This window comes from Erinaceus europaeus, chromosome 7, assembly GCF_950295315.1.
Source record: "Erinaceus europaeus chromosome 7, mEriEur2.1, whole genome shotgun sequence".
NCBI classification, from domain to species: Eukaryota; Metazoa; Chordata; class Mammalia; order Eulipotyphla; family Erinaceidae; genus Erinaceus; species Erinaceus europaeus.
In genome coordinates, this window is record NC_080168.1 from 90,658,037 (window position 1) to 90,802,215 (window position 144,179).

The following is a 144,179-nucleotide window of genomic DNA, read 5'->3' on the forward strand; positions in this document are numbered from 1 at the left end:
TGTTTAGACCAACTTAGTTAAAATATATTGATTGTTAACTAATTTTTACTTTAGACTTTAAATGTAAGTTAATTTTATCTTTATGAGAATTACGTTGAAAACCTTTTTCATTTAACTTTGACTAGTAAGAATTTAGCCTTAAAGTTACTGTTTACCAAACTTTAAACATACACATAAACATGGCCATTAATGTACAAGGAGAGAAACCTTTGTTACGAAGACATGTCATTTCAAACACGAATTTAGATATGTACTGTCTTAGTTGTTGGGGGGGTGCGTTGTCCAGTGGTGGTCTCTTGGGCAGCTTCACTTCTAGGAATTGTAGGTTGCGATCTCTGCACAAATCTCTACGTACTCCAGCTTGTCTGCCTTCAGACCGGACCGGCAGCTGGAGATCTCGTGTGCCCAGTTTCGGCAGAGAGCCCGGGGGTCCGGGAGGTCCGGGATCGTTCCAGAATTCATAGCAAGAGGGCAGGCGGGCCAGCTTTGTAGAAGGCGTGGGCCTAGGTGCCCAAGGGTGGCGGCCATGATAGGCCGCCGCGGCCCTGCCCCATGGCCCTGTCATGTCTGCTGCCCTGCTCGCAGTGGCCGAGCAGCATGGAGGGATCACACGTCCAATGCCCTGCGCCACGCGGTGGAGAGCCGGCTCCTGTGGGCTGGCTGTATGCTGGCATTGGGCTCCTGCGTGTTGGCGTTGGGCTCCTGTGTGGTGGCATCGGGCTCCTGAGTGCTGGCGTCAGCCTCCTGCAGGCTGCGGTGCTGCGGGGCTGCAGGTGCGGTGCGCAGGGTTGTCTGGGCGCAGCTGGCTGGCTGGCTGTTTAACCAGGTGGAAATAGCAGCTCCGCGCAGTGCCTCCCGCCCGCTGGCTATTCCCGCTGGCTGTTCTGAGTTCGCCTGAGCGAGTGGAAACGACAAAGTGGTCAAGAGATAAATGTTCCAGAAACAGCAAAACAGTCTCGTGAAGAAAGAGCAGAAGCCTTTGGAGATCTCTTCACAAGCAGAAGAGAAGGCTATAGTACATAGGTAGCCAAATTGTCTTTACTTATCTGAGAGATGCACAGGTCAGGTCCACGTGGGTGCCATTTGTTGTTAAAATTTGGTGGCTCCAGCTGGCCCGGCTAGCTTCACGGGTGGGTAACAGAGACGACCAGACACATAGCTGGGCAGGGAAGCTGTATTTCTTTATTCAGGAACAACGATTCATAAACTAAGACAAACTAATCACCAAACAGAACTCTGCTGTCTCTTTGCGGTGGCACAAGCACTCTCTCTTACTCTGCCACTCTGGAACTCTGAACTCTGGAACTCTGTCAGGGTTCCTAGGGGCTGGGCCAAGCAGGCCCGCGAAACTAACAGGACTGATCCAATTCTCTTGGCGGGGGAGAGCTAGAACAAACCAATGTAAAGCATACAACAGAGGAGTGAGAGAGGGAAAGAGACAGAGAGACACATACAGTCCTACTTCACCACTGATAAATATTTCCCCCTGTAGGAGGGGACTGTAGGCTTGAACCTGGGTCATTGTGCACTGTAATGTGTGTGCTTAACCAGGCTCACCACCACCTGGCTCTGCATTGTCATCTTTCTGAAAATCAGAAAATATTAACAGTTCTTTCTAAAGAGAAAATTAAGTTCATTATTTAGTTCTGTTGGTAAATAGCCACAACCAGAAATAGTAGAGTCATGCAGGCATTAAGCTTCAGTGATAACCCTGGTTTCAAAAGTAAATAATAAATAATAAATAAGCAAATAATTGTATACTCATCTTCATATTCTACATAGTATACCCATCTAAATATCTTTACCCATCTAAATATCTTTAATTTACTTATATTTACCAAGTATGTTTTATCGAATGTTTTAGTTTATTTGTTAAATATTTTTTATTTTTATTTTTATCAAACTATAGGTTTTAATGTATTATGCTATTATGGTAAATCTTATTATTTTTAATACTTTTTATCAAATTTTATTAAACTTCTACAAGACATTCTCTATTCTCTATTCTGTAGATGTAAATAGCTAATTAGAATATGACTTTGGCTACTAATTATATTTGACTAATTATATTTGACTAATTAGTTCATATAACATCATATGAGGTAGAGAAATAAATATTTTGTTCCAATATTAGAAAGGAAAACACAGATACAAGTGTGTTGGATGATTTTTGAAGCCAAATAGCTAGTCAAACGAATAAACAATATTTAAGTGTTTAATTACTTTCACTACCCTTATTTACTTTTACTGAAATCGCATTTTTCCAATATACAACAACTGAAAGTTAAGCAAGATTTCTTTTTTTCCCCTTTTGTTGCACTTGTTATTTTTCATTGTTGTTGTAGTTATTATTGTTGTTATTTTTGTCATTGTTGTTAGATAGGTCAGAGAGAAATAGAGAGAGGAAGGGAAGACAGTGGAGGAGACAAAGATAGACACCTGAAGACCTGCTTCACCACCTGTGAAGAGACTCTCCTGGAAGTGGGGAGCCAGGGGCTTGAGCCAAGATCCTTAGGCAGGTCCTTGTGCTTTGTGCACATACACTTAAGTCGCTGCACTACCTCCCGACTCCCTGCAAGATTTATTTTATATAAAACAGCACTCTATGTTTACAAAAATAATTAGAATATTTGAAAATTCCTCAGCTATAAAAAGAAAATATTCTCATTTGTCTACATTTGTATGAATGCTCATTTTCTTATCTAATTCCTGAATCAATAGAAAAAGGAAAATTAGATGTCATTACAATTTCACTGTAAGTTATATTTAAGTACAGGATTCAGAATTTAGTGCAGTACACTAGTCTGGTACACTTTCTTTTATAATCTAAACCTTCTGAATTAAGCAATTATTTAATCATGCAGAGTTCTAATTTTATCAGTTTTTTTTAAATTGAAGTGGAAACAATTGGTTTCTTCATTTTGTTAGCTATTGTGAAGAATAAACAAGATAATTGTATGCTTTTATGAAATGAGGTGTAATAGTCAATGTGTCCTTTGGTATTTTGACAATAATTTAGGACAGAGATTTTTTTTTAATTATTGGTAGGAAAATCAGTTTCCATAATCACTCTGTGTATTTACTTGAACAACCATACAGTTTCAGTGAATTAGTTTTTTCTTTTATTTTTCTATTAATGAGCGCTACAGAGAGAAATAAATACCAGAGCACTGTTCAGTTTTGGCGTATGGTGTTACTGCGTATCGAAACTGGGACCTTAGAGGCTCAGACATGAGAGTCTTTTTCAAAACCATTATGCTGTCTCATCAATCCCTGAATTTATTTTTAAATACATAAATACTCAGGTCTGGGAATGAATTCATGTGTGCCCAAAATATGTGAAAATCAGCCAGAAAGAGAAGGATAAATATGGATTGACCCACAGGCAGAACTTGAGAAATAAGAACAGAAAGGGAAACACAAAACAGAATTTGGACTGGATTTGGAGTATTACACCAAAGTACAAGACTCTAGGAGGGAGATAGATTCTCAGGTCCACCACATGGTGGTGGGAGTAGGGAGACAGATGTTTGGTGATGAGAATTGTGGTAAACCATATTCCTATAAACTTATAATCTCATGAATCACTGTGTATTCAATATGTCAGTGGAGTAATAGATTGGATATGTCTCAAGTTTGTTAACTGCCTAGATTTGAATTCTGAGTATATAGTCCTGTAGGTTAAGCATTTAATGTTTCAAATTTGTAAAGTGATTGAATTCTGACACTGGGCTTAAATTATTAAATTATTTCTAAAAATAATACTGAGTTACCTACAACCTTCGACAAGATAGATCAGAATTATCTGGTCCTATCAGTATCTAAGATATAATTACTAGGAGATAACATTAAATGACCTAAACCATGGTGAGGCCAAGTATAGTACAGTAAATACTACCCATAGGATTTTTAAAGTAAACCAAGTTTATAAGCAAATTGGTTATAATAATGATGATGATGATGATCTATTGTTTTCTTAAATACTATACTGTGAGGAACTTTCCCCATTCTTCTTAAAATCCTTATTTTTCCCAATCCTAAAATCTCTGGGACTTTGTTTGTATTTCTTGATGGCCCTCTCTTGACCCCTTACCCTATTAGACTGCCGTTTTTTACTTTATCTAAATCAATGCAGCTAGTGCCACCATGCCACATTATGTTCACATTGCCTTTCTGCTTTGGATTGTTTCCAGAAACAGCTAGCCTGAGATGTCAATCTTCTAATTCCAATAAACTGGTTAGACTTTTCCTAATACTCACGACTACTTAGTATCAAATGGCACACTCTCTAACAAAGTTACAAACCATAGAGATAGGCTAGAGCCTAGGATACTGGGTACATGTATACACGTATCCACATGTTAGGGGCAATTGTATACCTCAAAGTAAAAGTGCTCAATAGTTCACTGAAATTAAATTTAGATGTAATAATCTCAGCAAACAAGTAGAAAGTCCTAAAAAAGGCACATAAGTAGTCTAATACAATATTTCCTACTTATACCTAGACACCCTCCTCTCATAATCCCACTTCACTTCCCTCAATCATCCTATCTATTCAAATAACCACAAAAGAAGTAAGATGTATTTCCTATTCTTTTCTGACAGCACCAGCATTATTGTAACCCCCTGAGAATCTTTGAAGAAACACTGTATACAAATGGCTAAGATATATATATATATATATATTAAAGGACAATTATTTTCTCTATGACAACCTTTATTATAATCATCAAACATGTAAATGCAGTTAAATTTAAGGTTAGTTTAGACTCCATTTGAAGCAAGACCCCACAAACAATACCACATTGGATATAACAACTGGAAGAAAGTCTAAGCTTATTAAAGAAAGAACTACAAGGCTGAATAACATACTCTATCTATGAACTGAGGAAGACGTGTTCTGAAATTGGGGCAGCTTGGAACGTTCCTACTCATGACCACAGAATGTGAGCTCAGGACTACAGGAATGTAGAGGTTACATAGGCTCCTAAACTGAATATGGGCCCCAGATGAAATCAGTGGGGTCTACAGTCAATAATATTTATATAACTTTCCCATATTTTGGGGCTACTCTGTTCCTTGATCCAACTTTCTCTAGCCCTTTTTCCAGCCATGACATCATCTCCCCAGACAATAATTTGGGTCCACCTGCATATCAGAGGTCAGGCTCAGGAAAAAAACTAATATAGTCCTGGGCTCTTTGGAATATAACTAAAATAGGCCTACTAGCTATCTTCAAAATGGAGACCCCAAATCTTCATCTGCAATTTTCCAGCATTTATGGTCATGATTAGTCAACAAGTTGTTTGGCTTTATGTGTTAACTCTTGTCAGCCACCACATTCCAGATGCTACCATGAGGCCAACCATCCCTGGGCAGATGAACCCACCAATGTGTCCTGGAGCCTCACTTCATCAGAGCCCTTCCCCACTAGGAGGAGAGAGAGACAGGCTGGGAATATGGATTGACCTGTCAATGCCCATGTTCAGCGGAGAAGCAATTACAGAAGTCAGGCCTTCTACCTTCTGCATCTCACAATGACCCTGGGTCCATACTCCCAGAGGGATAAAGAATAGGAAAGCTATCAGGGGAGCGGAGGGGATACAGAGATCTGGTGGTGGGAATTGTGTGGAGTTGTTACCCCTCTTAATCTATGCTTTTGCCAGTGTTTCCTTTTTATAAATAAAATTAAGAAAAGAAAGGATTACAAAAGAAAGGATTGCCCTGGAAAAGGGCAAGAGACTGGCTCACATTACTGTTGGCCTTTTGGGCAAATATCAGGCCTCCCCATTATCTAGGACCCTATTCAGGAAATTCTTGGATTCCCCCATAGACAGTATGAGCTAGATCTCTAATAGATCCCTCTCTCCACCATCATTGGTCACTTCTATCAGGAATGTCATCATTAGTCCTTTTGTGGACCTCTTCAGGACCTTGCCTTCACTGAAGAGCAGCGATGGTAAGAACTGCTCTACTCTCTGTGACCTTGGGAGAGTTACTGCAGTTTCCACTGGAAGGACTGAGGACCTCAAAGTCTAATGGTGGAATAGTGTGGAATTATACCCCTATTGTCTCATAATTTTAAATTATTATTAAATAACTAATAAAAATATGTGAAAAATATTCTCAGCACATGTTTTTTTAGCTGAAATTTACTGAGAACTTACTATTTTAAGGTATATTCATCTTTAATCCTATTTCATTCTTTTGTACCTTAACTGTGAATTTACACAATTATTTTTTTTCATTTGTACAAATTAGAACATTAAGACTAGGGAATTTAATGACAAGTTTTAATTCCTAGAGTCTACTGAATGGTGTAGCAATCTGAACAAATTATTTAAGTTTCTTTGTATTTTTGGGTAGTGATTTCCATTTCATAAAGTTGTAACTATTTAGTTCTTAGAAAGTACTGATAACTTTTTTTAAAAAGATAGAAGTTTATAGTAGCTATTAATATCTAATTGTGTAAATCAAGATCTTTTTCAGTTGGATGTATTCTCTTTCATCCAAATTCTTCATGACCCAGGGAAACGCCCTATTTTCTTTCATAATGTTGAAATGAAATATATATTCAGTATAACTTCTTGTTCTTCCTTAATAACCAAACCAAAAATTTTCATAGTGTAGCACTGTTCCAAACCCAACATACTATCCTTCTCAGACCCCATTAGGCAGAGTAATCATGTGGTACATTTCTTACTAGTGAAACAAAAGCTAAATTGCTCTGCAAGTTTTTCATCTATCCTTAGTTCAGTATTTATTTGCCTCTCCTTTTCATCATCTTTCTACTTATTTAATTTAGAGCACCAAAAGCCATTTAGAGACCAGGGTAATTAAACATGGGCATAGAAATCTAGCACAAATATTAGTGGAATAAAGATATAAAAATATTATATGTGGCCAGATACATGACTGGATTATATACTGTGAGTACTGAACTATTTGTGTCCTGATTTCTTTCTTTGATGATTCAAATCATTTCCCGTGTTTTACTATTTCTGACTGAATACATTAGTAACTGATTCACTGGTCATGCTGACTAATGACTTAAGAATCATTGAACTATATGATTAAATTTCTCTTTTCCCGTAATAGATCCCCACAGGTAAATCTTCAATCATGTTAGAGTTAAAAATAATGACTTTTGATATGATTTGGGAGCAGTTCAAATAATTAATAGATAGACTGTGGTTGCATAGTTAGTAATTAAACTATGCAAGGGAAGTTATCCTAATCTAGAGAACTTCAAATTTGGAAATTGGTGCTGTCATATGCTGAAAATTGGAGCATATTATCCCTTATAGTAATTTAATAAAGAGTTTTAATTATGTGAAGGTAATGTGACATATAAATTGTGAGTACACAGTTGAACATTTGGCAGTTTTGTATTATCTTAAAGCCAAAAATCATCCACTTTAAAACTTGATTCTAAGAATAACCAGTTGAACCGATCTCTTCTGGAAAAGTTGTCATTTTATTTTATTTATTTTTAATTTATTTGTTTACCCTGTTGTTGCCCTTGTTGTCTTTTTATTGTAGTTATTATTGTCCTTGATGTCGTTGTTGTTGGATAGGACAGAGAGAAATGGAGAGAGGAAGGGAAGACAGAGAGGGGGAGAGAAAGACAGACACTTTCAGACCTGCTTCACTGCCTGTGAAGTGACTCCCCCGCAGGTTGGGAGCATGGGGCTCAAACCGGAATCCTCACTCCCGTCCTTGCGCTTTGCGCTACATCCCGCAAAAGTTGTCATTTTATAATAAAGTATTTATTAATTAAATTTTGAGGCTTTGAAAACAACAGCCCCTTTGGGGATTTGGGCAGTGGAGTATGCATTAAGTACACACATTACCCAGGTGCGAGGCCCTTTCCTCACCTATAGAAGAGATGCTTCATGAGCAGTGAAACAGGTGTGCAGGTGTTTTTTTCTTTCCCTATTCCCCACCCCTCTCAATTTCTTTCTGTCTAATCAAATAAAATAGAAAGAACAAAAAAGAAAAAAAATGGCTGATGGGAGCTGTGGATCTGTAGTACTGGCACTGATCCCAGGCAATCACCCTGGTGGAAAAAATAAATCAAAAAAACAAGGAGAAAGAAAGAAAGAAAGAAAGAAAAAAGGAAGAGAGAAAGATAGTAATCCCCAAATTAGGATACTAATACTCTATGAATTACTTCCACAGATTTTAAATACAAAGCAGATCATTTGTCTTCCTTGATGAGCAGACTACTTCTTTATATATTTTAGGAAATGACTTCCTTCATATCTATACTATGAGAGAGAGAGACAGAGAGAGAGTGAAAATTTCCCGTAATCTACTTTTTCTGGATTATATTGTTGATCAGAATAGTATTTTCTATTATTTTCATTATCACGAGACCAATGTAATTGTCATAATATAACCTACCACCTCTACTGCAAGGTAATCCTGGGGACTGAACTTGGAAGCTTTGGAAGGAACTCTGGCATGAATTTCTGTTGTGCTACCACTATGCTGCCTCCCAGAATTCTCAACCAAGTTTTAAACATGCTATTCAAAAATATTTCTGTTTTTCAGATCTTATTTACTGAACAATAAAATGATATGGATATAACTCTGACTTCTATGGATACTGTTATATGAACATATCTCACATGTTGATATTTCTTATTATTATTCTGGGCTGGGGGAATTGGTATAATGGTTATGCAGAAGATTTTCATGCCTGTGGTACTGAGGTCCCAGTTCATTCTCCAATACCACTATATACTGGAGGTGAATGATGTTCTGTTTTTTCTTTCTCTCTGTACTTCTCTCATTAGAATAAAATAAATAACATGTAAAGTTATTATAGAATCAGATGTGAAGTTTCTGAAATAAAGGAGATTAATAATTATTCACAGTAAATAGCTGTACTGGTGTCATTTTACATAATTGTGGATGATCTGAATGGATGATACAATAAACAAAGGTCAATATATATATATATATATATATATATATATATATATATATATATATATATATATATATGTTAAAGGGTATATTGAGAGCAAGGAGACCTAAATAAATGAATCATGATGTTGACATACATGTGGGAAGCAGCTGTTACTCTTCAAGTCTTGAACATGTAATGACAAAAATTCTGGGTACTGATGCTTTGAAAAGTAAATAAATTTCTCTTAGAGAAAGATAAGTGTCTCCTAATTTGAAATCCAGAATTTTCTTTAGAGTTCTATGACTCTTCCTTCCCTGAAAATGTAATAAATTCGTCTTTCTAGAGTTCTCATTAACCTGTTAGTCACAAATTAACCTCTAAGACTTGTCTTTTAATTCTAGCCCCATAACTTCAGTAAATTCATTCAGAAAGCCCTAATATCTCAGAGAAGAAAAATCTTCCTTACAGATCAAAACATCTTTTTACTTTTCATCCTGATAAATTGATCTGACTCTAAAAAAATATTGTAAAAATTAGAGATAAGTTCCTATGTATCATATTCCCAGTTTTTGTGTTTAGACTTATAATAATACATATTTTAGACTACAAACTCCGAGGCAAATTAGTAATTCTACACTACTTTATTAGAAAACAGATATTATTGGTACTTATAATTTTAGTATGCATTTATGATCCAGTAATTCAGAGAAGAATCATTAAGTGAACACATTTTAAGTTTAAATAGCTTAAATCAGATGAGTTGACCTTATATTTTTTACTCACATTTTCATGATACTTCTGTTGCCCAGAGGATATTTTTCATCTTCTTGTCTTCAAATACTTTATCATGTGCTTTTTACATAGTTAATCAACATAAACACTGACAGTTATTGATCATCAGCTTCTTAGAGGTTTTTTAACCCTTAAATCACTCTCATCATGTGTCCATAAACTATAGATTGTTTACAATTACTCTCTCTTGTGTACTATAGCTGTCGTGCTGCTAAGTAGTGTCATCTCTACCATCTGTAAAAAAAATATCATCTTTGGATAAAGGACATAAATTCCATTTCAAACAATAGTGATATTTTGAATTCCAATCAAGACTATCTTAAATAAGTCATTACAGTTTTAAATGCAACATAAGTGGATATTTTAATTGTTATAGTAAATAATGAACTAGATAAAATGTATAGACATTTTAATTAAGATCACTTATTAATAGTTATAAAAATTCATAATTAATCTAAGGTAGATAACATATGAAACAATTTTATAGTGTAGAAATAGATCAAAGTCAGATAACAGTCTATTGTGCTTAGGTTTTTTTTTTTGGAGTGAAAAAATAACTTTAAAAGATTGAAGGCCTCTGAGAGCTATAAAAATAAGTCGAAGAAATGCAGGGAAAATAGTGTTTAGGGTCAACAAAATAGTTTATTCCGATAGTGTGCTGTTTTGCCATACGTACAACCCAAGTTTGAGCACGGTCCCTACCACAATGAAGAAAGCTTTGTGCTCTGGTTTCTTTTCCTCCCTCCCTGTCTCTCTGTTTCACTCTTTCATCTGGGAAGATTTTATATTTTAATAAATAGAGCTAGTTTATGTCCTTATATTACAAATTTTTCTGCTACTCCTTTTTTTTTTCTCCTTTCCCCTATGTGTACTACTTTCTGGTTTGGGGTCTGGTATGTGAAGAGCTTGGAAGTTTCCCAACAATGAAAAGAAAACACTGAAAAAAAATAAACATTTTTTTTTGTGAATAATCAGAGAAATGAGTTGCTAGAGCATACCACTGCATACTCAGAATATCACATCTTCCATTCAACAACAAAGTGCACCATCTACAAAAGACAAATGAAAATAACTAGAAGAGAAGAACAAGAATTAGATTAAAATGTGGCAAGGAATTTGGAAATATCATACTTGATTTAGCACAGCTATGACTGATATGCTCAGAATGAAAATGGAAAGAACAGATGATATGCAAGAACATGAATAATTTACACAGAGAAAGGGGATTCTAAGGATAAATAATGTGTTTTAGAGATAATCAGTGTAAAAGAAATGAATAAAATCATTAATTGACTCATTATTAGGCTGGACATGGCTAAAGAATAAATCTTCAACTATGAAGATATGTGAATAGATAAATCTAAAATTGATATACAAACAGTGAATAATCTAAGAACTATAGTGAGAGCGAGAAATATTTACATGCTGTACATTAGACAAAGGGCTAGTAATAAAAATATATAAAGAGTTAACTAAGCTTAGCAACAAAAATAAAGAATGGTCCAACTAAAATGGGGACAAGGACAAGGGCAAGAACTGACTCTTTACTAACAAAGAGATCCAAAGAGTCAGAAGATATATGAAAAAAAAAAATCTCAAAGCCACTGCTGATTATCAGGGAAGTGTAAATTAATACAATGATATACCAGTTTTCACCAGTGAGAATGTCATGATAGAAAAGACTGAAACATCAAGCACTGAATAAGATGTTGGAGGAACAAAAAGATTTTACACTAGTGATGGGAATTAAAGCTGGTCCAATCCCTATGGAAACTAGTCTGGAAACTTATTTGTTAACTCCAACATAAAATTAACGTTTCTTTTACTACAAGTATTTGAATCTCATTAAGTTTAAAAACAGTTGATTCTCATGGAAATTGCTTGTCTAACTTGTAGAAAATGTTAACTCCAGTTAAGTATTTCATAGGTCCCTAGGTAGTTGAACTTGTCCTTCTTACAAAAAGACTTTTTAATCATGAAAAAAAAAATCTTTCACAAGAGTAGATTTTCTCTGCACTATTGTCTGTGAAAATTCTCACAATAACCAATATTTCAGCATTTTATTAGAAGACCTGTATTAGTTACAAAATAACTTCAAATAATTTGTATTTGATCACTATCATAAGCATTTTAATTTATTATGGTTAAAAAGTATGCTTAATTTAAATAAAATTCCCTGCAAATGTGTTCCCTGTAATTGTTAGTCACAATGACTGAAAGTGAATGAATTGTTTTAAATTTTATGTGATTTCTTTCCATCTCTTTCTCTTTATCCTCTTCCTCTACCCTACCCTAGTCTCAAACACTCATCTTCTTTTTGTCAAGTTTAACAGTTTAATAATTAAATTTAAATCAGAGATATAGATGCCACTTTTTATTTTTATTAGTGATTTAATATTGATTTACAAAATTATAAGATAACAAGGGTATAATCCCACATCTTTCCTACCAACAGAGGTATGTGTCTCCTTTCCCTTCATTGGAAACTGCATTAGTTCTCCCATGATCACAGATATGGGTTGACTATTGTATCTATAGCTATATATCTATGTTTATATATTTTATTATTTTTATGACCCTGCCTTCTCTTCCTTTCTAAGTAACACCTGCAACTTCCAGTATATATATATATTTTCCTCTTCTCTTTCCAGGTCCTGAGGGAATTGGAGTGATCTTGTCAGAAATAAGCAGAAATAAGTAAACATTTACCCCCTCTGGGAGTGTGGGCCAAAATTCTTTATGGGGTGCAGAAGGTGGCTTCTGTTAGTGTTTTTCCACTCAATATAGGCACTGGCAAGCTGGTCCATACTCCTTAGCCTGTTACTATCTTTCCCTCGTTGGGTCCCAGGCATTGGAGATTTGAAGTTCCAGGATATATCCGTGAGGTCATCTGCCCAGGGAGGTCAGGATGAAATCACAGCAGCATTTGCAAATTTGTGTCTGAAAGGTGGTAAGATATAAAGCAGGAGAAGTGTTTAATAAATAGGAACCAAAAAGTAGAAGTAGAGCAACTGAGAATAGGATTTTAGGGTGAAGAGGAGCTAAGAAGTATACTTTAGGTATGCTCCTAGGGGCCTATGACTGGTAAAATTTGCTGGAATTTGATAGCTAACACAAAGACTACAAAGCTGGATCAGGGAAGAGAGTAGCTCCCAAACCTGAAGAAAATATACAAATACAATTAACTATTTACCACATCAATCTGATCCAGGGCCCATACGTATTTAACACAGATCCTACTTTTATAAGATCAAATGATTAAATATAAGGAAAATGACACATAAAAATAACATAAAGTGGTTTAAAATAGACAACTCCAAAATTAACATAACACATGACCGTGAAAATGTGCACTTATCTAAAGTAAATTAATCTATATTCACTTATGAGACATTGGTAACTTCTTGCAGCTAAGATTTCCTCACCCTAACATGAATAAAAGATCAGTTCTATCTATTATTATAAATACAGATAAACCCTAGCACTTCAACTTGGTCTTTTTAAAAAGTTATCAACCAGTAAATCATGTTCTAAATTTCTTGGATGGCATGAAATTGTTAGAACTGGAAAGATAGAAGTGTTTATTTACATGCTTACTTATTTCATGTTTATCACTTGCTTCATGTTGCACTGCTTCTCACAGGAATTGCTACTGACTGCCACATTCATATGGACCTCTTTTCATGACAAGAAAAAAAAAAAAACTAAAACTAAACTCTGTTAAAGTATCATTTGCAATGAATTTACATCTTTCTTCTGGGATAAATCTAACTATTAGACATTATGCAGGAAGACTGAATTTTATAAAAGACTGTTGTGATTTGGAAGCTACATTCAAATATAGCTACAATTAAAATAGAAATGTTTGACAGAGAAAATTAGATAATTAACTTTTACATGATCTTAAGAAGCCATCTTCAAACTCCAACTAACGTACTAGAAAATGTCTATGAAATTTAGTAAAATCTAACAACTATTATTTTATATTTATGAGTGTATTCTTTACACAAGAAATCTGATGTATAACCATCAAAATAGAAAGGTTATCTCTACTCTTTTTTTTTTAAATTTTTTATTTAGAAAAGATTAATGAACAAAACCATAAGGTAGGAGGGGTACAACTCCACACAATTCCCACCACCCAATCTCCATAACCCACCCCCTCCCCTGATAGCTTTCCCATTCTCTATCCCTCTGGGAGCATGGACCCAGGGTCATTGAGGGTTGCAGAAGGTAGAAGGTCTGGCTTCTGTAATTGCTTCCCTGCTGAACATGGGTTTTGACTGGTCGGTCCATACTCCCAGTCTACCTCTCTCTTTCCCTAGTAGGGTGGGTCTCTGGGGAAGCTGAGCTCCAGGACATATTGGTGGGGTCTTCAATCCAGGGAAGCCTGGCCAGCATCCTGGTGGCATCTGGAACCTGGTGATTGAAAAGAGGGTTAACATACGAAGCCAAACAAATTGTTGAGCAATCATGGATCCAAAGCTTGGAATAGTGGAGAGGAAGTGTTAGGGAGGTACTCACTGCAAACTCTAGTGTACTTCTGCTTTCAGGTATATATTTTGCAGTAGTTTATTGATACGTGTGAACATAAACTCTCTCTCACAGAAACTGGCGTATACCAAGGTTATGGGACTTTGTTAGAAAGTGAACCACCTGAGATGAAATTAGAGTGTACTATAAAAGGAAAGGTCTCACCCGAGTAATGAAGCTGAAGGGTTGTCATTCCACACATGAAGTCTCTGGACAAGTCTAAGGTGAAGCATGTTGAGGTGGCAATCATTGCATTGGTTAGGTTGTGATCGGCGGATGCAATATTATTTGGTATGGATTGGGAGACGCATATGGGAAAGTGGGCCCTATCCAAGGGTTCCAGGACTGGGGGATGTAGGGGCTCTATAGTGGAGATGTGAGGTTCTTGCTGTCTTAGGGTTCAAAAAGACAATCGATAGTTAATGTTAACATATTATTTGGTAATTGGGTTAATTTTGAAAAGTCCTTTTGTTATGGTTTGCTGTACAGTATCCAGTATCTTGTATATATCTGTGCTATTGGATGCTTCTAATCTACTTGGTCTAGGCTTTTGAGAGAGTCTGCATATCAAATACACAGCCTATATATTAAAAAGATTCAGTTTGTGTTTTGAGAAACTTTGAGACATACAACTGATTTTCCCCCTCTCATATTAATTAACTACTGATTTGTATGTCTACATTTTGCTAGGAGTGTACATAAACACCATTCCCACCACCAAAAGATTGTGAACCATCCCTCCCACCCACTCCCACCCCCCACTGGCCCATGGAGCTACATGTCTACCCCTCACCACAGGGTTTTTACTTTGGTGCCCTACTTACAATTTGATCAGGTCCTGCTTTTAGTTTCCCTTTCAGATCTTCTTACTCAACTTCTGTTGATGAGTGGGATCATCCCATACTCATCTTTATCTTTCTGACTTAGTTCACTTAACATCATTCCTTCTAGCTCTGTCCAAGATGGGTCAGAGAAGGTGGGTTCCTCTCCTGGGTTTATACCCCAAGGACTCCATAACACCCAACCAAAAAGAGGTGTGTACTCCTATGTCCATAGCAGCACAATTCATAATAGCTAAAACCTGGAAGCAATCCAGGTGCCCAACAACAGATGAGTGGTTGAGAAAGCTGTGGTATATATACACAATGGAATACTATGCAGCTATCAGGAACAATGAACCCACCTTCTCTGACCCATCTTGGACAGAGCTAGAAGGAATGATGTTAAGTGAGCTAAGTCAGAAAGATAAAGATGAGTATGGTATGATCCCACTCATCAACAGAAGTTGAGTAAGAAGATCTGAAAGGGAAACTAAAAGCAGGAACTGACCAAATTGTAAGTAGGGCATCAAAGTAAAAACCCTGTGGTGAGGGGTAGACATGCAGCTTCCTGGGATAGTGGGGGGTGGGAGTGGGTGGGAGGGATGGGTCACAGTCTTTTTGTGGTGGGAATGGTGTTTATGTACACTCCTAGTAAAATGTAGTCATAAAAATCACTAATTAATACGAGAGGGGGAAAATTAATTGTATGTCTCAAAGTTTTTCAAAACACAAACTGAATCTTTTCAATATATAGGCTGTGTAATTGATATGCAGACTCTCTCAAAAGCCTAGACCAAGTAGATAAGAAGCAACCAATAGCACAGCTATATACAAGATACTGGGTACTGTACAGCAATCCGTAACAAAAGGACTTTTCAAAGTTAACACAATTACCAAATAATGTGATGATAACATTAACTATCCATTGTCTTTTTGAACCCTAAGACAGCAGGAACCTCACATCTCCACTATAGAGCCTCTACTTCCCCCAGTCCTGGAACCCTTGGATAGCGCCCACTTTCCCGTATGCCTCTCCCAATCCATATCAAATAATATTGTATCTGCCGATCACAACCTAAACAACACGATTGCCTCCTCAACATACTTCACTTCAGACTGTGTCCAGAGACTTCACGTATGGAATGACAACCCTTTAGCTTCATTACTCGGGTGAGATCTTTCCTTTCATAGTATACTCTAATTCGATCTCAGGTGGTTCACTTTCTAACAAAGTCCCATAACCTAGATATACACCAGTTTCTGTGAGAAAGAGCTTATGTTCACATGTATCCATAAACTACTGCAAAATATATACCTGAAAGTAGAAGTACACTAGAGTTTGCAGTGAGTACCCCCCTAACACTTCCTCTCCACTACTCCAAGATTTGGGTCCATGAGCTCAACAATTTGTTTGGCTTCGCATGTTAACTCTCTTTTCAGTCACCAGGTTCCAGATGTCATCAGGATGCCGGCCAGGCTTCCCTGGACTGAAGACCCCACCAATGTGTCCTGGAGCTCAGCTTCCCCAGAGACCCACCCTACTAGGGAAAGAGAGAGGCAGATTGGGAGTATGGACCGACCAGTCAACACCCATGTTCAGCGGGGAAGCAATTACAGAAGCCAGACCTTCTACCTTCTGCAACCCTCAATGACCCTGGGTCCATGCTCCCAGAGGGATAGTGAATGGGAAAGCTATCAGGGTGGGATATGGAGATTGGGTGGTAGGAATTGTGTGGAATTGTACCCCTCCTAACCTATGGTTTTGTTAATCCTTTCTTAAATAAAAAAGAAAAAAGAACCTGTTAAATGTCCTGTATTTTAAAATCAAGGATACAATTTCATATGTTACACACATTATTATGTGTGTATATAACTGGCAAGGAAAACTTGGCCATGCTAGCACTGCTTTTGATATGAAAGGCCCATGTGATATGTGTAATGTTCTTGACATCTCAGCTTACTTTAAAGAGTGTGTATTTGAATGAATTTTTCCTTCTAACATGGCATATTATGAATATGTGAGGGGGGAAATATGTAAGAAGTACACTTTATCTTTTTGAGAGCTTAAGGTAGGCTGCTCATCTTAGAGTTGTCATCTGCTCGTTGATTGCGGCTCTATTCTGGGCAGCAGACGCGGAGCTGTGAATGAAGAAGTGGCCTAAGACTTCGGCTTAAGGTAGGAGAAGATGGCCTGAACCAAGCAGACTGTGAGTAAGTCCAAGGGTAGAAAAGCACCCCGCAAACAGCTGGCAACTAAAGCCGCCAGGAAAAGTGCCCCATCTACCAGCATGGTGAAAAAGCCTTGTTTTTACAAGACCAGGACCTTGGTGCTGGGAGAAATCAGTGACTATCAGAAATCTATGGAGCTGCTGATCCCGAAGTTGCCTTTCCAGAGGCTGGTGAGGGAGATCCCCCAGGATTTCAAGACCGACTAGAGGTTTCAGAGCGCTGCCATCGGTGCACTGCAGGAGACTAGTGAAGCGTACCTGGTAGGTTTATTTGAAGATACTAATCTGTGTGCCATCCACTCCAAGAGAGTCACCATCATGCCCAAAGAGACATCCAGTTGGCTCTCCGGATACGGGAGAGAGAGCATAAGCGAAGGCAGTTTTTATGGTGTTTTGTAGTAAATTCTGTAAAATACTCTGGTTTAATTTGTGACTTTTTTTGTAAGAAATTGATTATAATATGTTGCATTTGTACTTTAGTCATTCCATCTCTCACTCAGGATGAATGCGAAAAGTGACTGTTCACAGACAAGTTGCTAATATGGGATGGGATGGATGATACTTTTTGCTTCTCATGATGCATGTTTCTGTATGTTAGTGACCTGTTGGGTAGCTATTAAGGTACTAGAGTTGATAAATGTGTACAGGGTCCTTTTGCAATAAAACTGGTTATGACTTGAAAAAAAAAAAGAGCTTAACGTGGTGGGCAGGAGTGATAGCTCACTAGGTAAACCATCTGGGAGGTACAATGACTGAAGAAAGTAATATGCTGTACTATCTTTGATCTCCCTCCTTCTGTGTATGCATTCCTGTGTGTCTCTCTCCCCCTATATTTTTCTCTATATCTCTGTCTCTAAGAGTTAAAAAGCAGCTGGGAGGTCATGAGCATGCATGAAACTTCAGACTCATACACAAAAAAGTTGAGCTTAATGGGGTTATTAATTCATTAACAATTAAGGTAACATTTTCTTTTTAAACATTTTTAAACATATCAATTCAGCATGTCAATTCTCTCTTTTTTAAAATATTCATTTATTATTGAATAGAGACAGAGAGAATTTTAAAGGGGTGGCAGAGATAGAGAGGGAGAGATACAGAAAGATATCTGCAGCACTGCTTCTCCATTTGTGAAGCTTTCCCCCTGCAGGTGGGGACCAGGGGCTCGAACCTACATCCTTGTGCACTAAAATGTGTGTGCCTAACTAGGTACACCACTTCCTAGTCCCAAATTAGCACTTTCATAATTAAATCCTAAAACGTGAGATTACATGCAAGAGTTCTTAAAATGTGGGATCTTAATTTTTCTAGAATTTATTCACCTGAGATTATGTTTGGTAGACCAGAGCCCCTATATAAATGACATATTAAAAATACATGCTTTTCATTTCAGATTTGAGACAAGATTAAGTTTTAAGTAGGCTAATTTTTAGCTTTTAATTTTTAATTTATTTATATATTTAGTTAGGATAGACGTAGAGAGAAATTGAGACAGAAGAGGAAGATAGGGAGATAAAGATATGTCTGAGACTGTTTTTACAGCTTGTGAAATGTCTTCCTAGTAGAAAAGGACCAGGGTTTTGAGCCCAGGTCCTTATGCAATATAATGTATGCAACATACCAGTTGCACCATCACCCAATCTCAGATTAAATTCTTGAAGCTCAACATGTTATGATACATAAATTTAAATCATGTTCTGAGATGTGCATTAGGACAGCAGAGTAAAAGGCATTTTATTAGAAGACATTTCCATTAATAATAGTTATTATGCCATAGGAAGTAAAAATAACAAAATAGTGACTGGGTTTAGAAATTCAAAAAATTCTAATCTTAACATTTAAGATAAGGTATGTATATGTGTATGTATACATACATCTTACTGAAGTGGGGTAAACACTAGAAAGTCCAATAATGTGTCAGAGCATAGAGAAAGAGATCATGATGAAAATTTTAGTTTGTATGAACTCTGACATTAATACATAACAGCAGTGTACCTGTTTTGCTTTCTTGCACATCTGCTACTATAATCCTAACTGAAAAATTAAAAAGAATCAGTTTACTACATTAAATAAAAAATATAATAGTCCTTAAAAATGTATGCTTACATGACTTACATACTATTACATGACTTGTAATAAAATATTATATTAAAAATCAATACTAATTTGCACATATGATGGGGAAACATTTTGGGAGAAGAGAATTATTTGCAGATTAATGCAGTTTTGGTACTCTTCCTCATGTTCATCTCAGATTAAAACTCCATGTTGAATATTCTAATTTATTTGACATTTTGGTGTAAAAATATGCCTGCAGATTTTTTTTTCTCTTTAACTTTAAATTTCCCAATAAGCTTTTATTTCCAAGGATGGAAAAATCAATATTGTTATGGTCTTTAAAAAAAAAAAAATATATATATATATATATATATATATATATATATATATATATATGGAGAGAGAGAGGGAGAGAGGACTACTGTGACAAAATAATAAGAATTACACTTGTATTTAGTGATCACTTGTCTAATATTTGATCAATTTTATTCTGCTGAATCTACCAGTTCCTAGTTTCCTTTTACTTGAGATCATTTGTAAGATACAATAGATATCCTGGAGAAAAAAGAGCAAGAAATGTACACCCTAATGGTAAAATGCATCCATCTAGTCAACATTTCATTTAGGTTATGCAGAGCTGAAATCTTGCTCCTGGAAGAGAGACATTCCATATGTAATTGCGGAGAGGCAAAGACATTGCTCACACAGTTCATAGTAGTTAATATTGCTACACATATCTAGATAACTGATAGCTTTAAAATGCAATTAAGAGAATGAAGTGAAGCTGAAAACATAGGCAAGTCAAGTTCTGACAGTTTCTGAAGATAAATTATTTATACCTGAAAAGAGTGCTCTTTCATTTAGATTAGAGCTAGGCAGTGTCTACAAGGTTTAGAAAATTGAAGTAAAAAAGATATACTTTACAAGTTTTAAGTTCTGTTTAAAATTTATGTTTTTTAGTATATTTAAATTTTTTGTTTTAAACAGATTTGGCATATACAGTGCAATTGATACAGTTTTTTTTTTTTTTTTAATACGAAGAGATGGGAAGGGGAGAGGGATACAGAGGGGGAGAAAGAGAAAGAAAGAGGGAGAGAGACAGGCACTTGTTACACTGGTTGATCACTTTTTTTGCCTCCAGAGTTATGGCTGGGGCTCAGTTCCTACACTACGAATCCACTGCTCCTGGAGGCTATTTTTTTTTTCCCATTTTGTTGCCTTTGTTGTTGTGCTTGTTGTAGTTGTTATTGTTGTCATAGCTGTTGTTGTTGTTGGAAAGGACAGAGAGAAATGGAGAGAGGAGGGGAAGACAGAGAAGGTGAGAGAAAAAGAGACACCTACAGACCTGCTTCACTGCTTGTAAAGCGACCTCCTGCAGGTGGGGAGCCTGGGGCTTGAACCAGGATTCTTAATCCAGCCCTTGCGCTTTGTGCCATGTGCGCTTAACCTGATGCCCTGCAGCCCAACTCCCCAGTTGATTACTCTTGAAGTTTCATTCCCTGCATTGAGGAGAAGGGGCTACTGTTGATTCTGATATATGGACAATGATGTAGCATTCTCTTAACTTTATTAATTCTGATGCTTTATATAAAGATGCCAAACTTTACTGTCATTTATGTTTAAAAGGTTATTTTCATTAAAATTACTTTACAGAGCTCTGCCCCACTAGGCAAAGAGAGAGACATGCTGGGAGTATGCATCGACCAGTCAATGCCCACATTCAGTGGGGAAGCAATTACAGAAGCCAGACCTTCCACCTTCTGCACCCCATAATGACCCTGGGTCCATACTCCCGGAGGGTTAAAAAATAGGAAAGCTGACTATCTACCCTCACCCTCACCCCAGGGATTTTACTTTGGTGTCCTACTCCAGATTTAGTCAAATACTGCTTTTAGTTTCCCTTTCTATTCTTCTTTCTCAACTTCTGTTGATATGTAGGATCATCCCATACTCACCTTTATCTTTCTTACTTAGCTCATTTAGCATAATTCCACTAACTCCGTCCAAGATGGGTCAGAGAAGGTGGGTTCAATGTTCTTAATAGCTGCATAGTATTCCATTGTGTATATATACCACAGCTTTCTCAGCCACTCATCTGTTGTTGGGCACCTGGGTTGCTTGTACTGCTATAAGCATAGGTATAGGGGGGTGGGTGGTTTGGTTGGTATGGGACATAGTCTTTTGGTGGTGGAAATGGTGTTTATGTACACTCTTATTAATTTGTAGTCATATAAATCACTAATTAATATGAGAGGGGAAAAATTGATTGTATGTCTCAAACTTTTTAAAGCATAGACTGAGTCTTTTTAATACATAGGCTGAGTCTTTGTTATGTTGACTCTCTCAAAAGCCTAGACCTGGGAGAACAGAAGCAACCGGTGGTACAGCCATATACAAATAATGTCAAAGGACATAAATTATGGTGATGTTGGGTATTATACCGCAAATCCTAACAAAGGCATTTTTCAAAGTTAACCCAATTACCAAATAATATGATTAGAAAAAAAAACTATCTATTGTCTTCTTGAACCCTGAGACAGAAGGAATCTCATATTTCCACTATAAAGCCTATTTTCCCCCGGTCCTGGAACCTTAGGAAGGGGCGCACTTTCCTGCATGCTTCTCTCAATTCATACCAAATAATATTTCATCAGCCAATCCCAACCCAATCAATGCAATGAGTACCACCTCAGCATGCTTTACTTCAGACTGTGTCCAGAGACTTCAAGTGTGGAATGACAACCCTTCAGATTCATTACTCAGGTGAGACCTTTCCTATCATAATATTCTCTAATTCCATTCCAGGATGTTTACTTCCTAACAGAGTACCAAAACCTTGATATAGACTAGGTCCCATGAAATAGAGGATATGTTCACACATATCCATCAACTAGGGCAAAATATATCCCTGAAAGCAAAAGTACACAATCATCTGCAGTGAGCACCCCCCAACACTTCATCTGCACTATTCCATCCTTTAGGTCCATGATTGTTCAACAATTTGTTTGGTTCTGTATGTTAACTCTCTTTTCAGCCAACAGGTTCCAGATGCCAGCATGATGCTGACCAGACTTCCCTAGACTGAAGAGTATCAACCAGTCAACACCCATGTTCAGCGGGGAAGCAATTACAGAAGCCAGACCTTCCACCTTCTGCATCCCACAATAACCTTGGGTTCATACTCCCAGAGGAACAAAGAATAGGGAAGCTATCAGGGGAGGGGATGGGATATGGAGATCTGGTGGTGGCAATTATATGGAGTTGTACCCCTCTTATCCTATGGTTTTGTTAATGTCTCCTTTTTTAAATAAATAAAAATTTAGGAAAGCTAACAAGGGAGGGGATGCTATACGGAGTTCTGGTGGTGGGAATTGTACCCCTCTTATCCTATGGTCTTGTCAGTGTTTCCATTTTTATAAATAAATAAATTAATTTAAAAAATTACTTTGCAGATGAAAATCAGTTTGGATTTTTTAAAGATAAAATCCAGACTTGCTGGGGCCAGGTGGTGGTGCACCTGATAGGGTGTACATTTTACAGTGTGCAAGGATTCAGGTTCAAATCCCCAGTCCGTAGCTGTAGGGGAAAAGCTCTGCAAGTAGTGGGGTAGTATTGCAGTGTCTCTGTGTCTCTCTCCCTCTCTGTCTTCCTCTTTCATCTTGATTTCTGGCTGTCTCTATCCAATAAATAAAGATAATTAAAAACATTTAAAAATTAAGATTTGCTGAGATTTAAGTGTACATTTTTTCTTTACATAATCTCCAACACTTGTCACCTTTTAAATTTTCCCCATTTATACATATTTTGGGGTTTTATTCTATTGTTTTATTTATATATTTGATAATTATAGAACTTGAGAGAATATAGGTCCTAGAAAAGTATGACAAAGGACCTAGTCTGTGTTGTATTATGTGGAAAATTGAGATATGTTATGCATGTACAAACTATTGTATTTTTTATATATATATATATGAAATATCTTTTTACTGGAGTTGAAAAATACAGTGGGCAGCTGACTGCTAAACATATGATTATGTAAAATGCATGATTATCTTTTTTCTTATTTAAGAAAGGATAAATTAACAAAACCATAGGGTAGGAGGGGTAAAACTCCACACAATTCCCAACACCCAATCTCCATATCCCACCCCCTCCCCTGATAGCTTTCCCACTCTCTATCCCTCTGGGAGCATGGACCCAGGGTCATTGTGGGTTGTAGAAGGCGGAAGGTCTGGCTTCTGTAATTGCTTCCCCGCTGAACATGGGCGTTGACTGGTCGGTCCATACTCCCAGTCTGCCTCTCTCATTCCCTAGTAGGGTGGGTCTCTGGGGAGGCGGAGCTCCAGGACACATTGGTAGGGTCTTCATATATATACAAGATACTGGGTACTGTACAGCAAACCCTAACAAAAGGACTTTTCAAAGTTAACCCAATTACCAAATAATGTGATGATAACATTAACTATCCATTGTCTTTTTGAACCCTAAGACAGCAGGAACCTCACATCTCCACTATAGAGCCTCTACTTCCCCCAGTCCTGGAACCCTTGGATAGGGCCCACTTTCCTGTATGCCTCTCCCAATCCATACCAAATAATATTGCATCTGCCGATCACAACCTAATCAATGCAACGATTGCCACCTCAACATACTTCACTTCAGACTGTGTCCAGAGACTTCACGTATGGAATGACAACCCTTCAGCTTCATTACTCGGGTGAGACCTTTCCTTTCATAGTATACTCTAATTCCATCTCAGGTGGTTCACTTTCTAACAAAGTCCCAAAACCTAGATATACACCAGTTTCTGTGAGAGAGAGCATATGTTTACACGTATCCATAAACTACTGCAAAATATATACCTGAAGGCAGAGGTACACTAGAGTTTGCAGTGAGTACCCCCCAAACACTTCCTCTCCACTATTCCAAGCTTTGGGTCCATGATTGCTCAACAATTTATTTGGCTTTGTATGTTAACTCTCTTTTCAGTCACCAGGTTCCAGATGTCATCAGGATGCCAGCCAGGCTTCCCTGGACAAACTATTGTATTTACTTTGAAATGTAAAACATTAATCCCCCAATAAAAGTAGAAAAACAAACAATAAAAGAAATTGAGAGGGAATGGGGAAGATAGGGAAAAAGAAAGAGAAACACTCACAAAGATTTCCTCTTACAGAGGTGTGTATGGGGGGCTTGAACAAGGTCTTTGTGAATTATAACATGTGCACTCAGATGCACTAGCTCTGGCCCCTATCTCATTGTGGCTTTCTGCTCCATTTCTCAAATGATATGTGAGTAGAGCATTTATTCTTCAGATGCCTGTGAGTCATTTGCATACCTCTTTAGAAAACAAGTTATACAGATCTTTTGCTCACTTCTTTATGGGACTTTTTTGGGGTTTTGTTGTTGCTGAGCTGATATTTATAGATACTTAGTATCATTCTTTTATCAAAGGCATAATATGGAAATACCTTCTTTCAAATACTAGGTTTCTTGTTTATCCTCATGAAATTTTCTTTTGATGTCTAGAACCTTTTCAATCTGATGCAGTTCCATTTATTTAATCCTGCTTTCATTCCACTTACTTATAGGCTTGGACCTCCAAATATATCCTTAATGTTAAGATCCTGGTGTCTTTTCAAAGTTTTCTTCTACATATTTTGTGGGTTGAGGTATAATATTCAGGTCTTAATATATTTTGAGTTAATGTTGGTGCATGGTGTTAAATGTGGTCTAGTTTCATTGTTCAACATATGGGTTATCCAGTTTTCCCAACACCACTTCTTAAAGAGGCTTTCTTTTCCCTATTGAATCGTTTTGGTCTTTTGGTCATCATATAATAGGTGGCCATGTATATGTGGGTTTATCTAGGCTGTCTGTCCTACCCAATGGTTTTCATGTCCAATTTTATTTAGTTATCTCACTGCCTGATTACCAGTGCTTTGCAATATAAACTAAAGCCAGGGAGTGTGATACCTCCATTCTTTGTCTTTTTTCTTAAGAGTGACTCACATAGTCATTTTTTCTGTCATTGTTGTTTGTTTGTTTTGCAATTTTTGGGGGGTATTCTGTGTGAATTTTTCAGAAAGTTGTCCCATTTATTTGAAAAAGGTCATTGATATTTTAACAGGGATTGCATTGAATTTGTAGATTGTTTTTGTCAGGATTTCATTTAAATATTTATTTGCCCAGTCAACAAAGAAAAAAACATCAAGTATGTGTGTGTGTCCCTCTATTTCTTTTAACAATGTTCTATAGTTTTCATTGTAAAAATCCCTTAATTCTTTTGTTAAGTGCACGCCAAGGTATTTTGTCTTTTTGCATTAGTTGTAAATAGGATTGCTTCCTTTTCTTCCCTTTCCTCTGTCTCATCATATTGATATAGAAATGCCACATAATTATGGTATTGTGCTACTTTCCTAAAATTATGTAAGGCTTCTAGGAGTTTTTGATGGAATGTTTAGGTTATTTATGTATATTATTTTTTAAATTTCTTTATTGGGGAATTAATGTTTTACATTCGACAATAAATACAATACTTGTACATGCATAACATTTCCCAGTTTTCCATATAACAATACAACCCACACTAGGTGCTCTGTCATCCTTCTTGTATCTGTGTTCTCCCCACCCACCTACCCCAGAGTTTTTTACTTTGGTGCAATATGCCAATTCCAGGTCAGGTTCTACTTGTGTTTTCTTTTCTCATCTTGTTTTTCAACTTCTGTCAGAAGACACTCATCTGTTGTTGGACACCTGGGTTGCTTCCAGGTTTTGACTATTACAAATTGTGCTGCCAAGAACATATGTGTACACAGATCTTTTTGGATGGGTGTGCTGGGTTCCAAGAGAGGAATTGCAGGATCATAGGGTAGGTCCGTTTCTAGCCTTCTGAGAGTTCTCCAGACAGTTCTCCACAGAGGTTGGACTAACTGACATTCCCACCATCAGTGTAGGGGGGTTCATTTGACCCCAGAAGCTCTTCATCATTTGCTGCTGTCACCTTTTCTGATGTATGACATTCTCACAGGAGTGAAGTGGTATCTCATTGTTGTCTTTATTTGCATTTTTCTGACAATTAGAGACTTGGAGCATTTTTCCATGTTTCTTGGCCTTTTGGATCTCTTCTGTGGTGAATATTTTGTTCATGTCCTCCTCCCATTTTTGTATGGGGTTATTTGTTGTCTTGTTGAGATTTGCAAGTTCTTTATATATTCTGGTTATTAGCCTCTTGTATGATGTATGGCATGTAAAGATCTTATCCCATTCTGTGAGGGGTCTCTTGGTTTGGGTAGTAGTTTCTTTAGCTGTGCAGAAGATTTTAAAATTTTATGTATTACTATAGGTTTATGCTTGTCTTAGTCTTCTTCATAATTGAATTTGTTTCATTGAGGATGTCTTTAAAAATTTATGTAGAAAAGAGTTCTGCCAATATTTTCCTCTAAGTATCTAATAGTTTGTGCTCTAACATCCAAGTCCTTGATCCAGTTGGAATTTACTTTTGTATTTGGTGAATATAGTGGTTCAGTTTCATTCTTCTGCATGTTTCAACCTATTTTTTCCAACACCATTTGTTGAAGAAACTAATCTTTCCCCATTTAATAGTCTGGGCACCTTTGTCAAAGATTAGATGTCCATAGGTGTGGGGGCTTACTTCTGGGCTCTCAGTTCTACTCCACTGGTTAGTATGTCTATTCATGTTCCAGTACCAGGCAGTTTTGATGACAATGGCCCTATAATACAATTTAAGATCTGGGAGTGTGATGCCTCCGGTTCTGTTCTTTTTTCTCAAGATTGTTTTTGGCAATTCTTGGTTTTTTCTGGTTCCAGATAAACATTTGTAGCATTTTTGTATTCTCTTAGAAATTGTGGTTGTGATCTTGATGGGGAAAACATTAAATTTGTATATGGCTCTGGGTAGTATATTCATTTTGATGATGTTAATTCTTCCAACCCATGAATACGAAATATCTTTCCACTTGTTTGTGTCTTTTTCAATTTCCTTGAGTAGTGACTCATAATTTTCAATATTCAAGTCTTTCACTTCTTTGGTTAGGTTTATTCCTAGATATTTTATTGTTTTTGTTGCTATAGTAAAAGGAATTGATTTCTGGATTTCAATTTCTTCTAACTTAGTGTTTGCATAGAGGAATGCCACTGACTTTTGAATGTTAATTTTGTAGCCTGACACCTTACTGTATTGACTGATGATATCAAAAAGCCTCTTGCTGAATTCCTTAGGTTTTTCTATGTATACTATCATGTCATCTGCAAATAGGGAGAGTTTGACTTTTTCTCTTCCTATCTGTATCTCTTTAATTCCTTGCTCCTGCCTGGTTGCTATGGCAAGAACTTCCAACACTATGTTGAATAGTAATGGTGACAGTGGGAAGCCCTGTCTATTACCTGATCTGAGGGGTGATGCTTCCAGTTTTTGGCATTGAGTAGGATGTTGTCTGTATGTTTGCTATATATAGACTCCACTATATTCAGGAATTTTCCATCTATTCCCATTTTTGTAGTGTTCTGATCATAAAGGGATGTTGTATTTTGTCAAAGGCTTTCTCTGTATTTATTGATATGACCATGTGGTTTTTGGTCTTGCTTTTTTTGATGTGGTGGATCACGTTGATTGGTTTACATATATTAAACCAACCTGCATGCCTGGGATAAACCCCACTTTTTATGATGAACAATCTTTTTAATATACTGCTGTATCTGGTTGGCTAGAATTTTGTTCAATATTTTAGCATCTATGTTCATCAGAGATATTGGTCTGTAGTTTTCTTTTTTGGTTGTGTCCCTGTCTGCTTTTGGTATCAGAGTGATGTTGGCTCCACAGAAGCTTGAAGGGAGTATTCCAGTATCTTCAATCTTCTGGAAGACTTTTAAAAGTAGAGGTATTAGTTCTTCTCTGAAGGTTTTGTAGAATTCATTTGTAAAACCATCTGATCCAGGACTTTTATTTCTGGGAAGATTTTTGATAACTGTTTCAATTTCATTAGCTGTGATGGGCATGTCCATGTTATCTACTTCCTCTTTACTTAGTTTTGGAAGTTGGTAGGTATCTAAGAAATCATCCATTTCTTCCAGGTTCACTAGCTTGGTGGCATATAGTTGTTCATAGAAGATTCGCATGATATGTTGAATTTCTGCGGTGTCTGTTGTGATATCTCTTCTTTCATTTACTATCCTATTTATTTGGATCTTGTCTCTTTTTTGTTTTGTGAGTCTAGCTAAAGGTTTGTCGATTTTGTTCACACTTTTGAAGAATCAACATTTACTTTCATTGAGCTTTTGTATGATTTTCTTATTTTCAGTGTTATTGATTTCTGCCCTGACTTTAGTTATTTCTGTCCTTCTGGTTCCTTTAGGGTTCTTTTGTTCTTTTTCTTCTAGGTCTTTAAGATGTGCAATCAGGCTGTTTATTTTTGCTTTTCCTTGTTTCCTAATGTGTGCTTGTATGGCTATGAACTTCCCTCTCAGTACTGCCTAAGCTGTGTCCCAAATATTTTGATAGCTTGTGTCTTCATTTTCATTGAACTCTCAAAATATTTTTATTTCTTCCTTTATTTCCTCTTTGAACCAGAAGTTGTTAAGAAATATAGTGTTGAGCTTCCACATTTTGGGAGTATTACCAATCTTTTGTTGATTGTGAAATGTTAGTTTATTCCACTGTGGTCTGAGAAGATGCTTGGGATGATTTCAATGCTCTTGAATTTGTTTATGCTGTCTTTGTGGCCTAACATATGGTCTATCCTTGAGAATGACCCCTGTGGACTTGAGTAAAATGTGTATTCCAGTTTCTTGGGATGAATGACTCTGAAAATTCCAATAGTTCTAGTTTATCTATCTCTTCATTTAGCTCCCTTATATCTTTATTGATTTTCTGCCTGGATGATCTGTCAAGTTAAGAGAGTGGGGTGATGAAGTCCCCTACTATAACTGTGTTGCTGTTGATATATTGTTGTAGCTCTTTCAGTAGACATTTGATGTATTTAAATGGCTTCTCATTGGGTTCATAAATGTTAATAATTGCTAAGTCCTCTTGATTGACTGATCATCTGAGCATTAAGTAGTGTCCATTCCTATCTTTTTAAATCTTATGTATTTTAAAGTCTATCATGTCAGATATGAGAACAGCTGTTCCTGTCCTTTTTTTGTGGGCCATTGACTTGTATGATAGTTTTCCATCCTTTCACTTTAAGTCTGTGTTTGTCTTGTTGAATTAGGTGGGTTTCCTGTAGAAAGAATATTGTTGGGTTGTATTTTCTGATCCATCTTCCTACTCTATATCTTTTAGTAGGTGAATTCAGGCCATTGACATTTATTGATATCAAAGACTGAAGATATTTTAATGCCATTCTTGTAGAGTTTTAGAGTGTTCTGATATATGGCCTATTTACGGTGGTCTGACTGTTTGTAGGAGACCTTTCAGAACTTCTTTTAGGGCAGGCCTGGTGATAGTTGATTCCTTCAGCTGTTGCTTGTCTGAGAAGGTTTTGATGCCTCCACCTAGTCTGAATGACAATCTAGCAGAATACAGTATTCTTGGTTGAAAGCCTTTCTCATTGAGTACTCCATCGATATCTTGCCATTCTCTTCTGGCCTATAATATTTGTGTGGAGAAGTCTGATGCTAATCTTAATGGGTTTTCCTCTGTAGATGACTCTGTTTTTCTCTTGCAGCCTTCTGGATCCTTTGTTTATCCTTATTCCTTTCCATTCTAAGTATGATGTGTCTTGGTGTCTTTAAGTCTGGGTTAATTCTGCTTGAGACCTTCTGGGCTTCTTGAACCTTTATGTCTTTGATATTGTCTAGCCTAGAGAAGTTTTCAGCTATTATGGGCTGAAGAATGCTTTCTTCTTCTCCCTCTCTTTCTTCCTTTGGTAAGCCAATAATGTGTATATTGTTTCTTTTGAAGTTATCCCTTAGGACTTTGTTGTTGTGTTCAGTATCTCTTAATCTCTTTTTGAGATCTCTTCTTTTTTAGTTGTCTCTAATTCATCCTTGATCTTGCTAATTCTGTCTTCAGCCTCATTGATTCTATTCTCTCTCCCCTCTACTGTTTTCTGGAGTCCATCTGTTTTGTTACCCTGTTCTGATACTGTTTTAGCTTGTTCAACTAGTTGTGTTTTTAACTCAGCTATTTCAGTTTTCAGCTCTCTAATAACTTTGAGATAATTAGTGTTTTCTTCCATAGTCTCATTTGTTGTTCCTGTATATCTAATTACAATTCTTTCAAACTCTTTACTCACTCCTGTGATTATTTCCTTAGCTAGTGTTTGAATGTTGACCTCATTATTTTGTGCTTCACCCTTTAGGGGGCTTTTAGCTAGACTCTTGTCCTGGTTCATTTCTCCAATATTTCTTCTTGTTGCTTTAACCATTTTATACATTATGTTATGAGTTCCCTCTCTCAGTACTTTTCAAGTTACTGAACACTACTGCCTGGAAAGGCTTGTATCTAAGTAAGGTAATTAAAGGGTTCACAGTGGTGGAAGTTAACAGTTATTTCAATAGTATTTTAATCCCTGATTTGGAACTCAGTGACTTAAAAGTCTCTTTTGTGTTTTTTGTTCCCTGGAGGCCATGGGACCTTGAGGGCTTTTAAACTATAAGTAGGCTTCTTAGCTTAATCACTGATTCCTGACCAAGAGATAAAGCAGGGTATGGCAGAGATAGCCCAGTATTATTCAAAGAGACTTTCATAGATCCACTGCTATGCCACTGAGGGATATGTCTTCTCCTGAGTTTCCTGGTTAGATCTCTGTCCCTGGGTGTCCCTCCCTGCCTCTGCTCGAGATTCTGAGGGCAGTAGCAATGGAGAGTCAGAGTTGCACTTGGTGAGTCTCTGGGGAGTCCTCTCCTCCCTTCAACCATCCCCTTGTTGGTGGAACAGACTGGAGGTGGTGTCTCTGATAAACTGCTGGACTGTTACCAGCCACTTAATCTCTCCCTAGGCTCCAATATATATTTCTCATATATGTTAACAAAATGTAAACTTTTGTAAACGAACTACAAATTTTTGGTTCTCCATGTTATGTAACTTCTTTTTCTTTTTTAGATTTATTTTCCCTTTTGTTGCCCTTGTTGTTTATCATTGTTGTTGTAGTTATTGTTGTTGTTGTTAGATAGGACAGAGAGAAATGGAGAAAGAAAGGGAAGACAGAGAAGGGGAGAGAAAGATAGAAACCTGCAGACCTCCTTCACCCTCTGTGAAGCAACTCGCCTCCAGGTGGGGGGCCGGAAGCTCCAACTGATCCTTACCCTGGTCCTTGCATTTTGCACCACCTATGCTTAACCCACTGCACTACTGCCCGAATCCCCATTTATGTTACTTTTAATGTCTTTGATTTATCTTTATGTACTTTTGTGGATGATATTTTCTATTTCTTCTTCTTCGTTTTTTATTTATTTATTTTTTTGCTTCCAGGATTGTTGCTGGGGTTCAGTGCCTGCACCACAAATCCACTGCTCCTGGAGGCTTTTACTTTTTTTTTTTTTCCCTTTTGTTGCCCTGTTTTTTTTATCAGTGTTATGATTATTACTGTTGTTGTTATTGAAGTTGTTATTGTTGGATAGGACAGAGAGAAATGGAGAATAGAGGGTAAGACAGAAAGGGGGAGAGAAAGATAGACTCCTGCAGACTTGCTTCACCGCTCATGAATAGACCCCCCTACAGGTGAGGCGCCAGGGCTGGAACTGGGATCCTAATGCTGGTCCTTGCACTTTGCTCCACCTGCACTTAACCCACCGTGCTACAACCCAACTACCTTATTTGTACTTCTTTTATGTCTTGGATAACTTGGAGGTCATCTAGGAATATGTACTAATATGTTATTCATATATGAGAACTTTCTCTGTGGTTCTTTTTTCTAAAATATTCAAATTTCCAATTGTCCTGCCAGTCTATAGCTTCAAAGATGTCTGATTTTTGAGGTCTCAGCATTTTGTTCTCCAATTTGTGTAAACTTAGGAAAAACACTTAGACAAAGCAATAAATTCACAGTTTTTACCATAACTTCCTTCTCATTTGTAAAGATTTAGAGGTGATGACCACATTTCTTGTCCAAGTCCCACTTATCTAGGCGTAATCTAGCAGTTATTCCTGGATTTAGATAGTTTAGATTCCAACTGCTGTTGTAATTCCTATATTTTTAAGTAGACACTGCTAACATGGCAGATTCTTTTATTATTTTCAGTAATCATATCCCATATTTACATTTTTCTTAGCCCTTCTGGTTAGTTTTTTTGTAAGTAAGCTCACTTAGGACTTTTGTCTGTGCTTAGATATATTTTTCTATCTTAATTGATTTTGAATATAAGTTCTTTAGCTTTTATAATAGTATCTTGTGGGCAGTTTTATACAGCAACTTAACTTAAAATTCATTGTTGTTCATGCTTAATGTTCTTATTTTTTTAACACATAATAATTTTGTAGGCAGAATGCTCACCAATTTAAATATGTTATTATTATTTCATATATAGTACAGTTCCCTCAGTGTCAAAGATCAAGCATCTTTTTTTCAAATTTATAGCACTAAAGAATTCTTTTTTACTTATAATATTAGAAAATACATGAGTGATAAATTGAATAAAGACTTTTATTTTGTAATTTGAGGTTTTAACTTTATGACATTGTCTGAGTTTTTAAATATTTATTTATTTATTCCCTTTAGTTACCCTTGTTGTAGTTGTTATTGTTGTTGTTATTGATGTCCTTCTTGTTGGATAAGACAGAGAGAGATGGAGAGAGGAGGGGAAGAGAGAGAGGAGGAGAGAAAGCTAGACACCAGCAGACCTGCTTCACTGCTTGTAAAGTGACCCCCGTACAGGTGGGGATCCTAGGGCGCCAACCTGGATCCTTTCTCTGGTCCTTGCTCATTGCACCACGTGTGCCCGCTGCACTACTGCCCAACTCCTGATTGTCTGAGTTTTTACATTTAGTTGTGAAAAATCAGAACAAAAATGTGATGCATTATTTTACACAATAATAAATGTTGGCATCTGTATAAAGATCATAAATTTATTCTTTGAATTTGAATCACTTTCCATGTGAAAAACTTCCCTGACTCCATGAGCATTTGTAATTACTCAAAGAGAGAGAAATCAATTAATGTCAAACTTTATTAGCCTCTTAAACATCCTCTAAGGAATCATTTATAGTTTACAATGAAAGACTGTTTTGAGTGAGATTCTTGACTAGTATTGAAACAAATGCAAGATACTTAAGTGATGAAATTATCACACACGTGAGTAGTAAGAATTGGATGTAGCACATCAAAACACTTCATAACCAAGAAAATAAATAAAAATTTGATAGCAGGGAAATCTGAAAGCTAGACATAATTTAAAAAAAAAACAACATTGCCACATTTTGGAAATAAATAAATAACCTCATAATCTATTACATTGTTTGACATACATTCGTTACAAACATACTTCTTTTGTTGTTGTTGTTGTCTTTTTTTAATTGTTGTTGTTATTGATGTTGTTGTTGGATAGGACAGAGAGAAATGGAGAGAGGAGGGGAAGATAGAGAGGGGAGAGGAAAATAAAGGTCTGCATCACCGCTTGTGAAGAGACTCCCCTGCTGATGGGGAGTGGGGGGCTCGAATACAAACATACTTCTATGTTGTCTTTTACATTAATTATGATGATGTTAGTAAGATTTTAAGCTACTGTTTACTACAAATTGAAGAAGTAATGAAATAGAGCTGAAAGAATGAAATAAATTTGAGGGATGGATACAAGTTAGCCACTATAAGAATAGTATTAGGAGTTTATGATATTCTTTGGTGAGAATTCATTATTAGCAAGGCCATGATGAGTTTGGCAGCCCATGAATAATGAGGGAGAAATCAAAAATTATATATCAATCCCAAGTAATAAACATTTCAGCTTCTTTTTTTTTTAAAGATTTTATTTATTTATTTATTTATTTATTTATTTATTTATTTATTTATTTATGAGAAAGCTAGGAAGAGAGAGAAAGAACCAGAAATCACTCTGGCACATGTGCTGCTGGGGATTGAACTCGGGACCTCATGCTTGAGAGACCAAAGCTTTATCACTGCCTCCTCCTGGACCACAACATTTCATTTTCTTTAGTTAACAGCCTTATATCTACTACCCAAATACAATGAAATATTTCTCTATAAATTTAGGGCATTTTCAATATTAGTCATAAAAGAATTAAGAAGCGAAGCATTTTCTCTTAGTTCAAGTATTCATCAATGTTCATTCAGAAATTAGAATTTAAATACGCTTCACAGACAAATAATATACTAAAGAAACAGTCATAAACAAATCAATTGACTTTCTTTGATGTGAGAATTTTGGTTTGCCTCTATATCTTTGAATAGTCTTGATGCCTTTCTGTTATAATGAACCATAAATGTTAAACGAGCTTTTCATTTTCTGCTTTTTAAATGAAAGATTTATTTATTCTACAAAAAAAAAAAAAAAAAAGAGTAAGTGAGATTGAGAGAAAAGAAAGAGGCTAGAGTATAGATAGTTCTGGAATATCCAGTGGTGGGAACTGGCCCTGGGTCTCACACATCATGTCATGCATTCCACTCATTAAAGGTGTTTCCCTAATATCGGTTCTCTTAGAATAACACTGGATATTGCCACTTCCTGGCATTTCCCAATAACATTTCTAGGAAGCATGTTTAGAGTTAATTCCCAGTTCATTTCCCTTAAAATGTCTAGGAACATGTTTTTTTCTTTCTTTTATTTCTTTCTTTTTTCTTTGTTCTTTCTTCTCATATCATTGTAGCAGATTTTTTGTTGTTGTTGTTGGAGAGTGTTTGGAGAAATGTTGTGTTTGTTTGCTTCAATTTATTCCTCCTAATGAGACATCTTAGGGCAGCAGTCATGTTGACAGTAAAAGTAATCGCTTTACAAAAGCAGTAACCTGTATCCACATATTGTTCTTCTGAAAAATGGAAGCATTGGTTCAGGGCACATCTTTTTTATTGAATGATCACCATCTATGATGGAAGATATAGGTGAGAAAAGAACATTTCTAATCGAAGAAGACTCAGATAAGGAGGGTCAATTAATCTTTGTCTTTTGAAGCCGAGGGTAGAAATGAACTTCTGTGAAGTAGGGTGATGGCAAAGTTCAAATAAAACTTGCATTATTAAAGTTCTATGTGAGTCTTTTTTTGCAGCCTGTGCAAATTACTTTGCTCTTCTGTCAATTCATGGCTTAAACCAGTTGCTAGGGCTTCGTTGGTTACCAATGCTAACAAATGTTGAAAACCATAAATTATCTTGGCAGTGGCTATTATCTAAATCTGAATGACTGGGTTGCATTTAGATGAGCTCATCTGAGCTTGTTGTTATCTTTGGGGAGTTTCACCTTAATGCTACTGAGTGGGAAAGTTAAGTGTAAAGTGAAACCAAAGTAAATCCTACCCTGTCTGCATGCAAACTTTGAGTGTATAAAGGGATTAAAGCATAGCAGAGCACATTACCAGCTCCATAGATTAAGCTGAATGTATCTGATGTCAGAACTGTCCTTTGGGATCTGCTGATTTTTCAAGGACTGAAAAATTCTTAAAATTTATACACTCCAGAGCTATATAATGGGTGATTGTTTATATTTTGCTGTGTCCATACAGATGTGAATTCACAAATAACTAAGTACTTTTTACATTTTATTTAAAAAATGGAAGTACTGACAAGATCGTAGGATAAGAGGGGTACAGTTCCACACAATTCCCACCACCAGAATTCTGCACCCAACCCTGTGCCCCATAGCTTTCCTATTCTTTATCCCTCTGGGAATATGGACCCAGGATCATTATAGGGTGCAGAAGGTAAGACGTCTATCTTCTTCTGTAATTGCTTCCTTGCTGAAGATGAGAGTTGACAGGTCAATTCCTACTCCCAGCCTGTTTCTCTCTTTCCATAGTGGGGTGGGATCTGGAGAAGTGGGGCTCCAGGACACATTGGTGGGGTCATCTGCCCAGGGAAGTTGGGATGGCATCATGATAGAGTCTGGAACCAGGTGACTGCAAAAGAGTTAAGATATAAAACAGAACAAATTGTTGACTAACCATGAATCTAAAGGCAAGAATATTGCAGATGAAGATTTGGGGTCTCTGTTTTGGAAGAGCTCATAGGTCTATTTTAGGTATATTACAGGGGACCTATGACACTACTAGTGTTTGCCTGAGCTTGACATCTAACATGCAGATGACATAAGTTATTGTCTGGGGAGATGGTGTACTAAGTATTTTTTTTTCTATACAGAAAGGTAATGCACAGGTTAAGTGCACACTTACAATACACAAGGACCCAGGTTCAGGCCCTGCTCTTCACATGCTGGGGGAAATCTTCATAAGTGGTGAAACAGGGCTGCAAATGTCTCTCTGTTTCTCTCCCTCTCTACCTCCCCCTCCTCTCTCAGTTTCTTTCTTTCTCTATCCAATAATAAATAAGTAAAAGTATTTTTAAAAAATGTCTAAGTATTTTTTCTGTACAGACAAGTCTTGACTATGATTTTTCTTTCAGGACTTTTAGATTTTATTTAAAAAAATTGAGAACATTCACATGTTAGGATATGAAAGAGAGAGTAAAATAGAGGAAGAGAGAGATAGAGAGATAATATAGCAGTGTTAGTGCTCAAATTGTCACATGGTGACCTGGACAGAGAGAGAGAGAGAACAAGCCATGCTCAAAGATGTACCTATTAACACTCAAGTCCTGCCTCCACCTTTCTAAGCCACACCTGTCACCACTCCCATTTTCTGGACAGTACCCTCTGGGTACATACTGTCCCTCAACATTTCCCCTCTACAAATGTGGACATAAAATTCTTTTGGGGATGCTGAAGGACAGAGTTTGGTGCTTCTGTAACTGCTTTCTGCTGACATGTGGGCAGTTGCCTGGTAGACCCATACTTCTAGACAGACCTGTTCTATCCCTAATATTTCTTTAGTAGAGTTGGGCTCTGGAGAGATGAGGTCTCTGGACTCTTTACCATGTGGTCATCTGTGCAAGGAGGTGAGGGCAGGGTGGGGTCATGGCAACATCTGGGACTTGATGGCTGAAAGGTAGCAAGGTATACAATATTTAATAAATAGAGGGTCAATGTATAAGATTAGAGCCAATGAGAGTTAAAAAAACTCAGGATGAAAGATAGCTGTCTATTTTATCTAAATTGACTGATTTTAATGATCATGGTAACTACAGTTTAAGTATACCTACATTAAATTCATATAAACATATAAACTAGTTACTAGTTTGTATAGCATGGGGTTAAAAAAAGGGCACAAATCATTCAAAAATTATATATGGTATGAGTTCTGAATTATGAAACTATTTTCTACCCTACTGTTATTGTATTTTACAAAATATGTGAGATATTTGTATAATCAAAAGAATATATTAAAGTGATTATATTAAATACATTTTCATCATGAAAATAGGTACTCAGCAAAAAATTACTAATTTAAAACAGAGGTGTGGCCTTATTTAGTTTAACAGAAGGTCTAAATATAGTGTTGTGCATTTTATACCTATTATAAATACAGTCTACTTCACAGGGGTCACCCTTCTAAGTGTATAGTATTTTACTGATATATATTGATGAAATGTTTTAAATGCATGCCTAATAGTTATAGGAAATTGGTGTAATTACCTTCAGGTTTCAGTTGGTCTTATATTTGCACAAAAATTACTTCTTCAGCAAAAAAGGCACTTCATATTATTTTATATAAATCTCAAGACAACTTTATTTCACATATACACAGTCTGTTGAGGAAAGCAGTACTTCATTTTCCAAGTACATGAGAAGTCCAAGTCATCATGATGTCTTTCAAAAAGTGAATCTCAATTTAGATAAATGGCTCATCTAGTTATTGATTTGAACTGTCATTTTAAAATGCGTTTTGAGCAGTAAGCTTACTTTCACTCAATCATCTTTCAAACACACTTACTGAAATCCTTAATGAGAGATTACTCATAAAGCTGAAATAATGTTTGTAGCTGACTGAATTTTGAAAGCAGGCTGCACACGAAAAATTGAGTAAACTCTTTCATGATCAACTCTCTCACAGAATGAAACCAAATTCACATTTTTTGTTTGTTTTTAATTGTGCTTTGCTTTTTCTTCTCATCTCCTTATCAAGGCACCTGGGTGAAGGAAGAACTCTGACATCATACTTAGCATGCATGGTTCTTGGGAACATGGGTCTCAATTTGATCAAGAAATTTTTCACAATAAAGTCTTGTGAGGGATATGTTCTCTATTTGGCAGGAAACAATTTCTAGTATATTTTCCCCAAACTGCTGAAAGTATAATAGAATTCTCTGAAATTACATGTTGCTGTATCCCTGCTCAGCTCCAGCCTCGATTCTCAAAAAGACTTTTATCCAGAAAGAAAACAGCCTCATTTTCTATCACTTCCTGAGTAGTTCTTGTTGTGTATAGTCAAAGAACACAAATAAATTTTCTTTCTGAGACCTAAGAGCTACAGGAAATTTTGCCAAAAGTAATTGGCAGATGGATATACTTTTTTGTCACTAAAAATATTAGTAATTGTCGCATAGTACATAGTTAATTGATTAGACTTAAGGTTTTGAAACCTCCTTTCAGCAAATATAGTAGTTTTCTAAGATTTGCTATCTCCCCAGATAAGTATATAGAAACTAACACTAGTGAAATATGTCAAAAATACTTAGAGAAACTATAACTATTAGGCAGGGAACTCTTACAAAGAATAATAGGCTAAACCTTAAAAATTTAAAGAGAACTTTCATGCCTGAGGTTCCAAAGTCCCAGGGTCAGTCCTGGGATTATCATAAATTCAGAGTTGAACAGTGCTCTGATAAATGATTAAATATTTTAATAGTACATTTTGGAGGTAGTTCAGTTGTTGAATATTCAACTTGCATGCCTGAGACTCCAGAGACCCCAGGTTCAATCCCGGGCACTACCACATGCCAGAATGAAATGTTTCTGTGGTTTCTTTATCTCTTTCATTCCTCTGTGCCATAAAAATAAATTTAAATAAATAAAAATAAAAACTTTTAGTTGGTTAATCTTTTTTTTTTTCATTCAGAAAAGCTGGATGACCCATTATACACAAAATACTGTGGCATACAGCAGTGTAAGTAATTTATTTTTCTTTCTTATTTTGAGACCATCTCTCCATACAAATTACTCCCAAAACAATATTGCCAAATAGTTTATCCACTATCCAGTTAAGCTACAGAGTTGGTAAATATTAGTTTCCAATGCTTCCTTGGAGAGAGTGCTACACATTCATCACCATTAAGAAGTCATGATCATTAAGCACTTCCCTCCCTTTTTTCTGACATTGTTCTAAATTACTGTTTGCTGATATTCCGGTTTCCAATAGCTGAAAATGTCATTATTTTAAAGAAAGAACTCTTTCTCTTTCTTTAAAAAAAGAGAATTTAATCCTGGTCTGGGAGGTGGTGCAGTGATAGGGCTTTGTACTTTCAAGCATGAGGTCCTGCGTTCGATCCCTGGCACACATGTGCCAGACTAATGTCTAATTCTTTCTCTCTCCTCCTATCTTTCTCATTAATAAATAAATAAAATCTTTTTAAAAAAGAAAAAAAGGGGGCCAGGCAGTAGTACAGCGGGTTAAGCGCACATGGGGCAAAGCACAAGGACCAGCATAAAGATCCCAGTTTGAGCCCCCAGTTCCCCACCTGCAGGGAAGTTTCTTCACAGGCAGTGAAGCAGCTCTGCAGGTGTCTATCTTTTTCTCTACCCCTCTCTGACTTCCCCTCCTCTCTCCATTTCTCTCAGTCCTATACAACAACGACGACATCAACAATAATAACTACAACAACAATCAAACAACAAGGACAACAAAAGGGAAAATAAATAATAAAAATTTTTTAAGAAAAAGAAAAATTTAATATTTATTTATTTATTGGATAGAGACAGCCATAAATTGAGAAGGAAATGGATGCTAAAGAAGAGGGAGAGAGAGACACTTGCAACACTGCTTTGCCACTTGCAAAGCTTTCTCCAAGACTGAAAATACCATTTTGCACCTGATGTTAACATCTTTCAGTACCAGTGTTCCATTTACTTAATTTTGATTATAACTTGCTTTCTAGTCTATATATAGATTTTGTATCTCTTACTAATGAATGCATGTGCTGTTAAAAAGCATAGAAAAATCCCTTGAGTAGCTGAAGGAAGGTCTAAGCTGTATTCAATTAATTGTCTGTGTAAGAGATAGTAAGCTAAAATGAAAGTCAGAGAATATAATTAATAAAAAAGGAAAAAGAAACAAGTAAATTAAGAATGAATTGAATGGAAGGGGAGATAGTATAATAGTTATGAAAACAGACTTGCATGCTGCAGTCTCTGAGGTCCCAGGTTCAAGGCTCATCATTGCTCTAAGAAATATAGATTAATTAATTAAGTAATTAAGCGGTGAAAAAGGATTGAATTGGGAACTGAGATTTAAACAACTGATAGAAAGAGATGTAGAAGTGAAGTAAGTTGCTCCAGTTACTTTTATGGACATTCTAATTTTCCTTCTACATAAATTATGTGTCTTTTACAATATTAGTTATTCCCTTTTTGCACAAAATGTAAAACAAAATACATTTCAAACATACCAGCATTTATTCTACCACAGATATGTAACTTTGCAAAAATTTGGTCTTCAAAAATTGTAAATGAGAATGTTTTGAAAGTTCCAGATTTAACTCATGTAAAGACGCTCCAAATTGAAGAACTCATAATGACAACTCTAAGATGATGGATCACAGGGCAGTTCCAATTTATGATAAAAATTCAGAGACATCGTGAGTGTTAATCTACATTTGTAAGCAACAGGTTACTTTATTTGAAATAATTTTTAAATCAATTTCATTATAGTAGAGATAGGGTAAAATAGGGTGTCAGGGGGAGGGAAAGGCAAAGAGGAAGAGAAACACCTGCAGCCTGCTTCACCACTCGTGAAGCTTCCCACCTGCAAGGTAGGTATTAGAGACTCCAGCCCTGTTTCTTCATGCATCGTAATGTGGGCTCTTTATTGGTTGAGTCACTCACTCCCTGACCCCTTTAAACAACAAGTCTTGAAAACCTGATTCTTGAGAGAGGAGTTAGATTGAGTGAAATGGCTCCTACAGATTGAATAACAATTCAGAGATTAGTTTAAAGCATATGTTGATAGATAGGTGGAAATGAGGAAAGCCTTGAGTCAAATTATCTGTGACCAAAGATGAGTGGCTTTACTGTTGCAGGGGAGCAGGAGGGAACAGGGTAAAAGAAATAGAGGTCTTCTTTAACCTCCATTGGTAGGGTTCTCTAGATGATCATCCACTTGGAATAATCACAAAACATCCCATCACTATCAGGGAGACAAGCATTTATTAAAACAAAGCAGAGGTAAGAGGGGAAAGAAGGGGGCGGGGGGGATACCGAAGCAGATTCCGAGTGGATTAACTTTAGCCATTGTCTCCAGGTACATACATCCACATTTATCTGTATTTTATGGCCATAGGCAGTCAAATGGAAGGATAAATACCAACACCATATAGGAAGCAGACATGTGGGTTTCTGGCCCCTCTTCCAGGTTACCAGCAGGATGCAGAAGGAGGAGTTGCTTGTTAAGATAGTAAAGTCATTCCATTATTTTCTCCCTAGGCAGCCCCCTGAGACTTACAAAGGCAAACACTCCCCATCTGCACAAGAGGAAGTATGGGGCTTGAGAAAGCTTGCTGAAATTGGACACCAAAAAAGTCTGGGTTTAGGCTATCAGATATGGCCCTCCAGAAAGAAATGCCAGATATTGGGAGCCAGGCAGTAAGTAGCACAGCAGATTAAGCACACTTGGAGAGAAGCACAGGGACCTGTGTAAGAATCCTGGTTGACCTTTCCTTTCATAGTATACTCTAATTCCATCTCAGGTGGTTCACTTTCTAACAAAGTCCCAAAACCTAGATATACACCAGTTTCTGTGAGAGAGAGCATATGTTCACACGTATCCGTAAACTACTGCAAAATATATACCTGAAAGCAGAAGTACAGAGTTTGCAGTGAGTACCCCCCTAACACTTCCTCTCCACTATTCCAAGCTTTGGGTCCATGATTGCTCAACAATTTGTTTGGCTTCGCATGTTAACTCTCTTTTCAGTCACCAGGTTCCAGATGTCATCAGGATGCTGGCCAGGCTTCCCTAGACTGAAGACCCCACCAATGTGTGGTGGAGCTCAGCTTCCCCAGAGACCCACCCTACTAGGGAAAGAGAGAGGCAGACTGGGAGTATGGACCGACCAATCAACGCCCATGTTCAGCAGGGAAGCAATTACAGAAGCCAGACCTTCTACCTTCTGCAACCCACAATGACCCTGGGTCCATGCTCTCAGAGGGATAGAGAATGGGAAAGCTATCAGGGGAGGGGGTGGGATATGGAGATTGGGTGGTGGGAATTGTGTGGAATTGTACCCCTCCTACCCTATGGTTTTGTTAATTAATTCTTTCTTAAATAAAAAAAAAAAAGAATCCTGGTTGAGGCTCTGGCTCCCCACCTGCAGGAGGTCGCTTCACAGGAGGTGAAACAGGTCTGCAGGTGTCTTTCTCTTCCCCTCTCTGTCTTCCCCTCCTCTCTCCATTTCTCTCTGTCCTATCCAACAATAATGACAATAAACAACAAGGGCAACAAAAGGGAAAATAAATAAATAAATAAATAAATAAATAAATAAATAAATAACATTTAATAAAAAGAAAGAAATGCCAGATATTGATAAATTTGGCTGAAATCAAGTAGTTAATGTTCTAAAGCTAAGTCTGGAAACAGGAGAACCTCAGAGTCTCAACTCCTGCTAGCTTTGTTCTCCTAATACAGTTTGGCACATATGGTTAGGAGTCATTGTGGGCTTTTTTTCTGGGAAGAAGTTCTAAGAGGAGGCATAATTCAAGAGACAGGAAAATTTAGGGGCCTTCTATTCTGCCTTAATTGTTCTCCTGGCTCTCCCTCACTCCTCGGAAGGCAGAGGTTGGCATGAGTTAATATGCTCAAGCTTCTGATTGTGGCTTTGAGCAGCAGTATAGCAGATTTCTCTTCATGTGAAAACTGGTGTGACAGATTTTGACTTTCAGTGGCACCAGGTCCTCCATATCTGGCTTCATCTGATTTGTACTCTGTCCAGAATTTCTTGACTCTACTGGAGGTCAGACAAACCTGATGGCTACATCTTTACGGTTTTATATTCACTTATTAAATATAGAAGTAGAATTGTGTGTTTAGCATAGCGCTAACTTTCTCAGCTCAGTTTTCTGGGAGGTAGTGTGAGGAGTTGTTCTTGATCTTTTGGGGACCTTGACTGCTTGATGGCTACATTTTCCAGTTTCAGGGTCACACAAAGCATATTTAGAAAAGCTTACTCAAGTATCTGCAACTTAAAAGAAAAACTTAATGTGTCCGCAAGGTCATCAAGTATATTATTCACATTTGTTAAAAAGAAAAAAAAAAATTCTAAAAGTCTTATTGAAAATCTAGAAGGAAGTTACCTGTGTTTATTCTGTGTTTATACTTCCAAACTCTGCCATGGTTCTGTTTAGAAACTATACAATTTGATGAGTGTGCACTGAGATACAACAATAATTATGTAAGTTCTACTTCCAGTAAAGGAGATTTTGTATACAAAAACTAAGGCCTCAGGGAATTGGGATGATGGGAGGAGCCACTGTGAGTGCCAGACAAAAGGGTTGTAGGAAGTAACAATCACTTTGTTTTGACAATGACTTGAGAAGTGTTGCTTACTTTAATAAAGGGTCCTGGAATGGTATTTACTGTAGTAAGGGCTGGGGTGAGGTGGGTAACTATGGCTTCTTTAAAACCACAAGGTAGGGAGTCCGGCGGCAGCGCAGTGGGTTAAGCGCATGTGCGCAAAGTGCAAGGACCTTCCTAAGGATCCAGGTTCGAGCCCCCGGGTCCCCACCTGCAGGAGTGTCGTTTCACAGGTGGTGAAGCAGGTCTGCAGGTGTCTTTCTCTCCCCCTCTCTGTCTTCCCCTCTGTCCTATCCAACAACGATGACATCAACAATAATAACTACAACAATAAAAAATAAAATAAAATAAATAAAACCACAAGGCTGTCATTGACCCCAGTTTAAAATATGCATTCCAGAGAATGGTGTCTTGAGGTGATCATCTCTAAAATCTCAGGTGGTTTAAACTGAGCACTTTCACAGCCACGAAATGCATGAATCATAAAGTAATAATAAAAAAAACACATACTTATATAGAAATCACTAATTGGGACTATTACCCTTTAGGGTTGCTATAAAACCAAAAAGCATATTATTAATTGTATGAAAATGATATTTTATTGCCTGAGAGACAGTGAAACACACTGACTACTCTCTCCTCCACCTCCAGTAATTGTTCGTCCTTTTGCTGGTCATACCTCAGCTCCATGCTCTCATTCCAACTGCATCTCCTTCTCACCCTTTCTCTGTGCTACTTTTTCTTGACCCTTTCTTTTTTGTATCTGGTACTTAACGACCCAGAATTAAAGAACCTCTCCTGTACAGTCATTTGCTTGCATTTTTCTTTTTCTTTTTTTCTGGTGCTCTTTTTATTTATTTATTTATTTATTTATTTATTTATTTATAGTTATGAAATGCATTCTTCTGTTAAGGTATCTTTTCCTTTTGTATTAGGGTTTAAGGTGGACCTTCACTTGTAACTCCAACATTGAAAAGTCTGTCACGCATTATCTCCAAAAAGAACTGAGGAGATAACTTGGTTTTCAGGAATTTTAAACTTCATTATGGAAAACTGAGACCATTCACATGTTAGGTCAAGAAAGAGAAAGAGAGGAGTTCCTTTACTCACATCTCATCAGCGGCTCAACTAGGCAAGAAAGCAAGAAAAAGAAAGAGAAGTCCATGAGAGCTCTTAGTCACATATTGATGGGGCATTCACCTAGGACCTAGAACATGACAAACATAGAGAAAAAGAGAGAAAGCCTGAAAAGCAGCATATTCACATGGTGACCTAGGCAGAGAGAGTGACCATGCCCAGAGGTCTAGTTTATAATATTCCAAGCCCTGCCTCCACCTTTCCAAGCCACACTTATCACCACTCCCATTTCTTGAGTGGTACCCTCCAGGTGCCTTCTGTCTTTCAACACTTTATTGCTTAGTACCAGGAATTCTGGGAAATGTAGTTTTCCCTATCAAATTACATGCCTTTATTTTTTTAGTATCATGAGACAGAAGTTACAGCCTAGTAGTGATCTGAAACAGTAGGACCATAGGCTTAGTTTACAAAGGGAATTCACATTAAAATGTCAAGTTCCCCCAGCCAGTGTGTGGATCATGATCAGTCTCAGCTTTCTTTTTTTTTAACTTTTTATTATTTTTTAAATTTTTTAAAATATATTTTTATAATACATTTTTTAATGTTTACTAATATATTCCCTTTTGTTGCCCTTGTTTTATTGTTGTAGTTATTGTTGCTGTTATTGATGTCATTGTTGTTGGAAAGGATAAAAAGAAATGTAGAGAGGAGGGGAAGACAGAGAGGGGGAGAGAAAGATAGACACCTGCAGACCTGCTTCACCTCCTGTGAAGCAACCCCCCTGCAGTTGGGGAGCTGGGGGTCTCGAACCGGGATCTTTTTGCCTGTTGTTGCGCTTTCCGCCACCTGCGCTCAACCTGCTGTGCTACTGCCTGACTCTCTTGGCTCAGTTTTCTAGTCAGCATGCAACTGTGCTTGTTGAGAGCAAATGTCTCCAATTAGAAATTGTCAGTTTACTTGCACAAACACTTCCTCATATGGATGTATCCTTATATATCTTTACATTGTTTAAAGATGGGGAATTCAAAAAAGTAATCTAAGTAACTTCAGTAAATAATCAACAAAAAAGTCATTATGTCAGGATTTATTCAAGAAAAATAACTTCATTTGCTCAATCCCAATACTCTGTTGCTTTTATATTATGTTGTTTTTCTAGTTCATGTTCTTTTTTGTCTTTGTGATTGCTTCCAACTATGTATGTGCTTCACAGCTTTCATCTACTTTCTTTGTATTTTTATTTATTTATTCCCTTTTGTTGTCCTTGTTGTTTCATTGTTGTAGTTATTGTTGGATAGAAGAGAGAGAAAAGGAGAGAGAAGGGGAAGACAGAGAGGGGTAGAGAAAAAGATAGACACCTGCAGACCTGCTTCACCACTTGTGAAATGACTTCCCTACAGGTGAAGAGCTGGGGGCTTGATCCGAGGATATGCTAGTCCTTATGCTTTGCGCCACGCCACCTCTGCTTAACCCGCTGTGCTACTGCCCAACTCCCTTGTATTTTCTTTTATTGTTGTTGTAGTTATTATTGTTGTTGTTGATGTCATTGTTGTTGGATAGGACAGAGAGAAATGGAGAGAGGTGGGGAAGACAGAGAGGGGAGAAAAAGAGAGACACTTGCAGACCTGTTTCACTGCTTGTGAAGCAACTCCCCTGTAGGTGGGGAGCCGGGGGTTCAAACCCGGATCCTTAAGCCGGTCCTTGCGCTTTGCACCACGTGTGCTTAACCCACTGCTACCGCCGGACTCCCTTCTTTTGTAATTTTTAAGAGGCAACTTGTAGTGTGACTTGGAGGCCAACTGAGAATTTTATAAACTTTAAGCATACTGTAATCATGAATGACAGTTCTTTCTTGGAGTTCAATAGACATTTCTAAACTGAAGCATCTATTGCGTGTGAGAAGCAAAGAAACACTTAGGGATGTAATTGATTATGTTTCATAAGAAGTTCACTGGCATTGTGCTTCAGATAATGTAAGAGTAAACTGAACTGTGTATACTTTAAGTGAAAGAATGCATAATTAAGCTTACCACAATGAATGTCTTGATGAATTAGCACATTAGGTTATTCATCTTTTTAGAAACTATTGCTGAGTTTTCAATATGCTTAATAGGTTTCTTCTGTTTAACTTTCCACATTAATATTATTAGCTGTAGAGTGACTAGAATTAGACTCCTGATGGTCACTGAGGAATGACTATTTTGATCCTCATTAGCATCAGTTATCTTTACAACACTTGAAGCAAAGCATGAATTATAATCAAGTTAATTACATTCTCCTCTGTGTGACATCTAAGCTACCTATCAGAGATACTTAGGTATAGGTACTATCTCTGATAACTTAGTGTAACTCTTGCTGAAAGTCTGCTGAAGCAGCAAAGAACACAGTCAATGTCTTTTCTACAACTGAGGCTCCAATTTCTTGCTTTTTTATTTCAGATTGTCATAGAAGGTATTGCTCTCTGTGAGAATACACACACACACACTCACACACATATATATACATATATACATATATGTATACACACATTCACACATATATATATACATATATGTATAAACACACACATAGACTCATACACATATATATATACATATATATACATATATGTATAAACACACGCACATATATATACATATATATATAGAGAGAGTGACAGAGAGAGAGAGAGAGAAAGGGAGGGAAGAGTGTGATTTCACAGCATTGTTCCACCTTCACCTTCATTCATTAAGCTTCTCATAGTGTTATGGTGTTCCCATCTGGTGCTGCAAAGACCCAGGGTCGAGTCCCCAGTCCCTACCTCCAAGGTGAAATCTTCGGGAATTGTAAAGCAGTGCTGCTGCAGGTCTCTCTCTCTCTCTCTCTGTGTATCTATCTCTATCTCTCTATCTCCCTCCTCTCTCTCCATTTCTGTCCAGTAAATAAATAAAGATAATAAGATATTTTTAAAAGATTAAAAAGATAAAATATGCTGAGAAACTTCATTAAAATGGATAACACTTTAACAAAAAGCTTACAGATTTTAGTTACCTTTTAAAAAAAGGTCATCTATATTTACTTATAAATTTATGCCTTCTTTTACCCTGAAGACTAAGCAGTCAAGCCTCTACTGTAACTATACATAAGCATAACGATAAAAAATTAAAAAGCATAAAATCAGTGTTAGTGTTCTTTTAAGCACAATTTACAGTGGTTTCCCAGTCCTTTCAAAATCATACTTTAAATGCCATGTCAACAAACTGGAGTTAGCACTCAAAAAAAAGGTCTACTTGTCTTCCTTCGAGCCCTTGTTATTTATTAAAGAGGGGTATAGGGAAAAGCACAGAGACTAGAGCATACATCCTACTATCTGCAACACTTTGCATTCAAGCCTTAGCCCCACTTGGGAGCACCGGAACACTGAGAGGTTCAGTGTTTTGGTCTCTCTGTCTAAAATCTAAAAAGAATAAACAAGTTGATCTGGGGGCAGAAGTTCAAATATGCATGAAGCCTCAGTACGCATATATGTTATATAGTGTTATATGTATAAATAAAAGTCTTCTCAAGTATATTCTTACCATAGACTTATACCTTACGATTTAAAAAACATATATATCTATATAAATGAGAGACACACAGAGAGGCCAGACTACTGCAGAGCCAGGCATTTGAGCTTCAGACATGAGAAACCAATACATAATCAGTGTACTATCTCCCTAATCTGTCATCTTCCATTTTAAATAAATGTGTACCCTCTGAAGAACCCTACCTAGGGAATTCTAGCCTCTTCAAATTCATCCTTTTCTCTCAATTTGTATTCAGAGGATGACCTCACTTTCTGTTCCAGTAGGCTGAACTTGTAGAGAAATTATTTCAGCTAGGCTCAAAGTAAGCAAGGAGAAGGGGAAAAGGAACACAGTTGTTTTCTACTCCTGTCTTCATATGGGGCTCTACTAAGCTAACATATCTGGTCCTCTCTTCATTCTTAACACATTTTTACGTAAGTAACGAAAGTGAATTATCTTTGAGCTTAAAAGAAGGAAATGGAGATGCATGTCTCAGTCTCTCTCCTTTGGGAAATAGCTCTCTTTTCTTCATAGATCCTGCATAATCACTCATTCTCTGTCATTTGAAAAGAAGCCTGCCCTTGAGTGGAGACCAGCAACTAATAAATCAGCTAAACCAATGAAGGGTTAGTATATCTGCCTCAGGGGTAAAGAATTAGCAATTTCACTGTTTGCAGAATTCATTTCCTATAATCTACCTTTCATAGGAATTACAGTATGACTAGTATTTTGTTTTCCATATTCTCATTTTTTCCCTTTCAATTTGTTCCAATAGTAACATATTTCTTTAGACACTCATCCTAACTCATAATATTTTGCATCCCATTTTATGCCACTGATTTTTTCATAAATCTCAATTCTTTATTATATCTGTTTTTTTTTTTTTTAGATTTTCTGGGTTGATGGAATTCTATGCATAGATGAAATTCTAACTTTATACAATGTAACACTATCATAGTTAATAACAATCATTAACTTAGTCAATTATGCTTGGAGAATATTATAATATAAAACTGATCTTGTCAAAAAATATGTATCTGAAGTGACTAGGGAAAATTTTAAAGATATGTACCTCCGTCTTTTGAAGGTATAGTTGCAGTTGATATAAAATTTTGCATATTCAGAAGTGTAATGCCTGTACAACTATATTAAATAAGACTTTATTTTTCCCTTTTGCATATATTATGGGCTCACAAGTCTGACATTATGCAAATAAATTCGTAATTAAAGTTTTATTTTCAGTCACATCTTATATGTTCAGTAAACTTGAATGGAATACAGTTTAAAATGGAACCCTTTGTAGTATTCACATTCTAGAGTCTAACTACTTGATTGGATCCTGGGATTGCATGCCATCAACTATGGAAGCTCTCTGTAGTTTATCAAAAAATAAAAATAATAGTAGAGATAATAAAATAAAGTAACTATTGTAATGACATCACAGGAAATCCAACCAATTAAATACCCTCTAAATAATCACTGATTTAGAAAAAAAAAACATAGCCTTTTTAATATTTTCTTGTTGCACATGTACGTTTATTTTTAAGAAACAAGTCCATAACTAACCTTCAACAAAAATAAAACATAAATTCAGTTTTAAAATAGTTATTAGGGAAATTTCAACTGCATTGATTATTTCTAGCTCTGTTTTCTAAGATAATTGAGAGAAAAAATTTCTGCAAAAAGAAGCACAAATTCTTAGCTCAATTTATTATAGGCATGAACTGTACTTTGGTGCCTGTCATTATTTGTATGGTAGCACATATTTGATTCTATTTTCCCACAACTAGACATAAGAGCTTACTGTAATTTAGTTCAAAGGGAGTAATTTTTGAATTACTGTCTCTCTTATGTCTTTGATTTGACTACCATCCAGGGCCTCTAGAGAATACAGATTTATTTAATTAAAAATACGTATGTTAGAAAAGTAATTTTAAAATAATACAAATTAGAAAAATATAAATACTATCAAAGTGCAGAACAAAGTGTAATCACTTTGTTAAAAGAGCCCAGGGAAAGTTATATTATAAAGGAGGCATTTAGCTACAACTGGGTAGAATGAGTCAATGGGACAGGTAGAGGGAAAGATCATTTAAGTAGGAGGACTCATTCATTCAGACATACATTCTATGGAAGAGATGGAAGAAATATTACAGAGTATGTTGATTTAGAGTGGCTTTTTGCTTATGAATTGAATATGCAGACAACAAATAGGAAATGAAGTTAGATGGCTCACTGGAGTCCAGATCAAAGAACATTAGAGTAACAAACTAGTGAGATTGGGTCTAATTGTGAAGCAATGGAATCCTATGCTTTTTTGTTTGTTTCTTTGTTTTAGCAGAGAAGTGAAATGACTAAAGTAAAAATAAAGGAGAGAGCCCATAGATTTGGAACTGGGGATGGTTGTGATTCAATTTCAATTGTATAAATGGAAGAAATGGCCTTAATTTCTTTATCAATAGAATTGCTTAGAAAATTTTATATGGGGGATTTTTGCTGGGCTAGCGTGGGGGTGCCTCTTCTCAAGTGCGTGCTTTCTGGGTTGGAGAGAACTCAACCAGAGCCAGCCTGGGCTGCTACTCACTCAGCAACATGAGGGAGATGACTCAGGGACCAAACACGTGGTGGTGAGACAATGCAATATCTTTTTTGATCAGAGAGCCACAGCTTTTTTAAAGGACAGACCCGGAAGTGGCAAGTCAGAAATGGAAATGGCTAGGAAAGGGTTGGAGAAAGGCAAAATGGAGCTGGAAAGGTAGGAACTTCCATAGCAACTGTTATGAGAGTTTTAACTGGTAGAATTAATAATACCCTGGAGGCAGGGAGGGTCTTGAAGGTAGAAAGAAGATATATCAAAGGAATGGAATGAGTGGGGATCTTTCAGGCAAAACAATGATTATGTAGATAGGCCATAGTATCAGGAATGCAGGGTGCTTTGTGAGGCTCCTCACAATTTCCTGATAGATTTTTGCTAAACATAAATGAAATAATGTATATGAAATACCCAAATGCAAGAATACTGGGCTTTATCATTCTTCAGTACAAAATAGTGAGAGAAGAAACACTATGGGAAAAAACTTAATTATACCAGAGACTTCATATGGAAAAATAAAGAATAATTAAAATCAACTGGGGTTAGGAAAAGTCTGATGAAAATTATTTCAGTGACTAGAGAAAGGTTCACAGGGTAGAACACCATCAAAAGCACAAAACCTTTTGATGCCAGAGACCCCCAATCAATCACTGACACTACATATGTTGGAATGGAGCTCTGACTTCTGTTTTCTCATTTTTCATCTCTTAAAAAAACCATTACAGTGGGAATGGCAAGTGGGGCATAGACTATATGAAATTTCTCTAGAAGTTGAGGCATCTGTTTGGAGATAAAGAAACAATGGGAGATGTATTCATATTTTGAAATGTCTCGCCAGGTAACAGTTTCTGCCAGTCAAGCAATTCAAGAAGAGAAAGATTTGAAGGATCTATGAATTAGTTTAGGACCTGACTCTTTTTTGAGTCTAATTTTATGATATCAGAGAGATGTCCACATAGCAGTCGTGGAATTGGATCATAGTAGGGAAAACCAAGTACATTTAGAGCAAGAGCTGTGAGAAAACTGGATGGGAAACAGAAAAATAGAACTTAACAAAACTCTGGGGCCAGCAAGATAACTCACCTGGATAAGTGCCTGCATTGCCAAGTGCACAACCCAGCTTCCAGCCAGGCTTCCACCACACTGAGAAAGCTTCAGTTCTGTGTTGTCTTGCCTTCCCATTTTCTCTCCCTTTGTTTCTCTCTTCCTGTTTGAAAAAGTCAGCTTGAAGTGAAGTCCCAGTGATGATATTTAAAGAATTAAATTAAAATCTGGATTAGTAGTTTCTTAACTTTTTTTTTACTGTTCCCCAAGCCTCAATGTTTTTAAATGGTAATTTATTTCTGATTATTACTGCAAAAATAACGAATATATTCCATATTGAATTCAATCTAAAATGTAATGTGTAACTATAAGTCCTGAATAGTCATTGAACTATCAGTATGAGTACATATCCAAAGCAATAAAGAATTTGGGGGTACACTAGGGAGATAGTATAGAGGATATGTAGAAAGATCATGATTCTTGTAGAATCAAAGTTTCCAGGTTTAAATCCCTCTACCACCAGAAGCCAATTTATCCAAGCTTTGGTATAAAAACAAAACAAAACAAAAAAAACTTCAGGGCACAGAAATATAACAAAGACCTCATTTCTTGAAAGTGATGGACCTGTCATCTGTGGTCTGTATGGAGGTCAGGATGTGGCGTATGTATACTAATTTACTACTATATGTGCTTACAAGTTTACTTATAGTAAAAAGTTCAAAGGGAACATGTTTTAAATAAATTTTATATCTGTACCACTATCACTTAGTATATTTTTCAGTTGTGATGATACAGCGAATGTCTGGTGAATTGATTATTATTGTATATGCAGCTGATATACAAAGTCATAAAAAAAATAAATCATAATAAATAAGGGATTGAAGAGGGGAAAGACTAAAAAGGAGAAAAGAAGAGAGGAGAGGAATGAAGGTGGTGATGGTAAAATATATATATATATATATATATATATGGAGGGAGAGTATGACAGAATAAAAGACCACAGTAAGGAAGTTTCCTCCAAAAGAATGAGGGCTGGTTTAGGACCAGGACACAAACATGGCAAAATAGCACACTATCCAAGAGAAATATTTTACCACCACCACCATCACCCCTACTCCCCAGACAGTTTGCTAATTTTGACTTGTGAAAGACTCAGTTACTGATGCTAATGGACAACCTTGTTGCAATTATTATTGATGTCATCTCCTTAGGACAGAGAGAAATGGAGAGAGGAGCGATAGACAGAGAGGGGGAGAGAAAGACAGACAGCTGCAGACCTGCTTCACTGCTTGTGAAGCGACTCCCCTCCAGGTGGGGAGCCAGGGGTTTGAACCTGGATCCCTACGTAGGTCCTTGTGCTTAACCCGCTGTGCTACCACCCGACCCCCATAAAATTTTTTATATTTATTTATTTTTCCTTTTGTTGCCCTTGTTTTTTATTGTTGTTGTAGTTGTTATTGTTGTTGTTATTGATGTCATTTTTGTTGAATTGGATGGAGAGAAATGGAGACAGGAGGGGAAGAAGAAAGGGGAGAGAAAGACACCTGCAGACTTGCTTCACCTCCTGTGAAATGACACCCCTGCAGGTGAGAAGTCGGGGGCTGAACCTTAAGGCAGTCCTTGCGCTTTGCACCACGTGTCCTTCACCCGCTGTGCTACCACCAACTCCCCCCCTACCAACTCTTAACGGTTCTCATTTATGTTGTCTATCAGTTGAGAGTCCTTTCCTTGTTAGGTAGATCTTAGAGCACCTACCTCCTCCTCCCCACTCCCTGGCCAACCTACCATTCTTCTTCCATATGAACTCAATATTATTTACCTAATCTCTAATTCAACGTTGTTACTATAACATATAAACCTTCTAGAAATAGCTGACCTAATGAAGATAGCAGAACAAGCCTCCTCTGGATCTGAAATTCTGACTTCCCTCCATGGTGGGAGTTTTTAGTCTTTAAGGAACCACTTAGGCTTGAAAACACCCACAGGACCAAGTGAAATTGAGCTACTTACTGAACGGGTGAAAAATTTAAAATGAATGGGAATTTAGAGCCTAAAGACTATTAGTGAGAGTGGCATGCTAGAAATCTGGACATAAAGAAGCAGGTTCTCAAATAGAGCGCACAAGATGCCTAAAAAAGAAAGAAGAAAAAGTCATGCACATTGTGAAACATGGGAAAGGGCATGCCAGTACTTTCCTGTGTTAATAAATGCAAATTTGAAGGACAAACTGCTGCATCAGTAGGTATATACACTAAGACTAAAAGTCTCAGTTATATTCTGCGATATTCACGCATTCCCTACAACATTTTAATGTGGGTTAGGTATCTCAAGATAATTAAGAGATCTATGTAGACACTTGAGAAGGAAGTATTATGGGAGGTATTAAAATAGAAGTGGGTGGAGGAGGGAATTGGAGGTAAGAGAGCAGAAAAGAAAACATGGGTTCTTTCTTTTTCTTTAATCTCTTTAACTTTATTTATTTTATTTTATTATTTATTTAAGAAAGGAGACATTAACAAAACCGTAGGATAAGAGGGGTACAGCTCCACACAATTCCTACAACCCGATCTCCATATCCCATCCCATCCCCTGATAGCTTTTCCATTTTCTATCTCTCTGGGAGTATGGACCCAGGGTCATTGTGGGTTGCTAAAGGTGCAAGGTCTGGCTTCTGTAATTGCTTCCCCGCTGAACATGGGCATTGACTGGTCGGTCCATACTCCCAGTCTGCCTCTCTCTTTCCCTAGTAGGGTGGGTCTCTGGATAAGCAGAGCTCCAGGACACATTGGTGGGGTCCTCTGTCCAGGGAAGTCTGGTCAGCATCATGCTGGCATCTGGAACCTGTTGGCTGAAAAGAAAGTTAACATACAAATTGGTAAACAATCATGGACCTAAAGGCTGAAATAGTGCAGATGAAGTGTTGGGGGGTACTCCTTGCAGACTCTTGTGTACTTCTGCTTTCAGGTATATATTTTCCCTGGTTTATGGGCATGTGTGAACATATGCTCTATCTCAGGGGACCTAGACTGTATCTAGGTTTGGGGACTTTATTGGGGAGTGGAACACCTGGAATGGAATTAGAGAATATTATGAAAGGAAAGGTCTCACCCGAGTGATGAAGCTGAAGGGTTGATGTTCCACACCTGAAGTCTCTGGACACAGTCCGAAGTGAAGCATGCTGGGAGGTACTCCCTAGTTGATTAGGTTGCAATCTGCAGATGCAATATTATTTGATTTGAATTGAGAGAAGCATGCAGGAAAGTGGGCCCCACCCTAAGGTTCCAGGATTGGGGGAAATATAGGCTCTATAGTGGAAATGTGAGATTCCTGCTATCTTAGGGTTAAAGAAGACAATGGTTAGTTATTGTTATCATCTCATCATTTGTTAATTGGGTGAAATTTTGAAAGTCCCTTTGTTAGGATTTGTTGTATAATAACACGGGTTATTTCTTTCTAAATTTAAATGCAAATATTTAGAAAGAGTGAGATAAGACTGAAATTTCTTTTTTATATTAAAATATTTTTTTTCTTTCCAAGTAGGCTTTTTAATTACCTTTAATTATTGGATAGAGATAACCATAAATCGAGAGAGGAGAGGGTGATAGAAAGGCAGAGAGACAGAGAGACAGCTGTAGCACTGTTTCACAACCTGTGAAGCTTTCCCCCTGCAGGTGGGGGCTGGGGGTTCGAACTTGGGAGCTCAAACCTGGGTCCTCGTGCATTGTAATGTGTGCATTTAATCAGGTGTGCCACCACTTGGCTCCTGAGATTTCTTTTTTAAAAGTGCAATTCTTGGGCTGGGTGGCGGCACAGCCTGTGAAGTACACATATCAGCAAGAAATGCATTTCTTACAGAAAGATACATTGATCATACATACATAGATAAATTATCCATTTGAATTAACATTGCCAAGGTTCAAAAATATGTATTTCCAGACCCCCAGATGTCCCTTTATGACCTCTCACAGTCACTGTAACTTTATTCCTCCTCAAAATTAATAACTATTCTTATTTATTTTTTTAATTTGTAATGATCTTTATTGGATAGAGACAGCCAGAAATCCAGATGGAAGGGGGAAATAGAGAGGGAGAGAGACACCTGCAGCACAGCTTCACCAATGTGCAAAGCTTTCCCCCTACAGGTGGGGACCAGGGACTTGAACTGGGATCCTTGTGCATTGTAACATGTGTGCACAGCCAGGTGCACCACCACCTGTGCTGGGAAATTGTGCAGATGCAGTCACATCTGCCATGTTGTCCCCTCAGGCTACTGCTAGTTCCCACGAGAGTTGGGACATTCTCGGAGTGCCTGTTCCGTCATGTTGTGCCCTCAGGGCATTGTCTATTTCCCCCCACCGCGATATTTGGAATGCTTTGGTTACTGCTCCCCCTCCCATTCTCACGAGAGTTATTATCCTATCCTTGAGTGCTATGGTTACTCCTCCCCCTTCCCATTCTCACGAAAGCTACTCCTATAAAAGCCCTTCTTCTTCCGCACCTCGTTCTCTTGCCAGCGCTTCACTTCAGTGTTCAGACACAGGAAAGGTTACTGCGTGAGGCGGCCATTTTCGCTGCCTCCACGTGGCCCAACCTGCTTCTCTAGCACCTAACTCTGAGGTGCCAGCACAAATAAATATTTGTGTTCCCTCTTCGCTCCAGACCTCCTCTTTCTCTTCTCCGCGGCACACAACAACATCTGGCGCACAACAACACACCTGGTCCCCCAATTTTTATTTCTATAAAGATTGTCAAGTTAAACCACTGTGAGACTCTATATAAGCAAATTTTTCAATTTGTTTGTGTCTACTTAGCTTAATATTATTGTTTTGTGTTGCTGAGATCAATATGTTTCTATATAGCATTCCACTGTATGGTAATAAACTATCAGACTTTATTAATACAAAGTTATTTTTAACTGTAATTATTCCTTTTACATTAAAATCACAATTTCACTAATGCTAAGTTCTTTAAAATGGCAACTGTGGGATTCTCTTTTTGAGAAAAAAGGTCATGCAGACAACTATTAATCACTGATGGTATTCTTACTTTTGTACAGAACGCAATGACCTAAATTCACCTTCTACAAGAACTTAGACCCAGATAGACTTGTTTCCAAGGATGCCTAGTTTCCTTTATGATTAATGATACTCCAAAAATCAAGATCTGCTATTACTGAATGCCATTACATCTGAGTCCTTACTGTGTTAGTAAAAATGTGGCTGCATTTTTATATGTTAAGTTCAAATTTAATATGTAAAAGAGTTTATTATTTTTTAATATTTTATTTTAATGAGAGAGAAAGAAAGAGACAGAGAGAGAGAGATAGGGAGAAAGACACAGAGAGAAAGACCAGAGCACTGCTTAACTCTGATTTATGGTGGTCCTGGGGATTGAACCTGGGACCTCAGAGCCTCAGGCATGAGAGCCTTTTGCAGAACCATTATGCTATCTCCCCAACCTTTTTTTTCTTTTTAATACAATTGAAAAAAAAATCTATGTGTTCTTATACTGAAAAAGTAACTTTTTATCAATGCCAATATGTTCATTATTTATTTATTCCTTTTACTCTTCAGCATGTAGTTTCAAAACTATAAGGCCAGTATTACTATTCCATATGCATCCCTTGAGTGAAATGTAAGATTTTTTCCAGAAGTTTTTTTAAAAAAACAAAATAAAACAAAACTAGGTCAATAAAATAGCTCACATGGATAGCACACCTGTTTTGCAATGTGTCTGAGTCAGCTTTGATCACAAATTCCACTGCTCTGGAGGGAATGTACAAGGCATGATATCTTTCCCTCTCTGTGTGTGACTCTTTCTTATTTCTATCTGCTAAAGGGCCTAAAACCACGAAGCTCCAAAGATTACCAAAGAGAAAAAAGAAAAAGAAACAACACCATGTGTGTCTGAATACTCTATTCAAAATTACTTAAAATTACTATTTGTGTGAATATATTATATTTATGTGTGTTTAGTTTTATGATATCACAATGTGTTGATCTCTTCATTTCAATTTTAAATATTAAGCACATACATATATTTCAAAGGAGAAAAATACAATCTTATTTTTAAATAAAAATAATACATGGAAGTGTTATATATTTAAGAGTCCACTGTATGAGTATGCCATCATCTACTCAACTTCTGTCTGTGACATTTTATAATTTCAATTAAAATTTTTATAAATAATCTATTAAATTACATTTGTGAAGGTTAATTTTGAGGAGAGATTGAAATAAATAAATGATTTTACTGAGTTATGTATACTTACTGTTGTCTTGTGAAATATTGCTGACTATATTTCCACAGGAGTTTTGGAATTTATATCAGTTATATACAAAGAGTCTATTTCCTGGGTTAAAAATAGAAAAATAGTTAAGCAATAAATGTTCTTCTTGCCTGATGCCACAGAGGTCCCAAGTTCAATCCCCAGCATTAACATAAACTAGGATTGAGTAGAAACTTACCTGTTTCTTATTAAAGTGAAATAAATGACTTATCTTCCAACACTAAGGGTGCATTTATATTTCTGTTTTATTTATTTTTTACTTATGTTTTAAGAAGTGTCAATAGTATACACTATATATGTTGAAAGGATGTTATCACCTCTAATCTCTGCATGATAGGTATCTCAAAACATCCTCCCCCTCAACTAAAGTCCTCAAGCAGAAGATCCTAAAGCCCCCTTAGACCATTCTATTCTTTCTTTTTTTTTTTTTAGTTATAGACAAATTTTATTGATTTCATTTTATGTCTCAAAGTTTTTAAAACACAGACTGAGTCTTTTTAATATATAGGCTGTGTATTTGATATGCGGAGTCTCTCAAAAGCCTAGACAAAGTAGATCAGAAGCAACCAATAGTAAAGCTATATACAAGATACTGGGTACTGTACAGCAAACCCTAACAAAAGGACTTTTCAAAGTTAATGCAATTAACAAAAAATGTGATGATGACATTAACTATCGATTGTATTTTTGAACCCTAAGACAGCAGGAACCTCACATCTCCACTATAGAGCCTCTACTTCCCCCAGTCCTGGAACCTTAGGATAGGACCCACTTTACCCGTATGCCTCTCCCAACCCATATCAAATAATATTGCATCTGCCGACCGCAACCTAATCAACACAACAATTGCCCCCTCAACATGCTTCACCTCAGACTGTGTCCATTAAATTCTTTCTATCTTCAGAGAACTTTGCTTTGGTGCAAAACGCCATTGCCAGTCCAAGTTTCACTTTGTGTTTCCCTTTTTTTGTCCTTTCCCCACACCCTTTCTATTCCACCTATGAGTGAGGTCATCTAGCATAATAAATGAGATTTTAGTTTTTTAATGAGGTTTTTAAGAGTTTATTGCACTACAGTTCCTTGACAGATTGCATTGTTTAACTTGGATGTTTGCTAATCTGACAGGTGAGAAACAAGTTCTCCAGTTGATTAGTGTGCAGTTCTGTTGTTATTTTTTTGTTCAAATATATGTTGTTAAAATTCGTAGGCTCTTGCCGTGCGGGTTAGCTTCACGGGCGGGTAACAGAGACGCGGAGACAACGGCTGGGCAGGGAAGCTGTATTTCTTTATTCAGGAACAACGATTCACAAACTAAGACAAACTAATCACCAAACAGAACTCTGCTGTCTCTTTGCGGCGGCACAAGCACTCCCTCTTACTCTGTAACTCGGGAACTCTCCAACCCTGGAACTCTCTGGCCCTTTCTCTCTTCCTCTCGAACTCAGGAACTCAGGAACTCTGGCGGGGTTCCTCCGGGGCGGGGCCAAGCGGGCCCGCGAAATTTAACTGGACTGATCTAATTCTCTCTGTGGGGGAGAACTAGAACCCAATGTAAAGCGTACAACAATTCCCCCTTTTCTTTTAACTAAATGGCTACAGTATCAAGGGTGTGGGGTGAACAGAAACCTATATCGTACAGGCATTTTTTAAAAAAGAAACTGGCACAAACTAAACTTTATCAGCTTAAAAAAAAACATTTCTTGCCTCTGGGGGGCTACTTGCCTCCACGGGCATTTGCATGGGGGTGGGGAACGGCCTAGAGTCCCAAAGGCAGCTGGCTGCAACTTACTTACTATGAAACAAAACTTGTTATTAGCATATCTACTGCACGATCCAACATTTCTAATAGAGAAGGAATTTGAGACTTTTACATATCAACAACGTCTTTTAACCTTTTGTTACACCCATTCAAGATGGAGACACACCCTAGGTGTGGGCCGGAGAGGAAACCTCAGGCATGAGAATAATTAGCATAGCCATTGTGCGATCTACCATTTCTAATAGAGAAGGTAATGGAGAGTTTTACATATCAACAAGTCTATTTAACCTTTTGTTTAGACCAACTTAGTTAAAATATATTGATTGTTAACTAATTTTTACCTCAGACTTTAAATGTAAGTCAGTTTTATCTTTATGAGAATTACGTTGAAAACCTTTTTCATTTAACTTTGACTAGTAAGAATTTAGCCTTAAAGTTACTGTTTACCAAACTTTAAACATACACATAAACATGGTCATTAATACACAAGGAGAGAAACCTTTGTTATGAAGACATGTCATTTTAAACACGAATTTAAATCTGTACTGTCTTAGTTGTTGGGGGGGGGGGTTACCATTCGGAGGTGGCTTCCCGCGCAGCTTCACTTTTAGGAATTGCAGGTTGCGATCTCTGCACAAATCTCTGCGTACTCCAGCTTGTCTGCCTTCAGACCGGACCGGCGGATGGAGATCTCGTGTGCCCAGTTTTGGCAGGGAGCCCGGGGGTCCGGGAGGTTCGGGATCGTTCCAGAATTTATAGAAAGAGGGCAGGCAGGCCAGCTTTGCAGAAGGCGTGGGCCTAGGTGCCCAAGGGTGGCGGCCATGATAGGCCGCCACGGCCCTGCCCCATGGCCCTGCCATGTCTGCTGCCCTGTTCGCAGTGGCCGAGTAGTGTGGAGGGATCGCGCGTCCAGTGCCCTGCTCCACGCGGTGGAGAGCCGGCTCCTGTGGGCTGGCCTCACGCTCTTGCATGTTGGCCTCGGGCTCTTGCGTGTTGGCTTCGGGCTCCAGGGGCTCTTGTGTGCTGGCTTCATCCTCCTGCGGGCTGCGGGGCTGCGGGGCTGCAGGCACAGTGCGCGGGGTTGTCTGGGTGCAGCCGGCTGGCTGGCTGTTTAACCAGGTGGAAACAGCAGCTCCATGCCGCTGGCTCTTCCCGCTGGCTGTTCTGAGTTCGCCCTAGCGAGTGGAAACCACAGAGTGGTCCAGAGATAAATGTTCCAGAAACAGCAAAACAGTCTCGTGAAGAAAGAGCAGAGGCCTTTGGAGATCTCTTCACAAGCAGAAGAGAAGGCCATCGTGCATAGGTAGCCAAATTGTCTTTACTTATCTGAGAGATGCGCAGGTCAGATCCACGTGGGCGCCATTTGTTGTTAAAATTTCGGAAGCTCTGGCCGGGCGGGTCTAGCTTCGCAGGCGGGTAACAGAGACGCGGAGACAATGGCTGGGCAGGGAAGCCGTATTTCTTTATTCAGGAACAACGATTCATAAACTAAGACAAACTAATCACCAAACAGAACTCCGCTGTCTCTTTGCGGCGGCGCGCGGCGGCGCAAGCACTCTTTCTTTTACTCTCGAACTCAGGAACCCTCTCCCTTACTCTCGAACTCAGAAACTCTCGAACTCTCTCACTCTAGAACTCAGGCGGGTTTCCTCCGGGGCGGGGCCAAGCGGGCCCGCGAAATTTAACTGGACTGATCTAATTCTCTCGGTGGGGGAGAACTAGAACCCAATGTAAAGCATACAACACCCCACACTCTTTCTATTACACCTATGAGTGAGGTCATCTAGCATAATAAATGAGATTTTAGTTTTTTAATGAGGTTCTTAAGAGTCTATTGCACTACAGTTCCTTGACAGATTGCATTAACTTGAATGTTTGCTAATCTGACAGGTGAGAAACAAGTTCTCCAGTTGATTAGTGTGCAGTTCTGTTGTTATATTTTTGTTCAAATATATTTCATGGACATTGTCTTTTAAAAAATAAAATCTAACGTGTATGTTAACTCTCTTTTCAGTCACCAGGTTCCAGATGTCATCATGATGCCAGCCAGCCTTCCCTGGACTGAAGACCCCACCAATGTGTCCTGGAGCTCCTCTTCCCCAAGAGACCCACCCTACAAGGGAAAGAGAGAAGCAGACTGGGAGTATGGACCAACCAGTCAATGCCCATGTTCAGCGGAGAAGCAATTACAAAAGCCAGACCTTCCACCTTCTGCAATCCACAAAGACCCTGGGTCCATACTCCCAGAGGGATAGAGAATGGGAAAGCTATCAGGGGAGTGGTTTTGTTAATTTATCCTTTCTTAAATAAAAATAAATAAATAAAAAAAAAATCTAACTTAGTTACTTTTAGCAATTTTTATAAAATTTTCTCAAGTTTATAAGTATTTGTGATATTATACATTCACCTTACATGATTAATATTTTCATTAATTTTTTCAGTGTTTCTCATTGTGTTATATCTACATGGAAAGTTGTTTTTTCTTTTTTTTTTTTCTTTTTTTTTATTTAAGAGTTTGAGTGGAGACATCTGCAGATAATCTTATGGGTTTTCCCCTGTATGTGACTTTTTGTTTCTCTCTTGCAGCCTTTAGGATCCTTTCTTTCTTTACTCCTTCTAATTGTGACTATGATGTGTCTTGGTGTCTTCAGGTCTTGGTTGACTCTGCTTGGAACTCTCTGGGCCTCTTGAATCTTGATGTCCTTTCTGTTATTCAGGTCTGGGAAGTTTTCTTCTATTATTTCCTCTAGAATGTTTGCTTCCCCTTCCTCTCTTTCTTCCCCTGGCAGGCCAATTATATGAATGTTACTTCTTTTGAGATCATCCCATATGTCTCTGTTGTTGTTTTCAGTGTCTCTCAATCTCTTTTTAAGCTCTTTCACCTCTTTCTTCATTTTCTCTAACTCATCCTCTGTCTGACTAATTCTGTTTTCTGCTTCTGTTAGTCTGCTTTCCCTTGCCTCAGCTTCTTTCTTCATTACAGCTATTTCAGCTTTCAGTTCTCTGCATCAAGATAATCAGTATTTTCCTTGGGGGTCTCAACTGTTGTTTCCCTAATACTGCCATTCCTTTCTTCCATCGTTGTTTTCATTTCTGTGATTAATAAGTTTATTATTGCTTGCATACTTTTCTTATCTATGGTTACTTCTGGCTGATTTGTACTTTCTTCTGGGCTCTTGTCCACATTCATTGGAGTAGCAGTTTTATTTGTTTTTGATCTACCCATTTTTTTGATTTATGTGTTTCTTATTTTTTATGCTCTGTTGTTCCTCATTTGTTTTGTCTTGAGTACAAGCAACACTGTACTAAATACTTTATGACAATTGCATTCACCAACCTCAGGAATTACAATAGCAACTGAAGCAAGTATTGAAGCAGTTTAATCACTACCAGTTAGCCAAACAATGTCTCCCGTCCATGAAAAAACAGCAACCAACTCCAAGTAAAGAAGAAAGAGAAAAGAAAGAAGGGATAGTAAGAATAGACAGTTATGCAAATCTACTATCCACTGTATATTCTAGGGGTAACAAGAGGAGAAAGGGAACTAGAGCAGAGATACACACATAGAAAGTCCACTCTGAGTCAGATTTCTTCCCCAAAATAATTCACAAATTCAGAAAGGCAAAGAAGAAGGAAGGAAGAAGTGTATAACAAGATAAAAAAAGAGAGAAACAAGAGAGAGAAAAGAGAAAAGATAAGAAAAAGATATGTAATTAAAGAGCAGTGAAAGGAAAAATTTTTTAATTGATTACTTTATTTTTTACTTTATTTTATTTTCTTTTATTTTTTTTTATTAGCTAGGAGGCGGAAGAAGGGGTGAGTCTGTAGAGGAGGTAGGAGTAATGAGACAAGTTCCTCTCACAATAGATAAGATGCCCACTACCCTAGCAATGAAAGATACCCTAAGAGTTAATTCTCATCAACTTAAAGGGGGGGGGGAAATATATGCCTTTATATAATATTAATAATAAAATAAAACAGGGTAAAAAACCCTGTCCCAGATTGTCTGAAGCCTCCTGAGCAGAGGCAGCTGATTGTTAAGAAAGAAAGAAAAAAAAAAACCTCAGAACTAGACAAGGATAGCAGGAATAGACAGTTATGCAAATCTACTATCCACTGTATATTCTAGGGGTAGCTAAAGGAGGAAGGAAAGTTGAGCAGAGATACTCGCAGTCCACTCTGAGTCAGATTTCTTCCCCAAAATAATTCCCAAATGTGTATCAGTGAATTCAGAAAGTTATAGGATTAAGGAAGAAAGGATGACAAGAATGAGAAAAAGAAAATAAAGAACGAGAGAGAGAAAAAAGAAAAAGAACAGTAATAAAAGAGCGGTGAAAGGAGTTTTTATTTATTTATTTTTTATTATTTAATTAGCTAAGGGGGGGGAAAGGAGGGAGGGAAGATGCCTGAGCAAAGGCAGCTGGTTGGCTACTTAGAAAGAAAAAAGGCCAGAGGTTTCATAAGGTAATAGACTTAGAATGAATGATACTCCCTGGTGGGATAGGAATCTTGGTAAAGAAAGAAGCTCAGCAGGGGAGCCTGCTAGAAGCTGGTCCCCAGGGACGGTTATGGGGGTGGGAAGGGGGAGGAGGTGCGCTTTGGGAATAAGAAAAAAACTTTTTCCCTTTCTTTCTACTCTATTTTTTAACCCAAATTAAGTTATAGTCACCTCCTTGGTGTCATCACCAGGACCCCTTATTGACTGGCCTACTAAAGGCAGAAAATCCTACCGTCTCCAGTCGATGTGGTCAGAGCTCAAGCCACTAGCAGCTTCTCAGTCCGCCATCTTCCTTTTTTTCAAAAGTACATATTTAAACTGAGAGCACTGTTAAAGTTGCAAGAATTTTGATAAAGTCACTCAACTTTCACAAATTTTTTAAAATTTATTTATTTATTTATTTATTTATGAGAAAGATAGGAAGAGAGAGAAAGAACCAAACATCACTCTGGTGCATGTGCTGCCAGGGATCAAACTCAGGACCTCATGCTTGAGAGTCCAAAGCTTTACTACTGTGCCATCTCCCAGACCACAACTTTCACAAATTTGAGTTATGGTTGCCTGAGCACAAATGTAGTATTACCAAAAAAAAAAAAAAAAAAAAAAGCATCCTATCAGTTTTAATCTTTACTCAGTTCTGAACTGGCTTCCTATTTTTCTCTTTAATTTATGCTACTAAGATAGAATTCTCCATTTCTTAGATATCAATTTATTAGATGTGGAGCTGAAATTAAGTGAATGTTACCTATAAATAAAACACTGGCATCTTCAAAATTAAATTGTGAAGCAATTTATCAAAACAACTTCAAGGAGCTATGAGATAGCTCATGTGGTCGAGAGCAGGCAAATTCTACCATGCTTCAAGACCAGGGTTCTGGTCTGACACTACACGAGAGTACCATGTAAGACATGAAAGAGAAGTTTCATGAGTGGTATACAACTCTCCAATGTCTCTCTCACTCTCCCCTTTGGTCTCTTTTAACTGAAATTAGAAGGAGAAACAAGTCCATGGAAGCAGGTAAATCCCAGGAACAAAAATGTTGGTTCCCAGGGAGCCAGGTGGTGGTGCACACCTGGTTGATTGCACATGTTATAATGCACAAGGACCCAGGTTCAAGCCCCCGATCCCCACCTGGAGATGGAAAGCTTTGTAAGTGGTGAAACAGGGCTGCAGGTGTCTCTCTGTGTCTCTCCCTCTCTATCTCCCATTTCCCCTCTCAATTTCTGGCTGCCTCTATCCAATAAATAAATAAAAATATATTTTTTTAAAAAGTTGGTACCCGATTTTAGGGGGAAAGCTTTCAGCCATTTCCATTGAGAATGATATTTGCTGTGGGTCTGTAGTAAATGGTTTTCATTATATTGAAGAATGGCCCTTCTATTCCTAGTTTCTGGAGGGTCTTTATCATACGTGAGTATTGGATCTTGTTGAATGCCTTTGATGTGTCAGTTGCTATGATTATGAGTTTTATCTTTCTTTTTGTTGATATGATGAACTACCTTGATTGATTTGTGGATGTCGAACCATCCTTGTTTTCCAGGGATGAATCCCATTAGTCTTGGTGAATTATTGTCTTTATGTTGATGTTGTTGGATTCAATTTGCCAAGATCTTGTTCCGGATCTTTGCATAAATGTACATCAGGGACATAGGTCTATATTTTCTTTTTAGGTAGATTTCTTTCCTTCACTGGGGATCAAAATAATCTCCATGTCATAGAATGTCCTTGCCGTTTAATAATTTTCTGGAATAGTTTGAGGAGAATAGGTGTTAATTTTTCTTTGATAGCCTTATAGACTTCGTTATTAAAACTGTCTGGGCCTGGTCTTTTATTCTTGGAAAGATTCTTGATGACTGATTTTATTTCTAAACTAGTGATTAGCTTATATAAGCTATCTACTCCCTCTTTGGTTCAGTTCAGCAGATGGTATGATTCTAGGAATGCATTCATTTCATCTTGATTGCTCAATTTATTCCCATAATAATATTTATTATTATGGAAATATTATTAATATTATTAATAATATTTATGTATTATACTTTGTTTTTTAAATTTTATTATTTATTTACTTATTGATGAATAAAAATAGGGAAATTGAGAAGGAAAGAAGAGGTAGGAAGACACCTGCAGCTCTGCCTTACCACTTGTAAAGCTTGCCCCCTGCAGGTGGGGATGAGGGGCTAGAACTTATGTCTCTGTGCATTGTAGTGAGTGCACTTAGTCATGTGTGCCATCTCCTGGCCCCCATATATGATGATTCTTTGTATCTCTTCATCTTCACCTGTAATTTAATCTCTCTTGTTCCTAGTTGTTTTTATCTAAGTTTTCTCTCATTTTCTTTTTGTAACTCTAGCCAGTGGGCTTATCTATTTTATTTATTCTTTGAAAGAACCAACTCTTGGTTTCACTAATCATTTGGATCATTTTTCTGCATTCCATTTCGTTAATTTCTGCTATGATTTTGACTATTTACTTTCACCTCCTGACTTTTAGGTGTCTCTGTTACTCCTTTTCGAGTTGGCTCAGTTGTGATGTTAGGTAGCTAGTTGCTATGTTATTTGAGATCTTCCCTGTGTTAATAAGGGCCTGTGTCTTAGGACAGCTTTGCTACATCCCATAGACTCTGGTAGTTAGTTGGTCTCTTCATTTTCATTGTTCTCCAAGTAATTTTCAAATTCTCTTTTGATTTCTACAGTGACATAGGTATTATTCCAAAGACTATTCCATTTCCATAGTCTGGGTGTATGTATTTATTTTTTTGTAGGTGAAATTTAACCTTACTGCCTCATGGTCAGAAAAGATACTTTTTATGATTTCAATATTCAATTTTAAGTCTGTCTTTGTGTCCCAACACATGAATGATTTTTGAGAATGTTCCATTTGCACTTGAAAAGAATTATATTCTTTATGTTGTTTTTTTTTTTTTTGAGGGGGTAGCGGTTGAAAGGTTCTGAATATATCTGTTAAGTTCATCTTATCTTAAACTTTATTTAAGGCCTATATTTCTATGTTGGATTTTTTCTTTTTATTTCTTTTTTTTTCTGATCTGTCATTTGCTGTGAGTGGCTTTCTGAGGCTACCAACTATTACTATTACTATGCCACTGTAGTTGTCGCCATTAAATCAGTATATTTTTAAATATATTTTGGTGCATGCATATTGGAAGCATATATGTTGATTATGGTTAAGTCTTCTTGTTGGATTAATCCTCTGACCAATATGCAGTATCCCTGTGTCTCCATTTATCATCTTTGTCTGAAAAATCAAATTTATCCGATACTAAAATAGCTGTCTCTATCCTTTTGTTCGCATTATTTGCTTGGAATCCAACCTATAACCTGGAACTTCTATTTGTCTTTCTTTTGGATGTGTGTTTATTTCTGGGAGAAAAAGTGTAGATGGGTCTTACTTTATAACTCATTTTATTACTCTGAATCTTTTGATTACCAAATGTAAGCCATTTACATGTGGAGTGATTATTGATAAATGTGGTTTGCCTATAGCCATTCTTTTTTTTTTTTAAGGTAGTTTTATGTTCTTATTGATTCTTCTGTTTCTGTTTGTTATTTTATGTGCTTGATTTTCTATGATGGTCATATATATAGGTTTCCTATTTGTGCTATATTTGCTTTGTTGTTATCATGAATTTTTATATATAAAAAGGAAACATTGACAAAACCATAGGATAAGAGGGGTACAACTCCACACAATTCCCACTATTAGAACTCCATATCCCATCCCCTCCCCTTATAACTTTCCTATTCTATATCCTTCTGGGAGTATGGACCCAAGGTCATTGTGGGGTGCAGAGGGTGGTCTGGCTTCTATAATTGCCATGGGCATTGACAGGATGATCCATACTCCCAGCCTGCCTCTCTCTTTCCCTAATGGGGTGGGGCTCTGGAGAAGCAGGGCTCCAGGACACATTAGTGGGGTCCTCTGTCCAGGGAAGTCGAGTTTCATCGTGCTAGCATCTAGAACCTGATGGCTGAAAATAGTTAATATATAAAGCCAAACAAATTGTCGACTAATCATGAACCCAAAGGCTGGAATAGTGCAAATGAAGAATTGGGGGGGGGGTCTCCATTTTATAGATAGCTAAGAGAATTATTTTAGTTATGTACCAAAGGGCGTGTGGCTAACTAGTTTTTTTTTTTTCTTTTTTTTTTTCCCCCTAAGCTTCAAATCTGATATGCAGGTGGATCCAAGTTATTGTCTGGGGAGATGACATCATGGTTGAAAAAGGACTTTCATGAATGTTCTATGTAACTTACACTATCTATAATAGTCTTTTTTTCTTCTTTTTTATTATTTATTTATAAAAAGAAAACACTGACAAAACCATAGGATAAGAGGGATACAACTCCACATAATTCCCGCCACCAGAACGCCATATCCCATCTCACCCCTTGATAGATTTCCTATTCTTTAACCCTCTGGGATTATGGACCCAAGGTCATTGTGGGGTGCAGAAAACGGAAGGTCTGGCTTCTGTTACTGCTTCCCTGCTGAACATGGGCATTGGCAGGTCGATCCATATTCCCAGCCTGCCTTTCTCTTTCCCTAGTTGGGTGGGGTTCTGGGGAATCAGAGCTCCAGGACAGATTGGTGGGTTTGCCTGTCCGGGAAGTCTGGTTGGCATCATGCTAGCATCTGGAACCTGGTGGCTGAAAAGAGAGTTAACATATAAAGCCAAATAAGTTGTTGATCAATAATGAACCTAAACGCTGGAGTAGTGCAGATAAAGAGTTGGGGGTAGGGGTCTCTGTTCTGTAGATAGCTAGTAGGCATATTTTAGTTATATTCCAAAGAGCCTATGGCTATATATATATATATATATTTAATTTTTACCCTGAGCCTGAAATCTGATATGCAGATGGATCCTAGTTATTGTCTAGGGAGATGATGTCATGGCTGGAAAAAGGACCAGAAAGCTGGATCAGCAATGAGAATAGCTCTCAAATATGGGGAAGGGGTATAAATATTTTAACTGTAAATCTCACCGATTTGATATGCTCTGGCTTATATTCAGCTTAGGAGCCTATGTGACCTCTGCATCCCTGTAGATCTGAGCTCACATTCTGTGGTCATGAGTAGGAACATTCCAAGCTGCCCCAATATCAGGACCCATCTTCCTCAGTTGTAGCACAGAGTATTTTGTCCATCCTACTTTCAGAGGGTGGAACATTCTCTACCTTTGTTGATCCAAGTTGAGGGCAAGGTCCTATGGGGGCCCACAAAGGGTTCTTTTTTGTTGTTCATGATAGAGATGACAGGTAACAATGGAGAGAGTGATCTATTCGAGGTCTAGGCCCATCATGTCTATTTGGGAATCTCAGGACTCCCCAACTAGGGCCCCACTTGATGGGGTGGCCTGATAGTGACCAAAGAATCATTGTTAAAATATGACAGTCTCTTGCCCTTATTCACATTTTGTAGTCCTTACTTTGATAAGGTCGCTTTGGAGTGACTGAGCAAAGTATAATAGGAAGTAGGTGAGGAGGGTATCTTTGTCTAAGTAGACACTATTTCATTAGGAACTTTATGGTGTCTTTTTAGGTCTTTCTACTTGCTTGCTGCATATACTGACTCACTGCAGGCTATTGTACGTGTTTGCTTTCAGGTATATATTTTGCCCTAATTTATGGATTCATGTGAACATATGCCCTATCTCATGGGGCCTTGTCTATATCTAGGTTTTCGGACTTTGTTAGGAAGTGAATCACTCGAAATGGAATTTTCTTAGTTGACAGGGAGAGAGAAATGTGGCTACTACTACTCTATAGCCATGCCTCCTGGAGTCCACTAGATTTTTTTTTTTTACTCAACTTTCAAGTCAGGGACTTAAGCCTAATTCCTAAAGTGACACCAGTAGAGGGGGAAATCAGTTTTCTAAATTATTCTGTATGTAATTTTAGACAATAACTTTCCCATGAAACTTCTGATATTATACCAATCAAGAGACCACTCTTTCTTAAAATTTTTGAACTTTAAAATTATCATGACTTAAAACACCCAATCACATAAAAACTATAGTGTATATATCTTAAGGGGGCAGGGAATCACTGAATTTGAGAAATAAATGTCATCCTGAACATCATAAAACGTAGTTTATTTTTACTTTGTGTTGTTTGAGCCCAAATACATTTTTGTAATTGTAATTAGAAAGATATTTGTTATGAACATAAATCAATTCAATTATTCTCCATACTTTGTAAAAAAAACTCCAAAGTCCCAAAGTCATGGTTATTTGCCTCCAAGTAAGTATATACAACATAGTCTTTATGTTTTAAATTAATTTTGAAATTTTCAGGTTTTTAATATATTTAAGAATATTTATATAAATATGTACAGTTATTGTTTTCTTTTTTATAAAAACACTCTATGTATTGGGTATAGCTAGAGAAATTAAGAGGGAAGAAGATAGGAGAGAGAAAGGAAGAAAGGAATACAATTGAAATACTGTTTTATCAGCCAAGAAGCTTCCCTCTGCAAATGAAAATTAGGGACTTATTCCTGAATCCTTACTTACTGTAACAAGTACTAAACTGGGGGGACCACCTTTTAGTGCTCCCAATCATTACTTTCACATGTACAAAAGTAGTCATTGTCTATTCAGAAGTTCCACATGATCTAGCTATCTCATTTGTGCACATTTACTTTAAAATCTCCACACCACCCCACACACACACAAAAAAAAAACCAAGCAACAATAATTTAACGTGATCTGTATCTTGCATGTTCATTGCATCAACATTTATTGTAACCCTGAACTAAAAACAATATAAATGCCTATAGACTGATGAACAAATTAAGATGATGTAAATATATATATAATGCAATGCTATTCAGATATTAAAGAAATAAAATTTTAACAAGTTTTTAAAATTTTGACATTTTTTCAATAACATGAGTGTACCTAGAGGATGTTATCTTTAGAAAAAGAAGCCAGACAAGGAAAAAGAACAATTATCACATGATTTAACTCATTTGTATTAGAACAAAAAGCAAACAAATAAAATTAAAGTGGCCCAGGAGGTGGCACAGTGGATAAAGCATTGGCTTCTCAACCATGAGGTCCAAAGTTCAATCCCCAGCAGCACATATACCAGGCTAATGTTTGGTTCTTTCTCTCTCTGCTATCTTTCTCATAAATAAATAAATAAACTTAAGAAACAAATAGAATTAAAAATAAATGACTACTAGATTACATAATTTTTTCAACAGTTGTTCACAGATAAAAAAAAATGCTTAAACTACCAATACAATCATTTCCACATATTTAAAATTACTCTTAAAGTTATTTTTCTTTCCTAATGTCTCTTTGCAAAATTTCCACTGTTATAATCTATTAATTTCAGTTATTTTGTTTTATTATCTACCTCTTAAAGCTTTAAAAGGCATTTCTAATGCATTGACATTCAATCAAGATTTCTTTGTTGTTAATTATCTATACTGTTAAAAGTTCATAGAGATCGCTTCTATTTTTGTCTTTAGAATAGTCTTTTATAAAGATGCCAGGTTATATTCTTGAGTCTCTAACTTCATAACCACAGTAAGATAAATATTGGTCCTGAATTTCTGAAACAGAGTTAGAGCTTATGATCCTTGTCTTATCAGACTCCTCTGTAGTGTGCTTAAGGCATTGTCTAACCAGATATATGTGGTCGTGAGGATGTACTTAGAGGAAAAAGGATCTGTTTCTTACTTATCATAGTTTTTACAGAATGCATTGTCATGGCTCTTAAATTTATGAAGAGGAGTAGAATTCCTTCTCTCATATTATCTACTCATGTCATTTTCATTAGTAGAAGAGCTCCATTTAAGCTGAAATGACAAATCTCCTTTTTTTTTCTTTTCTTTACAACTAATTCCTAGACAAACCTGGGAGGGATTTGCAAGACTGATATGATATTTCTCTCTAGTAATCATATTTGCCTAACCTGTCTAGGATCGCTGTATATCCTAGTCACTGCCTTAGCCTGATCTTACTGAAATAGTATTCTGTAATGGGACACTAGTTTTTGTATTTTTATTTTCTTATTTGAAAATCATAATTCTTGTTCCATTAGGATACCACATCCTTTTAAATTTGATATCACAAAATTTGTCTTTTGATATAGATGTCTGATCTTGGATGTGATATGTGTTGAGAAATCAGCTCAATTCATTTGCATCTTGTAAGTCATTTTTTCTTCATTTTATTTTCCTTTGCCTCCAGGGTTATTGTGAATCTACTGCTCTTGTGGCTATTTTTTCAATTTTTTTTTGATAGGAAAGAGATAAGTTGAGAGGGGAGGAGAAAATATAGAAGGGGAGAGAAATATAAACACCTGAAGACATGCTTCATTGCTTGTGAAGAGACCCCCGGCAGGTTGGGAGCCTGGGGTTCAAACAGGGATCCTTGCACAGGACTTTGCACTTTGTACTATGTGTGCTTAACCCGGTGCACTATCTCTCAGCCCCCTCATCAGTCATTTTTTTCCCTAGTTGGGGTCTCCTTCACAAAAGTTATGTGAATATGTGTTCCTAGGACCTACTCAGTGCTTGCTACTCTGGAAACATGTGGCTTTCCATATTGCTTCATACTACTGCAGAGAAATAGGAAACATCCAGGAAGGATATCCCATTATACTGGATTTATACTTGCCATAGACTTGTATAAACCAGGGCCCTAGGTATTCTGTATGACTGGCAGGGATATATAAATTCTCAAACATCGATTGGTGTCAGTGGACAACAAAGCTTCATGCCATCGACCAATTTGGTACCTGATGGGAATGAGGAAGCACAGATTGGTTAACCATTACAGCCATAAATATACTGAGATTTCCTTAGGAGTGCTACATAGGGGCAACCTGAAAACAAACAGTATTAGTTCAAGGAGATTTTTTGGTTTTACTACCCCTAATCAGTGGCACTATCCTATGCAGATTTTCCTGCTTTGTTTGTTTTCCTTAAACAAAGTTATTTCCCCTTTACTAATTTAAACTGTTATTAGAATCCCTCCTTGGATGAGTCCTATAACTAAGGAATAAGACAAGAGATCCAGTCTGCAGGATTGCACCATACACAGCCCTTCTTCAGTCTGCTTTAAGTAGGTCAGTGTTCAGCCACCTGCAATTTCTCAAAAGACTAGACTTAAGTTGTTGAATAATCAATTCCTGCATCAGAGACATCAAGTCATTATACATACTCCACTTTTCTTTTGCATAATAGTAGAACAAAATGAGAAGTGATGACAAATTAAAGTAAAAAATAAACAGGTGAAGAATGCATCAGTATGGAACAGACCTTTCTGCAGGGACTTTTCTATGAATATTTCAAGTTTTTTTTTTTAACATAATTGTGACTTCTTCATGGTAAAATATAAACTTTGGTTCCAGGTAGCAGTGCACTCAGATGAGCTCACATTTTTCCATGTATAAGGACCTGTGCTTAAGCCGAAGTTTTCTCATATCTCTAATGACAAGAATGGCAACTCACAGTGGTCTATTGTCTATCTTTATACTTTTCTACTGTGTTTATCAATAGTTATCTTAAATGTTTGCTGCTATTTGAAGACATTCCATTTATATTAACTATCAATGACACAATAAAGACATACTCCTATTCTAATAAAAATTTTGGTCACTGGAGTCGGGCTGTAGCGCAGTGGGTTAAGCGCAGGTGGCGCAAAGCACAAGGATCGGCATAAGGATCCTGGTTCGAACCCCAGCTCCCCACCTGCAGGGGAGTCGCTTCACAGGCGGTGAAGCAGGTCTGCAGGTGTCTATCTTTCTCTCCTCCTCTCTGTCTTCCCCTCCTCTCTCCATTTCTCTCTGTCCTATCCAACAACGACAACAACAATAATAACTACAACAGTAAAACAACAAGGGCAACAAAAGGGAATAAATAAATACAATAAATATTTTTTTAAAAATTTGGTCACACACTTTTTGTAAAGTTTTTACATATAAAGTTTTTTCATGTACTAAATCCCCATATAATTATACAAATTGGTGGATATATAAATGGAAATATCTATGCACACTTTAGTATTCCACACCCACAGTGTGGCTATTTAATTTTGTCCAAAAAAAAAAAAAAAAAAACCACATTTCTGGCAGTCAAATTTTAGAGCTTCTTTTCTTTGCAGATTTGTTTATTTATGAGAGAGAAGAAACAGTTTTATCCTGGCATATGCAATACTGGGGATCAACCTCATATGTCCAGGTCTGATATTCTATTTGCTGTGCCTCCTCTCAGGCTGCATTTTATAGAAGATTTATTTTTACTTACTTCATAGTATATAAAGTTTCACATGAGAAACAAGCCAGAGAACCACTCTAACATTCCATTCTCCCTAAGCCTTTGATCTTTACTCTAGATTAAATGAAATGTTACAGAGACACTAGCAGTAGATACTTTGTGAAACTAAAATTACTTTGCATTGCAGTACTGTCATGGTGTAAAACCCTAAGTTTCCTTTTCATTAGCATTAACCTTGTGGTTACAGGAGATAAAGGAAACTCCGAGGCAGACATTGAGGTTTTCAGATCATGTATGTGGGTGAAGATTGGAAAACTTGGCCTTCTTTTTTCCATATGTTTTGCCAGAATTAGGATCAAATAGTTAATATTATTGTGTACATCGACAAAAAAATGCTAAAAAAAAAAAAACATATACACTGGAGAGAGGAGGGGAAATAAAGAAGAGAAACCACAGCACTGTTCCACAATTAGAGAAACATGCCCTGTTACTCCCACATGATGTTGTAGACTCAAGCCCAGGTCCTTATACATGGTAAAGTATATGTTCTATTGAGCAAGCTATCTTTTAGAATGGATAAGTGCTTTTATTATTTGGGTGTTAATGGTTTACAGTATAGTCTTTAACACATAGGCACATCTTTCATCTCTCTCATCTCCCCTTGATTAATATCTAGATATACCAGAACCACAAGGCTTTTCATTTGGTCCTTTTTCCTCCTTCCTCAGAGTTCTTTGCTTTGGTGCAATATGCCACACCCAGTCCAAGTCTGACCTAATGTCCTCTCTTACTGTCCTTTATTCTTTAGTTCCAACTATAATCAAGCTCATTTGGTATTGATCTTTTTATTTCTAGCTTGCCACACTCAACATGGTGCCTTCAAGTTCTGACCATGGTATTGCAAAGGAGATGCCCTCATCATTTTTACCAGATGCATAGTACCTCATTGTATCTGTGTACTACAAATTTCTTAATTATTCATCTGTTATTGGCTAGCTGGTGTATATATCATGCAAAACCTCTTCCTAAGATGGTATCTACATTTTTCCTGGGGCATGGAACATCCTTGCAAAAACCACATTTGAAATTATCAGACACTTTTGTATTGTGATATTTTCCTCTTGACCTGACCCTCACCCTATATTCTTTCTGCCTTTGAAGAACTTCTTTAAAAAAAAAAAATTAATATTTATTTATTTATTTATTTATTCCCTTTTGTTGCCCTGTTGCTTTATTGTTGTTGTTACTGATGCTGTTGTTGTTGGATAGAACAGAGAGAAATGAAGAGAGGAGGGGAAGACAGAGATGGGGAGAGAAAGACAACTGCAGACCTGCTTCACTGTTTGTGAAGGGACTCCTCTGCAGGTAGGGAGCCGTGGGCTCCAGCGTGAATCCGATGCTGGTCCTTGCAATTCGTGCCATGTGCCCTTAACCTGCTGCGCTATACACTGACTCCCTGAAGAACTTCCTGATGTTGCCAATAATTTGCTGACATTTTTTTTAAATTCATAGTACTGTGAAGAATTTATTTTTAAGAAATCTGTTCTGAGTGGGCCAGGTTGTAGTGCACCTGGTTGGGTGCACATGTTACCATGAACATGGATCCAGGTTCATGGGGAACCTTCATGGTTCCTTCATGAGGAAGCTTTGCAAGTGATGAAACAGTACTGTAGGAGTCTCTCTGTCTCTCTACCTTTCCCCTCTTCTCAATTTCTCTTTGTCTCTATCCACTAAATAAATAAATATTGTCAAAAATATGTTCTGATATTCCAAGAGGAAATACATATATAATCTATTGTTATTTTCTCAATTTTTATTTCTTGATTGTGTGTTTTCAGAGTTACACCTTTTTCTTCCACATCTTTGAAATATTCATCTCTTCTTGTGAAATTTCTTATGCTAAATTTGATCTTTTGTTTTTTTTTTCATATACTATATTAGTAACATCAGATTGGGGTGAATTATTGTACTCTTTTAGGAATCAAGAGACTGTCTGGAACCTACTTGTAATTGATTTTAAAGCTTAGACTGTTACTCTAGTTTTTATTTTCTTTTTTATCTAAAAGGTAACTCTAACTAAAATGCCAGCAGCCTCTGAATACTACAGCTTAAATGAAGAATTAGCTTATCTGAAAACTCATATGTCTCAACCACAAACTCCATATTTTCTGGATGATTTTCAGTCTCAAATATGATGTGGAAGGAAAATAATTCACAGTTTAGGTCCTCTACAAGTTAAAAATACTATAACAGAGAAATGTGTATTTGTCTATGTGTGTATAAGTACATGTGTACATATGAATGTATTGCTAAATATACTATGAAAGCAAAAAAACATAAAAGTTGTAATTCTTAGCTTTGGGAATTGACTTGAAGGTGGAGTATATACATTAGACGCATATACAGAACATCATACATGTTGGAGCAGTACTCTGCTATCTCTCACACACACATACACAGTGACATATTCATTCACACATACATATCGAAAGCATTATAGTTCATAGTAGGAAGGGAGTAATATATTTTAGTTGAATGAGACCATGACTAATCTATTACTTTATAATATTTCTTTGATATATATATTTATTGTCACACATTTATACAGCACTACTTTTCTTAAATTCTTCCATTAAAATTCTTAATCTAAATAATTAAAAATATGTCATGTCTAACAAAGGGACTTTTCAAAGTTAACCCAATTACCAAATAATGTGATGATAACATTAACTATCCATTGTTTTTTTGAACCCTAAGACAGCAGGAAACTCACATCTCCACTATAGAGCCTAAAATTTCCCCAGTCCTGGGACCCTAGGGTAGGGCCCACTTTCCCATATGCTTCTCCCAATCCTTATCAAATAATATTGTATCCGCTGATTGCAATCTAATCAAAGCACGAGTGCCACCCCAGCATGCTTCACTTCAGACTGTGTCCAGAGACTTCACGTGTGGAATGACAACCCTTCAGCTTCATCACTCTGGTGAGACCTTTCCTTTCATAGTATTCTCTAATTCCATCCCAGGTGGTTCATTTCCTAACAAAATCCCAACACCTAGATATAGACCGGGTTCCAGGAGATAGAGCATATGTTCACAGGATCCATAAACTAGGGCAAATATATACCTGCAAGCAGAAGTACACTAGAGTTTGCAGTGAGTAACCCCCAACACTTCATCTCCGCTATTCCAACCTTTGGGTCCATGATTCTTCAACAATGTGTTTTTGCTTTGTATGTTAACTTTCTTTTCAGCCCCCAGGTTCTAGATGTCATCAGGATGCCGGCCAGGCTTCCCTGGACTGAAGACCCCACCAATATGTCCTAGAGCTCAGCTTTCCCAGAGACTCACTCTACTAGGGAAAGAGAGAGGCAGACTTGGGAGTATGGATTGGCCAGTCAACCCCCATGTTCAGCCGGGAAGCAATTACAGAAGCCAGACCTCCCACCTGCAACCCACAAGGACCCTGGGTCCATGCTCCCAGAGTGATAGAGAATGGGAAAACTATTGGGGAGGGGATGGGATATGGAGATTGGGTGGCGGGAATTGTGTGGAGTTGTACCTCCCCCTATCCTATGATATTGTTAATGTCTCCTTTCTTAAATAAAAAAGTGTCATTATTTTAATAATTTAGTACTCTAAAATCTCTGAATCTACATATTATTTGCTAAAATATGTAGCATCAAAACTAACATAATTTTTCAGAGTAAGCTGATATTTTTTCTCTTTTTACATTCTATGATTGAACCTTCAGGCAGTGGTTAAAATGTATTTTCTGTTCCCTCAAAAATTTATTTTACTACAGTGACTTAACCTTGCATGGAGTTATTACTTTTTTAATGCATCTAAGTAATTTACTAAAACCTATGCCAGATAATTTATATTAATTTGCTGTTATTAAAATATCAAAGTCAAAGACTAAGCAAGGGATGCATCTCACATAATTTTATATCAGAGTATAAGAGTGATTGACACAGACTGTTCTTTATGAAAACTGAGAACGTAGATTCGATTTGAGTTCCATGTTAATTCCATCACAGCATTAATGATGCAGAATTTGGAGCTGAACCATTGTAGAGTCACAGAAATATTAAAATCTTTTCATTTTGGTATAATTTCTAGTACAACTTGCTGCTGAAAACTTTTTTTTTTTTAGTATTAGAGCAAAAAGTCATTTGTGTGACATTTTCCATCAAATTTTATAGATGATTTACTCAGTTCAATTTGGTTGAAGGGCTTATAATAGGGGCTTGATAGATCTCAGAAAAACGATATATGCATTGAGAGGAAAAGATAGACAATGATAAATGAAGACATGCTTCTATCTTGTAATAACCTATACTAGCTTTCAATTATATATTCCAACATAGGGTAAAAATAACACAGATAATAAAAGCTTGATCATTCTAAACATGTTGTATTTGGCTTTTAATTACTGTCATGCTTTGACATTCTTAGTTTTCACCTTGACCTTTTTTATATTACACTGTAGTAAATATAATAAAAGATGTGGCATTGTCACAAATCATTACAAATTATAATTATGCTGTAAGAGAACTTTTTGCAATGCAATGATTTGACAGATTTTCACATGGGTCCACTTGAGCTTGCGTAGCAAGCACATAGAGAAGAATGTAGTTCCCTTTATTTTGTCATCAGATTTTCTAGGTTTCCTTAATGTCAGAAAGATGACTATAACTTTCAAAACCTTCCTTATTTTTTTTCTGCCTTTCTAATGATTTTCATGTGAATATCTACATTGTAATCTTTGTCAATTAAAAACAAGTTGTATGTGAGTTTGCCTCAATAGCTGTTTAATCACATAATTTGGTCTTGTTTTCTTGATTAGACCCCAAGTCTCTGAAGAATGTTAGTTAGGTAAATGCGTGTTATTAAGGTAGTCACTGGAACAGATGAAATTGGTGCTATCGTTAATACAAATTCAAATTTATTTCAACTGACTTTTCAGTTGATTCTAGTTAAGTGAATAAAATAATGTTAGCCCTTTCTCTCTTGGGTTGAAGTATGCAGGAAATAAATGGAGGGTTATTTTATATGCATGGATTCCACATGAAAATACAATTTTTTTTCTTATGGAGTCACTGCTTACTTATTTTAACCATAGAACAGCACTAAGTTGAGTAAAAAAGTTAACATCTTTGCTTTTACAAGTGACATTAAGGTGTAAGAGCCAAGAAAACCAACACTGCCATGTGAGAATCTCCACTTACTCAGCCCTTTTGTTCATTATTTCTTATGCAGCAGTTGTCAATTTTCACATTATTTTTATTAAGGGGGAAAGGTTTCACAATGTGTTGCTGAATTCTCTCATTTTACTCCTGGCCTACATCCACTTATTGACATTTCTATAAATATGTACATTGTAGTTATACCCTTATTATTTTTCCAGAGAAATTTGAACATGAAGAATTAGTTTGCATTAGTTAAAGTATTTTATTTTATTTTACTTATAAAATTGAAACATTGACAAAACCATAGCATAAGAGGGGTACAACTCCAAACATTTCCCACCAAAAGAACGTCGTATCCCATCCCCTCCCTTAGTAGACTTCCTATTCTTTATCTCTCTAAAGTATGGACCCAAGGTCATTGTGGGATGCAGAAGGTGGAAGGTCTGGCTTCTGTAATTGCTTCCCTGATGAACAAGGGCATTGGCAGGTCGATTCACACTCCCAGTCTGCCTCTCTCTTTCCCTAGTGGGGTGGGGTTCTGGGAAATCAGAGCTCTAGGACACAATGGTTGGGTCCTCTGTCCAGGGAAGTCTGGTCGGCATCATGCTAGCATCTGGAACCTGGTAGCCGAAAATAGTATTAACATATAAAGCCAAACAAGTTGTTGACTAATCATGAATCTAAAGACTGGGGTACTGCTGATGAAGAGTTGGGGTGGGGGTGTCTCCATTTTTTTTTCACTGAGATGTAAATTCTCTTTTTTTTCCATTTTAAATTCTTTTCTTAAATTTTTTATTTAAGAAAGGATTAATTAACAAAACCATAGGGTAGGAGGGGTAGAATTCCACACAATTCCCACCACCCAATCTCCATATACCACCCACTCCCCTGATAGCTTTCTCATTCTCTATCCCTCTGGGAGCATGGACCCAGGGTCATTGTGGATTGCACAAGGTAGAAGGTCTGGCTTCTGTAATTGCTTCCCCGCTGAACATAGGCGTTGACTGGCCAATCCATACTCCCAGTATGCCTCTCTCTTTCCTTAGTAAGGTGGGTCTCTGGGGAAGCGGAGCTCCAGGACACATGGTGGGGTCTTCAGTCCAGGGAAGCCTGGCCAGCATCCTGATGACATCTGGAACCTGGTGACTGAAAAGAGAGTTAACATAAGAAGCCAAACAAATTGTTGAGCAATCATGGACCCAAAGCTTGGAACAGTGGAGAGGAAGTGTTAGGGGGGTACTCACTGCAAACTCTAGTGTATTTCTTCTTTCAGGTATATATTTTGCAGTAGTATATGGATACGTGTGAACAAATGCTCTCTCTCACAGAAACTGGTGTATATCTAGGTTTTGGGACTTTGTTAGAAAGTGAACCACCTGAGATGGAATTAGAGTATACTATGAAATGAAAGGTCTCACTCGAGTAATGAAGCTGAAGGGTTGTCATTCCATACGTGAAGTCTCTGGAGACAGTATGAAGTGAAGCATGTTGAGGTGATGATTGTTGTGTTGGTTAGGTTGTGATCGGCAGATGCAATATTATTTGATATGGATTGGGAGAGGCATATGGGAAAGTGGGCCCTATCCAAGGGTTCCAACACTGGGGGAAGTAGAGGCTCTATAGTGGAGATGTGAGTTTCCTGCTGTCTTAGGGTTCAAAAAAACAATTGATAGTTAATGTTATCATCACATTGTTTGGTAATTGGGTTAACTTTGAAAAGTCCTTTTGTTAGGGTTTGCTGAACAGTACCCAGTATCTTGTATACAGCTGTGCTATTGGTTGCTTCTGATCTACTTGGTCTAGGCTATTGAGAAAGTCTGCATATCAATTACACATCCTATATATTGAAAAGATTCAGTTTGTGTTTTGAAAAACTTCGAGAGATACAATTAATTTCCCCCTCTCGTATTAATTAACTAGTGATTTATATGACTACATTTTACTAGGAGTGTACATAAACACCATTCCCACCACCAAAAGACTGTGACCCATCCCTCCCACCCATTCCCACCCCCCACTGGCCCAGGAAGCTGCATGTCTACCCCTCACCACAGGGTTTTTACTCTGATGCCCTACTTACAATTTGGTCAGTTCCTGCTTTTAGTTTCCCTTTCAGATCTTCTTACTCAACTTCTGTTGATGAGTGGGATCATCCCATACTCATCTTTATCTTTCTGACTTAGTTCACTTAACATCATTCCTTCTAGTTCTGTCCAATATGGGTCAGAGAAGGTGGGTACATTGTTCTTGATAACTGCATAGTATTCTATTGTGTATATAGACCACAACTTTCTCAGCCTCTCATCTGTTGTTGGAAACCTGGGTTGCTTCCAGGTTTTAGCTATTATGAATTGTGCTGCTATGAACATAGTAGTACACACCTCTTTCTGGTTGGGTGTTGTGGAGTCCTTGGGGTATAAACCCAGGAGAGGAATTACTGGATCATATGGAAGGTCATGTCTAGCCTTCTGAGAGTTTTCCAGACTGTTCTCCATAGAGGCTGGACCAATTTACATTCCCACCAGCAATGGAAAAGAGTTCCTCTGTCCCCACAACCTCTCCAGCATTTGTTGCTGCTGTCCTTTTTGATGTATGCCATTATTACAGGAGTGAGGTGGTATCTTAGTGTTGTCTTAATTTGCATTTCTCTGACAATCAGTGACCTAGAGCAGTTTTTCATATGTTTGTTAGCCTTTTGGATCTCCTCTGAGGTGAATGTTTTGTTCATATCCTCTGCCCATTTTTGGATGGGGTCATTTCCATTTTTGGTGCTTAGTTTGCTGAGCTCTTTATATATTTTGGTGATTAGTTTCTTGTCTGATGTCTGGCATGTGAAGATCTTCTCCCATTCTGTGAGGGGTCTCTTTGATTGTGTGATAGTTTCTTTGGATGTGCAGAAGCTTTTCAATGTGATGTAGTCCCATTGGTTTATTTCTGCTTTAGTCTTCCTTGAAATTGGGTTTGATTCATCAAAGATGTCCTTGAGGTATAGGTGGGAAAGTGTTTTACCACTGTTTTCCTCTAAGTATTTGATTGTTTCTGGTCGGACATCTAGGTCTTAAATCCATTTGGAGTTGATTTTTGTTTCTGGTGAGATAAAGTGGTTCAATTTCATTCTTCTGCATGTTATAATCCAGTTTTCCCAGCACCATTTATTGAAGAGAGACTCCTTTTACCATTTAATGCTTTGGGCTCCCTTATCAAAATTAGATGTCCATAGGTGTGGGGATTTATTTCTGGGCTTTCAATTCTGTTCCACAGGTCTGTGTGCCTATTTTTGTTCCAGTACTATGCTGTTTTGATGATGATGGCTTTATAATGTAGTTTAAGGTCTGGGAGTGTGATGTCTCCATTTCTGTTTCTTTTCCTTAAGATGGTTTTGGCAATTCTAGGTGTTTTCATGTTCCAGATAAATGATTGTAGTGTTTGTTCTATTCTCTTAAAGAAGCTTGAAAGAATTTGATGGGTACTGCATTAAATTTGTATATGGCTCTTGGGAGAATATTCATTTTGATGATATTTATTCTTCCAATTCATGAGCATGGGATATCTTTCCATTTCTCGGTATCAGTTTCTATTTCCTTGAGTAGCGACTCATAGTTTTCAGTATATAAGTCTTTCACTTCTTTGGTCAACTTTATTCCTAGGTATTTGATTGATTTTGCTGAAACAGTAAATGGGAGTGATTTCTGTTTGTCTTCTTCTTCTTCAGATTTAGTGTTTACATAAAGAAATGCCAGTGATTTTTGTACATTGATTTTGTAGCCTGATACCTTGCTATATTGCCTAATAACTTCCAGTAGTTTTCTGCTGGATTCTTTAGGTTTTTCTATGTATACTATCATATCATCTGCAAATAGTGAGAGCTTGAATTCTTCTCTTCCAATCTGTATTCCTTTGATTTCTTTCTCTTGCCTGATTGCTATGGCAAGAACTTCCAATACTATGTTGAAGAGTAACGGTAACAGTGGACAGCCCTGTCTAGTCCCCGATCTGAGGGGGAATGCTTTCAGCTTCTGTCCATTGATTATGATGTTGGCTGTAGGTTTGCTATATATAGACTGCACTATCTTGAGGAATTTCCCATATATTCCCATTTTTTGTAGAGTTTTGAGCATGAATGGGTGTTGGATTTAGTCAAAGGCTTTCTCTGCATCTATTGAGATAATCATGTGATGTTTGGCTTTGCTTTTATTGATGTGGTGAATGACATTGATTGACTTACGGATGTTGAACCAGCCTTGCATTTCTGGGATGAATCCCACTTGGTTGTGATGAACAATCTTTTTGATATGTTGTTGAATCCGGTTGGCCAAGATCTTGTTTAATATTTTGGCATCTATTTTCATCAGCGATATTGGTCTGTAGTTTTCCTTTATTGTTCTGTCCCTATCAGCTTTTGGTATCAGGGTGATGTTGGCTTCATAGAAGGTGGAAGGGAGTATTCCTGTTTCTTCTATCTTATGGAAAAGCTTAAGAAGTATGGCTACTAACTGTTTCCTGAAAGTTTTGTAGAATTCATTTGTGAAGCCATCTGGTCCAGGACTTCTGTTGTTGGGGGGATTCTTAATTACGGTTTCAATTTCTTTGTCTGTGATTGGTGCATTTAGATTTTGTAGTTCTTCTTGGTTCAGTTTTGGAAGGGCATATGCTTCTAGGAATTGTTCCATTTCTTCCAGATTCTTTAGCTTGCTGGTGTATAGTTCCTTACAGAAGTTTCGCAGGATTCTCTGGATTTCTGTGGTATCAGTTGTGTTATCTCTTCCATCGTTTACAATTCTATTAATTTGAGTCTTCTCTCTTTTTTGTTTGGTGTGTCTGGCTAGGGGGTTGTCAATTTTGTTTAATCTTTCAAAGAACCAACATTTGGCTTCATTGATCTTTTGTATGGTTCTTTTATTTTCAATGTTGTTTATTCCTGCTGTAACTTTAGTGATTTCTGTCCTTCTGGATGCTTTAGGGTTCCTTTGTTCCTCTTCCTCTAAGTCCTTGTGGTGTGCAGTAATGTGGTTCATTTGATCTTCTTGGTGCTTAATATGTGACTGTATGGCTATAAGTTTCCCTCTTAGTACTGCTTTAGCTGTGTCCCAAATATTTTGATAGGTTGTGTCTTCATTTTCATTTGTTTCTAGGAACATTTGAATTTCCTGCTTGAATGAATCTTTGACCCAGTGGTTTTTAAAGAGTATGTTGTTTAGTTTCCAAATTCTGTGACTTTTAATAATTGTTTGTTGTTAAATGTTAGTTTTACTCCACTGTGGTCTGAGAAGATACTTAGGATGATTTCAATGTTCTTGAATTTATTGATGCTGTCTTTGTGGCCTAACATGTGGTCTATCCTTGAGTACGTGTTATGTGGATTTGAAAAGAAAGTGTATTCCAGTTTTTTGGGGTGAAGGACTCTGAAAATGTCCAAGAGGTCTAGGTTGTTAATCTCTTCACTCAATTCTCTTGTATCTTTGTTGGTTCTCTGCTTTGTTGATCTGTCTAAGTGTGAGAGTGGGGTATTGAAGTCTTCCACTATTATTGTATTACTATTGATGTATTTTTGAAATTCTTTCTGTAAGTGCTTGACGTATTTAGATGGTCCCTCATTGGGTGCATAGATGTTAATGATTGTTAAGTCTTCTTGGCTGATTGATCCTCTAATCATTATGTAATGTCCTTGCCTATCTTTTATTACTTTATTTAATTTAAAATCTATCGTGTCTGAGATGAGAATGGCTGTTCCTGCCCTTTTTTTTGTGGTCTGTTAGCCTGTATGATAGTTTTCCATCCTTTTTGTTTAAGTCTGTGTTTATCTTGTTGTGACAGATGGGATTCTTGCAAGCAGCATATGGTTGGATTATTTTTTCTGACCTATCTCCCCACCCTGTGGCTTTTGATGGATGAGTTTAAGTCATTATCATTTATTGATATTATGGATTTAATTTATTGTAGTGCCATTGTTCAAAAAAATTTCTTTTTTGTTTGCTTTGATATATTGCCAGTATTATAGTGATGTTCTTTTTTATAAGAGGTCTTTGAGAACCTCTTTCAGGTCCTGTCTGGTGATGGTTGCCTCCTTTAACTGTTGTTTGTCTAAGAAGGTTTTGATCCCTCCATTTAGTTTGAATGAATGTCTAGCAGGATATATTATCCTTGGTTGAAACTCTTTTTCATTCAGGGCTCGATAGATAGCTTGCCATTATCTTCTGGCTTTTAGAGTTTGAGTGGAGATGTCTGCAGATAATCTTATTGGTTTTCCCTTGTATGTGACTTTTTGTTTCTCTCTTGCAGCCTTTAGGATCCTTTCTTTATCCTTACTTCTTCTCATTGTGACTATGATGTATCTTGGTGTCTTCAGGTCTTGGTTGACTCTGCTTGGAACTCTCTGGGCCTCTTGAATCTTGATGTCCTTTTTGTTATTCAGGTTTGGGAAGTTATCTTCTATAATTTCCTCTAGAATGTTTGTTTCCCCTTCCTCTCTTTCTTCCTCTGGCAGGCCAATTATATGAATGTTACTTCTTTTGAGATCATCCCATATGTCTCTGTTGTTGTTTTCAGTGTCTCTCAATCTCTTTTTAAGCTCTTTCACCTCTTTCTTCATTTTCTCTAATTCATCCTCTGTCTGACTAATTCTGTTTTCTGCTTCTGTTAGTCTGCTTTCCCTTGCCTCAGCTTCTTTCTTCATTACAGCTATTTCAGCTTTCAGTTCTCTAATTGCCTCAAGATAATCAATGTTTTCCTTGGGGGTCTCAACTGTTGTTTCCCTAATACTGCCATTCCTTTCCTCCAATGTTGTTTTCATTTTGTTTCCAGAAGATGTGGTCAGAACTCAAGCCACTAGCAGCTTCTCAGTCCGCCATCTTCCGGGAACCCTGGGTGTCTCCATTTTATAGATAGCTAGTAGGCATATTTTAGTTACATTCGAAATGGCCCATGCCTATACTATTTTTTTGTTTGTTTGTTTGTTTTGTTTCCTCTGAGCCTGAAATCTGATATGCAGGTAGATCTAAGTTATTGTCTGGGGAGATGATGTCATGGCTGGAAAAAGGACCAGAAAGCTGGATCAGGGATGAGAGTAGTTCCCAAATATTTATACACCTTTCCCAAATTTAGGTGCATTAGTAAAATTTAGATTGACCATGATTTCAGATGTTTTGAGCTGAACTGTTATTACAAAACACTGTTATTGACATTTTATATTACATTCATACAGTTGTATTATATATTCCATATGTTGGTAGTTGCAAAATACAAATAATTAACTTATGATATCATATAACTTATTATATGAGAATGATATATAAAATTATTTAGATATTTCACTCTATACAGAAAAAAAGTACTATCTTTTTTTTTCCTCTTGGAAAAGAAAGAAGGTTAATGTTCACTTTAACATTATAACAATGACTAAATCCTTAAAATTCTAGCTGAACTTCCACTGCACTAGGAAGCTTTTTTGCTATGGTATCTTGTACTTTCTCCTTCTCCCTTTGCCTCTCTCTTTCAGTGAAGTCCCAGAGACTACTAAAAAATATTCAGCATTTTTTTCACCTCAATATAAGTTAATGTATCACATTTCTTCACATTGTAACATATACTGATATTTTGACATTTAAAAATGTGGTAGTTTAATTGTAGAAAAAAGATAACACATTAATCTCTATAATTAATTCATGAAAACTGGCACAATAAAAATCATGTGAAGTTGAGGCTGGCTAAATTGACATAGACTATTGTGTAAATTCTCCAATGTTTCATTTTTCTTGATTTTAAGTTAACTCAGTTGTGTTTCTTTTTTTTTTGAAAGATATTTACTTCTTTTTTAAAATATATTTTATTATTTTAATGAGAGCTACAGAGAGATAGAGAGAAAAAAGAGATACACCAGAGCATTTCTCATATCTGGTTTATGGCCATCTGGGGATTGAATCTTGGACCTTAGAGACTCAGGCATAAAAATCTTCTGTCTAACAGTTATGCTTTATCTCTAGACTTCAATTGTCTTTCTACTGGCCAGTAAATTGATGCTTCCCAGAATATCAGTCAAAATAAAATTATTGGCAAGGTTGATTCTGGCTAGAACATCAAAGGAACATTGAATTAAAAGTGAAAAAAATGTATTATATAAATGTATATCTCTTTCCTATACCAATTTTTATTTTATATATTTCCAAAACGTTTTACAACTCAACAGTCAATCATTTTTATAGAGGTACGTAATCTCAATTAAGTGTTAGTATATATTCTGCAAACTATAGGTTTTTAAAAAATATTTTAACTTAAAACTGACTATAGTTATCTGCATATTCTATAGTTTAAGTTAAACATAATAGTACCATGTAACCTAGAAAATTGTGTTATTTACAGGTGTTATTAAGAAAAAATATTTGTTTAGATTTATGTTTTTGTATTACACCTTTCTAAAATTAAATATCAACTTGGAAATTGCTTAAGTTTTTTGATTTGTTCACTAATAAGGTTTCCTGTCTTGTCTCTTTTTCCTGTAGACAAGATATGTACTCTCAATCATTAAAACCCAGTGTTTTACTCTTAATAAAATTAGTACTAATAACTTACTTATTTTCAACAGCACCTTTATAGACTTTTATATTACATATTTTGATAAAATGTTTTATAAAGTTGTCTTTGCTATTTATCAGATGTCAATACTTATCAAAAACAGTTCTGTGGGAAAGAATAGCAACTGACTAATTTATTCTATATTGAGCAGACGTATTTCATCCTTTTTATTTTTAATGATTTCTTCTTCACATAAATGTAGTATCACTAGGAAAATAAGCAAAAACTAATTCTACTTAATGATCTTGGGTAAATGTCTTCCTTAATCATTGTGACAGTGTTAAAACAGTACTTTTCGCTGATGTTCAATTTAATTGGTAAAACTTTATTATTAATTTCTACCACTATGCATTCATTGTTTGTTGCTTTTTTTTTAAATTGCCACCAGCATTTTCACTGGTGTTAGGTACTTGCACAATGAATTCACTGCTCCTAATTACCTTTTAATTATGTATTTATTTTATAGAGACAGAAAGAGAGTGAGAAGGAAGGGAGGTAGAAACAGAGAAAGAAAGAGACAACTGTAGCATAGCTTCACTGCTTGTGGAACTTGCCCCTTGTTGATGGGGACTTGAACCCAGTTCTGTGGCAGTACTAAGATGTGCTTTTTCAGAGCTACCGCCACCCTTCCTACCTCCCCCCACTCCCGACATTGTTTTATGTGTAAGGGTGATACAGAAGACAGTAAAAGAATGGAACATTTATTTCATACTAAGGCATTTGTTTTTTAAAATGTTTACACCATCAGCTCTTCACTGTTGCATGTGAATCAAGAGACAGAGACAGAGAGAGATAGAAAGATAAACTGCAGCATTAAAGTTTCCTATAGTGAGATGGATGTTGAGTTTGAATTTGGATTGTACATACAACAAATCACAGACAATATCCAGTTTAATTATGTTACCATATCACACAGCAATACATCTTTAAAGAAAATAATAATTCATTCTTTATACAATTGTATTAAAAAGACATGCTCTTGGAAATAAGATCAAAATTATTTCGCATAGTGGTGAGCTTCTAGTTTATTTTTAATTTTTTTTAATTATCTTTTTTATTGGCTAGAGACAGCCAGAAATCAAGAGGGTAGGGGGAGATAGAGAGACACCTGCAGCCCAACTTTACCACTTGCAAAGCTTTCCCCCTGAAGCTGGGGAATAGGGTTCAAACCCAAGTCCTCAACCAGCTACACGACCACAGGCACCCATGAGATTCTAGTTCATCTTTGAACTAGGACTATAGGTTATATTTCTACAGTCCCTAGTTTCTTTTCATGTTAGAGTGTTTTGAGGGAGAAATTACAGATTCAGGTGAATACTGTATTAATCAGCAACAGGTAAAATAGGACCAGTGAACATATCAAAACAGAATGTTCTAAATAGTGTCTGTATTGTGCACATTTTAATCATTTATTAAAGTTATCCCAGTATTTATATCTTAATGGAATGCTAAGTGATAATAGTAGTGACTTTTCCTATAGGCTTCCCTTGTATCCTTTATGAAGTGTCTATCAGTGTGTCAGGAAATAGTATTGGATTAGATAGAAATTCTCATGATAAGAGCACTATTAAACAGGGGTTAAAAACATTGGCGGGAGTCCGGCGGTAGTGCAGCAGTTTAATTGCACATGGTCCAAGGACCAGTGCAAGAATCCGGGTTGGAGCCCCCAGCTCCCCACCTTCAGGGGAGTTGCTTCACAAGTGGTGAAACAGGTCTACAGGTGTCTGTCTTTCTCTCCCCCTCTCTGTCTTCCCCTCCTCTCTCCATTTCTCTTTGTCCTTTCCAACAACAACAATAATAACTACAACAATAAAACAAGGGCAACAAAAGGGAATAAATAATTTAAAAATATATGTTAAAAAAAAACAACATTGCCAACCAAACTTCCCTGGACAGACAACCCCACCAATATGTCCTGGAGCCCCACTTCCCCAGAAACCCGCCCCACTAGGGAAAGAGAGAGACAGGATGGGAGTATGGATCGACCTGTCAACACCCATGTTCAGTGGGGAAGCAATTACAGAAGCCAGACTTTCCACCTTTAGCAACCCACAAGGACCTCCATCCAAGGATGGGGATAGTTCTCCCTAAGCTCTATCAGGCTTACACATAGTCCCAACAGTACTGCTTTGCTGTGCATGAGGCCGAGGTTTAAGCTCAGCTTGCAATGCATTGAAGAAATTTTTGATGCTGTGGTCCTGGTCTCTCTCTCTCTCTCTCTCTCTCTCTCTCTCTCTCTTTCTCCTTCTCTCTTTTCACTCCTTCTATTTGGAAAAGTCAACCTGGAGAGCAGAAGTTCCAAAACCAATGAACCAACTAACCAAAATAATCCAAGTTTTTACAGGTAGAGATAGGAACACAGATTTTTTTCAAGATAAACAAAGCAAATTAAAAATCATAGAAATGTGGAATAGCAGTAATATGTAAATTTCTAAGTTTATTTCATCCTTTTGCAAACAGTTTTCTCTATTTGCTGACTACTTAATTTATAATACTGTAGAGAGTTCTGTGATTTTTGATGATTAAAATCAGACAAATGAAGCCAAATAAGTCGTTAAAGTTTATGTGAACATGGATATAGGATCCAGAAAAAGGATTGGTTTGACTATACTGTCAGCACAAAAAAGAAACAAAATCCAGAAATAAAAGAGAGCATGAAGTCTTGTTATAAAGACAAAGCTTGAACTTGATAAGTAATTGAATATCATATAGACAAGACAGTGACAGGATTCAACTTCTGCTTGGAAACAATTATTCTAGGACTTGACAGTTCAGGTTAAATAAAAGTAAAAAATAAATCAGATTAAAAGACCAAAGAAGACACTGCAGATCTCTTTTCTTCTTCGTATTGTCAGTGCTTTAGGACAGACCTTTATCTTGAGCTCCATGGGCTATAGAAATAGGCTCAAGTATGAGCTTCTTTCTTCATGTGGCATTCCTCATTGTCACCAGCGTGAACTTTGCCAAATAGGCATACTATTGCTTAACAACTCTGTTTAAAAAAAATCAATTTTGTTTTTAAAAAAAATAGGGGAAAAAATCGAATGCTTAAAATGGTGTTTGAGTCTCAAAACAGCTTCCTACCCTTAAAGTCACCTCTCTCCTAACTTCAGCCCCATGGCAGCTTTTTATTTGTAGTGTATCTGTTATTTCCACAACTAGATCTTTCCAAATTACAATATTGTATAAGTCTACAGTGATTCTATCACAATGCTTTATCTGATATAAGTTATTCATCCCTAGAGATCACCCTAATTTCACTGAAACCCTAGTTTAGGGTGACATTTCATTTTTAAAGTATTCATTTAGAATGTTTACCTTCTCCTATTGCAACACTTCTTGCATTCTGTTTGCATTAAATGTTTTTGTTTGCCTTCTGCAGTTGATAAATAGTTAGAAACAAGTCACAAAATATGTGTTGACAATTAAATGCTGGAAAATTTTCCCTATCAGTAAAAATGCAATGCTCATATTATGTGTTAGCCTGAAAGACAAGGAACTTTACTCCCACTCCCCTGTGTATTTTCAAGAGATGATGTGATAATCCTCACATACTGATGAACAATGGAGTAGGGACTGGGGCCAGGTGGTGGCGTACCTGGTTGAACACATGTTACAATGGAGTAGGGACACACACCAATAGTCCATCTAAGTAAAATTCAATTAGGGAATTAGTTGCCAATTTAAATGATCTAGTATAAGATATCTGTTATAAAATTTATTTAATTCTGATAATTTTAATAATACATTTTACTCCAATTTTATTTTTTAATGTATATATTATTTTTATTTTAAACCTGAGACATTGGAGCCTTAGACAGGAGAATCTCTTTGTATAAACACTCTGCTATCTCCCCGCAATCTACTCCAATTTTCTTTTCTTTTTTTAAATGTGTTTGTTTGTTTATTCCCTTTTGTTGCCTTTGTTGTTTTATTGTTGTAGTCATTATTATTGTTACTTATATCATCGTTGTTGGATAGGACAGAGATAAATGGAGAGAGGAGGGAAGACAGAGAGGGGAAGAGAAAGGCAGACACCTGTAGACCTGCTTCACTGCCTGTGAAGTGACTTCCCTACAGGTGGGGAGCCAGGGGCTCGAACAGGGATTCTTTCTCTGGTCCTTGCACTTGGTGCAATGTGTGCTTAACCACTGCGCTACAGCCCAACTACCCCTACTCCAATTTTCTTAACATCAGTTAAGGAAAGTCTGGCAAGAACTCTACAAAAGTAGTGCATTTGGGGTTTGGGCCCATGGAAATAGGTTTATCAGATGAGGACAAGGTTGCACTGATTTGAGAGTTTGAAAGCTATCAGGAGAAGGGTAGGGATACGGATATCTGGTGGTGGGAATTGTGTGGAGTTGTACCCATCCTATCCTAAGGTTTTGTTAATGTCTCCTTTTTTAAATAAATAATTAAAAAAGAAACAGAAAAAGAAAAGATAGAGAATGGAGGTATCACACTTCCTGATTTTAGTTTATATTACAAAGCACGACTATTCTTTATCTCTCTGGGAGTATGGACCCAAGGTCATTGTGGGATGCAGAAGGTGTAAGGTCTGGCTTCTGTAATTGCTTCCCTGCTGAACATGAGCTTGATAGGTTGATCCATACTACCAGGATGTCAGGAAATTGTGAGGAGCCTCATAAAGCATCCTGCACTCCTGATACTATGGCCTATCTACATAATCATTGTTTTGCCTGAAAGATCCCCACACATTCCATTCCTTTGATCTATCTTCTTTCTACCCTCAAGACTCTCCCTGCCTCCAGGGCAGTATTAATCCCAACAGTGAAAACCATAGCAACAGTTGCTAAGTAAGTTCCTACCTTTCCAGCCTTTCTCTGTCCTTTTCCTAGCCATTTCCATTTCTGACTTGCCACTTCCAGGTCTGTCCTTTACAAAGCTTTGGCTCTCTGATCAATAAAGAGATTGCATTGCCTCATGCAACGTGTTTGGTTCCTGAGTCCTCTCCCTCGAGTTACTGAGTGAGTAGCAGCCCAGGCTGGCTCAGGTCGAGTTTTCTCCAACCCAGAGAGTACATGCCAGGGAAGTGGCACCACCATGCTAGCCCAGCACCAGCCTGCCTCTCTTTCCCTAGTGGGGTGGGGCTCTTGGGAATAGGAGCTCCAGGACACATTGATGGGGTTGTCTGTCCAGGGAAGCCTGGCCCGCATCATGTTAATATCTGGAACCTGGTGGCTAAAAAGAGTTAACATACAAAGTCAAACAAATTGTTGAATAATCATGGCCTAAAGGCTGGAATAGTGCAGATAAAGTGTTGGGAGTTCCTCAATTTTTTTAGATAGCTAGTAGGCATGTTTTAGTTATATTTCAAAGGACCTGTAGCTATACTAGTTTTTTTTTTAATATCTGAGCCTGAAATATGATATGCAGGTATATCCACATTATTGTCGGGGGAGGTGATGTCATGGCTAGAAAATGACCAGAAAGCTGGATCAGGGAAAAGAGTAGCTCCTTAATATGCGAAAGGGGTATAAATATTGTTGACTGTAAACATTATCGATTTGCTTTGGTCTGGGGCCCATATTCAGCTTAGGAGCCTACGTGATCTCTGCATTCCAGTAGATATGAGTTCACATTCTCTGGTCATGAGCAGGAACATTCCAAGCTGACCCAATATCAGGACCCATTCTCCTCTGGTGTAGCATAGAGTATGTTGTCCATCCTCCCTTTGGAGGATGGAACATTTTCTGCCATTGTTGATCCAAGTTGAGTGCAAGGTCCTACGTGTTCTATGTTTTGTTGTTCCGGATAGAGATAGCTGGTAACAATAGAGAGAAGGATTTATTTTAGTTCTAGAACAATCATGTCTGTTCAGGAATCTCAGGACTTTCTGAAAGGGTCCCAGCTTATGGGGTGGCCTGATAGTGACTAAACAATCATTGTTAAAATATGCCAGTCTCTTGCCCTTATTCAGCTTTTGCAGTCCTTGCTTTGATAAGATTAGCTTTGGAGTGAGTGAAAGAACTGTAATAGGGAAGTAAGTGAAGAGGGTATCTAAGTCTAATTAGATACTATTTAATTATTTATACTGATTCACTGCAGATTATTGTGTACTTTTGCTTTCAGGTATATATTTTGCCCTAGTTTATGGATACATGTGAACAATTGCTCTATCTCATGGGACCTGTTCTATATCTAGGTTTCGGGACTTTGTTAGGAAGTGAACCACCTGGAATGGAATTAGAGAATACTATGAAAAGAAAGTTCTCACCTGAGTAATGAAGCTGAACAATTGTAATTTCACACCTGATGTCTCTGGACACAGTCTGAAGTGAAGCATGCTGAGGTGGTTCTTGTTTCATTGATTAGGTTGGGATTGGTGGATGCAATATTATTTGGTATGAATTGAGAGAAGCATGCAGAAAACTGTGCTCCACCCTAGAGGTTCCAGGACTGGGGGAAATATAGACTCTATAGTGGAAAGATGAGGTTCCTGCTGTCCCTAAGATTTTTTTATTATATTTATTTATTTATTTATTGAATAGAGGAAGCCAGAAATCAAGAAGGAAGGGGATGATAGAGAAGGAAAGAGAGAGAGACACCTGCAGCACTGCTACACCACTCATGAAGCCTCTCCCCTGAAGGTAGGGACAGGGGGTTCGAACCTGGGTCCTTGTGCACTGTAATATGTGTGGTCAACCCCACCTGTCGCTAAGATTTTGTGGGAACTATGTTGGTTATCATTATGAGGGTAGGAGCACAGAACTTTGGTGGTGGATGAAGAGTAGAACTCTACTCCATAATCCTGTAATATTATAAAGCATGATAAAATCACTAATAAAAATAAATGACTAGCATGAAATTGACAGTGAATAAATCTACTGAATAATAAAAAAGACTGGTATATATGTAATTCAAATTGAAGCCATAATGAACTAGAGAAAGAAAATAAGCAGTGTCATCCTCAAGTCATTCTTCTCATATTCATCCTTATGCTGTTTAACTCAGATATAAGAGAAAATATATTCAGAGTTGGTTATTCCTCTTGGGTACTTCCAGCCAGTAAGAAATCACTTCATGAAGATTTTTCAGACTTTGACTTCTAAGTCTCTGACTTCTTTATCTCCATCTCTTTACATTTAAGGCTAGAATTTAAACCAGTTATTTAAATATAGAGGTTGTCTTGGGTTTTTGGCCTGAATTGTTTTAATTCAAAAACATTTTTAAGAGCAGAAGGACTAGCGTAAGTATCCCAGTTCAAGCCCCCGGCTTCCCACCTGCAGGAGAGTCGCTTCACAGGCTGTAAAGCAGGTCTGTAGGTGTCTATCTTTCTCTCTCCCTGTATGTCTTCCCTTCCCCCTCTCTATTTCTCTCTGTGCTATCCAGTAACAACAACATCAACAACAACAATAAAGCAACAAGGGCACCAAAATTAAATAAATAAAGAAATATTTATAAAAAACATTTTTAAGTGTTAGATGTATAGCATCCAAGAAACATGCCTTTACACAGAAGTTTAATTAAATGGAATATTTTGGAAAGGATTCAAATGTTTTTCACTAAGTAGATAATTAATTATGCAATGGTTTATGTATTTGTGCTGCCTTTCTCTAGAACTGCATTTATACTATAGTTTAATTTAAAAATTATAGAAGCCAGACATTCCACCTTCTACAACCCACAATGACCCTGGGTTCATGCTCCCAGAGGGATAGAGAGTGGGAAAGCTATCAGGGGAGGGGGTAGGATGTGGAGATTGGGTGGTGGGAATTGTGTGGAGTTGTACCCCTCCTACCCTATGGTTTTGTTAATTTATCCTTTCTTAAATTAAAAAGAAAAGAAAGCATTAAAAAAATTGAGTGCTACTGCTTACTTAGAATTTACAATGTAACAAAAAAAATCTTTGCTCCACAATGGATAGCCTGCAAAAGGAAAGATTTACATGGTGTGTATCAGTGCTGTGAGGTCTTTGCTATCCCTGTCTCTCACCTTCTGTCTAAAAGACAAGAATGACCACTGGGAGCAGTAATTTCAGAACCCAACTTCCTTGGGTGTTAGGTAGAGTATGTTGTCCAACCTCCCTTCAGAGTATGTAATATTCCCTACCATTGTTGATCCACGTTGAGGGCAAGGTTCTATAAGGGCCCACAAAAGGGTCCATTATGTTGTTCTTGGTGTAGATGACCACTGACAGTGGAGAGAAGGATCTGTTAGAGATTTAGGTCCATCACATCCTTGTGGGAATCCCAGGACTCCCTAACTAGGGCTTTAGGTGGTGGGGTGGCCTGGTAGTGACTAAAGAGTTGTCATTAAAGTATGCCAGTTTCTTGCCCTTATTCAGCTTTTGTAGTCCTTATTTTGCCAAGATTTGCTTTAGAAATCTTGAGGGATGTGTGATAGGAGGTATGTGAGGAGGGTATCTAGGTGTAAGTAGAAAATATTTGATTAGGTACTTTATGGTGTCTTTTTAGGTCTTTCTACTAGCTTGCCGCATTATTGACTCACTGCAAACTATTGTGCACTTTTCCTTTAAGGTATATATTTCCCTGTAGTTTGTGGATACATGTGTACGTAAGCCCTATCTCGTGGGCCCTAGTCTATATCTAAGTTTTGAGGTTTTGTTAAGTGTACAACCTGAAATGGGATTAAGGAGTCCTATGAGGTAGGAAAGGTCTTACCAGAGTAATGAAGCTGAAGGGTTGACATTCCACACATGACACCTCTGGACTCAGTCCGAGGTGTAACATGCTGAGGTGGCATTGGTTGCATTGATTGGGGTGAGATCAGCAGATGCAGTATCAGTTGGTATGAATTGAGAGAAGTATGCAGGAAAGTAAGCCCCACCTTAGGGGTTCCAGGCGTGTGAGAAATATGGTCTTTATATAGAAAGGGGAAGGTTCCTGCTGTCTAAAGATATAGGAGGAATTATTTTAAGTTTTAGGAATTATTCTGATGGGTTAATCACATATCTTTCTTCACACATTATATGACCATATTTGTATATGGTTTTCATGGTTCCTGGAACAGAAAATGTAATCATTGAAAGTAAAAAGTATGTTTTTCATTATTATTGAAAACAATGAAAAGAGAATAATTGAGAAATAATTGATTACAAGGTATACTATTCAGTATCTGAATAGCATTGTTACAAAGACCCCTATGAAGTTTGTGATAGAAATAATTTAGAGTTACATTTAATTGTGGGAAAAATTTTACTCTAAAATAAATATGTGAAAGTATTAAATATGTTTTACTGAGAATTTCTAGAGGGAAGTCCTTTTTACATTATCAACCTGAAACATGTTATTTAATTTATAATGCAGTCTGAAGCAGTCTAATGCAGTTAATCTAATAATATATTTTAAAGATTTCTCTTGTATTTTTACAAATAAAGTTGAGAGACATTTTGCAATTTTAAATAGTTGAGAAATTGGAATAAATGGTTAATAAAAGTTATTTTCAAAATATAGAACTTCATTAAAGCTACAAAGATTATAATGTTTCTATATAAAAACAAGAATTGTGAGAAAATTATATTTTAGCAAATGTTTGTCATTTTTCCTTTACAACAGATATTTAATTTTATTAACTAAATTAAAATATAAATTAAAGATACTTGAATGCCTTCACATTATAAATAACTTTCAAGCCATAAATTTTGCTAATGGTTAACTTTTTTTACTACTAAACAAAAGATGTTTAAAAGTGTTACTTGTGCTTCTTGGAAAACACTTGTCATGTTTTTTTCAAAGATTTGAAATTGAGATTTTGAAAGACTGAAGGATTTTCACAATACCAACAAATTATAATTAGAATAAAAAGAATTTTAAATTTATATTCACTAAACTTAATTTTACTCTTTAAACTGACTTCACATACGTCAGAATCATTGTACCCATCAATACCTATTTATATGAGTGGATATAGATAACAATGAATATATTTATATCTGAGAACTATATATGATAATTGCCATACAATTATATAATTGGATATAGATAATAATGAATACATTAATATCTGAGAACTAATATATGGTAATTGTCACACAATTACTGAAAGGATAAATACTTGATTTCCTCTCACATTCATGAGTCAGACATATAAGTATCGAGAACACATAAGTCAAGGAATGGAGAATTAACTGACTTGCATAGTGTATTGCTTCAGTTTGTGCAATCCAGGTTCAAGTCCAGCCCGGCCATGTTGAAGATAACTTTAGCAATGTATTCTTTTCATTTTCTATCTCTGATTCAATACAATAATAATTATAGTGATAATAATATAATGAAACATATACAAGAATCAAGAGAACATATTTTTCACATAAGTTAATTAGTGACCTTTCATAAAAATTTCATTCTGCATCTTGTTACCTCTTTGCATTCTTATCGCATTTTCTTAGAAATTACAGGTATTTGAACTCAAACTTAGTTGCTCAAGTTCATTTTGTCTAAGTGTTAACTTAGGATAAGAACGTAACCTTGGTGGTAAGGCAGTGTTGCACCCAGTTAAGTGCACATAATAATATGTACAAGGTCCCATGCAAAGATCAGGTCCTGGCTCCCCACCTGCAGCAGGGACACCTAGCAAACAATGAAGCAAGTCTGCAGGTGTTATCTTTCTCTCTCCCTCTCTATCTCCCCTTCTTCTCAATTTCTCAATAATAAAACAGAAATGAAAAAAAAAAGAACTTAACCTCTCAGATTCATGTAATGTTTATCTATAACATGACTAACAGTATTTGGATCATAAGATAGCCTTTTAACTAATAATAAATAGCACATCACTCAAAACAATTGCCTAGAATATAAAGCATAATTGTGGATTGGGATGAAAATAGATTGTTTCTCCATGCATCAAAAATAGGATGCTAATTCTTTTTAATAAAAGCGAAAGACTTTATTAGTAGATTGCATTTTTCTCTTGGTAAATGAAAACAAGAAACACTATATAGTTGCAAGTTAAGAAGATGTTTTATAAATTGATCTTGATAGCAAATTATTCTTTCATTTTGTTCAATATCTTAACAAAGAATATCCAAGAGCTGAGAACCACTGACTTCAAAGGAATTTCATACTTACACTAGCTTAGCAATGTGCAAGACAAGCAATGACCTCTTTGATTCTCTGTCTAGTGTTCTGTCTACTCTGCCATACAAGTCTGAAATTCACCCACCTGTACTCCCACCCCAAAAGAGAAATCACAGATGAAGAGTCAAATGTTGATATCAAAGACAAAATTAATTTTATGAGTAGATATTAAAATTAAGTGCTTTCAAGTGAAAAAATAAGTTTAAATATATAAATCCAAATGCCCGTTCCTTATGTGAATAGAAATGTCATGAAATTATTTGTACCGTAAACACAAAACTGTGCCTGATAATATCACCTTGTATAATTGAGCTGAAATTAAGGTTTAATTTTAAAAGTCATAGGTGCATACCTTTTTGACTTTGTTAGCTTTTACGTATTTAAATTCATAACAGATATAATGAGATTGTATAATCCAGATCTCATAATTTCTAGAGGAGAAGGGTGAATCCTTTTGAGAAAATTATCCCATTTTTTTCCCTAGAGAATAATGGAAGGATATAGTATTAAGTTTAGCTGTTTTTTATATCCCATATTTCTTTATTATTCATTTATAAAAAGGAAACATTGACAAAACCATAGGATAAGAGGGGTACAACTCCACACAATTCCCACCACCAGGACTCTGTATCCCATCCCCTCCCCTGATAGCTTTCCTATTCTTTATCCTCTGGGAGTATAGATAGACCCAAGGTCATTGTGGGATGCTTCCCCACTGAACATGGACATTGACAGGTTGACCCATACTCCCAGCCTGCCTCTCTTTTTCCCTAGTAGGGTGGGGCTCTGGGGAATCAGAGCTCCAGGACACATTGGTGGAGTTGTCTGTCCAGGGAAATCTGGTTGGCATCATGCTAGCATCTGGAACCTGGTGGCTGAAAAGAGAGTTAACATATAAAGCCAAACAACTTGTTGATTAATCATGAACCTAAAGGCTGGAGTAGTGCAGATGAAGACTTGGGGGGAGGTGTCTCTGTTTTGTAGTAGGCATATTTTAGTTATATTCCAAATGGCCTGTGGCTGTACTAGTTTTTTGTTTGTTTGTTTTTTTCCCCTGAGCCTGAAATCTGATATGTAGGTGGATCCCAGTTATTGTCTGGGGAGATGATGTCATGGCTGGAAAAGGGACAGAAAGCTGCATCAGGGAAGAGAGTAACTCCCTAATATGGGAAAGGGGTTTAAATATTGTTGACTGTAAACCATATTGATTTGATTTGGTCTGAGGCCTATGTGACCACTGCATTCCTATAGATCTGAGCTCACATCCTGTGGTCATGAGTAGGAACATTCCAAGCAGTCCCAATATCAGGACCCATTTTCCTCAGGTGCAGCATAGAGTATTTTGTTCATCTTCCCTTTGGAGGATGGAACATTCTCTACTGCTGTTGATACAAGTTGAGGACAAGGTCCTATGGGGGCCCACAAAGGGATCTATTTTCTTGTTCCTGATGGAGATTACCCATAACAAGCCCAGAGGGATTTATTTGAGGTGTAGGCCCATCATGTCTGTTCAGGAATCTCAGAACTCTCCGAATAGTGCCCCAGGTGATGGGGTGGCCTAATAGTGACTAAAGAGTCATCATTAAAGTATGCCAGTCTCTTCCCTTTATTCAGCTTTTGCAATCCTTGCTTTGCTAAGGTTAGCTTTGGAGTGAGTGAGAGAACTGTAATAGGAAGTAGGTGAGAAGGTTATCTAAGTCTAATTAAATACTATTCTATTAGAAACTTTATACTGACTCAATGCAGACTATTGTGTACTTTTGCTTTCAGGTATATATTCTGCCCTAGTTTATAGATACATGTGAATCTATACTCCATCTCACCAACCTGTCTATATCTAGGTTTTGGGACTTTGTTAGGAAGTGAACCACCTGGAATAGAATTAGAAAACACTATGAAAGGAATGTTCTCACCCGAATAATGAGGGTGAAGGGTTGACATTCCACGCCTGACATCTCTGGACACAGTCTGAAATGAAGCATGCTGATGTGGTACTCTTTGTGTTGATTAGGTTGGGATCGGCAGATGCATATCATTTGATATGAATTGAAAGAAGCATGGAGGAAAGCCAGCCACACCATAGATGTTCCAGAACTGTGGGAAATATAGGTTCTATTGAGGAAGTGGTAGGTTCCTGCTGTCTTAGGGTTAAGAAGACAATAGTTATTGCTATAATCACATTATTTTTCAATTGTGTTAATTTGAAAAATCCCTTTGTTAGAATTTGCTGTATCCTACACAATATCACCATGATTTATGTCCTTTGACATTATTTGTATATCACAGTGCCACTGGTTGCTTCTGTTCTCCTTAGTCTAGCCTTTTGAGAGAGTCAACATATCAAACTCAGCCTATATATTTAAAAGACTCAGTCTGTGCTTTACAAAGTTTGAGATACAGTTTCCCCCCCATATTAATCAAATAGTGATTTATATGACTAGAAAATAATAGGAGTGTACATAAACACCATTCCCACCACCAAAAGACTGTGTCCCATCCCATCCACTGCACCCCCACCCCCACGCTGGAAAGCCGAACATCCACCCTCACTCTCACTCCAGGGTTTTTACTTTGGTGCCCTACTCCAAATTCAGTCAAATCCTGCTTTGAGTTTCCCTTTCTGTTCTTCTTTCTCAACTTCTATTTATGAGTGTAATCATTGCATACTCATCTTTATCTTTCTGACTTAGCTCACTTAACATAATTCCTTCTTGCTCCATCCAAGATGGGTCCATACTCTTTCTATGGAAAGTGAAAATTAAAATATAAAAAGGTCTGGTATGATATCTACACACACACACACACACACACACACACACACACACACACACACACACACACACACGTGGGTTTTCTTTACAGATTTAACTCCAAGATTACCTTCTCTTATATTGCAACATTTTTATTTACTTTTTTTTATCAGATAATGGATGAGTGTATTTGTGTCTCCTTTAACATATTTATTTGGTCCAATAAAATATTAGTGTACACATGCCTTACATTAAGTAAAAAGTTCTGAATCTATGAAATGTACCAATTGGCAAGGGAAAGTGACTTGTCTGGTGCAACAGCCATACTCCCTGTTCAGAACCTAGGCATGCCCTTATCCAGCAATCAAGTGGATTACTACTGACAACTCTGACCCGGTCCAGGATTTATCTTCATCTGGAGAGAGTTGCCTGCTCCTGTGACCACCTTGTACCAATTGTCTGACTCATACTGGGGGTACAAATGTCTGACAAGCACACTTGACTGGAAATAGCTCTGAATGTCTGATCTAGCTCCAAAATTCCTAATAAGATTAGCTAAGGCCTGGGTTGAAATTTGGTCTTAAGGGAGTCGGGCAGTGGCGCAGTGGGTTAAGCGCATGTGGCGCAAAGCACAAGGACTGGCATAATGACCCCGGTTCAAGCCCCGGCTCCCCATCTGCAGAGGAGTGGCTTTACAAGTGGTGAAGCAGGTCTGCAGGTGTCTATCTTTCTCTCTCCATCTCTGTCTTCCCTTTCTCCCTCCATTTCTCTCTGTCCTATCCAACAACAACGACATCAATAACCACAATAATGTTAAACAATAAGGATAGCAAAATGGAAAATAAGTAAATATTAAAAAAAGAAATTTAGTCTTAAGATGTATACCACTGAAGACCACATCAGTTCTTTACAGACACTGTCTCAAAAAGAACTCCTTTTACATTTAAGTATCATTATTACAGTCTTTTGGTGGCATAAGCAATCTGACTTCAGATATAAAGACTATTTTGGAGATTACTCCAAGGCAAAATTACACATAATACATTTTCTATTTTTATATTATTTTACTGTTTTCTTTGTAATTTCTGTTATTGATTTAATAATTAACTTTAAGATTGTGAGACAACATAGGGATAACTGCACACCACACCCACCAAGTAAATGTGATGCTCTGCCCAACCTCCAAGTGATAACTGATACAGCTTTCACAGAATCTTAGAAACAGTTTGGCTACTTTTTTTTTTTCAAACACATGAATTTGCACACACACACACACATACACACACACACACACTCAATACATTTTTAAAAGTTAGAAAACAGAAATCACACCTTTTGATAAATAATATTTTTGTTCATTTATACCTCACACATTGCCATGGTGATGAAATATGAATTTGTAAATAAGATTATGATTAATTTATAGCTCAATACATAGGACAAGATCACATGTCTAGTATTTCTTTTGTGCAGCATTATTCTACATTGTCTTCATTCACTGTTCACTATAAACCCCTGGTGATGAGCAAAAGCAGTTATTTGTTTGACATAATTTAACAGGACCATCATTCAACTCTAATACATTTTATTAAAAAAACAAACTTCTTCAAATTTTAATTTTCTTCCCTAAGTTCTACTAAATGGAAACGAACTCAAAAGGGACTTATTTGTAATGTTTTAGGATATGTGTGAAGAAATATTATAAAAGGAAACAAGAGATGTCGCTTTATAAGAGAATGAAATTCATGAGGTAAATCTTCTTTTTTAAAACATTTCTTTTATTATCTTTACTTATTGGATAGAGACAGCCAGAAATTGAGAGGGAAGGGGAAAATAGAGGTGAGAGACAGGGAGACACCTGCAGTCCTGCTTCACCACTCATGAAACTTTCCCTCTGCAGGCGGGGGACCAGGGGCCTGAACCTGGGTCCTTGCACACTGTAACATGTGCACCCAACCAGGTGCGCCACCACCTTCTCATTGTTTAGAACTTTCCTGATCTTCTAGTATTCCCTTCAGTTGTGGTGGGGGCTAAATGTGGATGGGAAGGTGGAAGCAATATTTTCAGTTAATGGCTGGTAAAATTAAGCACAATATCATATTCTTGTGAATGGATCACAATTCTTTGAAATTTATCTTCTTTTTGGCAATTGTATTCATGCTGGGACAGACCAATGTTACATATTAGAAAATGTTCCCAATTTATGGACATGAGATCTGATAGAATAGAGTTGTGACAATCCCTTAATCTAATAGGTCACAAGTATTCTTCAAGTATCCTTAGATGATTGTTACCCTTGATACAAATTATTTTCTTGCTCCACTATATGAGTTACTCAGGTATCCTTAAAACTGTGAGAACTAGGCAGTAGTGCAGCGGTAGTTAGGCGGTAGTGCAGTGGGTTAAGCACACATGGCACGAGGCGCAAGGACCAGCATAAGGATACTGATTTGAAATCCTCCTTAGGAGGGTCGCTTCACAAGCGGTGAAGCCAGTCTTCAGGTGTCTATCTTTATCTCCTTCTCCCTTTTCTCCCTCCTCTCCATTTCTCTCTGTCCTATCCAACAATGACGACATCAATAACAACAACAATAATAACCACAACAATGATAAAAAAACCAAGAGCAACAAAATGGGAAAAAACAGCCTCCAGGAGCAGTGGATGCAAGTGCAGGCACCAAGCCCCAGAAATAACCTCGGAAGCAAAAAGAAAAAAAAAATTGAGAACTACCTAATTCATACAGTATTATGTTTTAAAAGTAGTAAGAAAATAAATTTTTTCTGTATAATTACTTAAATCCAACTTCTTACTCGGTTATTTTTGGAAATGTTTTCACATAAACATAATAAGAAAAAATGCTGACTAGAGCTGTGTGTGCGGAGGGGATTTTTTTTTTTGCAATTATCATCACTAATCAAGAATGAACAAAATGTCTTATTTTCTATTTTGATGTTTGTTACAAAAGTGCTTCAGATTCAATTTTTATGAAAGTACTTAAAAGAATTCCTGTAATCAGCATGGATATTTATAACACTTCAGATAAAAATGAATGTCTCTATTGCATAAAATTAAAATGCACAGGGACTGAGGTGGTAGCATAGTGGGTTAAATGCATAGCATGGTGCAAAGCGCAAGGGCCCGGCTTAAGGATCCCGGGTTCTATCCCTGGGCTCCCCACCTGCAGGGGAGTCACTTCACAAGTAGTGAAGCAGGTCTGCAGGTGTCTATCTTCCTCTCCCACTCTCTGTCTTCCTGTCCTCTTTCCATTTCTCTCTGTCCTATCCAACAATGACGACATCAACAGCAACAATAGTAACTATAACAATAAAACAAGGGCAACAAAAGGGAATAAATATTAAAAAAATTAAAATGGCGGTCCGGGAGGTGGCGCAGTGGTAAAGCTTTGGACTCTCAAGCATGAGGTCCCAAGTTTGATCCCCGGTAGCACATGTGCCAGAGTGATGTCTGGTTCTTTCTCTCTCCCTCTATCTTTCTCATAAATAAATAAAAATATTAAAAAAGTTAAAATGCACAGAAGGATGAATATCATAGATACTAAGGCAATGTCCTGCTGCGCCGCAGAGAAGAGAGAGAGGAGATCCGGAGCGAAGAAGGAACACAAATCTTTGTTTGCGCTGGCACCTCAGAGTTGGGTGAGAGAGAAGCAGGTTGGGCCATGTGGAGATAGCAAAAATGGCGGCCTCATGCGGTAACCTTTCCTTCGTCTAACCACCAAAGTGAAGGGCCGGCAAGAGAGAGAGGTGCGGAAGAAAAGCTTTTATGGGAGTAGCTCTCACAAGAATGGGAAGGGGGAGGAGTAACCAGAGCACTTCAACTATGGCTGGTAATAGACAATGCCCTGAAGGCACAACGTGGCGGAACAGGCGCTCTGAGAATGTCCCAACTCTCGCGGGAACTAGCCTGAGAGGACATGGCAGATGTGACTGCATCTGCACAATTTCCCAGCAAGGCAATATATTTAAAATCACATGTAACATTTTCAACATATCATAATCTATAATTTTAAACTTATCTTTGAAATGTTGTATGCACCTATTCCAGGACATAATCAAATTCAAATTTGGAGAGATAGTTAACCATATCTTCTCCACATTTTTGTTGAATTTGGTAATTTTTAAATACATTTTGGTTACTAGTCTTTTCTCTAATGTACAACATTTAAAGATGCTCTCCCATTCCATAAGGACTCTTTCTGTTTCAATTATGGTTTCTTGTGCCATGCAGAAGTTTTTCATATCACTGCAATGCCAGTTGCTTGTTTTTATTTTTGTTTTCCTTGTGATTGGAGTTGAATCATTAAAAATGAATCTTAACTAAAGAAGGGAACCAAAGGCTCAACAGATATATGAAAAAAAAAAAGTTCAAAGCCATTGTCAGAGAAATCCAAATAAAGACAACAATGAAATACAACTTTATTTCTATAACCATGTTATATATGAGAAAGACCAAATGTAAGACAGTTTGTAGGAACAGTAAAGGGACTATTCTACAGACTGGTGAGAATATAAATTGTCCCAATGCCTGTGGAGAGCAGTCTAGAAAATTTTTAGAATGCTAAAAGTGGACCTGCCCTATGACGTGCCAATTCCTCTCCTGAAGATGGTTGTACTGTTTGATTCTGATAGAGATCTGGAAAGAGACACAGAGGGAAAGGCCTCAGTGGATCTCTGGGGAGAAGCACTGGGGCCTCCTCCTGTGTCATAGGACTTCCCATGTGGTACCAGGCCCCAAACCTGGGCAATATGCTTTGTGAGGCATCAACTTACCTAATGACCAATTTCTCATTGCCACATAGTAAATTTTAATTAATGCTATCATTATGCTGTTGTTATTAAAACATTAGCTTACCAACTTGTCAGAAATATGAATCTATGGGAAGAATATTTCCCTCTTCTGTGGTTGGCAAGTTACTGGAAAATTAAAAAATTGAAACAAAATTGGGTCTCTAAGACTTTGTGAAAACTATGGTGATTATCATTGGGAGGATGGAGGAAAAGAACTTTGGTGGCACATGCTCTGTGGAGCTATACTTTGTAATGTAAAGATATTTTAAACCATTATGAATCACAAATAAAAAACTGACTTGAGTGAGAACAAAAAACAAAACTTGGACTTGTAATGAACTATCGATATTCCCTTGTACTTGAAAACAGGCTTGCCAATATCTGTTGAATTTTTTCTTGCAAGCTCCTCTTCCACACACAATTATTAATTCAGAGAGACTTCCTCTGGTTTTTGGCCTGTGTGTATCTTCATGTAAACAGAGCTGCAGATGGTTATGACAAGTTCTTGTTTGTGCATATTGGAGGGCATGCTGTGTAGCAAATTGCACTCCTGTTTTTCTCAAGTAGATTTCAGTGAATTTTCTCCCTGCTTCATTTTTTTCCCCGTGATAGGGCATCATATGGCCCATCATGAACAAATGTAAATCCAAAGTAGCGTGGGCACAAGAAAAAAAAAAGTGCCAATAAGACAACATTCCTATTGTATCAGGCTTTCATAAGGCTTATAATTGGTTTTGGTTGCCAAACATATGGGTCAGTGAGACTAATGTTTATTGTAGATTAGATGCAATTCAGGTGACTATATTAAGAAGGCAGTGTGGTGAATTCTGTTTTTATCACAGAAGTAGAGAGGGTATGCCCCTGATTCCAATGAGAGCTCATTTACTCTAAAACTTTAACGTGAGTTAAGAGCAGAAATGAAGGAACTATGCTCAAGTTCCTAAAATTAAAATAACTCATTTGGATGCAGGAAAATGTGGAGAATAACATTCATAATTCTATAGTTGCTAATTTAACTGTACTAACAATGACATTTGAACAGAGATCAACTTTAGTCTTGACAGTGTTACATAAAAGCTAGCTTCTAGCAGAGGGTTATCAGATAGGTATATTTAAAGGGATTGAACTGTTTGTTATAACCAAAGGAAAGAAAATCTTCATACCAGGGTACTGGGCAGTAGCACAAAGGATTAAGTGCAACTGGTGCAAAGTGTAAAGACAGGCTTAAGGATCTTGGTTAGAGGCCCTCTGGATCCCCACCCGTAAGGGGTGGTGGAGAGGGGTTCACTTCACAAGCAATGAAGCAGGTCTGCAGGTATCCTCTTTCTCTCCTCTTTCCTATCTTCCCCTCTTCTTTCAACTTCTCTCTGCCCTGTCCAACAACAACAAAAACAACAGCAGCAAAAAAATGGGGGAAAAATGAGAGAAAGAAAATCTTCATGCCAATTTCAATTTTTTTTTTCTATTCAAGTTTTTCTTCTAATACTAATCAACTTTTACTAAAGGTGGTTTAAATTGAATCAGACCAAAAAAGCATTGTAATCGACTTTACAGAATAACAGATAAATTTTCATTTCCAAGGAATTATGAAGAGTGCATGGAATAGGGAAACTGAATTGAAAGGAGTCACTTTTGGTGACTGTTGTTAACTTTCTTAATGTATTTTAAATATAACACTTAAAGTTCAGTAAAGTTCAAATAAGTTCTCAGAAAATTATCAACAAGCATTTCTTCACATTTCACAATAGTACAAAGCACTTGATTACTGTTATTTTCCACCCCTATTTAAGATACAATAATTGAAAAAACAAAGAAGAGCTGTGACCCAAGAGAAAAATTAGAATTAAGAATTTCTAGCCTTAGTGGTGTATTCTGTCTACTAATCTACAGTACTATTTGCAGATGAAATTGAGCAAAAATTGACAACTCATTGCATAAGCTTATATACATAAGCCTTATAATTTCATTTAAAAAGTTTGATATATTTTTAACAAATTTTCTCTTGACTTTTTTTTTCTACGTTAAGGTCTCTAATTCTATCATTTCAGGCTTATAATATCAGCTGCCCTTGAGTAATGTGAGTGGAAATAGGTACTATAGGACCTTTTGTCAGAGTGGGAAAATTAACTCTTTTTTTTTTTCATTCTCATTTAAGGGCAAGAAAAGAATTTTTTAAAAGACCTGCTAAATTGATTTCAGTCTGACTTTCCAAAATATTCACTTTTAAGCTAAGAAGAAAAGAAGAAAATTTGAGTTCCAAAACATTTTTTATGGAGTTGTAAGCAACTGAGATAGATATTCAAGTATTAAAGCACTTTCAACTTTACATGTTAACTATCACTTTCTATTGATCTCAGAAAGTATTCAAAAGGAAAAACTAACCAATCAAACAAAAAATGACAGGAAGTTTGAACTATTGTAAAGTTTTTATTTATTTTTTATATTTATTTATTTTTTTCCTTTTGTTGCCCGCATTGTTTTTTTTATTGTTGTAGCGGTTATTATTATTGTTGTTATTGATGTGTTCATTGTTGGATAGGACAGAGAGAAATGGAGAGAGGAGGGGAAGACAGAGAGGGGGAGAGAAAGACACCTGCAGACCTGCTTCACCGCTTGTAAAGCGACTCCCCTGTAGGTGGGGAGCCAGGGGCTCGAACTATTGTAAAGTTTTTACAACATAGTAAAATCTAAATTTTTTTTGAGTAATTAGAGAAGTAGGAGGACTTATTAACATTTTCAAATAAGTTTTGAGAAATTTGAGAACTGGGGGAACTTATTAACATTTTTGAATAAAATGTTTTATTTTGGGACCCAGACAGTGGTGCACTGGGTTAAGTGCACACAGTACTAAGTGCAAGGAGCAGCTCAAGGATTTATGCTCAAACCCCTGGCTTCTCACCTGATGAGAGGATGCTTCTCATGTGGTGAAACACATCTGAAGGCATGTATCTTTCTCTTTTTCCCTTGCTATCTCTCCCTCCTCTCTCATTTTCTCTCTGTCCTATCCAATAAAATGGAAAAAAAAAAAGTCTGCCAGGAGCAATGGATTCATAGTGCTGGCCTGGAGCCCCAGCAATAACTCTGGAGGCTATATATATATATATATATATATATATATATATATATATATATATCATGTAATATATGGTAAATAACTATGGTACTAATTTAAAAAGTTCATTCTACAGGAGCCATTGAGTTCAAATATTGGAAATACTCAAATATGGTATAGTCTGGGACATGGTACAATGGATAAAGCCTTGGACTCTCAAGCATGAGGTCCTGAATTCAATCCCCAGTTGGACATGCACCAGAGTGATGTCTGGTTCTTTCTATCTCTCCTCCTATCTTTTTCATTAATAAATTAATTAAAAAAGAGAAATATGTAAATATGGATTTTAAATGAAACACCTCTGAAAAACAGATTAATAATGAGATATTGAATCCACAGATACATGAATAATAAAAATGAAGACAACCTCAAAGTTCAGTGTTTCTTAATACAATGATGTTGGCATTTTATCCTGAACATTATTATATTGCCTTTTTTATGGCTTAGGAAAATAAGACATTATACAGTAAAAATGCATTAAATATGAAATAGTTTATTAGGTAATGTCTTTCCAGACATCACATTGGCACTGATCATCTCATTAAATGCTAGTAGTGTTCCACAAGTCATAAAGAAAAAATAACAACACAAGCAGAAATGCTTTCCCTTTCCATTGTGTGCCTAAGAAACGGATCTCTTCTAAGTTGAAGTCACTAACACTAGTCTGAATTCTTCTTTCCCTGCATTAGAGAACTCTAGCCTAGAAAACCAGACTCTTGGGAGATGGAAGTACTTACAGTAGGGCACCTGGTTCAAAGCACACAAGGAACAAGATTAGCAGAGGATTAAGCACAGGTGGCACAAATCACAAGGACCAGCATAAGGATCCCGGTTTGAGCCCCCCTCTTCCCATCTGCAGAGGAGTCCCTTCTCAAGAAGAGGTGAAGCAGGTCTGTAGGTGTCTGTCTATCTTTCTCTCCTCCTCTCTGCCTTCCCCTCCTCTCTCCATTTCTCTTTGTCTTATCCAACAATGACAACAACAATAATAACTACAACAATAAAACAATAAGGGCAACACAGGGAATAAATAAACAAATATTTTAAAAAAACTATAAAAAAGAACAAGATTAGATCCCCTGCTCCTTACCTACAGGGTGAAAGTTTCACAAGCAGTGAACCAAGTTTTACAGGTGTCTCTCTATTTTCCTTTCTATCTCTCCTTCCCTTCTCAATTTTTTTCTTCCCTATAAAATAAAGAAAAAGAAAAATAGACACTGGGGGTGGCAGATTAAAAACAAATAAGACTCTTCCAAGTTATCTCATTACTCCACAAAAATTTGCAGTGTTAAATGTACATTCAACATAAATTGATTGTGTCATTTTTCATATCCTAAATTAAGCAAAATTAAGTTTGATAGTCTTTTGATGCAAATTCCTATAGTGTAAGAAATGAATAGTGACAAATTAAGTGATAAGTTAACCAAGAGAAATAATTTTTAATTGTTTTATGTAAATTTCCATGCCTTAGGCAGAATATAGAGTAATTTAAATTATAAAATTGTACATACTTTTAGTGTGTAGATGATCATGCAACCACTAAATATCTTAACATGAAGAGAATGATCTATTAATGAAAGTCATTTGCCACACCTTTTGAGTAATCAGTGGACTTCAAGTCCCTTATGAAAACAAAAGGGATGTCATTGGCTTAAAATGAAATAGAGATATCTAGTATTGGTCAGTACACAAAAATCCAAAGTATTTTAATACTGTTTCTTCTTTCATGGTGTATACCCTAGACTCTAGACTCCAGATTTTTAAATTTTAAGTCATGGGGCCAATGAACTAAAACCCATTAAAATATCAAAAGCAAAGAATTTAAATTGTTTCTTGGGATAGTGTCATAATCCTTTTTAACCTGTAACTCCAATCATTTCAGAGATCAAAATATAAAATACTTTCTTCTTAATGGTCAACCCTGAATTTCCTCAGTCAACAAAATACATCCAAATGTTAAATACAAAAATATATTCAGAATTCCTTTTTTAATATGTTGCTTTATTTCCCCCTCATTTTATCAGGCTGCTAATGGTTTACAACATAATTTTCAACACATGAGCTCCATTCCCCAGCTCTGCAAAAACTCTCATCTGAACCTAAGACCTCAGCTCCCCCTCCAGTATCCCCTCTTCCATTCTTTTCCCAAAGATCCTTGCTTGATACAGTACACTACCACCAGTCCAAGTTTCAACCTATGTTCTCCCTTTCTGACTCTGTCTCCTGAGTTTCATCTATATATGCAGTGAGCCAGAATTCCCCCTTCTCTTCCTGACTCATCCTATCCAACATTTCTTCAGATTTTAACCAATGTGAGGAAAAGACTGGTCTAGTAGTTGGCCTTTTGATATTTGGCTTTGGCTCACATTGTCCATTTTACTCTGTCCACGTGTCTTCCCTTTTCAATGCTTTGCTTTTTTTTTTTTTTTTTTTTTTTTGCAAATTTGTGTTCCCAATTCTGTTTTACCAGTGGTGAACTCATTTATAGAAGGAGCTGATTTTCCTTTCACATAGGACTCCTTTCAGTAAGTTTTACAAGGTAGGATCTGTGCTGGTGAATTCCTTCAATTTCTGTATGTTTGTGACAGCTTTTTTTTTTTAATTATTATTTATTTTCCTTTTTGTTGACCTTTTTTACTGTTGTTGTAATTATTGTTGTTGATATCGATGTCGTTGTGGATAGGACAGAGAGAAATGGAGAGAGGAGGGGAAGACAGAAAGGGGGAGAGAAAGATATACACCTGCAGATCTGCTTCACAGCCTGTGAAGCGACCCCCCTTCCCCCGCCCGTGGGGAGTCTGGGGCTTGAATTGGGAATCTCTTGCTGGTCCTTGCTTTTCACGCCACGTGTTCTTAACCCGCTGCACTACCCCCATTTGTGAAGGTTTTAATTTCCCATACATGAAGGATAATTTGAAAGGGTAATATGTGTGGCTGGTAATCCCTATCTTTTAATACAGTGAATATTTCATTCTGTAGTGATTGTGGTGAGAAATGTGAAAATAGCCTGATGGTTCTGCCATTGTATGTCAAACTTTTTTCCCCTAGTGGCCTGAATTATCTTTCCATTGTCTTTGCTTTTAGATATTTTTAAAATAATGTGTCATGGTGTGGGCCATTTTGAGTTAAGAGTCCTAGGTGTCTGTTCAACTTCCTTCATGTTTATATTTTCAGCAATTTCCACAATGATTTATTTGAATTTGATCTCTGATCCACTCTCTTTCTCTTCATCCTCAGGTAGTTCAATAACTCTTGGGTTTCTATTGTTTTTCTAATGGAATCAGCTATTTCACTGAGATCTGCTTCATAACTCATGAGTCTAGACAACAGCCTTGTACTCAGATAATTTGATTATTTTATCTTCTAGACCTAATATTTTCTGCTCTAGCAACATTATGCTATTTACTAGTCTTCTTATGTAAGCTCTAACTCCTTCCAGAGAATTTCTCATTCCATTTATTTCCATTCAAAGTTTTCTTTTAAAATTTTGTAGCCTTTGTTGACAAAATCGCTATGATGCTAAATTTGTGCTTGTACCTCTCAATTTCTAGCTGTTTCTATCCACTAAATAAAGATATGAAAAAGATTTAAAATGGGATGGCATGTGGTGATGCACCTGATTGAGTGCATATGTTACAATGCACAAAGACCCAGGTTTGAGCTCTCAGTCCCCACCCACTTGCCAGAGGAAAGTTTTAAAGTGGTAAAGCAGTGTTGCGGGTGTCTCTTTGTCTCTCTCCTTCTCTATCTTCCCCCGCCTTCTTGATTTCTACCTGTCTCTACCCAATAAATAAAGATAACAAAAATGTTTTAAAGATTAAAAAATGTATGCTATGACTAGAGTCTTGAATTGCCATTATAAGCTTTCTGAATTCAAACTCAGACTTTTTTTCCCCAAATATTTTTATCCTTCCACATTTTACTTAATCATGGCATTTGCTATTCAGCCAGCAGGTCTCTCTCTCTCTCCCTCTCTCTCTCTCTCTCTCTCTCTCTCCCTCTCTCCCTCTCTCTCCCTCTCTTTCTCTCTCCCTCTCTCTCCTCTCTCTCTCTCTCTCTCTCCCTGTGTGTGTGTGTGTGTGTGTGTGTGTGTGTGTGTGTGTGTGTGTCATTGTGGATGGGAGAGAGGAGCAACTTTCATATTCACTTGTGGTTTTGGCAGTACTTTTTTTATTGCTTTGATCCAGATTTTATTCTGGTCTTGGCATCCCATTTGGGTGGGGGACATGGTTTTTGCTACCCTGATCTTCTTCACTTCCTCAAGTCAAGCCTTTTAAATTCTGCCCTGTGATTTAAAATGGTGTTGACTGCCCAGTTTCAGCTCCCAGCTCAGAATGTTTCTGTAGAGTTTCTCTATGACCCCATTCCATGAATTATACCCACATGTGATTCTGATTTTTTTTTTTTAATATTGTGGCTGCAGTGTTATGGTATTCTAGTGATTTTTTTTGTTGCTTTATATGGTTGTTTCATTGTTACAGTCACTGCTACTCCATGTTTACACCTCTGGAAGTTTCAATATTCAACATATTTTACAGAGTTAATAAGTCCCTATTCATAAAGAGAATTTTTTCCTTATCTTACCTCCCTGACCCACATTTCTTCCTATCTCACCTCTCTGACGTCTATTTATTTCATGTTTTCTTTTTTCTTTTATTTTTTAACCTTTATTTATTGGATAGAGACAGCCAGAAATCAAGAGGGAAAGGGATGACAGAGAGGGAGAGACACAGAGAGACACCTGCAGCACTGCTTCACCACTAACAAAGCTTTCTCCTTGCAGGTGGGAACCAGGGGCTCAAACCTGGGTCCTTGAGCATTGTAATACATGCGCTCAACCAGGTGTGCCATCACCTGGTTTCATGCCCCTTATTGCATGTTTTCTATGTCTTTGGGACTAACTCGATTATCAGTCTGTACAAGGGATCATTGAACCCCAAAAGTTTAATATATATTAATATTTAGCTTGAAAAAATTGGCTAATACCTGAGATTTCCAAAGGTAATTCTCCTGTAAGCCATTGGCTATGATTTATTAGGCACTATTAAAAGTAGGTTTATTATAAGTTGGAAATGTCGGGTGATGGGAGCTGAATTTCAGATATAAATATTTACTTCAGGTAGACTTTGTGTTGTTCTTTTTATGCACACTCCAGGCTAAACGACTGCAATTTTATCCAGTTATCACATGTAATGATTCTAGAGACAGCAGTCTGGAAGTAAAGTACATAGTACTTGTATGTGCAATGCACCAGACATGTCAGATTGTATTGGTTCTTTGGTCTCTTTTATACACACACAGAGAGAGAGAGAGAAAACACAAGTTAATTTCCTTTGAAGAAAGGTCCTGGGAACAGAAACAGAATTATTTTTTTTCCTGAACTTATCTCCAAGCAAAGCAGAAATATCTCATATGCCTGTGAACTCAGTTGACTCCAGTGGAGTTTAGTTGACAAATTTTGTTATTTACAACAGGCTTTAAAATTTATTTAATGGGTATATATATATAAATATATATATATATATATATATTTATTTATAGAAATAATCGTCAACCCATATCAGCAACCTCGGGAGCTTGCAATAGAAGAAATAGGGATGCAGAACTCTGGTTGTGGGAATGGTACAGAATTATACCCTTGATATATTATAATTTTGTAAATCAATATTAAGTCACTAGTAGAATTTAAAAAATAATAAAAATAATTTAAAAGATTTTGTGAAATTCTACACTCATATAAATTCATATTTCCATTTATTTACTTAGGAATCAGAGTATCTTTTTTCAATTACTCATGATCAAAATCAGTCATACTAAATATTTAGAGACACTATAATCTAACACACATAAATATTTTATTGTGCTTGCTTTAAAAATGGAGACATTTTTAAACATAATAGCTATCATCCACAAAACTTATTAAAAGAGAAGATTTGGAATCACATCAAAACGAATAAGAATATACTGGAATTTCAATGTAGCCTTTCATATAGACACTTTTTGTGATAGAAAGATGCATTAAAAATCAAAAGGAACTGCTTTACATCAATATTTCATATAAAGTTAATTATAATGAACTTAATACTTTAATTATAGGAGATTAAAATAGCTTAATAAATCTATGTAAGTTATTAGGAAAACATTGTGATTTTATGGGTGATTACAAAAAGAGGAATCACTAATACATTTATGACACACTTTTGCAAGCATTATTTATTTAATTCTGTGAACAGCTAGTATTAGGTAATGCATATTTAATTATCTCCATTAGGCAGGAAGATAATGAATAGATAGAGAGGTATGACAAGAATACTAAATAACTTCAAAAAAAATATTTCCTTTTCCATAGTGAAAAGTTGGTGAGTGGGAAAAATGGCTGTTTAACTAAAACATAATTCTCTCTCTTCCATTACTTATGAGTATGAAATCAGTTTCTACTTATGCATATGAGGGATTATATGTGCCACTGATATATCTGGATCATGTACTACATTCTTTCTTTGCCTTTTAAAAAAATGGTACCAGTTATAAAATGCAGTCTTTTGTAACCAGATGATATCCAATCTTTGGTCTTTTGCAGAAAGAGAAAAGATTGTTAAATACCAAAGTCATTATATGTTTTATGATTTATTATATTTACCTAATGGTGACTTACAAGATAACTTGTAAGATAACAGGGCTACAATTCCACACAGTTCCCAACAGCAGAGTTCTGTGTCCTATCCCCTCCGCTGGACAGTTCCCTATCCTTTATGCTTCTCTGGGAGTATGCACCAAAATTCCTTATGGTGTGCAGAAAGTGAAAGGTCTAGCTTCTGTCATTGTTTCTTCGCTGAACATGGACATTAGCAGGTTGTTCCACATCCTCATTCTCTTTCTATTTATTTATTTATTTATTATTTTATTTATTTGTTTATAAAAAGGAAACATTGACAAAAGCATAGGATAAGAGGAATACAACTTCACACAATTCCTACCACCAGAACTCCATATCCCATCCCCTCCCCTGATAGCTTTCTTATTCTTTATCCCTCTGGGAGTATGGACCCAAAGTCATTGTGGGACGCAGAAGGTGGAAGGTCTGGCTTCTGTAATTGCTTCCCTGCTGGACATGGGCGTTGACTAGTCCATCCATACTCCCAGCCTGCCTTACTCTTTCCCTAGTGGGGTGGGACTCTGGGTAATTAGAGCTCCAGGACACATTGGTGGGGTTGTCTGTCCAGGGAAGTCTGGTTGGTATCATGCTAGCATATGGAACCTGGTGATTGAAAAAGTTCACATACAAAGCCAAACAAATTGTTGAACAATCCTGAACTTAAAGGCTGGAATAGTGCAGATGAAGAGTTGGGAGGGGGCTCCATTTTTTAGATAGCTAGTAGGCATATTTTAGTTATATTCCAAAAGGCCTATGGTTATACTAGTTTTTTTTTTTTTCCTGAGCCTAAAATCTGTCTGGGGAGATGCTGTCATGGCTGGAAAAGGAACAGAAAGCTGGATCAAGGAAGAGTGTAAATAAATAAATGATTTTAAAAAGTTAATTTTGTAATTTTTGTCAGTAATCAGTATTTTTACATGTGAATGATTTTTAATACCTATAGATCATTTTGTAAATGATTAAACAAATTATAACTTGATAATATTAAATGTGAAACATTAAATTCCTCTTTTCAAAAAGGACGTATCACATATGACTTTTTAAGTAAAGTGGCAATCTTACAAGAGATATGTATAAAATTTAACTAAATATAAACTTTAACACAAAATAACTGATTAATGTCCAGTAAAATTCTTTAATATGTTAATATTAAATAAAATTGTAATGCTATATTATGTATGACAAAGAGAATGACTTGGTCTTCATATGAAGATAAGTGAAATGTGCATTTCATACATTTTCCAAGTTTTGATTGATTTTATTATGATTTGAAATGTTTCAAAAATAAAAAGGCAAAATTATGTATAGAATTATATATTTAGTTGTCTCAAGACTTGTTTCTAATTAAATAGTATTTATTTTAATTTTATTATACATTTGTTACAAAATTAGAGGAAAATATTCATTTTGACTCTCTCTTGGACCATTTACCTTTGTGTAAACAAGTCTTACACTTAGAAAAGACAGATTAATGACTGTTTTAACATTAAAATATCTACTTTAAAAATAACCCTCTACTATTTTCAGTTAAAAAATACTTCACCCTACAAGTAGAGTATCTCTTGGAACAGCTGGTCACAGATGCTTCTTGCATCTGGCCTTTATAAATGAAATCCACAGAGCCCATATTTCTAAAACAGCTTACATCAGTAACAGAGTTTTCAAACTGAAAGACTTCTCAAGGAGGAAATACTTTTTTTAAATGCTTCATGGAAAAAAAAATGTAAGTTATTTAATCAGGCCTTTCTCCAGAGGAAATTATTAAGCTGTCATATAATCCTTTCAAATATCTAATTGCCAAAGAATTTGTTTTTCTATTGAACATAAGCTTTCCATGCAATTGTTAGGAGGATCTCTTAGTGTTTATTCTCTAAGCTAGGACTCTTATATGTAAAGTCCTTTAAAATGCAGGACTTTGACAAGTGTTTTTCCACTAAAGAATAGGAAGGACTTTGTTTTGATTGTGGCTCATAGGCATTATAAATATGTGGTAAAATTGTTCTCTACTTAAATGAATTAAAGGGAGAGAGGACTGAGAGAATATACTATTTGGATTGTGAAAAACATTTATACTTAAACTTATTTTATCTTTTTGTGAAAGGTGGTTATAATTATTTTAAGCAGATATATTATTAAATTATTATCATTTTATTAGTTTATAGGGAGGTAATTGTTTATAGGGAGGTAATTGTTTACAGTACAGTTGTTGACACATGGGTGCAGTTTTTCATCTCCCCTTGATAGGTATCTACAAAACACTCTCATCTCAAATTAGGTATTTTTCCTCCAATATGCATCAGTACCCAAAACTCCCTCCACACCCACCTTCCCGCAAATTGCATTCTTCTCCTAGAGTTCTTTGCTTTGCTGTAAACCACTAAACACAGTACAACTTTAATTTTATGTTTCAGCTTCTGTATTTATTTATTTACTTATTTATTTATTTTATTTCCTCCAGCATTATTGCTGGAACTTGGTGTCCACACTATGAACCTGCTGCTCCTGGCAGCCATTTTTTTTTTCCATTTTATTGACTGAGACAGAAAGAAATTGAGAGAGGAGGGGAAGAAGGAAAGAGAGAAATAGATAAACACCTGCAGACCTCTTCACCAGTTATGAAGCCTCCTTCCTGCAGATGGAAAGTAGCGGAGGGAGGAGAGGGGTGGGGTGAGGGGCTCAAATTGGGATCTTTGCACTTAGTAATATTTACTATGTGCACAATTAACTGGGTACCTCCACTACTGCCCGCCCCACCCCACCTCCTGTTTCCTAACTTCCAACTCTGAGTTGCAATGGATGACAAACATGGGTTGTTTTAGACATAATGATGGAACTTAAGTAAACACTATAATATAAGAGTTGGTACATAGCTAATATTTGTCAGTTTTCCACATCACACTCTAACTCTCCACCTAGGTCCTCTTCCACAATCATCTTGCAGGACTTGAATATCCCCTCACTGCCCCAGAGTCCTTTACTTTGGTGCAATACACCGAATCCAGTCCAAGATCTGCTTTGTGTTTTCCCTTCTGGTCTCATTTTTTCAACTTCTGTCCAGTGAAATCATCCCAATTTACTTTCTGAATGTCCCTTACTAAAACATAGAAAGAACTGATTTTTTGGTGTATTTATCATATGGCCAAAACCGTTTAAAGGTTTAAAGAAAAAAGAAAAATTAAAAAGGTGATTGTTAAGAAATACTTTAAAAATTTCAAATTCATTGATTACTACAGAAACAAAAATAAAAGTTTATGATGAGCTCCCACTTATTTTTAAAACTTTTCTTAGGTTTATTCACTCAGTTTGATGGGATATTTATTTATATTTGAATTTATTAGTTCTAGTACATTCTGAAAATTCTCAAAGTAAACTGTGCCCTTTGAAAATAGATGTAGTTTAGTCTCCTCTTTTATGAGGTGAAAATCTTTTGTTTAATTTTTCCTTCTAACTGTCCTGGCTGAAACTTCCACTTTAAAATTTAGCAGCAATTGCAAAAGTATACATCTTTGTCATATATTACATTAAAAGGAGAATATATTTAGTCTCATACCAATGTGTATGGTGTTAGACCTGAATTTCTCAACATATTTTTTCCAGGTTAAAGACATTTCTTCCTGAATTTGCTGAGTATTTTAAGGGTAAGTAATTGAATTATTCCAATTTTGTTTCTACTTCTATTGGAATAATCATGTATTCCTCCACTCATTAATGTAGAAATTACATAGATTTTCTTATGTTGTGGTTCACCCTTGCATTCCTGGAATCAATTCTACTTAGTCATGCTGTGTGGTTGAAGACTGGGCAGTGGTAGCTTGGCAATCTATTTGAATTCTCTTTGAAGTACATAATACATCTAATAACATTTAGAATGCATAGGAAACTCTTACAACTCAGTAATAAATGAACAAGCCAACTTAAAAATATGCAATCAAATTAGACATCTCACTCCCACTAAAGATAATATACAGGATCAGGTGGTGGCACACCTAGTTAAGCACACACATTACAGTGTGCAGGGACCTGGGTTCAAGCTCCCAGTCCCCACCTGTCGAGGAAAGCTTCATAAGTGGTAAAGCAGGACTGCAGGTGCATCTCTATTTCCCTCTTTATCTCCCCTCCCCCTCTCAATTTATCTTTGTCTCTATCCAATAATAAATAAAGGTTTAAAGAAAAAAGAAAAATTAAAAAGGTGATTGTTAAGAAATACTTAAAAAATTTCAAATTCATTGATTACTACAGAAACAAAAATAAAAGTTTTTGATGAGCTCCCACTTATTTTTAAAACTTTTCTTAGGTTTATTCACTCAGTTTGATGGGATAGAGAGATATTGAGAGGGAAGTAAGTGTGTTAAAGAGGAAAGAGAGAGAAAGAGAGAGACACCTACATCACTGATTCACCATTTGTGAAGCTTTACCCCTACAGGTGGAGACCAGTCATTAACCCTGGTCTTTGTGCATGGTAACGTGCACTTAACCAGGTGTGCCACTGCCCAGTCCTGAAGTACCACTTCTTAACCACCAAAATGTCTGTCAGCATAGCTAGAAAATATCAAATACTGTCAAGAATGCTGAATAATAGAACCCATCTATATTGCTGGAGGAGATACAGACTGATAATAGTTACTGAGAAACAAAATGTGTTGCTTCTTGTAAAAGTCAAGCACAGAAACACTATATAGGGCAGGTGAAATAGCTCTCATGGATAGTATCTTCCTTTGACATATATGTGATCCATGTTTGAATCTGGCCTCTGACTACACTGAAGAAAACTTCCCTGTTGTGGTCTCTTTCTCGCTCTTTAATTTTATTAGTAATTTAATATTGATTTATGAAATTACACATCAGGAGGTGTATAAATCCACTCCATACCCGCCACTAGGATTCTGAACCTTCAGTCTCTATACTGCAAGCCACCACAGTTCCCCTAAGGTTGTAGACATGGGCCATCCATTATCTCTGCAACTGTCTACATATATATATTATTGCCCCTTTTTTTCTTCCTGATTTAATCCTCTCTTCCCCTCCAAGTCACTCATGACAGCATTACTACCTCCATATGTCCCTCTTTTTCCTCCTTTCCAGGTCCTGATGGAGCTGGAGTTCAGAGCCCTCTTATTTTCTTTCTATCACTTCTCCCCCACTTGGAATATGGATCAAGGTTGTTTGGGGGGCACAGAAGGTAGGAGTTCTGGCTTCTGTGATTGTTTCTCTATATAGGACATGGGTGTTGGCAGGTCTAGCCATACCACCAGCCTGTTTCTATCTATCCCAAGTGGGCCAGAGCTGGAGAGGCTAGGTTCTAGGACACACTGCTGAGGTCATCAGCCTAGAGAAGTCAGAATGGAATCATGGTAGCATCTGCAACTTGGTGTCTGGAAAGTCTTCCACTCTCCTTCTTCCTCTCTGTCTATCTAAAAGACGAACAAACAAAAAAACCAAAAACATGCAGTCCTATCATTCTGTAATTAGAGAAATGTAAAATAAAGTCCACAGAGATATACACATTAATGTTTAAAGTGTTATTGTTGGCAATTCCTTAAAGATGGAAACACAAAAAATATTCCTCAGTATATAGATGAGAAAAACAAATTGTGACAACATTTATGAAATGGGATATGATTCAGCCATTAAAAGGGGGGGGCATTCGGCTTCGTGGGGTGGCAGGTGGGGGGTTGAGTGGGATGGGACACAGTCTTTTTGTGGTGGGAATGGTGTTTATGTACAATATTTTATAAAAAATAAAATAAAATAATATCTAGATTCTCTAAACCTCCAAATTGTTACAACAAGTGGAAGAAGACATACAGGTCTTTATAAACAACATTTCCTGAATATACACAATTATAGACGCAGGAAAAAGATGCCAAGTTGCCTAGAGATATGGAGAAAAAAGAAAACTAAGTATTACTAAAAGACATTTGGGACATTCTGTTGTTACGCATTTTTAAAACAGGAGATTGGTGATGCTTGTACAACACTGGAAACACCACCAAATTGTAGATTATAAAATAGTAAATTTTATATGAGTAATACATATTAACATCTGAGTTTCTCATTAAAAACATATTTGTTCTTGTATTAAATTTTAGATTGCAAAATTAATAACTACTATACTCTCTTCCCTGATCCAGCTTTCTCGTTCTTTTTCCAGCCATGACACCATCCCCCCAGACAATAACTTGGATCCACCTGCATATCAGATGTGAGGCTCAGGGGAAAAATAAAAACCTAGTATAGCCACAGGCCCTTTGGAATATAACTAAAATATGCCTACTAGCTATGTATAAAATGGAGACCCCCCCCCCAACTCTTCATCTGCACTACTCCATCCTTTAGGTTCATGATTAGTCAACAACTTGTTTGGCTTTATATATTAACTCTCTTTCAGATGAAAGAGTTTCTTTATATTTAGATTCTCTTTCTCTCTTTCACCAGTTTCCAGATACTAGCATGATATCAACCAGAATTCCCTGGACAGACAACTCCACCAATGTGTCCTGGAGCTCCGATTCCCCAGAAAGACAGGCAGGCTGGGAGTATGGATTGACCTATCAACACCCATGTCCAGCAGGGAAGCAATTACAGAATCCAGAACTTCCACCTTCTGCATCCCATAATGACCTTGGATCCATATTCCCAGAGGGTTAAAGAATAGGAAAGCTATCAAGGGAGGGGATGGGATATGGAGTTCTGGTGGTGGGAATTGTGTGGAATTGTACCCCTCTTATCTTATGGTTTTGTCAGTGTTTCCTTTTAATAAATAAATTTTAAAAACTATTATATTCTGTCACTATTCAGTATTTCTTAGTTAATCTCCTATGGAGTAAGGTATGTGAAGTGAGATCATAATTTACCTAGTTCTGGACTCCACTATTAGGAAAGCAGTCTGTAAAACAAAGCAACCTATTTCCCATATTGCTGAGAAGATCCCTTTAGAACTTTTGTCCCCAGGGTAGAAATAAATTAACTCACTTTGTGTATAATATATTTCTTAGTTCCTTTGTTTTGTTTGAATTGCTCTTCAGAGCTAGAAGGCAGGTCACAAAATTGTTTCTTCCCTCCATAAATAATAATCAGAGAATCAGTGTATGTGAGAAATATATTTTGAATTGAGTCTGTATTCAAACTTGCCCAACTTCCCTCTTTCACACTGTGTCCTCACCCAATTTTTTCCTTCGTGTTAAGGAGAGTATGGTGCATGGAGATGAGAAAGGTAAAAATTTCTCCACTGTTAACTCATCTGAATTGTTTTAATTCAGCATTTGGTTCTGTGATTTTTTTTTTTACTGATTTATTACTACAAAGGTGCAACCCTTGCTCCAGATCTTGTCCTTACATCTTATAACCAAGTATAAAAATTAAGAAGTATCAGAAATATGCTAGAGTTATAAATGTTATGGTTTTCAGAAAAGGAGCATTTTGGTCTTCTAGTAATGTTAGTGCTGTACATGTTCTCAAAGATTATTCATATATATATATATATATATATATATATATATATATATATATATTCCTACACTATCAACTCCATTAGGCTTTCTAAATGAATCAGTTAATTACTCAGCTTTCTTAATAAGTTGATATTTTAAAGACCTCTAGATAAAAATAAAAAATGGATTGTGTAAATCTTCTTTTCATAAATAACTCCAACTGCTTAAAATGGAAATGAACAAAAAGTAACATTTAAAGATAAAAAGTAAATGGTTTTCTTTTTTCAAATTATGTCATCTCTCTAAACTTTTATAAGTCCTTTGAAGACTTACAGAATGATATTTTAATGTTCACAAAACCTCATGTGTATTGACATAATTTTGAAATTGTATAAATTTAGTAAGTGTGGACCTAGGTATTTTGCAACAATTAATATGTAATACTAATTTTTTCATCATATATATTTTTAATTTTTAAAAAATATTTATTTTCCCTTTTGTTGCCCTTGTTGTTTTATTGCTGTAGCTATTATTGTTGTTATTGATGTTGTTGTAGTTGAATAGGACAGAGAGAAATGGAGAGAGGAGGGGAAGACAGAGAGGGAGAGAGAAAGATAGACACCTGCAGACCTGCTTTACTGCTTGTGAAGCGACCCCCCTCCACGTGGGGAGACAGGGGCTCGAATCAGGATCCTTAAGCTATTCCTTGAGCTTTGTGCCATATGCGCTTAACTCACTGCGCTACTGCCCGACTCCCTCATCATATGTTTTAGCTACAAAAGCTGTTATGGTTATAATCCCAACTTGATTTTTGCTAGTGATCATTAAAATCGCCAATATGTATTAATAAAATGGGGAAAATGCTAAACTTTGGTAACAAATTTCCACTACCATCCTTATGGACTAAATATATAACGGACAAACCTTTTCATTGACTAATTGCTTTTTTAAAACTCCTATGGAATGCTGATAATACCATACTGTATTGGGTCTCCAAGCTAGGAAGGAAGTATATCCTTTAAATTTCTTATCTATGAATACAATACACTGTTTCTAAACAATATACATGCTAGTTTTAACTTACCTGAAAGCATCAGCATTCTGCTCCAAATGCCCAAGAATCTTTAGAACGCATTTTCCTGGAAATTATGCAGTTTTGTTGTCTAGAGTCACTCTCTTCCGTTTATGCATGAAGGGGTTTATACAATCTACACGAATATTTTTTGGTAATTTTACAATGTGTCAAAACTAGTAATAATCTCAAAAAATGAAGCCTAATCAAAATTTAGCATTTTGGATCATTTTCCATTTTTTATAGTACAAAATGGATCCCCTAAACTTTCATTATCTTTACAATTCCACAATGACTTCTTTCTAAGTTTTCTCCACTCCATTTTGGAAAGCACATATATCACTATTCTGGGAAGCAGCTGATAGCTACTCAGAGAATTTTATAGGTTAATAGTGCTGATTGGAGAGGGGAAAATTGTGCTTATGTTCATCTTTTTTAATCAGTACATTTAACAAGTAGTGTTAACTGGTTATCTCAGACCACAATGTCCTAATAGTATCTGAACACATGTAAGCAGGCAGATGAACTGCAGAGACATTTGAAAGAAATAAGTAGAGCAGTGGACTTAATGTATTTGGTTTACAAGGTTAATGCATATTTTGAGTGAGTTAAATATTACCCCAATAGAGGATATGAATCAGCCATCAAAAGGTATATTGAAAAGTGCTAGGGAACAAATTTATTAATTTTAACTAAAGTCCAGATTTCTGTATTTTAAACAGGAGCAAAAAAGATGTTTCATTCAAATCCCAGAAAGTGGATTGATATTTATGCCTTCATTATTTATGCATAATTGTAAATAAGAACATCTATATGCTCTACTTTTTCTTTTCTCCTTTTTTTCTTTTTTAGGAAATAAACAGTTTTTGATAGACTAGCATAGATGTATGTCTTGTTCATTCTTTACCCATATTTTGTGATATGGAGGCACTGAACTCAAAATTGCATGATACCCTACTGTAGAAAAGTTCAAACTAGGTTATGCCATGAATGATGTATTAGTTAAACACTTGCTGTTCCTGCCGGAAGCCTAGATAACTTAGAATGACAGCTTCAGGGTCTTTTATGTGTTAGTTTCTTAATGACAAGTACACCTGTGAAGGGTAATCCAATGGGGAAAAAAAAAAAAAAAAACTTTTCCAATAAGGTAAGATAACTACTAGACCTAAGCCCTCCATCACCCAAATCTTTTCTCTAAGCACTACACTAATTCAAGTCTAGACTTTTGAAAGTAGAGGATGATCAAAGGGCAATTTCTTGAACTAAAAAAAAAAAAAAAGAAAGAAAAAGAAAAGAAAATGTTTGTTTTATTCTTTTATTCTACAAAGAAAAGTTAAGTGAGAAAATCAGAGCCAGGTAAGCTAAGTGTAAGTGCCAAATAGCCCAGAGAACATTTTTTCCTCAGTCCAATTTTATTTCCAATTTCTTTGCCTCTTTCCTTTGAAACTTTACCCTATGGCATTATTGCCTCATTATGAATTCAAATTTCATTTTTTCCTTATTAATAGTGAACTTATCCTTTCTTGAGCATGAGATGAGTTATGAGACAGTAGTTGGAGGGAGAAAAAGAAAACTTTCCATAGTCTTTTATATGCTACTAACACTCATAAATATCATTTAAACTTAACTATATTAAAATTCAGCTATATGTTTCTCAGTACCTCCCTAACCACCTAGAAATTATTGACTCATATTCATATGATAGAATTGTATATCCAAGAGTTGAGAAGTTCACAGCAAGCACAAAAGCAATTGGGATATACAACAGGAAAAAAAAATTAGCTAAGACAAATTTCTGCATTTTAAAAGACAGGTCTTAATTTTCTTTTTTTTTTTTTCTGCCTCCAAGGTTATCACTGGGAACTGGTGCCAGTGTTGTTTCTGATGGAGCTTGTGAAATGTCCCTGCTACAGTTTGAACCTGGGTTCTTGGCGCAGTTTTTGTCCATAGTACTATGTGCACTTAACTGAGTTCACCACTGCTGGGCCTCAAGTCTTTCCTTCCTCCTCCCCTTCCCCTTTTCGTTCCCCTTCCCCTTCCACTTCTTCCCCTTTGCCTTCCCCTTCCTTTCCTTTTTTTTTTCTTTTAGTTCCTTTTCTCTTCTCTTCTTCTCTTTCTTTCTTCCTCACCCTTCCTTTTCTCCTTATTTCTTTCCTTCCTTCCTCCCTTCCTTCCTTCCTTCCTTCCTTCCTTCCTTCCTTCCTTCCTTCCTTCCTCTCTCTCTCTCTCTCTCTCTCTCTCTCTTATTCTTTCTTTATTTCTTTTTATAAAAGAAAATAAGAGAGTAAATGCATAAAAAATAGTCCAAAATCCCAGTCAGTTTATGGTGATGCTGAGGATTGAACCTGGACCTCTAATACCTCTGGCATATAAATTTTGTGTTCTAACAGAATGGGCTATATCTCCAGAAAGGAACAGAAGTATTGTCTGCCTCCTTGGGAATTCACAAAGAGCAATATTTGAGTCCTTATCAGGGAGAAAGGCAAGTCCAAAATAAATTAAAAAAAAAAACACTTTCTTGTACTCCAGCTAACTAGTTTATAATATTTAAAAATAGTAACTAATGTGAATGATATTAGTTGAAGTGCATTGTAACTGAATCAAAACATTATGACTAATTCACTGATGCAGGAATCTTCAGAGATGTACCTCAACTGGACAAACACACATTAAAACTAGATAATGTGGGGTGGGAGTAGATAGCATAATGGTTATGCAAAAATACTCTCATGCCTGAGGCTCCAAAGTCCTAGGTTCAATCCCCTGTACCATCATAAACCCAGGCTAGGCAGTGCTCTAGTCTCCCCCACCCCCCTCTCTCTCTCAAAAATAAAAAATAAATAAAATAACTGGAAAATGTGATAGATTCAAAATAGTAAAGTTACTGACCATATATATGTTTATGGAATTTGCAGTATAAACAAAAGATAAATTAAAAATAAATAATAACATTGTATCAGTTATCTATAAACTGATACAGCTGCCTATTTGTCTAACTGAAGAAATTCTCAGATTAAAATTATAAAGGGATATATGACCACATTGGACCCATTAAATCACTTCAGGACAATCTCTCTGTTTTAATGTCCACAAAGTTTATTATGTTTGCAAATTCCAATTTAACATGTAATGTAGCATATAGGATGTAAGAACAGTTGTGTGATAGTTGTATAATTGTAGTATCTTTATAATTATGTCTAGAATGTCCTGATAACACTTAAAGATTTTTAATTCAGCAGGGTTAAAAAATATAGTCAAACAAACTCAACTATGTTTCCAAGATAAAAAGTGATTATTTTTGGTGCTTAACTTTAGTCACTGGCCTTGTAATATCCCCTTTGGAGACACTATTTTTTCATCATCAAAAGTAACAGATACTTATTTAATGAGGAGCACTTCTGATACCCTGTTTCTCACTGATAAAATGTGTGGGCCTCAAGAAGATTGAATGACAAAAGATATGTCTACACATCTTGTTTTATATAATCTCATGTCTGTTTTTGGTTTCTGTTGACATAAGTAAAGAACAAATACTTTAAACTTCCGAGAACACACTGACTCTTCTATGAAAGAATCTGTGACACACAGTTTTGATCTCTTCAAAGAGCCTTTTGTATGACTTTGTGCTTAGAACCTATATCATCTAGATAGACTGAGAATTCTCCTAATCTTTTCTTTCTTGTTACTTACAGGTAAGAACAGTTCTTATCTTAAATACTCCCTCTTACGTTTTATTATAAATTGTAACAAAAAAAATTAACTCAACTTGAACAGTTTGCTTAGTAATTTTCCAAGCTAAATAGCCCTGTTGTTTTTTCATATAATTGCAGGACACTATTTGCTATGCTCAGGTTTATAAAACATGAGTAATCTACCCATTCAAGTTCCCCATGACATGTTTCTCAGTTATGCCTCAGATTCAACTTTCAGTATCCTTAAAATTTCTATTGAATATCTATCAATAGAAATTGAGGCTTTATGTAAGGTGATTTGAAATTTCTCACAATTTGCATTAATTCCTCATGAATTATCACTGATAAAATCACCAGTTCTATTTTTTTCTGCCATCATTCTTTTTTAAGGTAACATATCTTTTCCTTTTATAATCCTCAACATTTTTTCTTCTTTTTTTAATATTTACTTATTCTCTTTTGTTGCCCTTGTTGTTTTATTGTTGTTGTCGTTGTTAGATAGAACAGAGAAAAATGAAGAGGGGAGGGGAAGACAGAGTGGGAAAGAGAAAGATAGACACCTGCAGACTTGCTTCACTCACTGTGAAGTGACGCCCCTGTAGGTGAGGAGCCGGGGGCTCAAACCTGGATCCTCACTCCATTCATTGCACTTTGCGCAACATGCGCTAAACCCGCTGCACTACCACCCTACTCCCAACATTTTCTCTAAGCTCTACCTACCACTTAATTACAGAGTAATCTTCACAATTTGGATATTTGTTGAAGCATGTTCCTGTTCCAGGTAACAAAGTCTCTATTAATATTGATACTGTAACATATATGTATTTGTAAATAGTCCTTACTTTTGTTTCAGTTTTATAGGCCAGAAGTACAGAAATATTACAACCTAGCTGAGTTCTCAATGTAGAATTTCATAAAGTGCTCATTAAGGTGTTTGCCAACATTGTCAATTACTACACATTAAAGAGCTATTTCACTTCCAAATTAATTTTGGTCATTTGTTGGATTCATTTCTGGGAAGTTGTTTGAAGAACTAGAGTCTCTGTTTCCTGGTGAACAAAGACTTCACTCACTTCCTCCAGCGTCTTCTACTTCATGCTGCCTCCTCCGTATCAAAGCAATAGCTAGGCAAGCTTTCTTCATACTTCTACATATTTGATATTCCCTTCCGTTGAAAATCATTAACTCCAGTGATAAAGATTGGCTCAAGGATAGGCTCAAGGATCTACTTGCAGGGGGGACACCATGAGTAGTGAAGCAGCAGGTCTACAGGTGCCTATCTTTCTATCTCCCTCTCTATTTCCCCCTCCTCTATCATTTTCTCTCTGTTCTATCCAATGAAATGGCAAAATGGCTGCTAGGAGCTATAGGTGTATCCCGTGAGTACCCATTTATTGGGGAAACTGACGATCCTTCCTAGCCGACTGAATCCACATGGATCCCAGTCACTTTCAAAGCCAACAACAAGCAGACATCAGGCTCAACCTGACACTGTTGACTGGCTACGGAAGAAGGGCAAACACTAGAAGAAGAAGAAGTGCCAGCACTGAGCCCCAGAGATAAGCCTGGAAGAAAAAAAAAAAAAAAAGGAAGAAAAACAAAGAAATGGTATCCATCTGGGTAATCCAGGATTATCTAGAAATGCATAATTTAATTACATCTGCACAGTTCTTTTTATCATATTATATAGCATACTCACAGGATTTGTAAATAAGCATGTGGATATAGTTATGATGGGGTGGTGATTGTGAACATTCAGCTTTACATCCTGATAAAAAGCTAGATGGATTATTTATGCTCCCATTAGGCAGTCAGTAAAATTCAAGTGTAAGATTTCTAATTCTTGGGTGCATGCAAATAACAATTTTGATTCGGCAAAGTGAACTAGAATTAGATTTGCTTAGAAAAAGAAACTAAATTTGGATTATAAGTATTTGTTTTATCTTGTGACTCAGAATTCCAGTGGCATAAAGAAAGTAATTTCCTAATCAATCACTGTTATTAAAGAGTTATTTAAACTTGGGAAATACTAGAGAACAAAATTGTCACCATTAAATGTTCTATCGACCAATGAAAGTGAAAAATGTGAGGCCCCGAGTATGCCTTTGTATTTGACAATGCAAATAGCAGTGCTGTAGTATGAAGCATGGACACCTGTGAATTCTGGGAGTAGGTGAGAGGGGGATGATAAGAATGAAAGGGATGTGTTGACTTGAGTATTAAAGGTCAGTGCAAGAAGTTTCATTTCTAGTTCAGCATAGTAGTAATTATTCTAGCTACAGGACTGTACAAATGACCCCTTGAATGATGCCTTTTCTGGCAATGCTAATTACATCATCTTGCCCAGCATTAGAAGAGGAATCAGAGTAATTGGGTTGGCAGCAAGAATTCAAGGGACTTCCTGACCTCATTTCAACTGCAGGAAATAATGCCAGTAACATGAAACATTTTTGCAGCGGTGAGTAGTTCAGTGTATGTACTCAGACTGCCACACTTCTGTATATTGACTTGCTGAGGAAAAATTTACCGAGAATTTATTTTCTATGTTTTTGGACATAAATCTACCTGGCACTCTAAGCCATGGGGAAAATGGGAAGTAGCCATTCAGCAAATGTTGAAACAGAACCCAGACTGCCAATCTGCTCCCCAAGCTTGTGAGGAAAACCATCTGGTTGTGTCTTCAAAGAGTATTTTCTCAAGAGGAATTTAGGTGAGAACTACTAAGCGACATGGGAAGGATCTGTCACCTAGTCTGTGAACAAGATGACACATTCATCAGTAAACAGACACGTGCCGCTGCAAATATAAAATTGAACACATCAGGAAATGTAAAATTGGTCTTGGGCCGGGGGAGAGAATGCAGATGGGTTTACATTTTTTCAAACTGAAAAATGAATTTCTAATGAGACAAAAGATGAAGATGGAATTCAAAAATTATCAATAAAACATCTGTTGTATCAAACACCTCTTTGTCACAGAGAACTAACTTCATTTCAGTAAGAGTTGGAGAAAGACTATTAAAAAAATATGTAGCAAAAAAAGTAAGGTACTTCTCATGTGAATGAAACACTTTAGAGGAAGTGCTTTTTTGTTTATATGTAAAATAGTGAATAATGTTTAAGCCATTTAATGGAAAACTTCAAGACTAATTGCCTAGGTATCAAACTATAATATGGTACACCTGAAACATATATTATAAACTTATGTTAACTCAGTAAAAATGTTAATTAAGAAGCAACTACATGTGTCTGAGGAAATGGCTTAACTGGTAAAACATGGCATTACCTGAGGCTCTTGTTTCAAACCCCAGTTCCACATGCATCAGCATGGTGCTCTAGTCTTTCTTTGTGTGTGTATCCCTGTCTTGCTCAGAGTTCTCATATGCAATAAATAAAAATAAATCTTGAAAAAACTGCTTTAGAAACCCCACAAGACTGCATTATTTGACCTTTGAGAAATAGATATATTTGGACAGCCAAATATATAAAGATACTGTTTAAGCTCAATGATGTCCAGACTCCAGGTACAAGCTTTGCACAATGATGTGATCTCTAAATATTTTCAGGAATGAGTTTTCAGGTTTGACTGAACATCCTCAATCACTGACATCAGAAAGACAGTTTTAAGATTGAACTTCACTCCAACTGTACTGTTTCCCAAACATCTTTCCTTGCCTGTCACAGTATCAACCCAAAGCCCCAAACTGAATGGAAGATACTGTCTTGGCACCCTCACAGGTTTCTAGCACCTGAGTAAAACTATTTTCATCTCACCAGTCTTTCTCTCTTCAACATCAGCTTCAAATGACAAGCAACTAAATCTTAGTATTGGGTAAAGTCATATGATGTTGACAAACCCATAGCTTCACACATGCGTGCGAGGCATGCGCTTTACTGCCTGATTACTTCATTGCCCCTTTTACTTCACTTACGATAGTTTAGAGGATTGAACCTGGGATTTTTGGAGAAGGCTACAGTTTTATGGTGTGAGATTCCACTCATTTATTTCCTAGATTTAAGTCCCAGACAAGGTATTATTCTGGTATGCACACTTATTCCTATTGACTAAATGAATTAATGAGTCAAACATACATTTCAGAGAGGTGGTAGATGTTTTAGATCCCTAATTTGTATACATCTGAGACCTAGTGTCCTGGTGACCGAGAAGAATAGAGTTTGAGCAGAGAATGAGAGACTGAAAAATTTGCTATTTATCTTTAAAAGATAATCAGCCCGCAGTTGGGAGGTAGCGCAGCAGGTTAAGCGCACATGGTGCTAAGCACAAGGAAGGGCTTAAGGAACAGGGTTTGAGCCCCCCACCCCCGTTCCCCACCTGCTGGGGAGTTGCTTCACAGGCTGTGAAGCAGGTCTGCAGGTGTCTATCTTTCTCACCCCCTCCTCTCTGTCTTCCCCTCCTCTCTCCATTTCTCTCTGTCCTATTCAACAACGAGGACATTAATAATAACAACAACAATAATAACTACAGAAATAAAAAGGGCAACAAAAGGTAAAATAAATAAATAAATATTAAAAAAGATAATCAGCCACCTACTAATATAGTAAAATTGTCATAGCCAAACTGTCTCTCAGAGACCACAAGAAAATCTACAGAAATCACACATTTCTCTATTTTATACTTTGACATCATGAAGAGAAAGTATTCTCCTTAAATATACAAAAGACTTTTGAGACACCCTGGCAAGTTAACAGAGAATAGGATATTTTATAAAATATAGATCAAGAGTTTGTATTTCTATTTATGACTTCATATTTCTTTCATCTTCCTACAATCTTTACATGAGCCAGTCAAGAAATACCCAGAACCAAATCACAAAATAACAAAAGGGTAGTTTCAGAATTTAGTTGTCACAATAAATAAATAGATAAATCAAATTAAAGTAAAAAAGGAGACAAGAGTTTGAGGGTATAAGTAAAACATAAAAATGATAATTTTACTGTAACATATGTCAGCCTGCTCATTTCCACCTATCCTTTCCATTTCTAAAGGAAACAAAAGAAAACTGAATCATTCATTATCTGTCATTGTACACATTTTCTATTCTCTTTCCTTTGAACCTAGTTTGATTACAACTTACTGGCATTTACCGTATTGCTCAAAACTGGCCCCCACTGCAACGGGGGAAAATTTAGTGTTGTGCGCTCTCTCTCTCTCTCTCTCTCTCTCTCTCTCTCTTTCTTTCTTTCTTTCTAACCAAAGCACTAATTTAGCTCTGGCTTATGGTGGAACAGTGGGGTATTGAATCTGGGACTTTGGAGCCTCAGGCATGAGAATCTGTTTGCATAACCATTATGCTATCAACCCTCCTCATCTTTCTATCTGAACAAGTCAGCCTGAAACCATGAACTCAGCAAAAAAAAAAAAAAACAAGACCAGCATAAAAATGTTCTAAACCCTAATATATCTCAGTAATTATACTTATACCTATTCCTTAAGAATCTTATTCTTGTAATGATTATCAAGAACATTATCAAACATAGATTAAAATAATAATTATTATTATTATAGTAGAAAATTCAAGTGATTTACAACATGACAAGTTTTCACATGAAATTCTCATTTCTGACATTTAACCTTTTCTAATGTTGTGGTAATATTATTCTTTATTAACATAATTTTGACATTTCCCCTCAGCTTTTCATACAAAAAATAACTACTTCTTTCTTTTTTGAAGGTTCATAACGTATAGCTCTAGACCTTTTCACTATCTTCTTCTAGGAACATTCCTTAAACTGAATAATGACTTTGAACTTTACTGGAAGAAAGCCTTGACACAAATTAAAAGGGGAAAAAAAAAAACCCTAAAACTAAAACTAAAAACAAACAACTAGGTAGATTTCAAGCAGAGCCAATTCCAAAGGAAAAACATGAAGATAGAAATCACAAATTGGGGTGGGGACGAAATAAGATAATATGCTGTTTTCCCCTGTGCAGTTTGTCCCCCACTATAAACACACACACACACACACACACACACACACACACACACACACTGAAAGAGGCTTTGGTGTTGTGGGCTTTTTCACTTTCTCTACCTCTGTTAAAAAAAAAAAAAGTAATTCTTGGGTATGCCCAGATATTTCTTCCTGTCAGCATGATGTTCCTATTCCCGTGGGAACAATTAAAAGTATGCTACTAGCACTGAAGGTTTCATAAGAAAGATAATTTTGAGGTCATGGCATTATGAATCCCTTTCTTTTTTTTCAGTCTCAAAAAAATTAAAATGAAAAGGGAAAACATTATTTTTTAGGCAACATGTGCCTACTGTGGTAAAGATTTTGAATCGTCTTATTAATGTGCCAAGCATTATGAAGAATTTAGATTTTAATGACTTGCAAATTAACAGGTCAATTTATCACAGGCTCAAAGGAGTGTAGGACATAATGCTCCTGGCTTATATACAACATGCTTTTATTACTGGAGGAGTGACTCAGTGGCTAGAGCACAGGACACCCCTGATTAAAGCCCAGAGTTTGATACCTGTTTCTACATATGCTGGAGTGTTTCTCTAGCCTCTCTTTTTTTTTTTTTTCATAAAATAAATAGATCTCAAAAAAAAAATAAATCTGTCATTACATAGTTGGTGTATGGTTCACTTTCTTGTTGGTATTTGTTTTACCCTAAGTCTCATGAGAGTAATGTAAAGCAATCCAGTGCATACTGTATTTGTATAGGATTTGGTACCTAGTTGTGGAACTCTGAACTTAGGAAAAAACTACCAGCCCTCATAGGGAGAGAGTTGATAGCAAATCTACGCCACCTGCAACCCTCCCAGAGGAATACATTATCTTTATCATTCTTATCCTGGTAGTATACAAACATAACTTTGTTCCAGAGGGAGATACTGTCTCTATCATTCTCAGCTTTTTGCTCCCCTAACATCCTGTATATAGCCTAGAAACAAGATAGCAGTAGTAACTAATATGTACAGAGATGTAAGCATTAAATGGTGTATGGTTATGCAAAGACACCTTGCATAGCATAAAAATTTATAAGCTATAATCTCAGAAGGAAGAGAAAATTTCTAGATATTGCTCCTTTCCATAGTTCCTATCATAAACTTGCTTTTAACCCAAGGGCTTTGCTGTGCAGATGTCCCCTCAGGCTAGTGCCAGTTCCTGCGCGAGTTGGGACATTCTCAGAGTGCCTGTTCCTCCATGTTGATCCTTCAGGCTAATGCAAGTTCCCGTGAGAGTTAATATGATATTTTCAAAGTACCCTTCCCAACCAATCCTGTTTCGGCTCGTCACTCTCGGGTTTTGCCCTATAAAGCCCTTCTTCTTCCGCCCCTCTCTCTCTTGCCTGCTCTCTTGCCGGCTTTTCACTTCAGTGATTAGACGCAGGGAAGGTTGCTATGGGAGGTGGCCATTTTGGCTAGCTCCATGTGGCCCTAACCACTGCGCTCTCACCCAACTCTGAGGTGCCCACGCAAATAAAGAATTGTGTTCCCTCTTTGCTCCAGATCTTCTCTCTCTCTTTCTCCTCCACGTTGCAGCACGACAGGCTTGGTGATGGAATTCAATATTCTGCATACTATCTCCTTCCCATGTATATGTTCATTTTTGTTTATTCCCTATTATATTGTCTTTCTCATATCTGTTCCTAATAATATGTCAATATTGGAAAATTAGATTCCATTAATCAAAGTAAATAAAAAGTAAATGTGGTCAAGTGTCTGTGTATCTGTGTATATGTATGTATGGATATATGGGTATACTTATACTTGTGCATGCATGTATTAATGTGAAAGATTGTGGACATTCAAATTAGGAGAAAAAAAGACCAATAATGAAAGGAAAATCGTAATGTAGTCTCTTTCTTTAGTAGGCAAATAAAATCTTGCTTCCTATATGATGCCTTCTATTTTGAGATGAGAGATAGTACATATATGGGAAACCCAGCTTTGTTCTAGTTGTTCTCACCACAAGTATTGCCCTTCTGCACCTATTCACAGATCAGAATGAGATCCTCAGGAACTATATATCTAAATCATATAAATCTCCCAGAATTAACAACCCAGAGTACCTAGAACTGATTTAATTTTTTAAAAAGAAACTAGCTGAAAATAAAACGATTCTAAAGCAAATAAAACATTTTAATCTCATACCAGAAAAAAATTTTGAACTTATAATTCCATATTTGGTGTGGTAGTTCAACAGTACTATTAAGGACCTGGGTTCTCTCCATATGATGAGTCCACATTACTTTATGTGTAAAAATACCCTCAGTGCTTACCTACAAGATTCTTGCTGTAATGTCATGTAGTACATATGCATGACACAAGGAAGAATAAACACATTGTTGGAAATGTATGTAAGAAAATATAGTTTCTTCCCAGATACCTTAATAGTTTGTCACACTGACTATAATGGTGGTATAATGTCCTCTCTATCATGGTAGAGTTATTTTAGCTGGTATCATTTTGTTATACAAAACAAGTTTTCTTGGTTTCATTGATCTTTTGTACGGTTCTCTTATTTTCAATGTTATTTCTGTTCTAATTTTAGTGATTTTTGTCCTTTTGGTTGCTGTAGAGTTCCTTTGTTCCTCTTCCTCTAAGTCCTTAAGGCATGCAGTAAGGTCTATTATTTGAGTTCTTTTTGTTCTTTAACGTGTGCTTGTATGGCTATGAGTTTCCCTCTCAGTACTGCTTTTTTGGCTGCATCCCAAATATTTTGATAGCTTGTGTCTTTATTTTCATTTGTTTCCAGGAAAATTTGAATGTCTTGCTTGAGTGTCTCTCTAACCCAGCAGTTCTAAAGCATTATGTTGGTGAGTTTCCAAATTTTGTGTCTTTTAGTAATTTTCTGTTTGTTGTTGAATGTTAACTTTATTCCACTGTGGTCTGAGAAGATTCTTGGGACAATTTCAATGATCTTGAATTGGTTATACTGTCTTTATGGTCTAACATGTGGTATATCCTTGAGGATGTGCTGTGTGGACTTGAAAAGAATGTGTATTCTTGTTTTATGGGGTGAAGAATTCTGAAAATGTCCAGGGGTCTAGTCTATCCATCTCTTCAATTAATTCTGTTTCTTTGTTGATTCTCTGCTTCATTGATCTGTCTAAGTATGAGAGTGGGGTGTTGAAGTCTCCTACTATTATTGTATTACTATTGATGTATTTTTGTAGTTCTTTCAGTATGTGTTTGATGTATTATATGGTCCATCATTGGGGGCATAGATGTTAATAATTGTAAAATATTCTTGGTTGATTGATCCTCTAATCTTTTTTTGTGGTCCATTAGCCTATATGGTAGTTTTACATCCTTTCACTTTAAGTTTCTGTTGGTCTTGTTGGATCAGGTGGGATTTTTACACACAGCATATGGTTGGGTTGTGTTTTCTGATCCATCCTCCCACTCTGTGCCTTTTAATGGGTGAGTTTAAGCCATTGACATTTATTGATATTATGGATTTAATGTATTGTAATGCCATTATTCAACATCTTTTATTTGCTCTGATACATTGCAAGTATTATGGTGAAGTTCTTGTTTCTAAGAGGTCTTTTAGAATCTCTTTTCAGAGCAGGATTGGTGATGGTTGCCTCCCTTTAACTGTTGCTTGTCTGAGAAGGTTTTGATCCCTCCATCTAGATTGAGTGAAAGTATAACAGGATATATTATCCTTGGTTGAAACCCTTTTTCATTCAGGGCTTGATAGATATCTTACCATTCTCTTCTGACTTTTAGAGTTTGAGTGGAGAACTCTGCTGATAGTCTTATGGATCTTCCCCTGTATGTGACTTTCTGTTTTTCTCTTGCAGCCTTTAGGATCCTTTCTTTATCCTTACTCCTTTTCATTGTAACAGTGATGTGTCTTGGTGTCTTCAGGTCTGAGTTGATTCTGATTGGGACTCTCTGGACCTCTTGAATCTTAATGTCTTTTCTGTTGTTTAGGTCTGGGAAGTTTTCTTCTATAATTTCCTCTAGAATGTTTACTTCCCCTTCCTCTCTTTCTTCCTCTTGGAGGCCAATTATATGAATGTTGCTTCTTTGGAGATCCTCCCATATGTCTCTGTTGTTGTTTTCAGTGTCTCTCTATCTCTTTTTGAGCTCTTTTACCTCTTTCTTTGTTTTCTCTAGCTCATCCTCTGCCTGGCTAATTCTGTTTTCTGCTTCTGTTAATATGCTTTTCCTTCCCTTAGCTTCTTTCTTCAGTTCAGTTATAGTATTAGCTTGTTCTGCTAATTGGCCTTTTTGTTCAACTATTTCAGCTTTCAGTTCTCTAATTACCTCCAGGTAGCTAGTATTTTCCTTGAGGGTCTCATCTGTTGTTTCCCTAATTCTGTAGCCCGTTCTTCCATAGTTGTCTTCATTTATGTGATTATTAGGTTTATTATTGCTTGCATACTTTTTTATCTATGCTTACATCTGACTGATTTGTAGTTTCTTCTGGGCTTCTGTCTTGATTCATTATGGTGGCAGTTTTATTTGCTTCTTATTTAACCTTTTTTTTAAGCCACACTATACTAAAGACCTTTCACAAATTTAGTTATCAATCTCTGAAATTATAACAATAGCAACTGAAGCAAGGATTGATGTAGTTCAACCAATACCAGTTAGCCAAACAATACCTCCTGTTCCATAAAAATAGCAACCAAAACCAAAAGAAAAATAAAGAGAAAGGAAAAAATGGAAATCAAAAATAGACAATTATGCAAACCTACTGTCTACTATAAATTCTAGGGAAAGCAAGAGGAGAAAGGGAAGTAGAAAATAGAGGCATACACTCTCACACACACACACAGAGTCCACTCTGAGTCAGATTTCTTTCCCAGAATAATTCACAAGTGAGTATCAGTGAATTCAGAAAACAAGAGAAGGAAGAAAAGGAAAAAAAAAAAAAAAGATTAGTGAAAGGAAAGATTTGTTTGCTTGTTTTTTTTTTTTTTAATTAGCTGGGAGGAGAGAAAAAGGAGAGTGTAGGGAAGAGTGAGAGAGAAACAAGTTCCTCTTGCAATGGATAGTACACCCAGTGACCTACCAGGGGAAAAAACAACAACAGTTAATTTTGGTCAACCTGAAGAAGGAGGAGGGAAGAAGGACACATGTATATAATAATAGTAATAATAAAATAAAATACAGTGAAAAACCCTCACACTCAGTCTGCTGGTTGGACTGCTCCATATTGGCTGTATGCAGCCTGAGTAAAAATAGCCAAAATATCCAAAGAAAAAAAAAACCTCCAGGTAATCTTTTCCCAGCAAGGGCTGAGGCTCTAATATGTCAGGTATTTTGTCACTCAAATAGAGCTCCAACCACCTTATCCAGAGGATCCCAGATTGTAAGCTGCTTTGTTTTGGAGCTCACATCAGCTGTTGTTTCCAAGTCACCATCTTACCTCAGCCTCCCAGAAGTTTTCTTGGTATGAACATGCTTCCTGGTCACTGAATAGGGATTTCACTAAAGAAAGCTAAATGTCTAAGCAAATGTCTACAATCTGAGAATGTTAGATTGAATAATTTTGAGACCAGAAATCAAAGGAAGACTCTTGCTCTCCCTTCCACATTCTCTATTTTTCCACTCCACAACCTAGAATGGACAACATATTCATTTTTTAAAATTTATTTAAGAAAGGAGACTTTAACAAAATCATAGGATAGGGGGGTATAACTCCACACAATTCCTGCCACCCAATCTCCATATCCCATCCCCTTCTCAATAGCTTTCCCATTCTCTATCCCTCTGGGAGCATGGACCCAGGGTCTTTGTGGGTTGCAGAAGGTGGGAGGTCTGGCTTCTGTAATTGCTTCCCCGCTGATCATGGCCATTGACTGGTCAATCCATACTCCCAGTCTGTCTCTCTCTTTCCCTAGTAGGGTGTGTCTCTGGGGAAGCTGAGCTCCAGGACGCATTGGTGGGGTCTTCAGTCCAGGGAAGCCTGGCCAGAATCCTGATGGTATCTGGAACCTGGGGGCTGAAAAGAGAGTTAACATACAAAGCCAAAGAAATTGTTGAAGAATCATTGACCCAAAGGTTGGAATAGTGGATATGAAGTATTTGGGGTACTCACTGCAAACTTAGTGTACTACTGCTTTCAGGTTTATATTTGCCCTAGTTTATGGATACCTGTGAACATATATTCTATCTCCTGGAACCTGGTCTATATCTAGGTTTTGGGACTTTGTTAGGAAATGAACCACCTGGGATGGAATTAGAGAATACTATGAAAGGAAAGGTCTCACCCAAGTGATGAAGCTGAAGGGTTGTCGTTCCACACCTGAAGTCTCTGGACACAATCTGAAGTGAAGCATGCTGGAAGGGAACTTGTTGCATTGATTAGGTTGCAATCAGTGGATGCAATATTATTTGATAAGAATTGGGAGAAGCATATGGGCCCTACTCTAGGGTCCCAGGACTGGGGGAAGTTTAGGCTCTATAGTGGAAATGTCAGGTTCCTGCTGTCTTAGGGTTTGAGAAGACAATGGATAGTTACTGTTATCATCACATTATTTGGTAATTGGGTTAACTTTGAAAAGTCCCTTTGTTAGACATACAATCAATTTTCCCCCTCACATATTAGTGATTTATATTACTACAACTTAATAGGTGTGTACATAAACACCATTCCCATCACCAAAAGATTGTGTCCCATCCCACCCACCCACACCCACCCCCACCCTCCTGCCCACCCAGGAAGCAGCATGTCCACCTTCCCGCTCACCACAGGGTTTTTACTTTGGTGCTCTACTTTCAATTTAGTCAGATCCTGCCTTTAGTTTCCCTTTCTGATCTTCTTTCTCATCTTATGTTGATGAGTGGGATCATCCCATACTCATCTTTATCTTTCTGACTTAGCTCACTTAACAAAATTCATATTCATTTTAAATAAATCTCTCTAGCCTTTCAACAAAATCTATATATTCTCATTTTCAACCATGTTTTTGCACTTTGAAGTCCTTTTTCTTCCATTTAATTTTTTTCAGATATCTATTAGCACAATATAGAAAGGAAAGTAGAGAAAGAGAGGGAGGGGAGAGGGAGGGAGGGAGAAAAACAGAGAAAAAAAGGGAGAAAGAGAGAGAGAATCTGAGGTCATTCTGAAATATGGAATGTTGGGGATATAAATAGACACCTCATGCATCCAATTCAGCCCTCTACTCACTGCACCACCTCCTGTACCCCAAATCTCAAGTCTTTCTTCTCTCTCCTGAATTGTTTCTAATAGCAGTGAAGTAGTTTATCTCTTCAATAAGAACAAATAAGCAAACAACCGAATGCCTTTGCTTGAATCTGATTTCCTGGCAGGTACTGTCCCAATTGCTTTGTGCTGCAAAGGAAAAAAAAAATAGTCGATTTTCATTGTTTCCAATTACATTTCCCTATTTTCTCTTAAACTTGCTTCCATTAAGCTTTCATGCTTAAATTCAAAGAGAACTCTTCTTGTCAATAATACAATCCAATGATTTCCAAGTTGCTAACTTCAGTGAACAATTCCTAGTCCTGTATTGATCTGTCATCAGTTTTTGATGAAATTACTCTTATTCTTAATATGAATTCTTTGCTCTGCCTTCAGAATACACTTTTCCCACCTCACCAACCACTCCACTCCAGCTTATATCTCTCTGCTGCTTTAGTTGCCTCACTTCACTGGACCTAATAAAGGTAAAACTCTGAAACTGTCTATGTCATTTACAGGAAGAAAAGCCTTGGATTAAGTAAGTATCCCACTAGTACATATTTAACCATTTATTAAAAGAATGGTCTAATATGTATTCTAGGCTGTAAAGAGATTTCCCCATCATGACTAAATTTATTCAAACTTTGGGTTTTTAATCCAGCTGTTTGATCTATTATTTCAGTTATTTCCTATTCTAGATGACTTCCTACTTTCATCCCCGAATCTAATATTAAACATGAAGGCAATATTGCTTTATGTCATTGACTGTGCTGTATATGTCGATGGAAAAAAAAGTGTCCTTTGTTAATCAACTGACACTGATATACAGCCTTAATGCCTATTCTCTGGTGTTTGACTATCAGTTATGTAAACCTATATGGTTCAGAAACTCAGTACCTACTTTTAATTGTGTGTGTGTGTGTGTGTGTGTGAGAGAGAGAGAGAGAGACAGACAGACAGACAGACAGACAGACAGACAGACAGAGACAGAGAGCTTGTTTCGTCATGCATGTAAAATTGCACCACTTCAGTCCACTTTTTCATTCTCACAAATAGGCAGATAGGAAATAACACCAGAGATTCCTTTATTGCGGTAGTGTTGCCCATGTGGTGTCCACTCAAACCTGGGTGGAATGGGGAATATGACAATGCAGGTGCTCTCCCCTGTAATCTAATTCTGTAGCCCAACTACTTTCAGGTTCTGACTTTTTTTTTTTAAGTGAGTCACAGAGCTGCACAGTGGCACACTCAGTTGAGGGCACACTTGACTATGTGCAAGGATCTAAGTTCAAGTCTCTGTCCCCACCTGCAGGGGCAAGCTAGATGAGTGGTGAAACAGTGCTGCAGGTATCTCTCTTTCTCACTCCCTCTCTGTCTCTTCCCCTTCCTATTGGTTTTTTCCCCTCTGTTTCTATCCAATAAATAAATACATAATAAAGTAAAATTTCAAATAGAAATTATAACATAGCTTATTAAAAAAGAACTGAGTTACACAACTCATTGAAAAAAAATGGGTGATCTCTACAAAAATACATGTTTAATTTCTGCCAATTCTTCTATA

At 36.7% G+C, this 144,179-nt stretch overlaps 1 pseudogene; it reads left to right on the forward strand.

Annotated features, from left to right (window-relative positions):
* The first annotated feature begins 17,249 nt into the window (after positions 1 to 17,249).
* Positions 17,250 to 77,340, forward strand: LOC103125334 (histone H3.3A-like; annotated as a pseudogene).
* Positions 77,341 to 144,179: the final 66,839 nt, after the last annotated feature.